Raw genomic sequence first — 144,179 nt, forward strand, 5'->3', positions numbered from 1 at the left:
ACAGAGACTTGGCCCCTCTTGATGTACTACTGAATGAAATCACAGAGGAAGGTAAATTGAAGAACATAGAGAAAATATATGACACTCTAACAGCTGATGAAAAAGAGCAAGTTGAAAATAGTGTTATATTACATATGGATATGTACAAGAAATTTTTGATGGAAGTAGTCAATGAAATTCTTGATGAATTATTCAAAAGACTTGAGGCAAGAAGACAAGCAGTGATAGAATTGGATAAAAAAATAAAAATTGAGAAGTTACTTGTTGTATATCCGGTAAACTCTCCACAAGAAATTGATGATTTAATTGCTCAAGCAAACCGGACAGTATTCTCTACTGTACATCGGCATATTTCACTAATGGCAGGAAGAGTTAATGAGGTGACAGAGAAAATAGAAGATGGATGGGATATATTCCTGGTTGAGAAGAAAAAACAAGAAGAGTACAGGAATCCCAAACCTATAAAGGTTTATCAGAAAGACAGAGACAAAGGGAAAGGAAAAGTTGGTGGACCACCAAGCATCAAAATTAAAGACAACTTACCCCCACCTCCTTTAAATACTCCACCAGTGAAAACAACAACTACTAAAGATCAACCGACATATGAGAGTATGGATGTAGAGGATAATAATCCTAATTCTAAAGTCCTATACACTATGGATGTTGACACTCAAAAGATCAACATAGTAGTAGACAAAGATACAACTGATAAGTCAGATATGGCTAATAAGCCTCTGGTAGTAGGGGAAACAGATAAACCTGTAGAAGATAAAGAGAAAAAGGCAGAGACTGAGTCACAGATTGAGGCAATACAACATATAGAGAAACAAACAGAGCTAAAGGCTCCAAAACAACACCAACCGGAATAGGTACATAAGGAACAGTGCCACCGGTAACTAGTGAAGTAGGAAAACCAGTGCTTAAAGAAATGCAGACATAAACTGACCTACCAGAGGTCAATACAAGCTTGGTTACTTCCACCGGTACTCAGATTGTTGGATCATCATCAGCATACAAATTAACAAATGTGACTGAAGTGCTACTAGATTCTATCAAGAAAATAACCGATTGCAGCTCACAAGCTTACAAAGTAATTGATGATTCCATACCAATTTTGAAGGTAATTGCTCCCAACTGTAATATAGATAACAAATATTCTTTAGGAAAATTGGATACATTGTGTAAATATATCTCAGAAAACATTGAGAAAATAAAAGAAGAGTCAGTAAAGGATAAAGTAGAAGTAGAAAAACTGAAAATCTTTGATGAGGAAATAAAGAAGTGTAATAGAGATTTTGACACACTTCTACCAGAACTATGTAATTTGTTGAAAGAATACAAAAATTTGTACAAAGATACCTGTAAAACAAATTTTTTGACTATAGATATAGACAAGAAAATGAGCAAGGTACAGGATGAGATAAATAAACTTGTAGACAGCTTTGTCAACTCACCTGATACACTATCAATTTTTAAGGAGAAGATAACAAATTTTGAGGAAGAACTACTCAAATTGGAAAAAGAGAAAGAAAGAATAATAAATAAGGCAAAATATTTGAGATCTAAACTAAGTCCAAGATTGGACTATCTAGCATCTCTACGGAAGGAAATTTCTGAGGCATTAACACAGGGAAGCAAAACACCAGCAGAGCATTTGTAGCATCTCATCGGTACAGTGAAGAGAAATGAGACAGCAATAAAGGATAGTAAGAAGTTTATGGATAGTATAAACTTGATTTTGGGAGATCTTTTTCAGATTATAACTACCCATCTACAAGGTTGAGGTTATGGATAGTTGAAACTACAAGCTCTACTGGCATCTTGAAAACCTTTGTCATTGATGCCAAAGGGGGAGTAGTGGGATGAGAAAATTCAAATCACAGGAATCATATGCTCAGGGGGAGCTCTCACATTTTTGGTAACGTTTTTGGACTACACATTTTTGGATACTTTTTTGAAATTTTTCATGAGTGTTGCCATCAATGCCAAAGGGGGAGATTGTTGGCATATGCACACTCCAATGAGACATTGTATGTGATTGAAGGTTTTGTCATTGATGTCAACCTTGCAATCCTATGGCATCGGTAAGACATTATACCAGCAAAGCATTACATTGGCAAGTTAGTGCACCGACATTAGCAAATCACACTCTACACTGGCACTCAGGACACCAGCACTGACACAGAAGAAAAGAAGTATACTGACACAGAGGCCGACAGGATTTTGTTATATTATATTTTGTTTATTATTGTAAAATTGTGTAAGCCGACTTGGCAATTTGTAAAATGACTCTTATATATAAAAGAGATCATTGTAGACATTTGATATGAGTGATGTAGAAGCATTAAGGAAAATATTAGGCAGACCTAATGTGTGAAATATAGGTAAAGGGTATATGTAAAGAACAGAGCAGGAACTGGTACTGAATCTAGCATTGAAGATGCTATTGTAAAGCAGTACAAGTTATTGGATTAGTATAATCCTTATTTGTAAGTCAATGTGACTTCCCATTGAGTAGTGAGCTCTAGGCAGTTGGCCTTCCTGCATGTGCAGGCCCCTATTGTAAGTAATATTCTCTTATTGGCCAGTGAGTGAATATTGTGGGTCACAAATCCCACCGAGGTTTTTCCCACACCGGGTTTCCTCATTAAAATCTTGTGTTATGGTGTACTTTTCATGTGGATGTTCTTGATTCTATTTATTGCATTATTTCTTGCATACCGGTACACTGTTATATTATGTTCTACATGTCTTAAGTTAAGAAATTCTAATTACCGATTAGATACTAATTCACCCCCCCTCCTCATATCTGTGGGACCCCTAACATTACTTTCATGTTGACATAACGCTGAAGAGTTCCCATTTTTCTTAAGCCTTGCTTGAACTACACCGATTGGATCATACTGCCAGAAACCCTCATCACCAATGCTAAAAACTATCAAAAAATCATGTGCCATATTGAATGATTTTCTCTCAAATGTGAACCCTCCACATGAGGAAGGCAAGGAAGGAAATATTCTCTTCTTTTGCTGACCATGGAAGTGCCTATCTATTCTCTCCAACTATCGTACATATTCCAATGCAAATACCCTCTTTGTCACATGTATTGGAAGTCTATATGGTTTTACTGTTGATCTGTAAAACCTTAACACAGTGTATTCTTCCATGAAGAACTAGTCAGCCAACTATATTTGACTTCCGAGTTGAATGCAATCTCTACAAGACACAGGCAATCTAGGCATTGGAGTGTTGGTAATTTCATTATATATTGGTGCCAAAAAGAAGTCTACAAAATGGTTGCTGTTCTTTTTTGTTATCATGCATCCTTATCTTTGGTGTCCATTCATATCTTGGACACTCTAATCTATTTTGAGTCTTCTCATTAATCTTATAGTTCACAATTTGAAGATTTTTGGTCTTGAATATTGCACGATACTTGGATAGAAGGAGATATCACAAGTAGGATGAGAATCTAAATATCTTATAGGAACCTTTTAATATCATTAGTAATTGTTTTTGCATGGATTGAACAACATGCTCAACAAAATTTTATCTTATTGGCTGAGTTACACAATGGATATTAAAAATCATTTCAAGAAGGCTAGCACCCAATTCCCTATCATTTTCCAATCCTAGGCAAAATGTCAGCAAGGAAATAGTATCCTGAACCCATGGAACAAAAATTTTAGAATCATAAGGAGGCTTATGATTCTGATCCAATAGAGTACCAGTACCATGCATTATTAGAGCTTTGATAAATGAATTTTTGCAACTTGGATCGAGACTCTCACAATTCTCTGTCAGCTTTCCTAGGTCAATGTGGACGTTTGAGTTTTGTGCTTCAAACCCTAGGTTCAACATGATGAGTAAAGATGAACAGAAGACACCCCAACTGGTACTGAGAGGGGAGGGGGGGGTGAATCAGTACAGATAAAACTTTCTTAACAACTTATCTAGTTAAAGCAATACCAACAAGTTATCACCATTACTGAACTTAACCATGACAATACCGATTAAACACAATAAAACATCAGATACCATAAATTGATAAGTCTGAACACTTCAAATACAATCAATACTTGATATCAACTTCACCCATAAACATATGCATGTGGTATACTAGTAATACCATAACCCATTAACTCTGCATGCGTAATCTTTCAACCAAATAATTCATAAACATCACATGAAAAATGCATAACACATAACACACAGATTTTTCAAGTGGAAACCCAAATGGGAAAAACCACAGTGGGGATGAATACCCACAAGCTTATTTTTGAACTCTATTGAAGCTCGCCCTATTAGGAACCTAGTTTGGTTAAAGACTTTACAATAGGTTCTGTTAGGAACCGATCCTGTTAGAGATCACTCGGTTAAGGGATGGCTATATACCCTATTAAAGGTTGAAACCTTGTTAAAGGTTACCTCGCTAGAGGATTTGAAGAACTCAATGATCTTGAGTCACCTAGTTACAGGTTTTACAATAAGCCTGTTAAAGCTTCCTGGTAAAGAGATTTTCCAATTGTTGAAATGATTAGAAGACAACAGGAAAAACTCTGATCTGATAACAGCACTACAGGCCAAGGCAAATCATTTTCATTTCCTCTACTCTGCAGTTTTCCTCTTGCTGGTCTGGCAAGTATCTCATCACTCGGATACACACACAACATTTGCCAACAAAAATTTTCAATAACAAACATCATCGACCTTATAGATAACAATTAGGTCGGTAGCATAAACCCTAAACCCTAAGAATCTTAGGTTTACAACACATGCGGTCCAACCCTAACCATCCACACACATTGCATAGAGAATTACAATTTCAAACAAATCACAAGACAATCTGCATCGTTCATTCATCACCACACATGGGAGTCAGTAACCCATCACGCTCTCTTCTCATACCATTAAGAAGAATGATCATTCCTGAGGAAGACTTCAAACACGGTCGATCTTCTCATGCAAGATCCTCAAGGAAATCCTTCACGTGCACAAAGCTAATGTGGCACCTCAATCTCATTCACATCTCTTAGCTAACTCATCATAGAGTATCATCAGTTGCATCACACAAGCTGGATCACCAAACCGATAACCCTTGAGCTGAGACTACCAATCGGTAGTCACACATAGTGAAACCCCGACACCAGTTCACTGCATCTCCTCATACCTCTTCATATTGATTCACTTGAACTTATTGACATCAATGAAAACATACATTATCATCATATCAACATGTCAGTTCATCATATGCCAATGATATCCAACAATCTCCCCCTTTGGCATTGATGGCAATACCTAGTGTAGCATTGCAATTGAAAACATCATAAACCAGTGTATCTACATCATCAGATATCTTCTCCCCATACATCAAATATCTTCTCCCCATACATCAGATATCTTCTCCCCCTTTGACAACAATGCCAAAGTGGAGGCATAAGCTTCCAAAGTCTACTATGTTGCTCCCCCTAAGGAGTAGCATCCTTCAACACATCAATCTTGAAAGAGTTGTCACTATAGTACTTGATTGATGCAGAGCACACAACTTTAGTTGACTTCATGAAGGGGAAGAAACCCTAATTCACCTCTCAAATAGGTAAATGTAGTCTTTGGTAAGGGCAAAGTGAATGTATCTGCTAGTTACTCCTTACTGGAAAATGGTTGTAGTACAACCTCCTTATTCTGAACTTTCTATCTCAAGAAGTGATATTTAAGCTCAATGTGCTTAGTTCTAGCATGCAATACCAAATTCTTGGAAATATTAAATGCACTTGTGTTATCACAAAATATATTCACCGGTTCAGATACAAGTACCTTGAAACCTTCCAATACATGCTTCATACAAATTGCTTGAGTGCAGTTCATAAATGTTGCCACATACTCTGCTTCAGCTATAGATTGGGAAATATAGATCTACTTCTTACTTGTCCATGATACTAATCTTCCATCGAGAAAGACCTCTCCACCAGTTGTGCTCTTTCGGTCGTCCACATTACCTGCCCAATCAGCATTGGTATATACCTTGAGATTATAGTCACTATTATATGGATACCACAATCCATAATCAACTATTCCTTTCAGATATCTAAGAATCCTTTTCATAGCTACCAAGTGGGATTCTCTTGGACATTTCTGAAAATGAGCTACTATGCCCACTACATGAGCAATATCTTATCTATTGTGCACCACATAATGGAGCTTACCGATCATTGACCAGTACTCCTTTTCATTCACCAGTGTTGAATCATCTTCCTTAGTCAATTTACAGCCAGTCACCATCAGTGTACCAACCGGTTTACTTTCCTCCATGCCAAAAGTCTTCAATACCTCTTTGACATACTTGGACTGGGTAATAAAGATACCCTCTTTCATTTGCTGAATCTGTAAACCAATGAAGAACTTTATCTCTCCTATTAAAGACATCTCAAACTCTATCTTCATTTCATTTGCAAATGCATGACTCATTTTATCATCTCCTCTAAAGATTATGTCATCCACAAACACTTCACAGATCAAAATCCAGTCACCTTCTGATTTCAAGTAGATGTTGCTATCTTCACTTGTTCTCTGAAATCCAACCTTCACAACATGAGAGTGTAATCTTTCATACCATGCCCTAGGTGCTTGTTTCAATCCATGCAGGGCTTTGTGTAATTTACACACCATGTCACTATCTTCTGATAAGACAAACCCTTCTGGTTGCTCTATATACACTTCCTCTTCTAGGATTCCATTCAAAAAAGCAGACTTCACATCCATCTGATAAACCTTAAATCCCTTAAATGTTGCAGATGCAAGTAGCATTCGAACACCTTCTAGTCTAGATACAGGATCAAAGGTTTCTCCATAGTCTTCTCCCTCCTCCTGAGCGTATCCCTTGCATACAAGCCTAGCCTTATTCTTGACAGTTGTACCTTCTTCATTCAACTTATTCCTGAAGACCCATTTGGTACCTATGACATTTTTATGTTCTGGTCTGGGCACCAAGGACCATGTTGCATTCCTTTCTATCTGATCTTGCTCCTCTTCCATTGCTTTAATCCAATCTTCATCTGTAAGAGCTTCTCTGGAAGTCTTGGGTTCAAATTCAGAAATCATGCAAGAGTTCTCCTTCACTTTTCTTCTTGTGAGTATCCCTGCATCTTTATCTCCTATGATTTTCTTTGGATCATGATGCAGCTTTACATATCTGGGAATGACTCTAGCCTATTTTGCTAGCTTTTCTTCTTCTTCTTCATTAACCTCTTCTTCTTCTCTTATTGTAGCTTTTACCGGTACCAGAACACTAAGATCTTTACAATTTTCTTTCTTAACCGGTTCCCAGAAGGCTATACCCGATTCATCTTCCACTTCTTCGTTGCATGTTTCCTTAGGTTCCTCAGGGGATTCATAAACCTTGACATTAATAATTTCAACAATTTTATGAGTTCTATTGTTGTAGCACTTGAGAGTTTTTCTCTTAGTGGAATATCCCAGAAATATTCCTTCATCACATTTAGCATGATCAAATTTTCTTAAATGTTCACCTCTCTTGATATAGCACTTACTACCAAACACTTTAAAGTAACTCATAGTGGGAGTTTTCCTGGTCCAATACTCATAAGGGGTTTTATCTTTGCCTTTCTTGATGAGTACCTAGTTCATAGTATAGACTGCAGTGCTCACCGCTTCTCTCCAAAAAGTGTGAGCAACCTTTCCTTGGATCAGCATTGTTCTAGCCACTTCAACTATAGTCATGTTATTTCTTTTTGCTATGTCATTCTATTGTGGTGTCCTTGGGGCAGACAACTGCCTCTTGATACCGTTATCTTCACAGTACTTATTGAATTTATCAGAAGTGAATTCTCTTCCTTGATCAGTTCTCAGGCATTTTATCTTTTTACCACTTTCTTTCTCTACTAATGCTCTGAAAGCTTTGAACTTTCCAAATGCTTCAAACTTATCTTTCAAGAATGTGACCCATGTCATTCTTGAGCAGTCATCAGTAAGAATCATAAAATACCTATCTCCCTAAATACTTCTAATTTTCATAGGACCACATAAATCAGTATGCACAAGATCAAGTAAATGTTCTACTGAGAAAGACTTAGCTTTAAAAGTTGAGGAAGACATCTTCCCAAGTTGACATTCTCTACACAAAGAATTCTCAGGTTTGTTCAGCAAAGGTAATCCTCTTACCGCCTTAATCTTACTATCTTTAACAATATTGTCAAAGTTCATATGATAGAGTCTCCTATGCCATATCCAACTGTCATCAAACTTAGACATTAGACACCGACTTATCTTGGCATTCAACTGAAATAGGTTGCCTCTCGTCTACTTACCAATGGAAATAATTTCACCACTCTTTCTAATTATACTGCAAACTCCGCCTTTGAATTTCAGAACTAGTCCTTTGTCATTCAACTAAGCAACACTCAATAGGTTATGCTTAAGACCTTCTACCTAGTAGACATCATCTGCTCTACTCTTTCCATTCAATGAGATGGATCTTTTACCTTTTACCAAGAATGGTGCATCATTTCCAAATTTGACAACACCTCCATCATATTCCTCCAGAGATAGAAACTTTCTCCGGTCGCAAGTCATGTGGTGAGAACAACCACTATCAATTATCCACTCATTAGAGTTGTCAATGCGAGAGACAACAACTTTCTTGTCATACACTTCTTCCTTTACTGCTACAAACACTATGTCTTCATTTTCTTCATCCTCTGATTCTTCATCAGTGACACCTTCATCCACAGCAACTAGACAATTTCTTTTGTTTCCTCCTTTATACTTTCTGAACCTCTCTAGTTTATCCTTATTGTCATTGTTAGGACAATTAATAGCTATATGTCCTATCTTGTTGCATGAAAAACATTTCAAAGGAAGTTTACCTCTATAGTTTCCAGTTCCCTTTAGAAGTCTTTTAGCAAAAAGAGATTTGAACTCCATCAGAATCTCTTCATCATCCATATCTCTGCATTGTCTGGATTCATAACTGGTACTAGATTCTTTTCCTTTTCTGGATGGTGTAGTAGACGCTTTAAAGGTTGACTCGGTATTCTGAACACTGCCATCATAGCTATTCAACTCATATGCAGTTAACTTTGCAATAATAGAATCTAAGGATACCTTAGTTTTATCAATAGACCTTAGTTCCTAGATAGCAACAAGTTTGATTACATAGATTTGTAACAATGATCTAAGGACTTTACTAACAATAGTGGTATCATCAATAGTTCCACCAGCGTTGTTGATATCTCCAACCACAGTTTTAATCCTAATTCCATACTGTTGAATGGTCTCACCTTCAACCATCCTCATATCCTCAAATTTACCTCTAAGACTCTCTTCCTTAGCTTGCTTTACATGCTCATCACCACCATAGATGTTTTCCTGTGCATCCCATATATCCTTAGGCATGTCCTTGTCTTGTACATCAATAAACTCAATATCTGACAGGCTGTTGATAAGGGCTTCCATGACATGCCCATTTTCCTGGATCTCTCTCTTTTGATCATCAGTCAAAGTTCCAGTGGAAGCCACATAGTCATTCTCAACATACCTCCAGTGTTGAGCACCCATACTCTTGATGTAAATTTTCATTCTATCCTTCCATATCTTAAAAGTTATCTCTATTAAACTTAGGACCTTCCCTCTTCATCATTACAGTAGGATCTTTTACCTCAAATAGTTAAGCTTATATCACCGAGGATCTAGAGGTGCTCTGATACCAATTGATGAGTAATGATGAACAACAGATACCCCAACCCGTACTGAGAGACGGGGGTGAATCAGTACAGATAAAAAATTTCTTAACAACTTATCTAGTTAAAGCAATACCAAGAGGTTATCACCATTACTGAACTTAACCACGACAATACTAGTTAAACATAGTAAAACATCAGACACCATAAATTGATAAGTTTGAACACTTCAATACGATCAATACTTGATATCAACTTCACCCATAAACATATGCATGTGGTATACTAGTAATACCATAACCCATTAACTCTGCATGCATAATCTTTCAACCAAATAATTCATAAACATCACATGAAAAATGCATAACACATAACACACAGATTTTTCACATGGAAACCCAAATGGGAAAAACCACAGTGGGGATGAATACCCACAAGCTTGTTTTTGAACTCTTTGAAGCTCACCTTGTTGAGAGCCTAGTCTGGTTAAAGACTTTACAATAGGTTCTACTAGGAACCGATCCTATTAGAGATCACCTAGTTAAGGGATGGCTATATACCCTATTAAAGGTTGAAACCTTGTTAAAGGTTACCTCGCTAGAGGATTTGAATAAATCAATGATCTTGAGTCACCTGGTTACAGGTTTTACAATAAGCCTGTTAAAGCTACCCAGTAAAGGGATTTTCCAACTATTGAAATGTTTAGAAGAAAATAGGAAAAACTCTGATCTGATAACAATACTACATGCTAAGGCAGATCCTTTTCATTTCCTCTACTCTGCAATCACACTCTGCAGTTTTCCTTTTACTGGTATGGCAAGTATCTCATCACTCGGATACACACACAACATTTGCCAACAACTTTTCAATAACAAACATCATCGATCTTATAGGTAATAGTTAGGTTGGTAGCATAAACCCTAAACCATAAGCATCTTAGGTTTACAACACAGGTGGTCCAACCTTGACCGTCCAAACACATTGCATAGAGCATTACAATTTCAAACTGATCACAAGACAATCTGCAACATTCATTCATCACCGCACATGGGAATCAGTAACCCATCACGCTCTCTTCTCATACCATAAAGAAGAATGATCATTCCCTAGGAAGACTTCAAACGCAGTCAATCTTCTCATGCAAGATCTGTTAGGTCCCAGAGACAACTGGGAGGGGGGGTTAATCAGTTGTCAAATAAATTCAAACCAAAAACAACTTAACCAACTTAATGCTTAATACCGGTAAACCAGTTAAGTATGCCAGTAGATAGTGTTAATAGTTAATTGCTATACTGGTAAAGATTAATGCATGAAACATAAACACAAAGTCATCCACAACACATAACACCAATATTTGTACATGGAAACCTTGTAAGGGGAAAAACCACGGTGGGAAACCTTACCCATAATCAAATGATACTACTGCAGATAGTAAGTGTACATAAATGGGGTCTGCACATGTAGAAAGGCCAACAACCTAGAGCTCACTGCTCAATCACAAAATGGGAGTCACACTGACTATAGTTGGATGGTTAAATCCAATAAGAATGTACTGCACAAAATAGCATCTTCATATGCTGGATTCAGTATCGGTGTAATGCTGATATGCTTTCACAAAAACCTAGCTTCACCTTCAAATGATGTCTTCATTTATAGCTCTACTTAATCTCGCATATACCTTCTCACAATTCTTTTTTGCATTCCACATTCGATCTTACAAATAAGATCTTACATTTATACCATAACCTAAGACCAATTTTAGTAGGTCGGCTCTAAAAGATATTACAATAAAAGCATTTTACAAACAATATAATATCTGACGTAATAACCGATTAAACATGTCGGCTCAAAGCATTTACAACAATAATTAATCATCTCCATAGTGTGCCATGCTAATTTGAAAAAGATAAACCTGTCGGTGTAACTCTAGGTAACCCTGGACCTATTTGTCGGTAAAAGCAAATATGCAAATATCAATAGACCAATGATTAATTCTTCAAAACAAAGTGTCCATATGATGTCTTCAACATTACCAGGTGTCTTCCATATCATTACAAGTGTCGGTGATCATTATATCCTATCGGTGAACCATATACCAGTAACTGTGCAATAGTTACTTGCTTGCCAGTGAATGTTGTTGGATCTCCAAAGTGCTAGTGTTTTAGTAGGTGCTGACATCAATGACAAAACCATACCAAAATACCAACAATCTCCCCCTTTGGCATTGATGGAAACATAAGATGGAAAAACCATCAAAGTGCTAAAACAGAAATGCCAAATACCAACAACCAACAATCTCTCCCCTTGGGAGCAACATGTGTTATCCAAAGTTTTTCAATACCAATCTCTCATTAAAAGATAATGTGTTTTTCCATAGATATCTCTCTCCCTTTGACATCAAATGCCAAATTTATAATAATAAAACCAAGTTCATATACAAAATACCAATCAATTCAATATACCAACTACTCCCCCTGAGAAGTAGTTTCCTCATCAAAGACTAGAGTAAAATATTTCTTTGTAAATTCTATCGGTTGGTGACAATCATCAACTATCTAAGTCTCTACCGATGGTGGTATGACTCCAAGCTAATCTCTGAGATATTCAAAAGTCTCCTTAGGCAAAGGTTTTGTGAAAATATTTGCAAGCTATTCTTTAGTATTCACATAAACCAGTTTTATCTCTTTTTCTTCAACTTTTTCCCTTAGAAAATTTAGTTTGATAGAAACATGTTTTGTTTTAGAATGTAATATTAGATTCTTAGATATATCAATTGCTACAGTGTTATTGTTAGGCCCAATATAGAAAGATAATGTACTAAGAGGGGAGGGGTGAATCAGTACTCCAAAATTTTTCTTTTGTAATAACCTTACTGTTATGCATAAATAGAATAGTGCAGTAACATACAATAAAACTATAATCAACAGATAACAATCATACATGATTCACTCCATAACACATATATTTTGGTCACATAGAAACTCTTGGTTAGAGAGAAAAAATGTGGTGGGGATGGCACCCACAACTTCACTACTACAATAATAAAGAATGCTTGGTTAGAGCTACATTTAGCTATTTCTGATAGCTTACCCTGTTAGGAGTATTAAGATCAATTAGATCTACCTTACTAAAGGATTTTTACAACACTATATAAGTGTAGCACTTGGTTAAAGGATTTACAATTTAAAGACTTGGTTAGAGTCTTTTACCCTGTTAAAGGTTTCTCTTACAACTTCAAAATATTACAATATAATCATTACAAATATCTACAACTTTACATCTGAAATGTTAAAGCAGATTCTATGTGCTCTGAATAAGATTACCTAGCTTGTAGCATACCTCGGTAACCCATAATGAAACTTGGTAAACCCTTTTGTTTACTCTGTTCTTTGACTGTTCACTGATAACCTTCTTGGTGACCTCTCTGTGTCTTTGTAATAGTCTTCCTTCATACATACACACTGCTATCTCACTGCATCTCTTATCACATTATATCATGTCATGTCATATCATATATCTAACCCTAGAATCATGTTGTATATATAGATCTCTTATAGCGGTGATCTGATTCATTGCTTCAATCTTACAAAAAGATTCTTCGAATGAATAACTAAACAAAATATCTCATAGGTTAGATTGGCCTTGTAATCATACATAATCTCATAATGCAATTTCCAATGCAAAAACGGTTAGATGTGCCTAGATCTTGTAACACGTTTTCATGTGCATGTCCAGGTTCAATGTATCTAGTAAAACATTTCACTCGGTGAATATCAACTCGGTGAGTTAACTTTACCACTCGGTAGACATGAACCTTTACTCAGTAAACAGCTCGATGAATACTGTGTTCTGTGACTGCTTTCTTTAGTAACCGACTAGACTGTTCATATTGACTTCTTTGTGTGTACCGACTACATGATTCGATAATACTAACTAACTAGAATATAGTATGACTTTGGATATGAAACTAATGGCAATTTGATAAGTAGTAACAATCTCCCCTTTTGACATTAGTTGAGATGTTTGACAAAAACTACTTACAAAGTCATAACTCAAAAAACTATATACTTGACAAAATGACTATACTTGACAATATGTACAATAGTCAATAGTATATGCAGATATACTCCCCTTATCATTATCATGTACATAACTCTAAATTTTGCATGTTCGGTTCAATTTTGTATTGTACTTGTGTGCTCTGAATGCTCTGTATATTCTGCTCAGTATACTCCCCTTGTATACAATACTCAAAATTGTGTTATCAAAACTGTACTATACTCCAAGTGTACAATTACTCCCCCTTTGCTGGGCTTTCCTCTATGTAGTAACATAATATTACTCCCCCTTTTTGACAAACATTAAAAACTTAATTTGCATCCAAAGGCGGTAACTAATCAAAAATAGTTTTATACTTGGTTCGGGCGTCAGTGAGGGCGACTGAGAGTGAGTCCTTGAGACTTTCCATTAATGAGTTATGTGCTTGAATATCAGATAAGAGTGATATCAAGCCATCAAGAGTGCTTCCCTCTTGGGTAGTTGATAAGCTTGTAGCTCGGTTAAGCTGCTCTTGGATTGATGAGAGATGAGGAAGGAATAATGTTTGAAGGGTCATTATATCCATCCTAATTTTATGCTCTTCATTCCTTAGTTCTAACTGTTGAGCCATGAGTTGTTGTAACTTTTTGTAAAAATTCTGAACTGAATTAGGCTTAGTGGTCAACTTGGATGAGAGATCAGTGATCTCTTTCTCAATTGCATTAGTTTTATTTTTTATGTCTTTAATAAATAAAGAAAATGTACACAATTTCTGGAATAAATAAAGAATGTGCTTGAGTTGAGGGGTCAACTTAGCAATGAATTTGACAAGTTTTACCTTGCCAACAGCAATTGATTTTTGGACTTCCTCTATCATTTTTGCTGTGAGCTCTTTATCCTTGAGCTTGCTTAGGTATTTGGATGCGTCAACTCCAGATGTTTCAATTTGATTAAGTAGTTCATCCAATTGAATATGGATGGCTGCATCGGTTGACACTGTTGTTGATGGTAGCATTTCTGTGAGCAGTGTCCTAACCTTTTGAAGTACCTTGTTCTTTTTCTGTATTGCTAGTTGTTTCTCCTGTTTGGCCTTTTCTTTGTATAGTTCACCGAATTCAGTGAGTACTTGCCCTTTTAATTTGGAGATGTTGACATTGGGCAACACGATCGGTTTAGATAAGTCAAATTTAAAACCATGCTTTCTCATCTTCTTCTCTTTTCCTTTTGTGTGGGGCACTAAAACAAGTGCTTGTGAGGCTTGTTGTCCCTCGGTAGGTTGTTTGGTAGATGCAACACTTTGCACTATTCCTATAGCAGTTGCAGTGTCTTTGGATGGCTCGGTGCTAGGGGTCTTTACTGTAATATTTGATGTGCTTGTTTGTCCCTGAGACGATTGATCTTTTGTTGTGTCTGTTGCAGCTTCAAACTTGTTACCTGTATCTTCTGTAGCTTTAGATTTTTTACCTTCGGTAACTTGTTCGGTGTCCTTGGGAGCTTCGGTTGGTACTGTTGGCTTCACCGGTGGATAAGGCTGAACTTGTTCTAAGACTGATTCACTAGACACAAGTTTTGCATAAGTGGTGCCTTCAATCATTTCTTGCTCCGATGCGGCTTCATCCATTACATCTTCATCAATTTGTATTGTGTCAACCGAGTCTGGACCTTGCTCGATGACATCTAGATCTTGCTCAGTGACATCAACAATTTCAATTTGAGATTTTTTCACGCACATCCTTTTGTTTGAAGATCTCTTGCCACTTGGCCTTAGTCTCATTCTCCACATCAATATATAGCCCATTCATCAATTTTAAGCCTCTTTGTTTCACAAGAAATTTTGAATTGTATGTGGACAAACGCTCCTTGATTTCAGCTACGGACATGTTAGGAAATAAGTGGACAAGACTTCTTTCTCTTATTTGTCTCTCTGAATCCATTGCATATTTCCATCTATTATCAATATGTGAGTAGAGTTCACTTGGAAGTGACTTTGCTAGTTCTAATGGTGCTAACCAAAACTTCAGAAGTGTACATATGATAGCTTCTTCAATCTATCATTTCTCATCATTGTTCCTAGACTCATACTTAACATATCTGAATCCTGCAAATCCACTGTATTCCTTAAGATTGGCACAAAAGTTTTCAACATTGTGAATGTTTGCCTTTTTGCTCTTCACAATCTGGAATTTGTTAGCATCATCAGACTCTGTATCACTCGACTCTTTTGCCAAAATGAGTCTTTGAGTAGATTTCTTGTAAGTCTTTGTTACCTTAGGAATGGCAACAGTCTTTTGTTTCTTGCTCAGTAATGCAGTTGATGCTTTGGTGTTGGGTATCTTTGTTGGTGGAGTCGGCAGGGCCTTTGTGATGTCTTGTTTCTTTCTTTTTAGAACTTTTCCCTTTGACAACTCTGTGCTTAATGTTATTGCAGCCTCCTATGCTTTTGATTCTTCCTCGGTAATGGCAAGATTGCCTTTGACAGGTGTAGATGAGGATTCTTCTCTGAATTTCTCAGATAAATCTTTTATCATCTTTGTAGCTTTCCTTGTAGCCTTAGGAACTACAATGCTCATTTTACTTTCTCCTTTACCTCTTCATAGGTTCCATACCTTAGTTCAGTTGCATGCTGTGGCAATGATAGGTAGGCATCAATTTGTTGCTATGTGATGTCATAATCAATTTCATAACCCATTGGTTGCAATGACTGAATCCTCGGTTCAACAACATTTACATAGCAGTAATCAGTGTCAACTTCAAAACATATATTGTCCTTGTATTTTTCAACCAGCTATGGTAAGATCCTATACCTATTGTACATTTTCTCTTGGAATTTTCTAAAGTAATCATCCATGACATCATTAAAGTTATCTCCTAACTTCTTGATGTAATCATTGATCTGATGGGTGATAGGTCGATGTAGCTCCCATACTACTTTACCGACTAAGGCAAAGAACTTTTCAAAATAGAAAAACATAGAGACAAGTAGTGAACTGAACTTGAGTGTGTTTATCGAGTTGTTCTTCTTCGGCTTCCTTATTGTGTTCAGGTTCTCAAATAAGTTCTTTAGTAGTACTTCACACAAGTCTACTTTCATTCCCTTCTTTACTATTTTGTAGGCCAGGTCCACTGCAGCACATGGTACACGGTTTTCCCTTGCAGATTGGAAGAAATAGTAACCAATGACTTTGATTGGAAATTTTATTTTAGCATTAGTGACATTATTCAATTTCAGTCCTCGATAATCAGATTCTACTCCGGTTAGACTGATTAGCTCCTTTTGTGATATCATTTTCTGTGCACGAGCATGATCTTAGATGGGATATCCAGTGATCAGGTGAATGACTTCCTTCGTGATCTTGAACGGTTGCTCTTCTAGCCACATGAAATTGTCATGTACCCTGCTCAATACAAACTTAACCCATTGGGGTTTGAACACACGAGGATAGACTAGGGCTTTAGTTAATCCCTTGATTCTGATATGTTCAAATTTACTATCTAGTTTGCCGTTAGTGCATAGTTCATCATATGTGTCACTAATCTCTACATGACCGAGTTCCTCAACACGACACTTGGTAAAGAATCTGACATCTTCTACCAATAAGACTCGATTTAGGATGAGTGAAAATGCAATTTTATCATCCGGTTCTGAGGCAACTTTAGGAGTTAGGGAATACTTCAGAGATGGCTTCTCCACATTTTGGACAACTACAGAGTCTTGGATCTTGGGCACCATGGTAGATCTCAAGTAAAAATTCAATAGGTTATCCTTAGGGTTTACAAGTGACTTACTCTTCACAATCAGTAGACACTAGCAATTTGACTAGATTAGAAACTAGCTAAACAGTGTGAATAGATTGATGTAAATACCTTGAAAATTCACTCTGAATGAAGTTTGGTCACTTTGATTTGCTCTGCTCCGCTTCTCGAAAACTTGTATGAATGAAAATGACCGCGAAAACACTTTTAAGTACTCAAAAATACCTTATCGAGCTCTATGCAAGTTAGGTCATGCTATTAAATGCACTCGGTTCACCTTTTACTAATTTACTTCATTTTCTATTTTCACTGAGTATCCAACTTTGCTTTGTTAACCAACTTGACAGGTTTCCTGTATAGTATGTAAACTAACTAATTGCATCTTAACTATGCAGATTTTGAATTATGTTCATAATAAAATAGGAACTGTTATGATTTAACTTTTAAAGAATGTAGTTCCTTCATACCTTTTCTTGATTAATTTGAAATAGGTGCACCTAACTCAGTAGGTAAGGTGCTTTCTTCATCAGACTTAATTTCTTTCTTTTTCCAAATCATCTTGAATTTTTCTTTTATCTCCTCAGTGTCTCTTCTCGGTTGATCTTTGCAATCTCCAGCTAAATGTCTAGCTTTGTGACAATGAAAACATGCCATACCAAGATTTCTCCATGATCTCCGGTTGTTCATTCCAAACCTTATAAAATAGTTGGCACTTATATGTCCATATCTTCCACAACATTCGCACCATATCCTTGTATTGTAATCCCATGGTACTGCTGCATATTGTCGGTAAGAATTTGTGTGAGTTCGGTAACCTCCAGTGTTTGCTCGGTGTGGATACTTCATGTAGTTATTTTGCTTAAACTAGCATCTCTTGGTACTATGTCCATATCTATTGCATTTTTTACAAAACCCTTTGAATTTTGCCTTCTGATGGTTGTTAACAGACTTTGTCCTACATTGATTAGGTATGTGACCATATTTTTTGCAATTATAACAATATCCATTGGACTTAGAGATATTTGGTTGCTTACCTTTTCTAATCTGGCATATGTTGGCAGTATGACCTTGATTTCCACAGTAGTAGCAAATAGGCTTCTTCCTTTTGATGTTATTTCTTTTTTCAGCTTGTTTTGATGATTCTCCTCTCTCGGTAGTATTAATTCCTTTCTCGGTAGATTCTTTTCCTTTGTAACCGAGTCCTCCATCTTTGTAGAGTCTTCTTGTATTCAATTGCTCATCCAACATCTTTGATGCTTCATATCTTTTCTCCAATAATTCTTTGGATTTCTTTTCTATTTCAAGTTCACCAGTCAACCTTGATACTTCAAGTTTCAATGATTGATTTCATCATTCTTTAGAATTGCTTCATGATGAGCATAACCTAGTTGATCTGTCATATTTTATTGAATACCAGTTATCCTTATGATTTCATCATCCTTATCAGATACTAGAGCTTCAAGTTGTTATTTCTCTCTTTGTAGATCTCTTGCTTTATCCTCAACTCTCCTTAATGCATCTAGATTTTTAGTCATTTGTGTACTGAAATGTTCATGTTCTCTTTTCATTGCTTTTAGTTGATCAGCCAATGCTTTGTTCTTTTCTTTCAACATTCCAATCATTTCTTTAGTTTCTTCAGATATATTGTTCTTAGATGATGTCTCGATTTGTTCCACTAGCTCTTGAGAATCTTGCAAGTCATCAGATAATCTTCTCCTTACTTTCAGAGATTTTTGCATTTGCCTCTGCATGTCTGCAATCACTTGATTTGCATTATCCAACTCTTCTTGAAGATGCACAATCCTCCGAGATTGTTTGTAGCCTTCCATTGCTAAGATCTTTCTCTTTAGGTGATTAAACCCTTTTCTACGATTCAATCTCTGATACCAATTTTTAGGCCCAATATAGAAAGCTAATGTACTAAGAGGGGAGGAGTGAATCAGTACTCCAAAAATTTTCTTTTGTAATAACCTTACTGTTATGCATAAACAAAATAGTGCAGTAACATACAATAAAACTATAATCAACAGATAACAATCATACATGATTCACTCCATAACACATATATTTTGGTCACGCAGAAACTCTTGGTTAGAGAGAAAAACTACGGTGGGGATGGCACCCACAACTTCACTACTACAATAATAAAGAATGCTTGGTTAGAGCTACATTTAGCTATTTCTGATAGCTTACCCTGTTAGGACTATTAAGATTAGTTAGATCTTCCTTACTAAAGGAATTTTACAACACTATATAAGTGTAGCACTTGGTTAAAGGATTTACAATTTATAGACTTGGTTAGAGTCTTTTACCTTGTTAAAGGTTTCTCTTACAACTTCAAAATATTACAATATAATCGGTACAAATATCTGCAACTTTACATCTAAAATGTTAAAGAAGATTCTATGTGCTCTAAATAAGATTACCTAGCTTGTAGCATACCTCGGTAACCCATAATGAAACTCGGTAAACCCTTCTGTTTACTCTATTCTTCGACTATTCACTAATAACCTTCTCGGTGACCTCTTTGTGCCTCTGTAATAGTCTTCCTTCATGCATATACACTACTATCTCATTGCATCTCTTATCACATCATATCATGTCATGTCATATCATATATCTAACCCTAGAATCATGTTGTATATATAGATCTCTTACAGCAGTGATCTAATTCATTGCTTCGATCTTACAAAAAGATTCTTCGAATGAATAACTAAACAAAATATCTCATAGGTTAGATTGGCCTTATAATCATACATAATCTCATAGTGCAATTTCCAATGCAAAAATGGTTAGATGTGCCTCAATCTTGTAACACGTTTTCATGTGCATGTCCAGGTTCAATGTATCTAGTAAAACATTTCACTCGGTGAATATCAACTTGGTGAGTTAACTTTACCACTCGGTAGCCATGAACCTTTACTCGGTAAACAGCTCAGTGAATACTGTGTTTTGTGACTGCTTTCTTCAGTAACCGACTAGACTGTTCATATCAACTTCTCTATGTGTACCGACTGCATGATTCGGTAATACTAACCGACTAGAATATAGTATGACTTTGGATATGAAACTAATGGCAATCTGATAAGTAGTGATAGTTATCACAATATATAGTAATAGGTTCCTTGCATTTTACCTTTATGTCTTTCAACATTGGCTTAAGCCATAGTACCTGTGTATAATTAGTTGTTGCTGCAACATATTCTGATTCAACTGTTGATAAAGATGTACAACTCTGTTTCTTGCTCAACCAAGAAACTAATCTCTTTCCAAGAAAGAATGCTCCACCGGTGGTGCTTTTTCTATCATCCACATCTCCTGCCCAATTTGCATCTGTGTATGCACATAGATCAAAATTTTCATCTCTAGGATACCATAATCCAAGATTTGCAGTGCCTTGTAAGTACCAAAAAATCTTTTTTACTGTCGATTCATGATTTTCTCTAGGATTACTTTGAAATCTAGAAACAATACATACTACATTCATAATATCAGGTCTTGTTTGTGTCAAATACAGTAAACCTCCTATCATAGATTTGTATCTAGTTGGATTAACAGGTGTAGATTTGTCCCTTTGAGATAATTTGTCATTTGTAGTCATAGGTGTGCTTACTAGTTTAGAGTTCTCCATCCCAAATTTCTTTAGTAACTCTTTCAAGTACCTGGATTGACTCAAAAATATACCTTTGTCAATCTATGAAATCTACAATTCTAAAAAGAATTTTATTTCTCCAATCATAGACATTTCAAATTCTTGTTGCATTTTAATAGAAAATTCCTTACATAATCCATCTTCTCCTCCAAACATTATATCATCAACAAATACTTCTATGATCAAGATGTCATCATTAGTTATTTTGTAATATAAATTGTTGTATGCATTTCCTTTAGTAAAACCAATCTTTAAAAGATATTTATCCAATCTTCCATACTAGGCTCTTGGGGCTTGTTTCAGTCCATACAGAGCTTTTCTTAACCTGCAAACCATATCATTGTCATTTGTCAAAGAAAATCCATCAGGTTGTTCAATGTATACTTCCTCTTCAAGATCTACATTCAAAAATGCACATTTAATATCCATTTGATAAACTTTGTAGTTCTTGTGTGCTGCAAAAGCCAAGAATAATCTGACTGCCTCAATTCTGGCTAATGGTGCAAAGGTTTCATTGTAATCAAATCCTTCTTTCTAAGAATATCCCTTACACACTAGTCTTGCTTTATTTCTGACAACCTTACCATCTTCATTAAGTTTGTTTCTAAATACCCATTTGGTTCCAATTACATTTTTATCTTTAGGCTGGGGAACTAATGTCCAAGTGTTATTTTTCTCAATTTGTTTTAATTCTTCTTCCATAGCTTTAATCCAAAATTTATCTTCACATGCCTCATTAATAGATGATGGTTCAATTTGAGAAATAAGACATACCTCTTCATTTGCCAATCTTTCTCTTGTCATAACTCCTTTAAATTTATTTCCAATTATCTGATATTCAGAATGATTCAATCTTACATACCGAGGTGTCTTAGTTTTCTATTTTTCTTCAATTACTATGGAATCCTCTGGTGGTACCGAGGTAACTGGATCTTCACTCTGTACTGGTGGATTTAGAGTAGGTTCATTTGTCACAATTTCTGTTACCGGTTTAGAGTCTATATACCTTGAAGTTCCTCTGAAATGTTCATCAATTTTTACATTTCTACTCTCAACAATTTTCTGCAATCTCTTGTTAAAACATCTATATCCCTTGATCTTAGATGAATAACCAATAAATATTCCTTCATCACTTCTAGGATCAAATTTGCCAATATACTCATCTCTTCTAATATAACATTTACTTCCAAAAATTTTGAAATACTTAAGAGTAGGAGTATTACCAAACCATAGTTCATGAGGGTTCTTACCGGTTTCACCTTTGATGTGAACTTTGTTGAATGTATAGACCACTGTGCTGACTGCTTCTCTCCAATACATGTGGTAAATTTGCTTCAGATAACATACTTCTTGCTGCATCCAAGATAGTTCTATTTTTCCTTTCAACAACTCCATTTTGTTGTGGTGTCCGAGGTGTTGATAGTTGTCTTATGATTCCATTCACTTCACATAATGTATTAAAGTCTTTAGATGTGAATTCTCCTCCTTGATCTGATCTTAAACATTTGATTTTCTTACTGGTTTCATTTTCAACCATTGCTTTGAATAGTTTGAACTTTCCAAGTGCTTCTGATTTTTCTCTGGGAAAAGTAACCCAACACATTCTAGAATAATCAACAATAATTAGCATGAAATATCTATCACCTTGTCAGCTTTTAGTTCTAGCTAGACCACATAAATTAGTGTGAATCAAATCAAGAGCATTATTGGATTTTTCTCGAATACTTTTGAAACTAGCTCTAACTTGTTTTCCAAGTTGACATTCCTTACAAATTGTATTATGAGGTTTGACAATTTTAGGTAGATCTCTAACTGCCTTAGAAGTATTGATTTTTACCATGCAATCAAAGTTTACATGACAGAGTCTTTAATGCCATAACCAACTTTCATCTATATGTGCAACCAAGCATGCCTTTTCACTGTTATTCAAATGAAAGATATTACCTCTAGTCTGATTACCGGTTGCAATTTCTAAACCAATTCTATTCATGATTTTGCATTTTCTATTCTTAAATTGTAACTAAAATCCTTTCTCAACGAATTGACCAACACTTTAAAGATTATGCTTTAATCCTTCAACTTAGTAGACATTGTCAGTGTTATGCTTACCTTCAAGAGATATTGTACCCTTACCTTTGATTGAAAGGCTTTGTCATCTCCAAATCTTACTAAACTTCCATCATATTTTTGAAAGTTCAAGAATTTACCTTTGTCTCCTGTCATATGATGTGAGCATCCTGAGTCAATGATCCATTTGTTGTTCACCAAAAGTGATAACCCAAGTATACCTGCAAATCTATCTATGAGATAGCCAATCTCAATCAATGAAACCCCTCAGGGCTTGGACAACATGACAAGGATATCAATCCCCCTACTCTTCAGGCTCTGCAAAACCTAGGCGGGTGTAGCATCGTAAATTATACGCACTTGCTAGGATGGTACAATTTCACACCTAGTTTAGCACCCGCCTTGGCGCATTTTGCATTTTGCACTGCATTTCCCCTTTAGCACTTAATTAATCAAATTAATTAGGTCTAAGGTCATATTTCATCATCTTCCACATCATAAAGTTGGCCCCTTTTCATTAAAGTGTGCCCCTTTCATTTTATTCCTCCAATACATCATTTAATCAAAAACCCCAATTAGGTCCTATTTTGAACTTGGGGGCTTGATTTCGGGGGTCAAAACATCTCGAAATCATCTGTAACTTTGGGATTCTCTCTAAAATCATCATATCCGACGGCCATGAAAATTTGGTGAAAAGTTGTCGGGACCATGGCGCCCGGAGTGCACACGGTCCCGGACATTTTTCCCAAAATTTTAGGAGCGCAATCCAATCATAAAATAAAGCTTAACCCCAATATATTGGCGGGAGATTCAATCTCTAGGTCGGCCAAAAGTTGAAATTAAGACCTAGGGTTTCATATATCAGAGCTCTCTTTCTTCATTTGAAAGGATCCAAATTTTGGCTAAAAGGACCTTCTATGCAACGAAAGAGAAGATCTTTGAAGACTTCAACAACATTCAACATTCATCCATCAAGCATTCATCAATTTCATTCATCCATTTAGGGCTTTGAAGGCATTGAAGAGAAATAAGGGATCACCAACTGAAGATTGGCTTGTACCCCTCCCTTGGGGTTGGGTATGATTTCATGTTGTTTTCAAGTCTTTGCATAAGCTTCATTACATTTTTTGTATTCATGCTTTAGATCACTTTGCATCTTGATTTGGAGCATTTACATTATCATTTACAAGCAATTAGGGTTTACTTTCTAGGTTGCTCTAGTTTGCTTACTTGCATTTTAGGATCTTGCACACACACACTACTTTTACAATACAACTTGGCTATTCATGGAGGTGGAAATCACCAAAGCGGGGGTTTGACTAAGGCAAAACCCTATATAGCCGCCCACCATACCTTTTCAGATATAAGTGCAGGTATCGAGATTCGGACGATGCCGCAAGTTGCAGATCCAACGGAAGCAAACCGAGACAGAGCTTCACACCAAATTTCAGAGAAAAAGACCAAGACAGAGGCGTGGGGCACCCTGAACCTGCTAGGATAGGGGCGCTAGGCACCCTGGTCCTTCTGCCAGACAGCAAGTTTCAGACAGCTTTTCAGGTTACCAAATAGCAGTTTCAGGTGCATTTTCAGCAGCAGAATCAGGACAGTGGTGCCCACACCCCTGTAATGAACATTTTCACTCAAATTTTAACTCTGGGTATGCATCTGCATTCTTGTCTTGTCCTTGTGTTTATAGCTTTCCATTGTTTAACTTCAATTCTGCAATTTTGTTATTAGTTCATACTTGCACTTTGAGGTTAGGAATTGAACTTGCATCATTTTATCTTTCAATCACAACAAAGGAATAGAAACCCTAATTGGTAGCCCATGGCTCTCTCTTTCACAAAAAAAGAAGTAGCTAATTGTGTGATACCTCTAGGCTCTTTTGTATTCCACAATGTGTGTCAAAAGGTAGGATTAGGACATGTTAGCCTAGTCTCACTTTTTTCCCCTACACATTTTGGTGAACCCGACATGAATCTTATTATTGCTTTCTCTTGCATTGCATTTGTTAGATCTAGATCTAGACTTAGTGTTTTTCATTTAGTTTTCATTTTCATTGAAAAAAAAAAAAGAAAAAGAAAAAGAAAAAAAGGAAAAAAAAGAGAGTGTGTTTCTTTGTTTCTTTGCATTGTGTGTTTAAGTTTTATGCAACTTTTATTTCAAAATGTCAGATTTTTATTTGCAAGATGTTCATATTTATGATGATGTATGCAATTATGTCGATTATGAGCATAGCCAAGATGAATTAGATGAAGCTTTAGATGAGTTTTTGAACCCTAAAGATACCAAACCTTCATTTTACCAAAAACTCATAAACCTTGTTACTATGCCATTTCATTGTGATGAGAAAGATAAGTCGAATGATTCCTCTCAAGGGTACATTCCTATCAACTCTTCCACTGAATCTAGTAACATGGTTGTTTTCAACAATCCCCTCTATGAAGAGATGTCTCCTTTTGAATCAAAAGGTAAACCTTTTAATAGATATGATCATGCTTTGTTGGATGATTCTCTTGATGACTTTGTGGCTTTATCGAAATCTTTAAACAAGAACAAAACTTCTAAATTAGTTAACATGATAAACCTAAAGAGCATAATAAGCCTCTCTTTGAAGTCCAAGGTGCTTATCCTTCTCCCAGCTTTCAAGTTCCTAAATCACCTCTCCTTACTGTCCAAGGAAGGTATGGTCATGATTCCTTTCTTACTCTGAATAAACCTATCATCACTGTGCAAGGAAGAAAACCTATGAGTCCTTATAGTTATGCCAAGCAATTAACTAGAGAGAGTTATCATGCGGTTGCCCATACTTATCATACTAGAAATAATAGGCAGCCTAATCCTCCTCCCGTTACTCTAGTTTCTCTTCCTAATCCTCAACCAATTTTTCCGCAAGCTCCACGTATTTCACAGGTTCTTGGTAAGGAATATGATCTCATAGAACAACTTAAGGCTACCCCTGCTAAGATATCCCTTTGGGATTTGATCCAAACTTCTTCTGCTCATCATGAAATGTTACAAGATGCCTTGAAAGATTTGAATGTTCCTCCACCTAAAGCATCTAGTAATATAGTTTCTTTGGTTAACTCTGTGATGAATCCTAAAGCTCAAATTGTGTTTACTCAAGATGAATTGCCTACTAGTGAAATTCAACATCAATATGATCCCTTGATGATTGTAGTTATCATAAATGACACTGCTATAAGACGAACACTGGTAGATAATGGCTCTGGCCTTAATGTGTGTAGCATTAATCTATTGCATAAGATGAATGTGGATACATCCCTTATTGAGCCTGACTCTCGTCCCATTCGAGGCTTCGATAATGTGGCTAAGTCTTCATTAGGTATTATCACCTTACCTCTCACAGTGGGACCTGTTACTTTGCCTACTCCTATTCATGTTATGTCGGGAAATCTAACATACAACTTGTTATTAGGGAGACCTTGGATTCACAGTATGCAAGCCATCCCCTCGACATTGCATAGACAAGTTAAATTTATTTATAACAATAAGACATATACCTTGATAGGTGATACTAATTTTCAAGCTTGTTTGCAAACATCTACTTCCAAAGGAGGTTCTTCTAATGATGACTCTTTACCTATGGACGAATCATCACCCTTTGATAATCAAAGTTCTTTGGATAAGCCTGAAGTTCCTGAAGAAGATTCTTCTAAGCTTGAATCTACACATGAAAAGGCTTTTGATCCTAAAGAAGTTCTCGCAGAAGACAATTGGGGATCTCTTGATTTTAATCCCACCTTTGTAGGTGAGTATAGGGTTCCTCCTAGAGAGCCTAAAGTTGAAAAGGAGGAAGAAGCTAAAAATCAATCAATCTTACCTGAACCTATGAGCAATAATTTTGTGGCCGCTTCTCAAAATTCTTCTCCTCACACCTCTAATTCTGAGGGATTTGATTCTTTGTCTTATGAAAAACCACCTTCTCTTTCTGAAATGGCTGATCGTTATGGTCGTGGTTTTCATATTTTAGCTAAGCATGGGTATAATGGAAATGGTTGTGGCGCTCACAAACAAGGGATAAAGGTTCCTCTAGGGAATAATCTTTATGATGAGACCTTTGGACTTGGTTATAATCCCTACAAACGCACTAAAGCTTCTAAGAGACCATGTATTAGTGTTAATGTTATTTCTGCATCTCTACCAATGAGACACCCTGAGTATATTGATGGGGATCCTTCATGTTCCTAGGCTTTGGATGTCTTTCCTACTGATGATGCTTTAGCTGAATTTTTGGGAGCATATGACACTCTTCCTCATTATCATCACAATAGGGGATTTCCTTATTATTTGAACACTGAAGCTTATTTTGGAAGAGAGATTGATAATGATGAGATTGTGGAAGAATTCCCTCAGTTAAAGGATACTCCTCAACAAAGCAATCTTCTCATAAGTGACACCATTGATGTTAAGATGGATCCTTGCAGCGAAGAAAAAGTTAATAAAATTGGAAAGTGTTTGGATGAAGAAGAACAAAAACAATATGCAGATTTATTGCATGAATTCCCTGAGATCTTTGCTTGGACATATTCTGACATGCCTGGTATAGATCCTAAGATTGTTACTCATAATATTGTCTTAGTCCCCGATGCTAAGCCTGTGAAACAAAAGATTCAAAAAATGAATCCTAAGGTAGCTTTGCTTGTTAAGGCTGAGATTGAAAAATTATTGGAGGCTGGATTTATCTGCCCTATTGATTATTTCCCGTGGATTTCAAATATTGTTGCTGTGGCTAAATCAGATAATAAAATAAGAATGTGTACCGACTTTCGAGATTTAAATAAGTCTTCTTTAAAAGATGATTTCCCTCTCCCAAACATTGACATGATAGTTGATTCTACAGCAGGACATGCTTTGTTATCCTTCATGGATGGTTTTTCAGGATACAATCAAATTTTCATTAATCCTCAAGATCAATTCAAAACTACTTTCACCACTCCTTGGGGTACGTTTTGTTGGGTGATGATGCCTTTTGGACTTAAAAATGCCGGCGCCACTTATCAACGAGCGATGACCCTTATCTTTCATGATTATATGCATAAGATTTTAGAAGATTATGTTGATGATATTTTAGCCAAATCCATTCTCCGTATAGATCATATTAAGATCCTGCATCAAATCTTTGAAAGAATTCATAAATATCACATGCGCTTGAATCCCCGAAAAATGTGTTTTTGGTGTGGATAGTGGAAAACTATTAGGATTCATAGTTTCGCATCATGGGATTGAGGTGGACACTAAGAAAATAGATGCTATTGTCAACATGCCACCTCCTAGAAATGTGTCTCAACTCAAAAGCTTAGAAGGAAAGATTCAAGCTATTCGTAGGTTCGTATCTCAACTTGCGGATCGTACTTTTCCTTTTACTCAACTTCTCAAAAAGAATATCACTTTTCAATGGAACGAAGATTGTCAGCAAGCATTTGAAGATTTAAAAGTATATTTGGCTAATCCTCCTATCCTTCAACCTGCAGAACCTTCTAAACCCTTTCTTCTTTATACAACTACTTCCTCTCATGCTCTCACAGCATTATTGGCACAACATGATAAAGATGGTAAGGAGTGTCCGGTTTATTATATAAGTCATACCTTACTCGATTATGAGACCCGATATTCTATGATAGAAAGATAATGCTTGGCCTTGGTGTTTGCGACTCAGAAATTGAGACATTATCTTCTAAATTTAGAAGTCCATGTCATGGTAAAGTTTGATCCTTTGAAGCATCTTTAGTGTCCTAAAATTGTGACACTTTCAATTTCGACCGCATTTGGGTCTTCACGATGGCAGTGCAACACTGAACCTGAATGGAGACCCCGAAACTTGTTCATGACACCAAAAACTGCATTTTTCAGCACCCTGGTCTGATCCTCCTTGCACCCTGCTGTCCCAGGAGGTGGGACCATGGCACCTAGCGCCCTGGTCCTTCAGGACTAGGGTGCCCAGTGCCCTGGTCCCCCAGGACCATGACGCCCAACGCCCTGGTCCCTGGCCCTATTTTGGGCCCGGTCTCTTTTGGGGCTTCGGGTCTTTAAGTTTGCAAATTGGAAAATAATATTTCCTGGTCGGCCTAAGGTCGGGAAAATCAGTCTTTCAACCCTAATTGACAAGTATAAAAACTGCATTTCCTCTCCCATTTTGGAAAGAAGGAAAAAGGCGGAAACGATATTCAAACATCCAAGCATTCAAGCATTCAAGCATTCAAGCATTCAAGCATTCTTTCAAGCAATTGATCATTCTAAGTCTCCATTCAAGGCTAAGTGTTGCATTCAAGACAAGGATTCAACCATTGAAGAGGAGATCACATACAATAAACAACATACTACATACATTACACCTTCGCATGTAAGAATACAAACATTCTTACAACAAGGTATCAATACTTGTTTACATTATAAACATTTACATTTTTCTCATTTCTTGGTTAATTCCAAAATCGGGGTTTGACCTAAAGGCAAACCCCTCATCCCTAACCCCCCAATCATCCTCTCTTTTCTGTGTGTAGGTTGCAGGTATGCGGCTGTAATTGGAGATCTGGAATCCTTGTGCAGAGACGAACAGATCCCCCTTCGTTTTGCGGATTTTTCAGAGGACCGTGTGCACGCCGGGCGCCATCGTCCCATCAACTTTCGCTCAAATCTGCAGAACAACACCGTCTTGACATTTTACTGCTAATTCTAGGTCCGCAGCTTCATCCCATATCCCTATCTCTGTATATAAGCGAATCTTTCCTACTTTACATGCATTCCTAGTCCAATCATTCTTTCCACATTTCTTTACAAAAGAGGGTATCCTTGATGTCTTAACCCTTGAAACTCATATAGAATCCAATCTTGCATTGCGTGGGATTGGATCTTGTGGGTTTCAACCCCTCTTTTGAATGTAAAGTCTCTCCTAAGTGAAAACCATCAACCCTAGTGACTCTCCCTTCTCTCTCCTTGGAGTTGGGGAGGGGAGAACAACTAGGGTTCGATTTTTCCGCTTTACATTTTGGTAAACCCGACATGAACATCCTCATTCTGTTTATTCATGGTTAGATCTGAAAAATTTGCTTCCTTAATTACATTTCCATGTTTGATCTTTGGCAAATTTTAGAGGTTAATTGCTTAAAAACCCTAAAATTTTCTTTTTTAAGTAATTAAACTTGTGAAATGTTTAATTGTTAATGCTTGTTTCAGATCTACCCTTCTATTGCAAATTGTCAATTCATATTTGTGCTTTAATTCTGAAAATTAAGTGGTTAAATGTCAAAACCCTAATTTTTAAGACTTTTTTGATTCAACCTTTGACTGATAATTTCACTAATCAAAACACCTCCAAATCGGCTGTAACTTTGGATTCTGTAATAAAATCACAATATCTTTCATCCCTGAAAATTTGGAAAAAAGTTGCGAGGACCGTGTGCACCCCAAGCGCCATCGTCCCCGACATTTTTTTCGAAATTTCGGGAGCTAGATCTTACTGTATTTTTCTGCTAAAATCCAGAATTTTGGCTGATTTTATCAATTTTTACACCTTCAAAATTAAAGTCAAAGTTGGTCTAGCGATTGCTTGGATTGAGGCTTCTAATCATTCAAGAATTGTCAAAATTAAAATTCATATCAAAATTGTGTTTCTTACTATCCTAAATCTGAAAAGTGTGTTGGCATTCATTCGAAATTTCAGTGTGTTATTCAAATTTTTGCAATTTGTGACTTTTGAAATTAAATGTTTAATTGCAACAACCTTGATTTCCACTTTCAAATTTGAATTTTGCATGAAATCGAGTCAACTTTTAAAATTCGAAACTTGCATTCTTTCAGCATTCCCTCTAAAATCATAAAATTCAAAATTTCAGTTTCCCTCTCTTTTTCAAAATTCAAATTTTACATTTTTCAACAATCTTGGTAGGGTTCAATTTTGAGATTGCAACTTTAATTTGGCCTATCTACAGATCGTAAAATCACTCAATTTTTTCAGATTAGCTTTAAAATCATCATAACTTTCATCCCTGAAAATTTTGAAAAAAGTTGTGAGGACCGTGTGCACTCCGTTCACCACGGTCCCGGACATTTTTTCCGAAATTTCGGGAGATTGTCCTGATTGCATTTAACAGCTTAAATCTAGGAGATTGGTTGGTTTTATTGAAATTTGCTACCTCTAAATTCAAAATCTTCCCTCTCTCTCTAGTGCATGAGTTTTACGACAATAAGTCCTACTTACACTATTCCCGTTAGACGAAGCCTTAGAATTAAATCTTTCCAAGGTGTAATTACCGAGGAGATGGAACCTAATTTGAATGGCCTTTTTAACGAGGACATGGGTAATTCCTCTAATCCTCTTAATGATGAAGAAGCTCTCCATGAGGTTTCTGAAGAACAACTTTCAAAATTGGATAACCAATTTGATGATTTTCGACAATGGATGTCTCAAGAATACCCTGATAGTGAAGCTCTCTCATTAATTGAGGGTCTAAAACGTATGGTTCAAAGTGATAAGAATGGAATTGATATTTTGCATGGTATTGCACACATTGTGGATTCGAATGTGATGCCTATGAAGAGTTGTGCTGAAACCTTAGGTTATACACAACCTCCTACTCAAGTTAATCATTCTATTCCTTTGACGACTTCTATTGCTAGTATACCTACTTTTTCAAACATAATGACTACTTCAATACAAGACGTTCCTCTTATGATCACTAGTCATGGGGGAAATCCTTCTTCTTCAATCAATCCTCTTCCTTCATTCAATCCAACTTCTTCATTCATTCCTTCAATGAGTGTTCCTATTATATCTCCACAAATAAACATGACGCAAGGGGGCAATTCATTTAACCCTTCCATTCCTCCTTGTAGTGTCCCTCCTTTCCAATCATCTCCTATGACTAACTATCATAGTGTCCCACCACCTTACTCTCTACCTTCTTTCAATAACATAACACCTCCATCACAATCTAACATGTCTAATATGAACTCTTCGACTGAAGCGACCATTAACAATCTTGCACAAACTGTCTCTTCTTTACAGCAACAAATTGCCTCTATGAATCAATCTAAGTTTAGTGTGCCCACATTTGATGTTGCGAGCCCACTTTCTCTTGACATTGTCCGAGCTATCCCCCTTAAACATGTTGAAATTCCGCATTTGGAGCTTTATAATGGTAAGGGTGATCCTCTAACACATGTTAAGACTTTTCAAACAATATGTACTGATTTTGCTTATGACCAAAGGTTGCTTGCGAAACTGTTTACTAGAACATTAAGAGATAAAGCCCTACAATGGTACTGCTCGTTGCCTTCTTATTCTATTACTTCTTTTGAACAACTTGCAAATGCTTTCATTCAACAATTTCAAAACAATATAAGTCCTAAAGTTACTTTGATTGATTTAATGCATTGTAAACAAGGTGTTAAAGAAAAAGTGACTGATTTCATTGGTAGATATAAGCATTTGTATGCTCAAATTTCTTTTCCAGTGCCTGACAATGATATTCAAAGAATCTTTATTTCTAATTTACAAAAAGATATTAGAGAAAAACTCTTGTTTTCTGAGTTTACTTCTTTCCAACAGTTGTGCGCAACTCTTCACAATTATCAACTGACTGTGAGTCAAATGGAACAAGCAAATCCTATGGCTCTGAGTGATAAGGGTGATAGTAGTCAACAACCATTTGGGAAGTTTAAACCGAACAGAGAGTCCATTAAATTCAATGAAAACATCATCAACAACAATGTGAATGCGGCATCAGGTGTGCCTCCTATTTCTAAGTTTTTCAAGAAAGAAAGAAAGTTTACTCCTTTGAATGAATCATTGCATAGTATTATGAATAAGTTATTGGAACAAAATGTGCTTACTCTTCCTCCTATAAATCAAATAGACCCTACAAATATTAATTCACCCTATTTTGATAACAAATCTTTTTGTCAATTTCATCGTCATCCTAGGCATGATACTAAAAAATGTTTTGCTTTAAAGGGTAAAATTCAAGATTTGATTGATAATAATACTATTTCTATTTCTGGAGTGAATGATAAAGGCAACACATCTGTAGCTCCTCCTAACCAAAACCTTCAAATTTTTACCAATCCATTACCTTCTCATACCTCTAATGCGATTGATACTACTGATTCCTCTGTCTCACCTGATGATCTTGTGTCCATGACTCCAAATGTGATTAACTTTGTAGAGTAGCAGAAAATCCCTAAAGAACCTTCTATCACCTTTGATTCCAGTGAAACTATCAGGGCACCTGATGGTCCTTTATATATAGTTACAAAAGTCAAGAATACACCTTGTTGTGGAGTGCTTATTGATCCTTCTTGTATGGTTAATATCATTACTGAAGAATTTCTTTTTACTTTGCAATTGAATCAAGTGATCTATGACGAAACAAATGTGGTTGTGAAATTATTTGATGCATTTTCTTCTCCTGCAATTGGTTCTATTACATTACCTATTGAGGTCCATAACAAATTCCTTGATGTGGACTTTGCTATTATTCCATCATCCAAACAATTTTGTGTGAAGCTAGGCTATCCTTGGCTATCTTCCATGAAAGCTATTGCTTCTCCTATTCACAAGTGTTTGAAATTTCCCCATAATGGTGAAGTTGTTACTGTCAATCATAGTCTCTTTAAACCAGCTGAAAGAACTTCTAGCGTTCCTATTGATTACTTTTGGCCTAAACAATTTCAATCTCTTCCTCCGCGAAGTGATCATCTTTTCAAATCTTATCAAAAGTGGAAAAAAGATATGATCCTATCTCTAAGTGAACCTAGAACACCCAAACTTGACATCCCTATCGTTCTTGAGAAGGAAGTTCTTCCTTTAGATAAAACTAATGTCTTTCCTCAAGAAGATTCCCAACCCATTCCTATGAATGTGACTATGCCTATATCTAATAAACTTCCTAAAAGTAGACCTATCCCTCCTCATCATGATGGACTTGGTCTCCTTCCTAAACCAAATATTCCTCCCTTATATGGAGCAGTTCCTCCTCCTTCCTCTTATGGAGAGAAGAGACCTTCCTCTTCTCCTATTATTCAACCTAAGAGACCACAACCTAAACACCCAAGTGAAAAGGATGAGAAAATTCCTCCTCCTCAATCTTCTCAACTTCCTACTAAGACTAGACGGAATCGTTCTGCACGTGAACGCCGACGAAAGCATCGTCTTAGAGCTCAGGCAGCTACTTCTCAAACTTTGCAATCCCCAAAAACACCTTCAACTAATATTATTCCATTTTCTCCTCAGCCGACGATTGAGCCGAAATCTCCTAAACATAAGATGCATGATGGTCTTGATCCTATGCGAGTTAAAGATCCTATTTTTATAAATCTTGATGATGATATAGATGAAAATGTTACTCTTGTTCATTCTGATAGTGAATATGAATATGTTGATGTTGATAACCATCTATCTAACGAATTTTCTAAAGCACTTATCCTAGCTCCTAGACAAGAACACCGTGGCTTGGGATATGAACATAGCCCTTGTTTGGATCTTGTGATAGCTCCATCTGCTGTGTTGGATGTTCCTCCTCTAACGTGTTTCCTACCTTCCCGAAATATTATTCAGCAAGATCGGGGGGTAGATGACGTGCTAGACTAGTTCATTAGCATAGCAGATTCTCTCCTCCTCTCTTTTGTTACTTCTTCTATGTGTTATTCTCATTCTTCTATTTGTTGTCATTAGTGTTGTCTACTTGAGGACGATGCAAAACATTGAGATCTTTTTTGGTCTCTCTCATGTTGACTCAAAAGACACATGTGTTCCCTTCTTCTAGGTGACCTTCCTTGATTGGGGAATGAAGAACAATTATGCATACATACATATGATATACATGAATTATCATACAGCATGCTGACCCCGAGGAAAGCAAAGTCACCTTGTGCTTTGTGTTTTGTGTCTATTATCCTTGGGCTTATCTCACACTTGGGGGCTAAATCCTTGTGATAACGTGCTCCTTTCTCATTTCTTATATGTATCACTACCTTAAAGCAATCACCCCCGATGAGGCATGTGCGATCGCTTTAATGTAGGGGGGCATACATCCCATTCATATCTTTTCAAGATACTTGAAAATTTCTTGACAATTTTAGCTTTGCCTTGAAAAATTTTGATATCTTTCTTACATGAATCATAGTGAGGGAACCTTACTACTGACAGTCATGGTTCTCCCTCGTGATCTTCCCTTTTACTTTGTCAATCAAAGTCGTAAGATCCTTAGTCCACTGGGGGCTTGGTGTATCTTGCCTCCTTGACGTGGTGAAAGTTTTTCAATGTTGTTTCCTTGTACTTTACCAAAAGTATGAGCGTATGCTTATACTCCCACTAAAGTGGGGGCTAAATGTAGCGTCCTAAAATTGTGACACTTGCAATTTCGACCGCATTTGGGTCTTCACGATGGCGACGCAACACTAAACCTGAATGGAGACCCCGAAACTTGTTCATGACACCAAAAACTGCATTTTTCAGCACCCTGGCCTGATCCTCCTTGCACCCTGCTATCCCAGGAGGTGGGACCATGGTGCCCAGCACCCTGGTCCTTCAGGACTAGGGTGTCCAGCGCCCTGGTCCCCCAGGACCATGGCGCCCAGTGCCCTGGTCCCTGGCCCTATTTTGGGCCCGGTCTCTTTTGGGGCTTCGGGTCTTTAAGTTTGCAAATTGGAAAATAATATTTCCTGGTCGGCCTAAGGTTAGGAAAATCAGTCTTTCAACCCTAATTGACAAGTATAAAAACTGCATTTCCTCTCCCATTTTGGAAAGAAGGAAAAAGGCGGAAACGATATTCAAACATCCAAGCATTCAAGCATTCAAGCATTCAAGCATTCTTTCAAGCAATTGATCATTCTAAGTCTCCATTCAAGGCTAAGTGTTGCATTCAAGACAAGGATTCAACCATTGAAGAGGAGATCACATACAATATACAACATACTACATACATTACACCTTCGCATGTAAGAATACAAACATTCTTACAACAAGGTATCAGTACTTGTTTACATTATAAACATTTACATTTTTCTCATTTCTTGGTTAATTCCAAAACCAGGGTTTGACCTAAAGGCAAACCCCTCATCCCTAACCCCCCAATCATCCTCTCTTTTCTATGTGTAGGTTACAGGTACGTGGCTATAATTGGAGATCTAGAATCCTTGTGTAGAGACGAACAGATCCCCCTTCGTTTCGCGGATTTTTCGGAGGACCGTGTGCACGTCGGGCGCCATCGTCCCATCAACTTTCGCTCAAATTTGCAGAACAGCACCGTCTTGACATTTTACTGCTAATTCCAGGTCCGCAACTTCATCCCATATCCCTATCTCTGTATATAAGTGAATCTTTCCTACTTTACATGCATTCCTAGTCCAATCATTCTTTCCACATTTCTTTACAAAAGAGGGTATCCTTGATGTCTTAACCCTTGAAACTCATATAGAATCCAATCTTGCATTGTGTGGGATTGGATCTTGTGGGTTTCAACCCCTCTTTTGAATGTAAAGTATCTCCTAAGTGAAAACCATCAACCCTAGTGACTCTCCCTTCTCTCTCCTTGGAGTTGGGGAGGGGAGAACAACTAGGGTTCGATTTTTCCGCTTTACAGCATCTTTTCTCTAAAACTGATTTATCAGGACGCCTAGCTAAGTGGGTTATGATGTTAATTAAATTTAACCTTAAATTTGTTTCACAAAGAGCAATTAAAGGGCAAGTGTTGACCGACCACTTAGTTGAGGCCCCTTCACCTTTCTCCTTCCCTAACCCTGAGTCTTTTCCTGATGACTTCATTCTTTGTACAGAGAAAGATGAAACTTGGGAGTTGTGCTTTGATGGCTCTAAGTGTTGTACGGGATCGGGGGCAGGTGTTGTTCTGATTTCTCCTACAAAGAAATCCATTCTCTTATCTTATCGTCTCAATTTCCTATGTACCAATAACATTGCTGAGTATGAGGCTCTTATAGCAGGAATAAAGGTAGCCTTGGCTTTGAATGTAAAGCACATACATATTTATGGAGATTCTCAATTGATTATAAGACAAGTAACAGGATTGTATCAAGAAAAACAAGACAAATTATCACAATATAAAGACCTTGCTATCTCTTTGTTACAAAAATTTGATTATTATACCATGGAACCCATTCCTCAAAAAGATAATCGACATGCAGATGCAATGGCATGTGTGGCTTCTCTTGTATCTTTAGAGGACCCTATGGTTGATCTTAAATTTGTTATTCACAACCTTATTTCTCCAGCCATTGTAGATGATTCTAGCTTGGTGACATGTTGTGACTTTATAGACTCAGATGAATGGTATTCGCATATTGTAAGATACTTGACCGATGGTACCTTTCCTGATTCCACCAATAGGAACACTAGGGATAGAATTCGCAAGCTATCCGCTAGATATATCATTCTTTCTAATGTTCTTTACCGAAGGGGTTATAACGGTCTTCTCCTTCGTTGTTTTAACAAATTGGAAATCCCTATTGCTCTTGAAGAGGGACATTCAGGTGATTGTGGGGGGCATTTTGGAGGCAAATCCTTGGTTCAAAGATTGCTTCATATGGGATACTATTGGAAAACTATGCAGAAGGATTCTTTTTCATTTGTTAAGAAATGTCATCAATGTCAACAACACAATAATCTGATTCATGCTCCTGCCCAAGAACTTCATTCTCATGTAGCTTCTTGGCCTTTCTCTGCATGGGGGTTGGATCTCATCGATAAAATCTCTCCTCCTTCATCTCAAGGACACACTTTCATTATAACCACAAAAGATTACTTTACAAAGTGGGTAGAAGTTGTTCCCCTTCGCTGTACTACTGCTGAAGTAATTTGTCAATTTCTTCTAGAAAACATTATTTCTCGATTCAGGATACCTTCCACTATAATCTCAGATAATGGGACATCATTTAAGAACAAGGACATGAAGAAATTCCTTGATAAATATCATATCAAACATCGATTTTCTACACCATACTATCCTCAATCAAATGGTCAAGCCGAATCATCCAATAAGATAATTGAATAAATTCTTCGCAAAACTGTGAATAAGCATGGTAAAGATTGGAGTACTCAGCTAATTTATGCTCTTTGGGCCTACCGAACGAGTGTACGAATTGCTACAAGAACCACCCCTTATAATCTTGTTTATGGTGCTGATACTATTATGCCTTTAGAGTTAGAGATTCCATCACTTAGAGTTTCTCTCAAAGGTATAGTAGATAATGACTCTTATAGAGAACAAAGACTTCAACAGCTTGAGATGCTTGATGAACAACGTATAAATGCTCTTGAGCATATTCAAGCGTATCACAAAACTCTACAATGAAGCTATAATGATAAGGTTATTCAACATTCTTTCTCAATAGGTGACTTAGTTCTCTATGAGAATCAGCACAATGTGAATGCCTTATCTGAAGAAAAGGGAAAATTTAGTCCTAATTGGCTTGGACCGTATATTGTTATTGAAGATTATCGATCAGGTACTTACAAAATAGCAGATGTAGACGGTATGCCTCTCAAAGAACCTATAAATGCTATGCACTTGCGTAGATACTATGCTTAATTCCTCATTCCTTATCTTTCATTTCATTTATCTTCTTTTCACTTCTTCAAAATTGGATAATATGTTAGAATATCTTTGTTAGAGCAAATAGAATTAAATGATGTTTTGTTTAATCTATATTGCTTTGTTACTGACAAGCATGTTTCTTTACTCTATGGTTTGTCTTGAATTCATCTATGTAAATTGCAAAAGATTTACATTTCCATTATGCTGGCATATTATACAATATCTTTATGTGTTAAGTAGAATTGTATCATGTTGTGTATAAGTTTAAATTAAATCACATTAGTTATATGATTCTTAGGCGTAACACATATTAATTAAGTCGCACATGTATCAATTTAATCATGGAGCATTGAAAAATCAATCACATGGAAATTAAATTCAAAACATACATGTACATCTACCAAATGTATTAACTTTAATCAAAATATACATTGTTTTAGGCATTAAAGATAACACGTTTGAGACAAAGAGAAGCATGTATATATATATATATATATATATATATATATATATATATATATATATATATATATATATATGTGGATCACGTTTTCATATACAAAAGTAGGTCACTATACATCCCAAAATGTGACCCATCCTACATCATGAGATCATCTCCTATCCCTAGGGCTAGTGGCTGGAGAGTGATGACTAGACGCTCCCTCCTGATTCGGCCGTGAAGGTGGACCCATAGGTGTATAGCATGATATAGATCGTGAATGACTCCAAGAGGAACTCCTATGATCCCTATCCATAAGGATCACATGATACGAGGCAGCCTCGACCTGAGCTGCTGCTAGGTCACGTTGTGCCCGCTGAAGCTCCTCTGATAGAACTCTCTCTCTCTCCCTCCATATTTCCACCTATATTCAAAATGGGGAAAACAAGTCATCATGCCGACCCGCATTCCCTTGAGGCCTATAAGCAACCTGTGAGGAACTAGGGATCTGTGCCATCATGGAAATATCTTTCACTACTTGCTGGATCAAGGAACGCCACTCCTGCACATTAGCTGTAGCAGTAGAACAGATTTTGTATTAGTACCATTCTATGCCATCAAAACATTAATCAATCAATATAAACCTATTATACCTGGATCTCCCTCGTGCTAGTAGGGATCATGATATGGTAGCATCTGTGACTGGGAACTACTAGGCTCCCCACACTCAAGTGATCTGTGCACGATGGGTACCGGTCTCTATATCGCCTCATGTTCCCCCTTTTGGGGAATGAGAGGGGGATCCAAGGCTATGGTATCATCTCCTGAATGGTGGGGAGCTGCATCTGACTCTTCCTCATCATCTCTATCCTCCTCCTCCTCATCATCCTTGTCGTCATCTACATCCTCGTTCTCCTCATCATCATCTCTATCTATGTCATCCTCCTCTCCTTCCTCCTCCTCCTCGGCACTAGGCTGATCTCCTATGGGTGGATCAGGATCTCCTGCCTCCTCATGACCCTCTCCCTCCTTTGGCTCCTCCGATCTGGATCCCTGATCCTCATCTCAGTCTCCATGTCTCCATGGACCTGGATGGCCTGTCGGGTAATCTGGTGGAAAGATAGGCCCTAGGTATGTCCTCACAAACCATGAGAGATACCTGCGCTGTACTCCGGGATCTGCGGCGTAATCAGTGACCACATCCTGATCAGACCCCTCTATATCTGTAATCTCAATATCATCTGTCATAGGTCTCGCTACTGCTCTGGGTCTGGGAAGGACTCGTGAGTGTCGAGTATAGATGGGTACATCGGCTGGAACACATTGCTCTAGCCCAAACTACCTCCATACTCGGTCAAAGTAGAATAGGACTATGATATGTGAGTACCGTCCTCTCAGTAGGCAGTTCCTCTGTAAGCATGCTAGCTGCCTCTCCATTCCATCCCATCTGTGCATTCGCAGATATGGTCTCCATACTATCACCTCAGCGGTCAATCTATCGAATGTCACTCTCCAATATAGTAGATCCCCAAATCTCCACTCACTGGTAAGTGGAGAGGCAAACACCCTAGGACGCTCGCTAGCCGCACTCATCGGATAGCCGACAGGCCTGGTGCATGTGAAGTGCTCAAATATCCACACCTGCAGAAGTGTGCATGTCATCAAGCTACAACCCTATCCAAAAACATACTCCTCAAGGTCGTGATAGAGATGTGCAAACATACTCTGACCCCAGGCATATACTCTCCTATGTCTCTCCATAGCCCTGATGCACCATGTGAGACCCCTATGCATGTGCGTACCTCGCCCATTAGGGCAGACAGCTAGTGCAATGATGGCAATCATAAGACGTCTCATGAGGGGCACCTCTCTTGTAGGATGTAAGAGCCAACTGACCATGATGCGACCTCTCGTCTCACTCAGCATGACTCTCCCTATGCAGTATATCTGCTCCCTCTGATGATCCTCCGCTGACCGGTCAATCGTGTATGTCACAGTAGCTCCTCTGATAGGTAGGCGAAGTATGTGGTACACATCCTCAAGGGTAACCATCATCTCTCCTACTGGGAGATGGAATGTACATGCATCAGGATCCCATCGCTCCATAAGTGCCATCAACATCATAAGATGGAATCGAATGGCCGGCATAAGGATAGTATACCACAAACCTACTATCGATAGTGATCCCTCTCTGCTTGAGTCAACCAGGGGCACCCTTAAAGGACCATGGCGCCCTTCAGGGACCATGGCGCCCTGAGAGGACCATGGCGCCCTTCAGGGACCATGGTGCCTTGGGTGGGACCCAGGGTCAGATTCTAGGGCCCGCATTCGATCACAGAAACTCAAAGTCAACAGAAATGCAGAAAGTCAAAGTTCAATCAACTCACCTCGTCTAGTGGCTCGTCGCCGATCATGGCCTGTCGCATGATCTCCATCCTTGTGGGATGCTCCGATCATCGTGAAGGCATGATGATGGCTATGTGGGCTCCGCTGCAATAAACAATACTCAGAAATCAACAAAGTGACAAATGCAATAGTCACTTTCGAGGTATATACTTTCATTCCTTTACCTTTGATTTCAAAACCCTAATTTTCCTCTATCACTCATTTCATCATAACTTGAGTTTTGGAGATGCGATTTTCGAACCGTTTGTTGTGTAGGAATCGTATTTTCATTCCCTTACTCTTTGGATGTTCCAAAATGTGCTTTGATGAGGCCTTTTCAGTGAACATCTCTCATCAATAATCTCTCACATAATTTGTCGTAAGTAAACATGCTACCCTGTTTCACCTAACTAATAAGCAAGCCAAAACAGGGAGGGGCATATAGCTACTCACAAGTTTCATCACTTTCCTTAGTAAGCATTAGGTGATTTTGTGATCTAAAGTGTGTTTTGTAGGGTGCGGTTCTTAACTGTGTACTGCAGATACCACTGGGGGCTTCGTTCGACGGACTTATGGATATATCCTTTTTCAAATAATGTTTACTTTCCTGTAATTTAGCTTACATATGGACGTAGTACTCATATGACCGCTAAAGTGGGGGCTAAATGTAGCGTCGTAAATTGTACACACTTGCTAGGATGGTACAATTTCACACCTAGTTTAGCACCCGCCTTGACGCATTTTGCATTTTGCACTGCATTTCCCCTTTAGCACTTAATTAATCAAATTAATTAGGTCTAAGGTCATATTTCATCATCTTCCACATCATAAAGTTGGGCCCTTTTCATTAAAGTGTGCCCCTTTCATTTTATTCCTCCAATACATCATTTAATCAAAAACCCTACTTAGGTCCTATTTTGAACTTGGGGGCTTGATTTCGGGGGTTAAAACATCTTGAAATCACCTGTAACTTCAAGATTCTCTCTAAAATCATCATATCCGACGGCCATGAAAATTTGGTGAAAAGTTGTCGGGACCATGGTGCTCGGAGTGCACACGGTCCCGGACATTTTTCCCAAAATTTTAGGAGCGCAATCCAATCATAAAATAAAGCTTAACCTCATATATAAGAGCTCTCTTTCTTCATTTGAAAGGATCCAGATTTTGGCTAAAAGGACCTTCTATGCAGCGAAAGAGAAGATCTTTGAAGACTTCAACAACATTCAACATTCATCCATCAAGCATTCATCAATTTCATTCATCCATTTAGGGCTTTGAAGGCATTGAAGAGCAATAAGGGATCACCAACTGAAGATTGGCTTGTACCCCTCCCTTGGGGTTGGGTATGATTTCATGTTGTTTTCAAGTCTTTGCATAAGCTTCATTACATTTTTTGTATTCATGCTTTAGATCACTTTGCATCTTGATTTGGAGCATTTACATTATCATTTACAAGCAATTAGGGTTTACTTTCTAGGTTGCTCTAGTTTGCTTACTTGCATTTTAGGATCTTGCACACACACACTACTTTTATAATACAACTTGGCTATTCATGGAGGTGGAAATCACCAAAGTGGGGGTTTGACTAAGGCAAACCCTATATAGCCGCCCACCATACCTTTTCAGATATAAGTGCAGGTTTCGGGATTCAGACAACGCCGCAAGTTGCAGATCCAACGGAAGCAGACCAAGACAGAGCTTCACACCAAATTTCAGAGAAAAAGACCAAGACAGGGGCGTGGGGCACCCTGAACCTGCTAGGACAGGGGCGCTAGGCACCCTGGTCCCTGGGATAGGGGCGCTGGGCGCCCTGGTCCTTCTGCTAGACAGCAAGTTTCAGACAGCTTTTCAGGTTACCAAACAGCAGTTTCAGGTGCATTTTCAGCAGCAGAATCAGGACAGTGGTGCCCACGCCCCCGTAAAGAACATTTTCACTCAGATTTTAACTCTGGGTACGCATCTGCATTCTTGTCTTGTCCTTGTGTTTATAGCTTTCCATTGTTTAACTTCAATTCTACAATTTTGTTATTAGTTCATACTTGCACTTTGAGGTTAGGAATTGAACTTGCATCATTTTATCTTTCAATCACAACAAAGGAATAGAAACCCTAATTGGTAGCCCGTGGCTCTCTCTTTCACAAAAAAAGAAGTAGCTAATTGTGTGATACCTCTAGGCTCTTTCGTATTCCACAATGTGTGTCAAAAGGTAGGATTAGGACATGTTAGCCTAGTCTCACTTTTTTCCCCTACATAGCGGGTATACCTTTGATGCATTTAATCAGATTTATTACACACAAGACTACATCAATCAAAAGCAAATGGATCTCAAAAGCTTCAAAAACTAAGAGACAACTGTAGATGAGCTAGATCCACACTTGCAACTCAACATTTTGAATCATGAGATGGAGGGACACTTCCGCATAACATAAAATATAAAAAGATATTCTGATTTTTAATATTAAAAGGTGTTTTGACAACCTTTCAATATTACAAGAGACCAGTGCCTTATCTAGGCCACAAAGTCATGCATAAACTGGATGAGAAATCTCAGATGCAAGTTCTTTTCAACATTAAATTTTCATGTATCAATACCTTACATTAATACAATTCTCTGCTCTGTCACAAAACCATATTTATATGTAGATATCCAATATGCATTCAAAGTCATTAATGCTGGATTTTAGGATTTAAATCCTTCCCTGAAGAATACCCAAAAGACAACATTACACTCTTAGAGGAATCTAAAAGAGACAACTCAAATTATCCTTGATAATATGCAATTATATGAATCTGAGTACACTTTGGAGACAATTTCATGGAAACTCACACATGCCTTGCATATGTGTGAACCTGCAAACTGAAACTAAACCTATAGTAAAGACAACACTAAAAACATAGACGAACACACTGTCATTTGTATTGATAAAAGGATGCCATCACTGGAACCTGAAATTTCAGATTTCTCCCTTGGAGAAAATCTCTCAAAAATTGGAACCCCTAGAACTAAGAAGAATTGGGAATAAGAAGGAGAGGGAAGAGAATCAAATCTACAACTGAAAATTGCCAAGTGTCTCCCCTCTAACTGAATTTTGTTCCCATAGATACTGCTTCCAAATTATCTCACACTTGTCAAAATTAACCTCATTATCAGATTCCTCATTTCGAGAGCTTTCCGAAAACATATAACACTTTATATTTTGGCCAAAATTTAGACCCTGGGAGAATTAATTCCCCAATGTGCTCAATCATTTAAATTTTTTGAAATTTAATATAGTTTAAACTATATCATTTATTCATTTTAATTTTAATTTTTTGCCTCCATCTGTGCTCTGACGCTTTGCCACATGGCGGCCTCCGATTAGTCGATGGGGTTGACCGGACACCACCTGGGATGACACCTCATCACTGCCACATGTTCGCTTTCTCATCCGTCACTTGGCTGCCACGTGTACACAACCTCAGCACCACGTCATCGCCACTGGACTGCCACCTGTGCACCAACTGTGTGCCATGTCACTGCCACCTTACCGGGACCCGCCTGCTGGACATATGACTGTACCCGACACCTGGCTTTCGCAACTTCGCGGGGTGTAACTCACATGCATCTACCTTTCATGAAATAGCATGAGTCGTTGATCTCTCTCAAACTTGCTCACTCGTTAACCCGGCCTTCCTCTGCAACATTTCATCTGTCTGCCTCGGGAAGCATGCCTGCGTAGGGTCCAACTGGTCGTCGCCCAGTCACCTCCTCTGTCGCCTCGGAAAGCATGCTCGCGTGTGGGCCCAGCTTGGGCGCCCATAAGCACCGTCCGTCAAAAGCCTTTAAGGCTTAGACATTATAGATGTGTGCGGTTTTTCTTATATATACCAAAAAGAACCACTTCCCAGCGAATGTGGGATAATGTGGTTTTGCCTGGAACTGCAAATTTGAAGCTTCTTTGCAACTTTAATGGCAATTTCTTTGCATTTGCTTGGAATTCGATGGCCTTTGCTTCATACCAAACACAAAGAGACTGCTACCATGGTCGAATTTGTATTTTCCATATACATTAATTTGTTTTAAACTTCTTTCCCCATCCACCACATCATGGAGAAGGCTGCCCTGTGCATTTGTTTGAAAGTTTTTCTAATTGCCTCTTCACTCACCACGTCCACCTTGGAATTCTCTTGTAGCTCCCTCTCCAATCTCCATGTGAACTGCTAGGAGGATGCTTTGGGAGGGCATGTGAGGGGAAATCTCCTGCTGAAAGCATACTTTAAAACTAAAAAAGAACTTTGGAACCCCTCAGAACATACCACATAGGGGAGGATAAATGCTGGCAAGGCTTTAAGCCTTCTGGTTTCCTTATGCGTGGAGGCTTCTGCATGCTCCCTTCTTCAAACTCCATGCCAAACACAACAGGGAGGAGATGGCTGGGCATTACGCCACCATTTGCAATTGCATTTTATAAGTTTTAAAACGCCCACGTGACCAGAGGAGAAGGTAAGGTTGCTGGGATTCAATGCCTTGTGCCATCCAATTATCACACCACATAGAACCTTGCAGAGGGAAATATTGGACTACTACTGCATTTGTTTTGTTTTTTAATAGCCTTTCAAGCACCAATCATGCCACAGACAAGGAGGAGATGCCAATGGATTTGGCTTAAGAGTTAATAAAGCTCTTTCAACATTTGTTGAACTTCAACGTTACCTTCCAGACTGCCACAGGGAGAGGATTTATTTTCTGCAAACACATTTGTTTTAAAAATTTCTAAGGCCCCATTTATGCCAATTGAATTTGGCTGAAGTTTATTTATTTGTCTCCCAAACACCACACACACAGCATAGTGTATTTGCTGGAGCATTACTTGGAAGTTTCAATTTTTTTTTATTTCACTCTCCAGCCATTACATTTCATTGTTTAATTTTAACTTTCAGCAATAAATTCTAACTCATGGCAAGGAGGAGGGAGAATTGGGCATTATGCACTTGCTGGAAGTTTCAATTTGTCTTTAAACCACACCATTCCATTTGCTATTAAGAATTTCTAAATTGCCCCTTTCTCATTTGTGGAGGGAGACTTTGGCTTCATGCCAATTGAAATTTGCTTGAGGTTTTTAAAATCTCTCAAAACCATGATTAATGCACAAGAAGATGCTGGATGGCATTTCACATGCCAATTATATTTGTTGAATGATCAATCCACTCTCCATTCCACACCATCTCCCAAATACATTTGCATTTTTTTAATCTCTTCTCTGTCCCTGAAGGAGGATTTGGCATTAAAATCGCCAATCTGAAATTGCTTGAAGTTCATAATAACATCTTGAACTCTTATGACATGCCTCATGATTATAATCCATATTTAGATATTCTAAAAATCTCTTAGTGAACAAAGTCACCAATAAACTTATACGGCACAGGCATGAGCCAGGTCGGGCCCCAAAGTGGGTCCGACTAAAATTTTTTTTGTTTTCATGCAACTGACCTCTGGAATACTTCACGGACCTCAAACATACCTCTGGAAATGATCGGCATCGCTTTCGGATCATTAATCCGCTTTTTACAACCTTCGGGCAATTACGCCACAATTTTTGCATTTAATCGCGGAGACGTAATTTTCAAACCTGTCAAAACACCTTTCTGCAACTCGCCATCTGACAGGTGTGTACTCTGATATACAAGGATGACTTCTACCAAACGGTTTCTGAAGATGAGTCCCGAGCGAAGAGATATTAATTTCCGAAAATGCCCAACTAGCTTTGTCGACACTGCAGACCTGATGAAGTCAATGTCCTGGCAACAAATAACGCCTTTCTCAAAAATATCAAACGACCTCCGTAGGTCCTCAAATTTGAAACACAGGTACCTTAAAGTAAATATTAACTCTTTGAATTCTCAGTTCGATCACCAAACTGACAAGATACAAACGGCGTGCTCACCAAAATAGCTACATTAACTGATCTAACACTAGAAGTGCGGATAACTGAAAATGATGGCAAAATGAGCTCTTTTGAAAACCAATCAAACGGATCGATAAAGGCTTGAAATTTGAAATGTAGTTCACCATTTATACCAACATTGGCCTGGAATAAGCATTTTGACATGACGCTTACCGAGGCAAATTTTACACTTATGCGAAACAGGGCTCCGACTGGCTGTCGAAATAGGGACTTGCCAAAACATACAAACTGCAAACAGATTCGACTTTGAAGACTGAGAAAATGGATTCGTCAAGGCTTGAAATTTTGTAGGGTAACTCATTTTTATGCATATAATTGAATCCATTTTGAATTTCTCCATGACGATCAACAGGGCAAAAGATGTAATCGCTCAAAGTAGGCTAATCAATAAAAACTGCATTTGTGCCTAAAATGCACGTTCAACTCACCCCTCAAACTGGGTACCTCATAAACTTCTCCAAATTGAATTCTGAAAGTTTCACATCACTGAATAGGCCAAATGAAAGGTGTGGGACATGAATCCCGAGCCTTACCCTCTTAAAATCAACTGGCTCCATTTTACCCCCTTGTTAACTAGGCCATTCAAACTGACTTATCTGGAGATGCAAAGCAAAAATTTGAAGTGGGCCTCAAAACTTTGACTCAATTTTAAATACTCCCAATAGTGGCTCTGACTGGGGATGGTTGATTGTGAGATCAACACAAGAATCCAGATATCTTTGGTTAAGCAGACCACCCAAAAATGGATCATTCTTCTCTTCTCATTTCAAAAATAGGGCTTCCTTATTCTACCCAAACAGCAGGGCACTTTATTGAAAACCACACAACTGAAAGCAAAGCAACTATACAAAATATACAACTTATAAATGGCCCCGAGCCATCAAAACTGAAATCAATTCTTACCTCTGTCAAACACTTGATTTTCATTTCCACTAACCGGAGGTAAGTTGAGATCATCATTCCAATCTGCCTGATCAAAAACACTTCCACTTCTAATTAGCTGGTCACATAGAACATAATCAATAGAATGTTCATAATCAATCAATCTTTGGAAACCAAATGAATGTTGAACATGCTGATCACCAGGTGACATAAGAGTGCCATACTCTTTACCACTCTTTTCTAGCTGAAATGAAAAGTGGCCTAACTTATTCTGAAAGTTGAAAACATCAGGCACATCTCTATTGCTAGTTTGCTCAAATGATGAACACTCTTCCACAATGATGGCTTGCAAACTAGAGAGGAAAACCTCCTCATAACATGACTGCACTTCAACTTGTTGATCACAAAAACTATCAGCATTTTGCACACATGAAAGTACATGATTTTTACTTGCCAATGGTTTATTTCCTCCTTGCAAATCTGAGAAAAACACCTCAGATCTGTCATGTCTTCTAAAAGGTAGATCCTCATAATGCATATCAAAGCTAGAATTCATATCAACATATGAACCTTCATTATCATACCTATCAACCATATATGCATTATCATTTTGTCTATCAAACATAGGAAGAGAATCAACACCATATGTATCATTTTTTATACCCTCAAAAACATCATCAGAATCAAAACATATACTGAATGGGTATGAAAGATTGGGCACATTTTTGAATCCACATCTCTGAAAATCAGCAGCTAAGAGTTCTGAAATTTTCTCACTACATAGTGAACCTCCTTCTTCATTTTCATTTTCCTTGGCTTCATCCTCTAAGTTGTAAACATTGTCCCAATCTGATAAAAGTATTGGATCTGCAGTGCTCATGTCTCTATGCACCTATCCTTGATCACACTGCTTATAATGTGTTGCTACATGTTGCAACATAGTTTCATAACTGGGGTTGCAAACATATTGTGGATTGAAATCAACAACAAGGTGATCTACATTATTAGCATTTGAAACCTCAATAGGCTCATGATTAGTTGAACAATCACTATTCTCACAAATTTTTTCTCACTCTGAATACACATCTGAACTTTCATGATGAGAATAATCACATTCAGCATCATAGGAGGCATATCCACTCACGGATTCATCTCCCTCACTGTCCTCATTCTTGTGTACATTTTCAGATTTATTTGCTTCATTCTTATCTATCCATTCTTTAATACATGCAACACTCTCTTCTCTCAAGGTAGTAGACCAATTAATTGAGTCAGGCTCATAAATCTCTAAGAATATCTCAATTAAAAAAGACTCAGGGGGTCTATTATCAGTTGAAAGTTCATTCAATGCAGCTAAAAATCTATCATAAAAGACATATGATGATTCTCCTTTACTTCTTAGCCCTACTTTCCCTTTTAACAACCAGACAAATCTCTCTTGGATCATTTGAAGATATTTTTCAATTTCTATATTGATCTCTTTCAAATTTGACAAAGGATTCATGGATCTAGGAACTACATCTAGATCCATCAGGTTTTATAACAGTCACTGAACCATTATTTTTTTACTATGCATCTTATTGTGTCATAAATTCATTCCAAAACATATGCAGTCACTAATTTTCGGAATCATACACACTTCTCACCTTATTTCTGACTAAAAACTTATTTCAATGAAGTATGTAAATTGTAAATTTCTTTTTCTTTTAACGGTGATTTTTTCACCTCATAAGGAACACATAATTTCACAAAAAACCTTGAGGAATACCTGGTAAAATCAATGCTGTTGTTGTTGCTGCTCTGATATTCGGTAAGATCTCTCTAAGATCTTCTAATATTATACATTGATCTTCGTACAGAGTCGCCACCTCCTTCATAGAGGAAAATATCTTCAATGGATTCTTTGCGATCTACAATCATAAAACCCCAAGCAGCTGCTAAATCTTTGATGCAAGTTCACTAAATATTTTAAAACTTTTACCACAATGAACACTGGTGCAGAGATTTTTTAGAGTAGAGTCGCCACTCACTGCTGTGAGAATTTATAAAATCATTACAGAACATGAACAGATCTGGGCTTACACAAAGATAAAGAGATATCAGACTTTCAACACTTGGATAGGAATTGACTCTCATGATACAGAGAAGACATTCCTGACTTCATACAACACTACCAGGCACATAACTATAGATCTGAAAAATGCTTTCAGATTTATAATACTTTTATGACTCCTTCCTCAAATGGATATGGCACAACTCTGGGATTCGATTCAACATGGGTTATTACAACACTTCCCCAGTAGAGTCGCCATTTTTGTTGTTCACCAAAAGTGATAACGCAAGTATACCTACAAATCTATCTATGAGATAGCCAATCTCAATCAATGAAACACCTCAGGGCTTGGACAACATGACAAGGATATGAATCCTCCTACTCTTTAGGCTCTGCAAAACCTAGGCAGGTATACCTTTGATGCATTTAATCATACCTATTACACACAAGACTACATCAATCAAAAGCAAATGGATCTCAAAAGGTTCAAAAACTAAGAGACAACTATAGATGGGCTAGATCCACACTTGCAACTCAACATTTTGAATCATGAGATGGAGGGACACTTCCACATAACATAAAATATAAAAAGATATTCTGATTTTTTATTTTAAAAGGTGTTCTGACAACCTTTCAATATTACAAGAGACCAGTGCCTTATCCAGGCCACATAGTCATGCATAAAACTGGATGAAAAATCTCAGATGCAAGTTCTTTTCAACATTAAATTTTCATGTATCAATACCTTACATTAATACAATTCTCTGCTCTGTCACAAAACAATACTTATATGTAGATATCCAATATGCATTCAAAGTCATTAATGCTGGATTTTAGGATTTAAATCCTTCCTTGAAGAATACCCAAAACACAACATTACACTCTTAGAGGAATCTAAAAGAGACAACTCAAATTATCCCTGATAATATGCAATTATAGGAATCTGAGTACATTTTGGAGACAATTTCATGGAAACTCACACATGCTTTGCATATGTGTGAACCTGCAAACTGAAACTAAACCTACAGTAAAGACAACACTAAAAACGTAGACGAACACACTGTCATTTGTATTGATAAAAGGATGCCATCACTGGAACCTGCAATTTCAGATTTCTCCCTTGGAGCAAATCTCTCAAAAACTGGAACCCCTACAACTGAGAAGAATTGGGAATAAGAAGGAGAGGGAAGAGAATCAAATCTACAACTAAAAATTGCCAAGTGTCTCCCCTCTAACTGAATTTTGTTCTCGTGGATACTGGTTCCAAAATATCTCACATTTGTCAAAATTAACCTCATAATTGGATTCCTCACTTCGAGAGCTTTCCGAAAACATATAACAATTTATATTTTGGCCAAAATTTAGACCCTAGGCGAATTAATTCCCCAATGTGCTCTATCATTTAAATTTCTTGAAATTTAATATAGTTTAAAATATATCATTTATTCATTTTAATTTTAATTTTTTGCCTCCATATGTGCTCTGACGCTTTGCCACGTGGTGGCCTCCGATTGGTCGATGGGGATGACCGGATACCACCTGGGATGACACCTCATCACTGCCACATGTTCACTTGCTCATCCATCACTTGGCTGCCACGTGTATACCACCTCAGTGCCACGTCATCGCCACTGGACTGCCACCTGGCTTTCGCAACTTCGCAGGGTGTAACTTGCGTGCATCTTCCTTTCGTGAAATAGCATGAGCTGTTGATCTCTCTCAAACTTGCTCACTCGTTAACCCGACCTTCCTCTGCAAAATTTTGCCTGTCTACCTCGAGAAGCATGCCTGCGTGGGGTCCACCTGGTCACCGCCCACTCACCTCCTTTGTTGTCTCGAGAAGCGTGCTCACGTGTGGGCCCACCTTGGGTGCCCATAGGCACCATCCGTCAAAAGCCTTTAAGGCTTAGACATTATAGATGTGTGCGGTTTTTCTTATATATACCAAAAAGAACCACTTCCCAGCGAATGTGGGATAATGTGGTTTTTCCTGGAACTGCAAATTAGAAGCTTCTCTGCAACTTTAATGGCAATTTCTTTGCATTTGCTTGGAATTCGATGGCCTTTGCTTCATACCAAACACAAAGAGACTGCTACCATGGTCGAATTTGTATTTTCCATATACATTAATTTGTTTTAAACTTCTTTCCCCATCCACCACGTCATGGAGAAGGTTGCCCTGTGCATTTGTTTTAAAGTTTTTCTAATTGCCTCTTCACTCACCACGTCCACCTTGGAATTATCCTATAGCTCCCTCTCCAATCTCCACGTGAACTGCTGGGAGGTTGCTTTGGGAGGGCATGTGAGGGGAAATCTCCTACTGAAAGCATACTTTAAAACAAAAAAAGAACTTTGGAACCCCTCAGAACATACCACATAGAGGAGGATAAATGTTGGCAAGGCTTTAAGCCTTCTGGTTTCCCTATGTGTGGAGGCTTCTACATGCTCCCTTCTTCAAACTCCATGCCAAACACAACAGGGAGGAGATGGCTGGGCATTACGCCACCATTTGCAATTGCATTTTATAAGTTTTAAAACCCCCACATGACCAGAGGAGAAGGTAAGGTTGTTGGGTTTCAATGCCTTGTGCCATCCAATTATCACACCACATAGAACCTGGCAGAGGGAAATAATTGACTACTGCTGCATTTGTTTTGTTTTTTAACAGCCTTTCAAACACCAATCATGCCACAGACAAGGAGGAGATGCCAATGGATTTCTCTTAAGAGTTAATAAAGCTCTTTTAGCATTTGTTGAACTTCAACGTTACCTTCTAGACTGCCACTGCCACAGGGAGAGGATTTATTTTCTGCAAACACATTTGTTTTAAAAATTTATAAGACCCCATTTATGCCAATTGAATTTGGCTGAAGTCTATTTATTTGTCTCCCAAACACCACACACATAGCATAGTGTATTTGCTGGAGCATTACTTAGAAGTTTCAATTATCTTTTTAATTTCACTCTCCAGCCATTATATTTCATTTGTTTAATTTTAACTTTCAGCAATCAATTCTAACTCATGGAAAGGAGGAGGGAGAATTGGGCATTATGCACTTGTTGGAAGTTTCAATTTGTCTTTAAACCACACCATTGCATTTGCTTTTAAGAATTTCTAAATTGCCCCTTTCTCATTTGTGCAGAGAGACTTTGGCTTCATGCCAATTGAAATTTGCTTGAGGTTTTTAAAATCTCTCAAAACCATGATTAATGCACAAGAAGATGTTGGTTGGCATTTCACATGCCAATTATATTTGTTGAATGATCAATCCACTCTCCATTCCACACCATCTCCCAAATACATTTGCATTTTTTTATCTCTTCTCTGTCACTAAAGGAGGATTTGGCATTAAAATCGCCAATCTGAAATTGCTTGAAGTTCATAATAACATCTTGAACTCTTATGACATGCCTCATGATTATAATCTATATTTAGATATTCTGAAAATCTCTTAGTGAACAAAGTCGCCAATAAACTAATATGGCACAGGCATGAGCCAAGTCGGGCCCCAAAGTGGGTCCGACTAAAAAAAATTTTGTTTTCATGCAACTGACCTCTGGAATACTTCACGGACCTCAAACATACCTCTAGAAATGATCGGAATCGCTTTTGGATCATTAATCCATTTTTTACAACCTTCGGGCAATTACGCCACAATTTTCGCATTTAATCGCGAAGACGTAATTTTCAAACTTGTCAAAACACCTTTCTGGAGCTCGCCATCTGACAAGCGTGTACTCTGATATACAAGCATGACTTCTACCAAATGGTTTCTCAAGACAAGTCCTGAGCGAAGAGATATTAATTTCTGAAAATGCCCAACTGGCTTTGTCGACACTGCAGACCTGATGAAGTCAATGTCCTGGCAACAAATAACGCCTTTCTCAAAAATATCAAATAACCTCCGTAGGTCCTCAAATTTGAAACATACGTACCTTAAAGTACATATTAAATCTTTGAATTCTCAGTTCGATCACCAGACTGACAGGATGTAAATGGCGCGCTCACCAAAATGGCTACATTAACTGATCTAACACTAGAAGTGCAGATAACTGAAAATGATGGCAAAATGAGCTCTTTTGAAAACCGATCAAATGGATTGATAAAGGCTTGAAATTTGAAACGTAGCTCACCATTTATACCAACATTATCCTGGAACAAACATTCTGACATGACGCTTACCGAGGCAACTTTTACACTTATGCAAAACAGGGCTCCGACTAGCTGTCGAAATAGGGACTTGCCAAAACATACAAACTGCAAATGGATTGGACTTTGAAGACTGAGCAAATGGATTCGTCAAGACTTGAAATTTTGCAAGGTAACTCATTTTTATGCATATAATTGAATCCATTTTGAATTTCTCCCTGACGATCAGTAGGGCAAAAGATGTAATCGCTCAAAGTAGGCTAATCAATAAAAACTGCATTTGTGCCTAAAATGCACGTTCAACTCACCCCTCAAACTGGGTACCTCATAAACTTCTCCAAATTGAATTCTGAAAGTTGCACATCACTGAATAGGCCAAATGAAAGGTGTGGGACATGAATCCCGAGCCTTACCCTCTTAAAATCAACTGGCTCCATTTTACCCCCTTGTTAACTAGGCCATTCAAACTGACTTATCTGGAGATGCAAAGCAAAAATTTGAAGTGGGCCTCAAAACTTTGACTCAATTTTAAATACTCCCAATAGTGGCTCTGACTGGGGATGGTTGATTGTGAGATCAACACAAGAATCCAGATATCTTTGGTTAAGCAGACCACCCAAAAATGGATCATTCTTCTCTTCTCATTTCAAAAATAGGGCTTCCTTATTCTACCCAAACAGCAGGGCACTTTATTGAAAACCACACAACTGAAAGCAAAGCAACTATACAAAATATACAACTTATAAATGGCCCCGAGCCATCAAAACTGAAATCAATTCTTACCTCTTTCAAACACTTGATTTTCATTTCCACTAACCGGAGGTAAGTTGAGATCATCATTCCAATCTGCCTGATCAAAAACACTTCCACTTCTAATTAGCTGGTCACATAGAACATAATCAATAGAATGTTCATAATCAATCAATCTTTGGAAACCAAATGAATGTTGAACGTGCTGATCACCAGGTGACATAAGAGTGCCATACTCTTTACCACTCTTTTCTAGCTGAAATGAAAAGTGGCCTAACTTATTCTGAAAGTTGAAAACATCAGGCACATCTCTATTGCTAGTTTTCTCAAATGATGAACACTCTTCCACAATAATGGCTTGCAAACTAGAGAGGAAAACTTCCTCACAACATGACTGCACTTCAACTTGCTGATCACAAAAACTATCAGCATTTTGCACACATGAAAGTACATGATTTTTACTTGCCAATAGTTCATTTCCTCCTTGCAAATCTGAGAAAAACACCTCAGATCTGTCATGTCTTCTAAAAGGTAGATCCTCATAATGCATATAAAAGCCAAAATTCATATCAACATATGAACCTTCATTATCATACCTATCAACCATATATGCATTATCATTTTGTCTATCAAACATAGGAAGAGAATCAACACCATATGTATCATTTTTTACACCCTCAAAAACATCATTAGAATCAAAACATATACTGAATGGGTATGAAAGATTGGGCACATTTTTGAATCCACATCTCTGAAAATCAGCAGCTAAGAGTTCTGAAATTTGCTCACTACATAGTGAACCTCCTTCTTCATTTTCATTTTCCTTGGCTTCATCCTCTAAGCTGTAAACATTGTTCCAATCTGATAAAGGTATTGGATCTGCAGTGCTCATGTCTCTATGCACATATCCTTTATCACGCTGCTCATAATGTGTTGCTACATGTTGCAACATAGTTTCATAACTGGGGTTGCAAACATATTGTGGATTGAAATCAACAACAAGGTGATCTACATCATTAGCATCTGAAACCTCAACAGGCTCATGATTAGTTGAACAATCACTATTCTCACAAATTTTTTCTCGTTCCGAATACACATCTAAACTTTCATGATGAGAATAATCACATTCAGCATCATAGGAGGCATATCCACTCACGGATTCATCTCCCTTACTGTCCTCAATCTTGTGTACATTTTAGGATTTAATTGCTTCAATCTTATCTATCCATTCTTTAATACATGCAACACTCTCTTCTCTCAAGGTAGTAGACCAATTAATTGAGTCAGGCTCATAAAGCTTTAAGAATATCTCAATTAAAATAGACTCAGGGGATCTATTATTAGTTGAAAGCTCATTCAATGTAGCTAAAAATCTTTCATAAAAGACATATGATGATTCTCCTTTACTTCTTAGCTCTACTTTCCCTTTTATCAACCAGACAAATCTCTCTTGGACCATTTGAAGACATTTTTCAATTTTTATATTGATCTCTTTCAAATTTGACAAAGGATTCACGGATCTAGGAACTACATCTAGATCCATCAGGTTTTATAACAGTCACTGAACCATTATTTTTTTACCATGCATCTTATTGTGTCATAAATTCATTCCAAAACATATGCAGTCACTAATTTTCGGAATCATACACACTTCTCACCATTTTTCTGACTAAAAACTTATTTCAATGAAGTATGTAAATTTTAAATTTCTTTTCCTTTTAACGGTGACTTTTTCACCTCATAAGGAACACATAATTTCACAAAAAACCTTGAGGAATACGAGTCCCAAATGGTTTCTCAAGACGAGTCCCGAGTGAAGAGATATTAATTTCCGAAAATGCCCAACTGGCTTTGTCGACACTGCAGACCTGATGAAGTCAATGTCCTGGCAACAAATAACGCCTTTCTCAAAAATATCAAACGACCTCCGTAGGTCCTCAAATTTGAAACATAGGTACCTTAAAGTACATATTAAATCTTTGAATTCTCAGTTCAATCACCAGACTAACAGGATGCAAATGGCACGCTCACCAAAATGGCTACATTAACTGATCTAACACTGGAAGTGCAGATAACTGAAAATGATGGCAAAATGAGCTCTTTTGAAAACCGATCAAATGGATTGATAAAGGCTTGAAATTTGAAATGTAGCTCACCATTTATACCAACATTAGCCTGGAACAAACATTCTGATATGACGCTTACCGAGGCAACTTTTACACTTATGCGAAACAGGGCTCCGACTGGCTGTCGAAACAGGGACTTGCCAAAACATACAAATTGCAAATGGATTGGACTTTGAAGACTGAGCAAATGGATTCATCAAGACTTGAAATTTTGTAGGGTAACTCATTTTTATGCATATAATTGAATCCATTTTGGATTTCTCCATGATGATCAACAGGGCAAAAGATGTAATCGCTCAATGTAGGCTAATCAATAAAAACTGCATTTGTGCATAAAATGCACTTTCAGCTCACCCCTCAAACTGGGTACCTCATAAACTTCTCCAAATTGAATTCTGAAAGTTGCACATCACTGAATAGGCCAAATGAAAGGTGTAGGACATGAATCCTGAGCCTTACCCTTTGAAAATCAACTAGCTCCATTTTACCCCCTTGTTAACTAGGCCATTCAAACTGACTTATTTGGAGATGCAAAGCAAAAATTTGAAGTGGGCCTCAAAAATTTGACTCAATTTTAAATACTCCCAACACCATTCATCCTTTACTTCAACTTTAGCTGCTAGGGCTTGTTCTACTAGTTGAATAGTGGGTGTCAGTTGATCTTCTGTTATAGCAACAAAAACCCATCCATTGTTTGCCAGATCCTCTTCAGAATCATCAGTCACACCTTCATCAGCAATGTAACAAGATTTGTCTTTGTTCTTCTTAAATATGTATCTCTGATATTCAGGATTAGGCTTGTATGTCCTTCTAGCTTCTTCTCTTTGTCTACCATGTCTATCAGGGCATCTCGAAGCCATGTGACGAATCTTATTGCAGTTAAAACATTTAAAGGGTGCTTTACCTTCATACTTACTTCCAACTAGACCTTTAGGCATTTTCCTTGCAAATAGTGCTTCAAGTTCTTCAAGTTCTTCATTCTCCTTCCTAGTTTCTTCAAGTTCTTTTGCATAAAAGGATTTCCAATCTGATTTATCAAATGATGGAGCAGATGATGTTGATGCTTTAAAGGCCAAATCTGTCTTTATAGTAGCAACAGGACCAAACTCCTCAATTTCAAAGGCTGAAAGTTTTCCAATCAATGTATCCCTAGTTACTGATGTAGTAGGCATTGTTCTCAACTCATTTATAGCAGTAACCTTCATTTTATATGTCGATGGCAATCCTCTTAAGATTTTTGAAACAATTTCATCCTCACTTAAGGTTCCTCCACAACATTTAATACCTAAAACAATTTCATTTACTCTTTCCATAAAAGCATAAATCCTTTCATCTTCTTCCATTTTCAAATGTTCATACTTGACTCGGAAGCTCTCAAGTTTTATAATTTTGACTGTGGAATCTCCTTCATTCAATGTTTCCAAATGATCCCAAATAGCTTTAGCTGTAGATCTATCTGATAATCCCATGATTTGTTGATCTGATAATGCGCTCAAAAGTGCTTCTCTTGCTTTGCAATCATTCTCCTCATCTTTAGCTAAGGTAGTTGGACTGGGTTGACCAGCTACAACAGCAGTATAACCATTCTTTGTAGCTTACCAGATGTCTTTACCAATGCAATTTAGATGTGTCTCCATCCTAATCTTCCATATCCCATAGTTGGTTCCATCAAGTTTATGACTGTCCTTCTTGAAATAATTAGTAGACATTGGATCTCCTCAAGTTGTTAAACTTCTGCAAAAAGAGGACTAAGCTCTGATACCAATTGTTAGGTCCCGAAGACAACTGAGAGGGGGGGGGGGTGAATTAGCTGTCAAATAAATTCAAACCAAAAACAACTTAACCAACTTAATGCTTAATAGTGGTAAACCAGTTAAGTATGTCCGTAGATAGTGTTAATAGTTAATTGCTATACCGGTAAAGATTAATGCATGAAATATAAACACAAAGTCATCCACAACACATAACACCAATATTTGTGCGTGGAAACCCTGTAAGGGGAAAAACTGTTAGGGTTTCAAACAGATCTGAAGCAAATATGAACTAACAATTATATGCAGATTTAAATACAAAAGATAAAGAAATTAAAACAGGACACAGATAACACAGAGATTTAACGTGGTTCACCCAGAATGGGTTACATCCACCATACATAGCCGTCCAATCTTTCTTATTATCCAGCAAAAACAGTACATCAACCTTACAATGCCTTAAGCATCCCAGCCGCTTATAACATGTGTTTTTAGGGCAACAAACAAAGTCGGCCTTTTTTAGGGTTTTATTACAATGTCGGTTTTCATCAACAAAAAATGGCAAAAAAAAATTTCTCGGGGGCTGCCGCCCCCGAACCCCTCCCCGGGGCCCAACCCGGCCCTGGACCCCAACGAAGACACGTGCTGAGTGTACAGTACTTTGCTAATCAGTCACCACATTTCAACAATCTCCCACTTGGAGACTGATACTACATGACACCATTGTACATGCAACATCCGCTAGATAAAACACTAGGACTTGACTGGTATAAATTTCACAATTATCAATCAAGAAGACCAACAGAAACTGATGAAGAAATCAACTTCTCCTATGGAACTGCCTTTGTGAACATATCAGCAAGATTCTCACTTGTGTGAATCTTCTCAAGCCGTAACTAACCCTCCTCCAAAATAGTCCGGATGAAGTGGTATCTGAATTGAATGTGCTTTGTCCTTGAATGAAAAGCAAAGTTCTTTGCAAGATGAATGGCACTCTGGGTATCAGTATACAATGGGCTATCCTCTTGTGTTTGACCCAATTCCTTTAGAAAATATTGCAACCAAATCATCTCTTTGCTGGCTTCTATAGTAGCAACATACTCAGCTTCAGTGGTTGAAAGTGCAACAACCTTTTGCAGCCTAGAAATCCAACTGACTGCAGTTCCCCCTATAGTAAAAACATACCCTATAGTACTCCTCCGTGAATCAATATCACCCGCCAGATCAGAGTCAACAAATCCACTTAGAGCAGCATTAGATCCTTTGAAACATAATGCCTTCGTAGTAGTTCCTTTCAAATACCGAAGAATCCATTTCACAGTATTCCAATGTTCCATACCCGGATTACTCATAAACCTGCTTGCAACTCCCACTGCATGTGCAATATCTGGCCTTGTGCATACCATTGCATACATTAGACTGCCAACAACTGATGAATACGGGATGTTAGACATTTTATTAACCTCTTCCTGTGCCTTTGGGCACATCTCCTTAGTCAATTTGAAATGACTAGCCAAAGGTGTACTAACTGCTTTTGCATCCTGCATGTTAAATCTTTTCAACACCTTCTTTATATACTCACTTTGGGACAAATTCAAGGTTCTATTTTTCCTGTCCCGTGTAATCCTCATACCGAGAATTTGTTTAGCTGCACCCAAATCCTTCATAGCAAATGACCTGGCTAATTTCTGTTTAAGATCATTTATATGTTGCATGTTAGACCCAGCAACAAGCATGTCATCAACATAAAGTAATACGATAATATAACTGCCATTATCAAATCTCTTAAAATATACACAATGATCAGAATGACATCTATGATAACCGTGTTCAGCCATGAAACTATCAAATTTTAAATACCATTGTCGGGGTGCTTGCTTTAGGCCATACAGACTTTTCTTCAACCTGCACACCAAGTTCTCCTTACCTTTGACCTCATATCCCTGTGGTTGCAACATGTAAATTTCCTCCTCCAAATCTCCATGGAGAAAAGCTGTTTTGACATCTAATTGTTCAAGATGTAAATCATCTACAGCCACAAGACTAAGTATAGTTCTAATTGAAGTCATTTTTACAACTGGAAAAAATATTTCATCATAATCTATACCCTTTTTCTGTGCAAAACCTTTTACCACAAGTCTGGCCTTATATCTTTTCTGACCTCCTTCCTCCTCCTTCAGCCAATAAACCCATTTGTTAGGTAAGGCTCTTTTTTCTGCAGGTAAAGGGACTAAGTCCCAAGTCTTATTTTTCATCAAGGAGTCCATCTCCTCTTTCATGCCTAGTTGCCACTGTTGTTTGGCGTCCACCTGCATTGCTTCTTCATATTCTTCTGGTTTGTGTAAGGGAAAAAGCGAGACTAGGTTAACATGCCCTAATCCTACCTTTTGACACACATTACAGAATACGAAAGAGCCTAGAGATATCGCACAATTGGCTACTTCTTTTTGTGAAAGAGAGAGCCACGGGATATCTATTAGGATTTCTATTCCTTTGTTGAAATTGGAAGATCAAATGATGCAAGTTCAATCCCTAACCTCAAAATGCAAGTAGGAACTAATGACAAGATTGCAGAATTGAACTTAAATGATGGAAAGTTGTAAACACAAGGATAAGACAAGAATGAAAATGCATACCCAGAGTTAAAATCTGACTGAAAATGTTCCGGACGGGGGCGCGAGCGCCACTGTCCTAATTTTGCCCCTGAAACTGCTCTAGAAACTGCTGTTTTTGCACTTTGGAAAAAGCTGTCAAAAATGTTGAAAATGCTGTCGGACCAGGGCGCCCAGCGCCCCTGTCCCAGGGACCAGGGTGCCCAGTAGGGACCAGGGCGCCCAGAAGGGACCAGGGCGCCCAGCACCCCTGTCCTGGTCTTTTTCTCTGAAATTTGGTGGGAAGGTCGGTCTCAGTCTGCTTCTCCCGGATCTGCAACCTGCGGCGTCGTCCGAGTCCCGAAACCTGCACTTATATCTGAAAAGGTGTTTGGGCGGCTATATAGGGTTTTGCCTTAGTCAAACCCCCACTTCGGTGATTTCCACCTCCACGAATAGCCAAGTTGTTTTGTAAAATGTATTGTGTGTGCAGACCTAGTGTGTGTGCAAGGTCCTTAAATGCAAGAAAGCAAACTAGAGCAACCTAGAAAGTAAACCCTAATTGCTTGTAAATGATAATGTAAATGCTCTAAATCAAGATGCAAAGTGATCTAAAGCATGAATAAAGGATATATTGAAGCTTATGCAAAGACATGAAAACAACATGAAATCATACCCAACCCTCAAGGGAGGAGTACAAGCCAATCTTCAGTCGGTAATTTCCTATTGTTCTTCAATGTCTTCCAAGCCCTAAGTGGATGAATGAATTTGATAAGTGCTTGATAGAGGAATGTTGAATGTTGTTGAAGTCTTCAAAGATCTGCTCTTTCGCTGCATATGAGGTCCTTGAAAGCCAAAAATCGGATCCTTTCCAATGAGGAAAGAGAGCTTTTATGTATGAAACCCTAGGTTGTAAATTCGTATTTTGGCCGACCTAGAGATTGAATGTCCCGCCAATTTCTTGGGGTTAAGCTTTATTTTATGATTGGATCGTGCTCCCAAAATTTCGGGAAAAATGTCCGGGACCATGTTGCACGGGCGCCATGGTCCCGACAACTTTTCACCAAATTTTCAGGGCCGTCAGATATGATGATTTTAGAGAGAATCCCGAAGTTACAGGTGATTTCGAGATGTTTTGACCCCCGAAATCAAGCCCCCAAGTTCAAAATAGGACCTAATTAGGGTTTTGAGTAAATGATGTATTGGAAGAATAAAATGAAAGGGGCACACTTTAATGAAAGGGCCCAACTTTATGATATGGGAGATGATAAAATAGGACCTTAGACCTAATTAATTTAATTAATTAAGTGCTAAAGGGGAAATGCAATGCAAAATACAAAATGCGCCAAGGCGGGTGCTAAACTAGGTGTGAAATTGTACCACCCTAGCAAGTGCATACAATTTACGACGCTACATTTAGCCCCCACTTTAGCGGTCATATGAACACTACGTGCATATGCAAGCTAAAGTACAGAAAAGTAAACATTATTTGAAAAAGGATATATCCATAAGTCTGTCGAACGAAGCCCCCAGCGGTATCTGCAGTACACAGTTAGGAACCACAACCTACAAAACCACATGTTAGATCACAAAATCACCTAATGCTTACTAAGGAAGGTGATGAAAATTCGAGGGTAGCTATATGCCCCCCCCTATTTCGGCTTGCTAATTTTAGTGAGTTGAAACAGGGTATCATGTTTACCACTTCGAATTGTTAAAGAATATTGATGACAAATGCTCACAAGAAGATTTGATATGAGATCAAAAACTAATGGAGAATCATTTGGTAAGAAAGAGGACTAAATCTCAATTCCAACACAACAAAGAGTGTGAGGATTTGAGAGTTCTCTAACACAAGATGAAGGATGTAAATGGAAACAAAATGCAAAGAGAAGAAAAGAAAGGAAAAAAGCATGAATACACACATTGGTGATCCATGAGAAGAATAGTGAGAGAGAAAACATGGACTTCTCGCCCCTAGATCTTGTCTAGGTGATCCATGGGAGAAAGGACACGGAAAACTAGCCCCTAGAGTCTGTCGAGGTGATCCATGTAAGGGAGGAGAGTGAGAAAGTCTAGCCTTATGCCGCTAGTTCCACTCAACCTCGTGCATGTGTGTGTAAGGGAGGTTAGAAGCACCTCATAGGAGTCTATGCCCGAGTATGCTACAACCTGTATATGTATAGTACAAAAACGTGACATCTCGCTCTAAGAGTCTGTGCTCTGGTTCCGAGAATAATCACCTTGCATAAAAGAAAAATGGAGACATCTCGCTCTATGAGTCTGTGCTCTGGTTCCAAGAATGACCCATTGCTCAAAAAGTGTAATGTTTATGTCATAAGCAAAGTAGAACAAGGATACCTACCTTCATCACAAAAGAAGATACCCCAAAATGCAACAATGTCATAGATCCAAGCAAGAGAGTTTTGCACTCTTTAAGCAAGGGTAAGATAGTTGAAAAAGGGATATCTTGCAGTATGTGTAAAGGAGATCCTTAGAGGAGAAGAGATCTTTGTACAAAAGACACCTATCCCCGAGAGGAGTTATCTTAGACAAATATAACATCTTCTAGAATAAGACAAAGAAGAGAATAAGAATGCAATACTTCCTTCTTTTGCAAGGTGAAAGTGATTCTTAATAAAGGATGACGCTCTTTTTAACCCAATTGGGAGAGTGAATTCATTATGGATGTATTTTACCAAGTGCAAAAGAGGTTGTAGTCAAGGACTTACACCTCTTGTAAGGGAGAATCCTTGAACCAACAACAACAAATGCATACAAGGAATAACATCAAGTAATAAAGTCCACACCATCCACGAAATAGGAAAAAGTGGATCCTTAGATGAAAATAAGGAAAGATCATTGCCTCAATGAGGACTTACACAATCTTCTAGGAAGAGATTTGGACATAAGAAAAAGAAGAGATGTATGAAATCACTCTTGTCCCCATAGGAATGAGAAAATTAGGCTATTATGTTGCTTCAAAAAAAAATATATGATTGCACTTGAAATTGTACCATCATGAATGACAATGAGCCCCCAGTAAATGAGCTACCAATGTCACATAATGATGAGCAACATAATAGCCATTAATGTTATTTAAAGACATGATAGATTGAATGAGGTATTTGAATATGACATGCTAAATGCTCAACTATAAGTGAGATCAAAAACATGTATAAAATGATAAAAATTGAAGAAGGACAGTTACGAGAAATCTTAGAAGAAATATGAGTGTAATTTATTAGAGCCTTATCCCTGGAGGAAAGGACTTTGTGATGAATAGGAGATAAAGATTCATAAGTGGATCTAGAAATTTGAGGGGAATCATAAAGAGATTTGTTCATCACCAAGATTTCCTTATGAGGGGAATGAGAGATGATAGAAGTAGAAGATGATTTAGTTGAAGTGAGATCATCATCACTACTAAATATAGCATTCACATTGAGAGATGGTCTTTTAGATGCTTTAGTGCGTTTGCAGGGATTATAGCCAAGTCCAAAGGCATAATTGTGAAAATTAGTCTCTAGAGGAACTTTTATCCCTTGTTCATGAGCGCCACAACCATTTCCATGATACCCATGCTTAGCAAAAATGCGAAAACCACGACCATAACAATCAGCCATTTCAGGAAGAGAAGATGGTTTTTCATAAGACAAAGAATCAAACTCTTCATAATTAGAGGTGTGAGGAGAAGAAGTTTGAGAAGCAGCCACAAAATTATTGCTCATAGATTCAGGTAAGACTGATTGATCTCTAGTTTCTTCCTTCTTTTTACCTTTAAGATCTCTAGGAGGAACCCTATATTCACCTACAAAGGTGGGATTAAAATCAAGAGATCCCCAATCGTCTTCTGTGAGAACCTTCTCAGGATCAAAAGCCTTTTCATGTGTAGACTCAAGTCCAGAAGGATCTTCTTCAGGAGCTTTAGGCTCATCCAAAGAATTTTGATTATTAGAGGGTGATGATTTATCCATAGGTATCTTGTTCAAAGAGTCATTACTAGAAGAGGAAGGCTTAGAAGAACTCCCTTTGGAAGTAGATGTTTGCAAACAAGCATGAAGTTTAGTATCACCTATCAAGGTATATGTCTTATTGTTATAAATAAATTTAACTTGTCTATGCAATGTAGAGGGGACAGCTTGCATACTGTGAATCCAGGGTCTCCCTAATAACAAGTTGTATGTTAGATTTCCAGACATAACATGGATAGGAGTAGGAAAAGTAACAGGTCCCACTGTGACGGGTAAGGTGATAATACCTAATGAAGACTTAGCCACATTATCAAAGCCTCGAATGGGATGAGAGTCAGGCTCAATAAGGGATGTATCCACATTTATCTTATGCAATAGATTAATGCTACACACATTAAGGCCAGAACCATTATCTACCAGTGTTCGTCTTATAGCCGTGTCATTTATGATAACCACAATCATCAAGGGATCATATTGTTGTTGAATTTCACTAGTAGGCAACTCATCTTGGGTAAACACAATTTGAGCTTTAGGATTCATCACAGAGTTAACCAAAGACACTATATTACTAGATGTATTAGGTGGAGGAACATTCAAATCTTTCAAGGCATCTTGTAACATTCCATGATGAACAGAAGAAGTTTGGATCAAATCCCAAAGGGATATCTTAGCAGGGGTAGCTTTAAGTTGTTCTATGAGATCATAGTCCTTACTAAGCATTTGTGCAATACGAAGCGCTTGAGGAAGAATAGGTTGGGAAGGAGGAAGTGAAGTGGGGATAACTGGAGGAGGACTAGGTTGCCTATTGTTTCTTGTGTTATAGGTATGAGCAACCGCATGATAACTCTCTCTAGTTAGTTGCTTAGCATACTCATAAGGGCTCTTAGAAGAATAACCTCCTTGCACAGTAATAATGGGTTTCTTAGGAGTGCAAAAAGAATCATTAGCATAACCACCTTGAACCACTAAGATAGGCTTATTTAAAGGTTGAGAATTTTGAGAAGGACAAGCACCTCGGACAGTGAAGAGAGGTTTGTTAGGTGTCTCATTCACATGTATCAAATTGATTGAGGATGGTTTAGAGGAATGAACAAAAGTGTTGGAAGAATTATTGATAGTCTTCTCTTGCACTAAAATCTTATCACAGATTAAATCAATTTTAGGAGAGAGACAAGGGGTAAGCATTGATGTTCTAGTAGGAAGAGGAAAGGTCATATCATCCTCTATCATCAAAGGATCTACATGGGGAATAAACTCTCTAGGAGAAGGATCAACACTACTCTCTAAAGTCTCACTTTTGAGAGGGAGATCTTTGAAAGAAATGTTAACCATCTTGCTTTGAACTAGGGTTTCCTTATGAGTAGAACCAAGTTGAGGAGAGGGAGATGCTTTATTTTTAGAGGGAGAATAATTGAGATTCAAGGAAGGGGAGAAACTATCAAGGGAGTTTCCAATCTTGATTTCATCCCCTTTTGCTAGGGGTAGAGAATAATCTATACCTTCTTCTAATGGTTCATCCCAAATAGTGAGGTTGTTGAAAGGAATGTTTAAAGTATTGTCAATTTCGGGAGAGGAGATAACATTGTTTATTAATTCTTCATCCTTAGGAGGGAAAGCATCAATAAATGTGTTAAACTCATCCTCTTTCCTCAAAATATGTTCAATATGATCTTTAGGGGAGAGAGAATTAAGGAAATTGCTTATTATTTCATCTTCTTTCTCTAAGGGATGCTTATGGGTAAGACAAAATTTAGGAGAAGGGTAAGCATTTATCATTAATTCATCATCTCTAGTGGGAATTTTGTTGGAAAAGGAAATGCCATCACTAGGGATTGTAGGGATAATGTCATCTTCTTGCACAAAAGGATCCTCATGAAGGGAGTGTTTTTTAAGAGCCACACAGTCATCAAGGTCATCATCCAACAAAGCATGATCATATCGATTAAAAGGTTTGTCTTTTGATTCAAAAGGAGACATCTCCTCATAGATGGGATTATTGAAAACAACCATGTTACTAGATTCAGGGGAAGAGTGGATAGGAATGTATCCTTGAGAGGAATCATTCGACTTATCTTTCTCATCACACCTAAATGGCATAGTAACAAGGTTTATGAGTTTTTGGTAAAATGAAGGTTTAGCATCCTTAGGGTTTAAAAACTCATCTAAAGCTTCATCTAATTCATCTTGGCTATACTCATAATAATCATCAAATGCATGAACATTTTGCAAATAAAAATCTGACATTTTGAAAAAATTGCATAAAATTTAAACACACAATGCAAAGAAACACAAGTTTTCTCTCTTTTTTTTTCTTTTTTTCTTTTAATGAAATGAAATGAAAACACACTAAATCTAGATCTAGATCTAACACATGCAATGCAAGAGGAAGCAATGATAGGTTCACGTCGGGTTCACCAAAATGTGTAAGGGAAAAAGCGAGACTAGGTTAACATGCCCTAATCCTACCTTTTGACACACATTACGGAATACGAAAGAGCCTAGAGATATCGCACAATTGGCTACTTCTTTTTGTGAAAGAGAGAGCCACGGGATATCTATTAGGATTTCTATTCCTTTGTTGAAATTGGAAGATCAAATGATGCAAGTTCAATCCCTAACCTCAAAATGCAAGTAGGAACTAATGACAAGATTGCAGAATTGAACTTAAATGATGGAAAGCTATAAACACAAGGATAAGACAAGAATGAAAATGCGTACCCGGAGTTAAAATCTGACTGAAAATGTTCGGGACAGGGGCGCGGGCGCCACTGTCCTGATTTTGCCCTTGAAACTGCTCCGGAAACTGTTGTTTTTGCACTTTGGAAAAAGCTGTCAAAAATGCTGAAAATGTTGTCGGACCAGGGCGCCCAGCGCCCCTGTCCCAGGGACCAGGGCGCCCAGTAGGGACCAGGGCACCTAGAAGGGACCAGGGCGCCCAGTAGGGACCAGGGCACCCAGAAGGGACCAGGGCGCCCAGCGCCCCTGTCCTGGTCTTTTTCTCTGAAATTTGGTGGGAAGGTCGGTCTCAGTCTGCTTCTCCCGGATCTGCAACCTGTGGCATCGTCCGAGTCCCGAAACCTGCACTTATATCTGAAAAGGTGTTTGGGCGGCTATATAGGGTTTTGCCTTAGTCAAACCCCCACTTCGGTGATTTCCACCTCCACGAATAGCCAAGTTGTTTTGTAAAATGTATTGTGTGTGCAGACCTAGTGTGTGTGCAAGGTCCTTAAATGCAAGAAAGCAAACTAGAGCAACCTAGAAAGTAAACCCTAATTGCTTGTAAATGATAATGTAAATGATCTAAATCAAGATACAAAGTGATCTAAAGCATGAATAAAGGATATATTGAAGCTTATGCAAAGACATGAAAACAACATGAAATCATACCCAACCCTCAAGGGAGGAGTACAAGCCAATCTTCAGTCGGTAATTTCCTATTGTTCTTCAATGTCTTCCAAGCCCTAAGTGGATGAATGAATTTGATAAGTGCTTGATAGAGGAATGTTGAATGTTGTTGAAGTCTTCAAAGATCTGCTCTTTCGCTGCATATGAGGTCCTTGAAAGCCAAAAATCGGATCCTTTCCAATGAGGAAAGAGAGCTTTTATGTATGAAACCCTAGGTTGTAAATTCGTATTTTGGCCGACCTAGAGATTGAATGTCCTGCCAATTTCTTGGGGTTAAGCTTTATTTTATGATTGGATCGTGCTCCCAAAATTTTGGGAAAAATGTCCGGGACCATGTTGCACGGGCGCCATGGTCCCAACAACTTTTCACCAAATTTTCAGGGCCGTCAGATATGATGATTTTAGAAAGAATCCCGAAGTTACAGGTGATTTCGAGATGTTTTGACCCCCGAAATCAAGCCCCCAAGTTCAAAATAGGACCTAATTAGGGTTTTGAGTAAATGATGTATTGGAAAAATAAAATGAAAGGGGCACACTTTAATGAAAGGGCCCAACTTTATGATATGGGAGATGATAAAATAGGACCTTAGACCTAATTAATTTAATTAATTAAGTGCTAAAGGGGAAATGCAATGCAAAATACAAAATGCGCCAAGGCGGGTGCTAAACTAGGTGTGAAATTGTACCACCCTAGCAAGTGCGTACAATTTACGACGCTACATGGTTCACCAGAATCCGTTAATAAAATAGAATACAAAGAAGGAGAAAATCTTTCAGGGGGTCTACTTGTCCTCGTAGAACTTCTAACACTTGCAGGAGTTTGTGGGACAATCTGTTGTTGCTGAGCATCAGGTACCTGTGGCATTTCATTTTCAGGAATCTCATCCAACACCACATATTCTTCTTTGTCCTGTTCATGCTTCTTTTCCTGCATCTGTTCTTTATACATAACCTTCTCATTGAATATAACATCTCTACTTCTAAGTATTTTCTTATTTTCAAAATCCCATAACCGATAGCCATATTCATCTATCCCATATCCAATGAAGGTACAGTTCTGGGATTTAGTATCAAGCTTGGTTCTGTTTTCTTTATCAACATGGACAAAAGCTTCACAACCAAAAGTTTTTAGAAAAGAATAATTTACCTTTTTACCAGTCCATGCCTCCTCTGGAATACCACCATCCAAAGGGGTTGAAGGTCCTCTATTTATCAAATAGACAGTAGTATGTACAACATCTGCCCAAAAATGTAAGGGCAATCCAGCATGCAATCTCATGCTCCTCGCACGTTCCATGATGGTCCTATTCATTCTCTCTGACACACCATTTTCCTGTGGAGTTCCTGGAACTGTCTTCTGCTTTTGAATCCCATTTAAGGAACATTAATCTTCAAATGCTTTGCTGCAATACTCACCTCCATTATCCGATCTGAGACACTTCAACTTTTTTCCTGTCTCATTCTCAACCAAAGCTTTCCATTTCTTAAAAGTTTCAAAAACATCTGATTTTTGTTTTAGGAAATATACCCACGTTTTTCTGGTTGAGTCATCAATAAAAATAACATAATAACAAGAGCCACCAAGAGATGATACCTGAGCCGGTCCCCATACATCTGAATGTACAAGCTCTAACTTCTCACTCTTCTTCTCTTTCCCAACCTTGAGAAATCTGACTCTTTTCTGTTTACCATAAACATAGTTTTCACAGAACTCTAAATCAATCTTCTTTAGCCCTGGCAATAGATTTTTGGAGTGAAGGATTTTCATCCCTTTCTCACTCATGTGCCCAAGCCTATGGTGCCACATTATTGAATCTGTTCTTGCAACATTTATTGTTGTTGTCCCTGCAGTAACTTTATCTGTAGCAGCTAAGGTAGAGTAAGTGTTACCAGTACACAGATATAATGTGCCTACCTTCGCACCTTTAGCTACTGCTAATGATCCTTTAGTGACCTTCCACATACTATCTGAGAAGGTAACTATGCAACCTTCACTACCTGGTTGCCCTGCAGAAATTAAATTTCTTCTTAAATTAGGAACATGTCTTACCTCCTGCAGAAACCAGTCATTACCATTCTGCAACTTGATCTTTATCTTTCCTTTTCCAACAATTTGACAGGGCTCATCATCACCCAAATATACTTGTCCAAAATCACCTTGAACATAGTCTAGAAAATATTTTCTATGGGGTGTAGCATGAAATGAAGCCCCAGAATCTATTACCCAGGAATCATTAACATTATCCAAGCATAAGATTAAAGCATCTTGTAAAGTATTACTTGCAATATTAGCTTTCTTACTGACATTTTCATTTTTGTCTCCTTCTTTGTTTTTCCGAGACCAACAATCTTTCTTTAGATGACCAGGCTTTCCGCAGTACCAACAATCTTTCTTTCCTCTAGATTGAGAGTGTCCTTTCTTTGACTTCCCTCGTGACTTCTCATTCCCAGGGCCTTTTCCTCTTTCCTTTGATCTTCCTCTGTTCTCCACATTCAAAACACTACCCGATGATGTTGGAGTCTCACCTGTGCTTTTCCTTCACATTTCCTCGCTTAGGATAACACCAACAATATCATCAAATACCAAAGTATTTTTACCAGAGACAGAGTTACTTACAGCCATAACCAAGCTATTCCAGCTTTATGGCAAAGAACATAAAATCAAGAGAGCCCTAACCTCTTCTGCAAAGGTAATTTTTATCAAAGACAATTGACTGGTAATTGTATTAAATTCATTTAAGTGCTCCGCTACAGATCCTCCCTCACTCATTTTCAAATTAAACAAACGCTTCATAAGAAATACCTTATTCAAAGCCGAGGGTTTCTCATACAGCTTAGCCAATGTTGTCATCAAATCTACAGTCATTTTTGCTTCTGTTATATTGAATTCTACAGACGACGCAAGGCACAATTGAATGGATCCCAGTGCCTTTCTATCTAAAATGTCCCACTCTTCATCTGATATTGTGGTTGGTTTCTTTGTCTTTCCTTCCAATGGCCGCCACAAATCCTTTTGATATAGGTAATCCTCCATCTACATTTTCCATAACTGATAATTTTGGCCGTTAAACTTTTCGACCTTGAATTTGGAATCCTCCATTGCTCCCACTCAAATCTGAGAGTCCTGCCAATTTACAGAAAACCTCGCTCTGATACCAATTGTTAGGGTTTCAAGCAAATCTGAAGCAAATATGAACTAACAATTATATGTAGATTTAAATACAAAAGATAAAGAAATTAAAACAGGACACAGATAACACAGAGATTTAACGTGGTTCACCCAGAATGGGTTACGTCCACCATACACAACCGTCCAATCTTTCTTATTATCCAGCAAAAACAGTACATCAACCTTACAATGCCTTAAGCATCCCAGCCACTTATAACATGCGTTTTTAGGGAAACAAACAAAGTTGGCCTTTTTTAGGGTTTTATTACAATGTCGGTTTTCATCAACAAAAAATGGCAAAAAAATATTTCTCGGGGGCTGCCGCCCCCGAACCCCTACCCGGGGCTCGGCCCGGCCCCGGACCCCGGCGAAGACACGTGCTGAGTGTACAGTACTTTGCTGATCAATCGCCACATTTCAACAAAAACCATGATGGGAAACCTTACCCACAATCAGATGATACTACTGCAGATAGTAAGTGTACATAAATGGGGTCTTCACATGCAGAAAGGCCAACAGCCTAGAGCTCACTGCTCAATCACAAAATGGGAGTCACACTGACTACAGTTGGATGGTTAAATCTAATAAGAATGTACTGCACAAAATAGTATCTTCATATGCTGGATTCAGTACCGGTGTAATGTTGATATGCTTTCATAAAAACCTAGCTTCACCTTCAAATGATGTCTTCGTGTATAGCTCTGTTTAATCTCGCATATACCTTCTCACAATTCTTTTTCGCATTCCACATTCAATCTTACAAATAAGATCTTACATTTATACCATAACCTAAGACCAATTTTAGTAGGTCAAGTCTACAAGATATTACAATAAAAGCATTTTACAAATAATATAATATCCAATGCAATAACCGATTAAACATGTCGGCTTAAAGCATTTACAACAATAATTAATCATCTCCATAGTGTGCCATGCTGATCTGGAAAAGATAAACCTGCTAGTGTAACCCTAAGTAACACTAGACCTATTTGTCGGTAAAAGCAAATTTGCAAATATGAATATACCAATGATTAATTCTTCAAAACAAAGTGTCAACACGATGTCTTCGACATTACCAAGTGTCTTCCATATCATTCCAAGTGCCAGTGATCATTATATCCTGCCAGTGAACCATATACCAGTAACTGTGCAATAGTTACTTGCTTGCCGGTGAATGCTGCTGGATCTCCAAAGTGCTAGTGTTTTAGTAGGTGTTGACATCAATGACAAAACCATACCAAAATACCAACAAGATCCTCAAGGAAATCCTTCACGCACACAAAGCTAACGTGGCACCTCGATCTCATTCACATCTCTTAGCTAACTCATCATAGAGTATCATTGGTTGCATCGCATAAGATGGATCACCAAACTGATAACCCTTGAGCTAAGACTACAAACTGGTAGTCACACTTAGTGAAACCCCAACACCGGTTCACTACATCTCCTCATAACTCTTCATACCAGTTCACTTGAACTTATCATGAAATCACTAGTAAACCATTTTTTTTCCATAAATAACAAAATATTCGCCAAACAAATTAAATAATTTTCAAGTGGTGGATAAAAATCGCCAATACGTTTAAATAATTTTTCCTTCAGACTAAAAATTTCTGCCCATACAATTATATATTTGTTCCTTTAAACGAAAAAAAATTTGCCTCCTACAATATATATTTTTCCCACAGAACAAGGTATTATTCGCCAGAATTTTATGGAATTTTCGTACCCTAGAAAAAAATCACCAATACAAAATAATTTTTTTTCCTATTTTGAAAAACATTTTCCCCAAAAAATAATGTCTATTTCGCTAGGATTTTACACTTTTTCCCAGGGGATGGTTTCTTAAAGTTATCCCTAGTTACACTTCTTGAAGCTGACTTGAAGGAGATTGTTTTTGTGATAAGACTGGATATATAAGAACGAATTGGTGATTGATTTTCAGTGTATTAGTGGTGTGGCGATCGGTTTTGGTGTGATTGAGCGTAGTTTCACGTGTGCATTTGATTCATAGACAATCCAGTAGCTGACTGAGATAGTAACAAAGTATTTAATAGAGCGAAGATAGTTAGAGATTCAGTGCTTAACCGAAACTCATTCTTGCATATTCAGATGGTTCTTGAGAGTTCATTTCATTGTATTCCCTCATTGTAATAAAATTGTAAGGCGGTGAGACTTCCCTGACGGTTGTAGCCTTCCAAGCAACTATATTTGAGCAGTGAGCTTTAGGCAGTGAGCCTGAATGCAAGTGCATTCCCCATCTATGTACTCATTTCCATAGTAAATGAATATTGTGGGTTCCAGCTCCACCACGATTTTTCCCTTTTTGGGTTTCCATGTAAAAATTATGGTGTTGTGGATCTGTGGTTTATTTACTGCATGTTTATGTTCTTTTTTGTTATGCATTGCTAACTGGTGGATAAAGAATAAGTTTGTGGATTTGATTTCTGGTAGTTCACTAATTCACCCCCCACTCTCAGTGATCTCTAATTCTAACACCTCCTAGTACACACCCCAAATTAAAACCCCCCCTATTTTCACCAAATATTTATTTTTCCATAGATGGAATTTAAAACCCCCCTATTTTCACTGATAGGAAATATATTGCACCCTCATTTTTGGGATATTAAACCCCCCAATATGAATGCGCTCGATACACTATTGCCTAGCCAGTGAAGCCCCCATGGTATATTGTAATCTGTTATTGATTTTTAAATAATATATTGGGTGGCTTTTGGAGTGTGGGATTTTTCTCCCAAAAGGGTTTTCCCCACGTAAATCACTATGTTGAGGTATGCATGCTATTATGTCTATTTTTGTTAAGTTTTTGTAACTATTGTAATGATTTGTAAAAGTTTATGCATTATCCTCCTCTCAAGGTTAGTGTAGGAAGTTGTTCCACTACTTAACTTCCTTACATTGAACTCATACACAACTTGTCATTTCATTTACAATTGTCATATTCTCACACTTCACGAAAACCATACATGAAACTCATAATTATAGGATTCACTATGCTATAAGAAAAGGTTCAAATTTGATTAGATACATGGACTCTAATTGGGCTGGTAATATTAATGATCACAAGTCTATATATAGATATATTTTTTACCTTGAAATTAGCCTCATTTGTTGGTAGAGAAAGAAGCTACATGATATTTCTCTCTCTTCAATAGGCATTGAGTATCAGGGAGTTTTCAATGCTACCATTGAAGCTAATTGGCTTCAAATTATGCTCACTAAACATGGTATAACTTTTTATAATCAATCAATCATCTAATATGATAATCAAAGTGTCATCCAAATCTTGAAGAAGCTAGTCTATCATCAATGGACCAAACACATCATGATCTACATGCATTTTCTTAAGGAGATGATTTAGGAGTGGGTCATTGATTTGTACTATTGTTTAATAGCTACGTTACCCCAAGTTTCCGGGACGGGGGGACGGGGGGACGGGGGGACGGGGGGATGAGTTTCTGGGACGGCAAATTTTTTTGCCAAATTTGGGGACAGGGGGGGACGGCAAAGGGGACGGCTGTATAAAATATAGGGAAAATTTAAAATATATAGGAAAATTCTAAATGGTCATATGAAAACATGGATAAAGCATGCATCTATACATTATATTCATATGAAAACATGGATATAGCATGTGTATGATACTATGAAAACATTTTGGAATGCAAACATCGAACATACAACATTATCAATAGACTCAATATTCAATATGCACTCATAATTCAGAATTTCAATTCATTCACATTGTCAATATGCATATCATAATAGATATTAAAGAAATAAAATACATAATGGAGCCTAATCAGACTCAGAGGTTAAATTTTCACTACTTCCATCAGCGCAGTTACCCCCTATATTTTTCGACGGGGGTTTGGGGGCAGCACCCCCAACTTGGGGTCAAGGGGCATCGCCCCTTGCGGGGTCAAGGGGCAGCACCCCTTGCGCGCTCATGAGATATTGGCAAAAAACCCTTCATGAGATATTTCACTCCCTCAATTACGCAAAAAATATCATTAAAAAAAATTGAAAATACGACTTTTTTTATTTTAATATTTTTCCCTAGCCCTAGATGTGGGGGACGTCTGGCCGTCCCCAGGACGGCTGGGACGTCCCCAATCCGTCCCCGGGATGTACGAACGTCCCGCACAGCTAGGGAAGCCGTCCCCTCAAAATTTTGACAATTTGGGGACGGGGGGGGGGGGGACGTCCCCTGGCCGTCCCCAAGTCCCCGAAACGTCCCCGGGACTGGGACGGGGGTTTTCAGGTAGGGGACGCGTCCCCAGGTTTCGTAGTTTAATAGTAGAGAAATTTGCAAATGTATTCAGCAAACCATTCACTAAGAGCAATCCATCTTGAAGCTCCTTGGGGGGTGCAAGATATATATTTAGGGGGGTTCACTTAGCCCTTCTAGTCTTTTCTTCTCACTTGGGAGATTTTTTCCCCTGGGTTTTCTCCTTCACTTCTCTTGTGAGGGGATTTTTGTATATGAGTACCTCATCAAACCTTATTGATGGAACTCATCCATCTTTGAGTGCTTTTCTCTTTTCTTTCCTAAGCTACACTTAAGGGATTATGTTAGTGTGAACAATTTATATTTCTTTTCTAGTTCATTTCATAGCTATTTCTCCACCTAGGTCCTTTTCACACTACGTTACATTTACTTATAAAAAAGCTATACATTATCCCACATTGGTTGTTTTTCTAGTCTCCTAGGTGAGATATCCTATATATGCTCACATTTTGTACATTTTAGTCACTAACACTAAATTGCTTTGCATTTCTTATTAACCACAATACAATTTATTCTTTCAATTTTGGCTATTTGCTTTTGATTCCCTTTAGTAATTTATAATTTGGGTGGTTTCACGACCAAATCATACACAGTGATATGGAGGAGCTATGAAAGAGCTACAATATATACTCTCAGACTTTTTGAATTTTATCATGACAAGAGTAAGGTAGATAAATGAAAAAAATAAGAGATTGTTTAAACTATGTTTTCAAATTTAAGAAGAAAAGAAAAAAGAAGAAAATCTCATAAATGAAGGAAATCACATGTACTCATTTATTTTATCTCACTTGAAATAATTAAATGAGTTATGCAAATAAATTTAAATAATAACATATATAAATAATTATACCAACACAAAATTATATTTTTTAAAAATTGAAACAAAGTAAAAAAACTTAAAAATATATACTTTTCAAGTGAACACTCACCAACCCCAATAACAACTAACCTTTCATGGAGAGAAAATAGAGTTTTTAACACCTATCTACTCATCTATATAGTTTCCATAATAATCACTTTCAAAAAACAACTTTCTTCGAGTAATATCTTTAGATATCTGACGAAACATCAATTGTCATACTATAAGCCACAAATTGACAATTCAGATCTCATCAACTCAAAGTATCCAAATATACAATAATTGATATTTCTTAAAATTACTACCTCTAAAAATATCTATTCATCTTATAATTATTATAGCACTCACTCTTAAAAAATATTTTTTTTCTTAATATAAAAAGAAATTTCCATAAATTATAAACCATAAATTGACCATTCAAATTAAATAATGTCCAAATATATAATAATTGTTATTTAAAAAAAAAAAAACCAAACTTTCTTTACAATAAATCAACTTTTTTAATTTCTTTATTAGTTATAACGTATGGAACAAAAATCAGTATAGTTTTTTTTATTGATTTTACTTCAATTCCAAGGTGTCCAATATTCCTTCCATTTAATAATTAGACATAGAGTCTAAATTCATTGAACAAAAGACAAATGACCGACCAACATAATAAATTTCTTGTTTCTTTAAGGTATATAAAAATAATTATTGTCCATTCAACGTACATAGATAGTGGAATAAAATATCGATGGGGCCATGATGGGTCTTCCATCACTAAAGCTGACAACTTTACTATATTTTAAAGAACATTTCAAGTCCAAATTCATTGCAAGGATCTGTACATATGATTTTCAATAAGTGCCTCATTCTTCACTTAGGTATGATACTATTTAAAATCATCTTTTTTTTAATGATATTTTATTAATATTATTACTAGCTTGTGCCACGTATCGTGTGGCAAAAACTTTGTGGACCTCCATCAAAAAAATATTGTTAAGTGTTTTTCCGAGTATAGATTATAATTAAAATTAAGATATATAATTACATTTTATAAATTTTTAATACTATTTTAGAATATTATATATAAATACATTATAAACAATTATAATGATTGTTTTGGATTAAAAGTAATTAAAATTATTTAAAGTGATATATAATTCAATAGAATGGGTTATATTACACAGATAGATTGGTGAGAAAAGTAATTGAACCAAGTTATAGAGTTATTTCACCTTGTGGTATACATTTTGATGTGTTATGAATTTGAAATCCTAAAAGATCCACTGATTGGATAATCTTGAACTAACGTATGTCAGCTATATCTGGAATTGCAGAACTTTATTATGGTGTTGAAAATATGATGCGTATCTTATGAATGAATGAAATTATGAGGATTATGATAATGGCTTATGTGGATAAATTGGGATATATGAGATATTGATTTGTTAATGTCAACTGTATGCAAAGTGTTTGATGTGTATTCTTATTCATGTGTTTAATATTTTATGAGGATATTTGGAAGTACTAATGTGTAATTGAGATGCGCAAGAAAATTATCCATGTGACCATGGAAATATTATGGAGAACCAAACCTAGACCTCTGTGCATTCGTAAAACCAGGGTTTGTCTATTTGGAGAGACAACACCCCGTTTGTATCGTATTTTATTCGTGAAAGTGATTGTTGCATGAATGTTAAATTGAATTTTGATTATTTGTGTAAATCCAACGAGAGACAAGATTTCATGTATAATTGTGTAAAAGTATTTTCTTTGTGTCACTTGACACATGTTTTGATTTATGTTTGAGTTTTTAAATTTGTCTCTTGGAGGGAGTTGTTTAACTATAGCTCTATCAATTAATTTAATATGATTCTACAAATGCCTTGGGTAAAGAATCTTTGGGATGGTCAACATAGGTTTGACCCGAAAATAAACTTCAGAGGGGTTAAAAAAGGGTTAAATGGACACCTAGGGATAGTTTAATAGGGTTTCCTAAAGCCCATAAGGTATACCTAAGGGTTAGGAGTAATTTTAGGCATGTACCAACTCCCATGTGACCATTTAGACACCCTAAAAAGTAGGTTTCCTAAGTTGAGCAAAAATTGGAATTAGAAGGATTATCTTTGTTAACCTTCCTCTTTGATTGTGAGATCCCTTTCCCATTTCACCCAACCTTTCCTTTTCAGTTTTAGAAACCTGTGAGAACTCCCATTAAGGCCTTCTTAAGCAAGAATGAGGAAATTAGTGGGTGATCACCCACTCTCCATTTTTGGAGACAAGAAAATTTGAAGGAAAAAGATAGATTTGGATCTAGGAATTTGGCTAAGTGTAGAGAAGCAAGGCTTGTGGATTTGGGCTACTCATCCTCGACTGATCTAGTATACCTTTGGGTAGTTTAAGGTTGGTTCTACCTTTCTTGTAATGTTTTCTTATTGCATGTTGGATTGAAAGAATTGCTTGTGTTAAAGGCTAGTTTTCCTTGCATGTATTCCTTGGAAATTTATTTGGTGTTTTGTGCTTATGCAATTTATGTGTTTTGGGAGTAATCAAGACCTCCTACTCCTGGGAGAGAGGATGTTCTTGTGGGTGGTAGAAGTGATAGCCCTTGAGTGAGAGGCTCTCATTATGAGAGTGATCACAAGGGATTTTATGTGACCCTTGTTGCATGGCTTTTTTATGCATTGGGAGTCATAAGGAGGGAAATAAGGCATGAAGCCTTGGGGGGCATAAGGAATGTGGGGTTGATACTCTTGATGTATTTGGTTTGCCATGAGGTGGCTATATGTTTTACCATACTTCCAGTCTCCTCAGGGTACCTGGTCCACTACCACCCTTGAAAAGACATCACAAATGTGTGGTGCAGTGTAGCCTGGGTTGGGGTTGTGTTTGAGTTTGTGTATTCCATTGTCTTTTATGTTTGCATGTGTATTACCTGTCTAGGGCTTGGTTCTTCGAGCTCGGGGGTGGCTACTAGTTAGCCTAGGCTGGGAGGTGAGCTCTCCATGGTCATAGCTTTTGATCTAATGCAGGTTGTTGGAAGAAAGGAATAGGACATGTGGATATGGCTGGAGTTATTTGTTGTAGAAACCTGATTTGAAATATTTTTATTATCTTGTTTTTAAAAGTCCTCATTTTTAATAATGAGAGACCTATTTGTAAAATGACGATAGTGTCTTTTAAATGTTATTTAAAGAGATGTAATTTGTTATTTGCTATAATGCAAGAAAAAAAAAAGAAATGAATAAATCTGGGTTTAGTTCCTGAAAAGTTCTTATGATTTTAATATTTGTTTAGTAAATAATATTTTTTGGAAAATCTATAAAATTTATTTTACCCCCTTTATGCATATAAAATAATTCAAGGGAATAAAGAAATGAATTAATGTTTGCATGCATGCTGTTTTGAAAAAAATAAATGTTTCAACTCATATCCTATTGCAGAGAAATGATTTAATAATTGCACGCATGTTGTTTTGAATGTAAATATTCAGTTTAATTCCTATATGCGTATCTCTAAAGATAAGTTTAATTGATTTTAGATAAATAAAGTTGCAGAAAATAAAATCACATATTTAATTGCAGAGATTTGAATATCAGAAAACTAGATGGTCTATCTAATTTAAATAATCGCACTTGTATATAATTGTTGTTAAAATTCTTAAACTCTGTTATTTACTTATTGCAGAATATAAAATCCATATTTAGTTAGCCTAATTATTTCCTTTAGCAACTAGGAAATTAGTGAAAGGAAATAAGTAGTTTCTAGAGTTACTGTTTTAAGTATATTAAATTCTGTTATTTACTTTATTTATACAGTAGATAAATATATATATATATATATATATATATATATATATATATATATTGATACATTGCTATAAATCATATTATTTTTAATTCAACTATGTAGAAGTTTCAAAATGTAAATTTTTATACCCCTATATATTTTGTACAGAAGAGATTTCTGAGTATATATATATATATATATATAAACTACTTTGTTTCAAAATAAAAAAGGGATCTTGTGTCGACAATATATATATATATATATAAACAAAAGAAAAAATTAATAAAACAATGCATAGGGTTTCAGGGGGGACGGGGGGCAAACCCCATTGTGCGCACACACATTGGTCGGTGGCTTTGGCCCCGGCCACTATGTGAGCACATAGTGGTTGGCGGCTTCAGCCCTCGCCACTGTGTGAGCACACAAGGGTGGCACCCGACCGGGAAGAAAAGTGTCGCCGTCGCCGTTCCTTGGACACCATGGCATAAACCTCGCCCCTGCACAAAAATCGAGATGCAAAGAAAAATTAAAAAAACCCTAGCCAAGTAGGGCTAGGGTAGAAGGAGAAATAATATGAGTTCAAAAAAAAAATGAAAGAAAGAGCATTTTATAATAATAAAAGTATGTTAGGGTTTTTATGCCATGAAAACATAATTAAGTTTATATATATATATATATATATATATATATATATATATATATATATATATATATATATATATATATATATATATATATATATTTATTTATTTATACATACATAGGGTTTTAAATTTTGATGGATAGATCAAAATGGAATAAGAATATTTAACCTAGGTGGTTAGAATGTTTAAATAAATTTACGAAGTTATTATTTAAATTGAATTAAATGGATTGGGAAGCTTTAAATTAAAAATTTAAATAGTAATAAATAATTTAATTAAAATGGTTGAAATGTTTTAATTTAAGAAAAATATTTTTATTTTAGGATGTATTAAATCATACGTTGGGGAATTTAAATTTTGTGGTAATATTATTTGTCTATAGGGATTAAAATTTTAGTCACCTAGACGTAGATGCATGTGATTAAATTTAATAAAAAAAAAAAAATTCATTTGCGAATATAATCGACCCTTTAGTTGATTTAGTTTAATCCACTAATTATTTATTCCTAAGTAAAATAAATACACTTATAAAACTAAGTGCTAGGACTAGTATAATTAGATCCTAAGATCAATGAATGGATATTGGAGATTAATCTTTTCTACGTAATTAATTGATTTAATTATTGATTAAGAGCGATGCGACAATAAAACTATTCAATTAGAATTTCTGCATTTAATTTTAATTATTTTTTATTACTTGAGCTAGTAGATAAATTTAACTATAAACATAGTTAAGACAAAACATGTTATAGCATTTTATATTTGTCAATTTAATGTTTAAGTTGTGATTTAAAAAAAAAAAATTATTTCGTTCTTGCCCTAAATTTTGGGCATGACATTTTGGTATCAGAGCCCTAGGTTCAAACACTGGTGAACATGGGCTACATTCATAACTTAGTTGAAAACAAATTATGGCTTGAAGTATAACACCTAGGTGGAAAACTTGCGAAAATAACAAAGTGAAACATAAGTGAAAATTCTTGTAAATCAATAGATCAACATATAACAATTCAAGGGGTTCCAAGGGTCACTAAAAGCCCTGAAATTTGAACTTATTAGTCATAAGGGTTATGGCATAATAAAAAACCCCAAGGGCTGCGAAACTTTAAATTATTACTTATATGAAGTATTTTTAGTGTTTAATAACGAAAATTAGATCTTTTGTACTTATGAGGTTACCATTCAATTGGAACTTAAACACAATAATTGCCCTAATCAAATCAAGTACGAGGAGTTAAATACTACAACAAAATACATCTGATGGTAACTAAAAGAATGTCATCCATCGAGATATGTTCATGACAATGGCAAGTCAAGCAAGATAGTTAGACCTAAGATAAAGACAGTAAACAAGATAAATAAGATCGAGATAGTTCAAGTTAAGTTTTTTTTTTAAGCTATGTGAAATTATGATGGTTTAAAAGATCAAGGCCGCCATTGGAGACATAAAGGAAGAAGAGTTAAAAGGAACTCTTGCAAATCTCAGATAGAAGCATCAACCTATCCTAATGACTAGGTACCTTAAAGAATGTGGTTATGCTAGATTTCTTATTAAGAGCATTTGTTAGACAATGTTTGTAGCAATACAGTGAAGCTAGAGTTGGATAAACCTGAAGGTAAGAACTAAACAGATGAGTGGAAATCCCCTTGGTCAGAAAACCCTAGTGATACTATAGGCGAGTAAAATATGGAGAAAGGAGGCATGAACTTCTTGGGTGAAAACACGTAATTACAATAAACCCTAAGTTCATTCGTGGTTATATAATTGGGAAAACAAGCAAGTAAAACCTCAACTAATTCCTTTATGGGAAGATAATCTTGGAGAAATTAAATAATGGAAGAGAGAGTAGAACTGATTTAGGAATTGTACCAAAATCCCCATTGAAGTGCAAGGAGTGTAAGAGAATTAGGATCTTATAATCTAGGGATGAGTAACCAATACTCGTTCAGAAAACTAAGAAGAAAAGTGCAACCCAATCATGGTTAGTCGCTAGGTACAAGACAATATGTAACACAATTTAACTACTAGGCACAATCAAAGAAGTTTTACAAATTATGGCACTCAAATGTAAAAGTATGCAAAAAACGTTAAGTATGGATGAAGCAACATGCGGATGGAAATGGCGTATGGAAATATAGTATAACAATAATATAATACGAAAGTTTTAATGAGAATTAGTTGGCAGTATAAAATATTTTATGAGAACATTGATAAGGAGCCGAATTTTGTGGTTAGCCAAGGGAGAACTTGGAAAGTTATGAGAGTCTTAAGACATTGGTAATTATTGGACCACTTTTAAGTTATACCATAATTAGGTAACAAGATATTATGATGATAAGGTGGCTTTTTGTGGATTGAAGGAAATCGAAGGTTGTGATATGCCGGAAATGGGCTGGTAAGTAAATATAAAAAAAAGTAATACAGAACGAGATAACTTCCCTTTTACTAAATTTTAATTAAAAGGATGGGTGTTGGTCACTTTTTGAGTGCACACCCCCTTGATTTCATAGTTGCATAAATGAAGTAGGAGAGAATAAGTCCACTCTCTGATTTGTTTGAAATAGGTCGTGAAATGTGTGGGTAGGAATTGTTGTCAACCGTTATCGATCTTACTTGACAATAATTCCACCCCAAATGTGTTAGTATTTTGACAACAAGCTCCTACCTAATAAAGGCAAGTGAATGTTAGAGGTGAAAATATAAGGAGCTAGCATAAGGTGCTAAGAAAATAAATGATGTCCCTAGTACAATTATATGATTACATTATACAAATCCTAAGTGGTTCTAAGTAAACAAGCGTCAATTTTGTACCGAACTATCAACCATGTGTGTAAGACATGTAAGTGTCGATACTCGAGCTACCATGTAACATTGAATCAAGGTTAAGAATATTAAGATAATTAATAAAATCCATATTAATTAAGTTAATAAGGAAGGATGTATTAACAGGATGGAGGAAACTGGATATTTATTAAATAATTGATATTGAACCAAGTAACTTTATAAATGTCTATTTGGTAGAAGATGATCTAATTAAGTACTATTAAACGCAGCTGTAATGAAAGGGAATTTTGAGTGAAAATATTATTGCCCTTATAAAATTTATCTGATCCGCTTGATAATAGGAGTTATCATAATTGTTATTTTCTTAATCCTATAGCCTAGGAGTTCTATCGAGACCTAAGGTTTCATTGGATCAGCTTGTTAAGCTTTAACCTCTAATTAAGCATAGATTGCATATAATTAAGTATTCAAAAAAAAAAATTAGTGCAAGAGGAATGGATGGAGAATGGTAGAGTTAGTGCAAGCACCTGTTAGAATATAATTAAGGATGTTAATAACCCTAAATAGATAGTGCATTATATCAGAAAGTGTTGCTTGAAATAGTAAGCACGTGAAGGTTAAAATAGAACATGATTTATAAAAAAAAAATGAATGCGATCTCTTGCATATAAGAATTTAATTCATAAATCAATAAACGATTATAAAGAATCTAAGAACCTTAAGAGTCTAACAATTACTTCTTAACACACTCAGGACATGTGATCTGGGGTGAGGTGTTGCGGTTACTCCCTAGGGTATGACCAGTATGGTCATCTTGTTTCGAGTTTTGATTCGTTAGTATTTTCAACTTTCTTTGAAAAGTATATTGTGACCTAGGGGCTAGTACTTTCTTTTATTTATATATATATATATATATATATATTTATATGAAGAGAGGACCACTAAATTTATGTTTCTTTTTATTGGAACTATGGCACTTGCCATGTTTCTAGTTTTAATATCTTTCAATTGCCGCCATTTTTCTTCTTTTGAGGGGACTTGGTAAAAGTAATTTTTTTTTTTATTTTGACCTTTTAAAGTGTCAAGTGGTCATTTTGATGGTTGATATAGCTAGCCCTAGTGATGTGATTTGTGTAATATCTATCATGTTCATTGAACCACTGATAGTGTGTCAAGGGAGGTTACGACAAGGAGTGAAATTAGGCACAAAGAATTAACAAAGGATATATTTTATCAAATCAAGATCAAGGAAGGAAGATCCTCCTAAATAAAATTAATTAAGAATAGCCTGAAAGAGGAAAATTTATAACAATAGTGTGATCTAGACCTAATGAATTGCGAAAGTAATGATTCTGGTAAATTAGCATGTGTATGGAGATGATTGCATGGATGATATCTAAAATAAGTATTAATAATATCATCACTCCCTTAGAATGGGATTGTTATGTACCTTAATGTTTGGGAATTGCGAATAATGTACCCTATGAAACTTGAACCTTGGTGCCTAGAAATATAAAAACATTTTAATCCCTAGTGGTAGAAAACTACCCTATATAGGGGTGGATTTGAAGGACCTAAATTTGATTATGCCTTGTTATCTAAAAAGAAAAGTTGGAAGAAATTATGCACCTAAGACGGGTTAGCAAATATTTTATGAACACCCTAATGAGGTGCCTTGATGTAGAATAAGTACATTCATTTGGGTTGAGTGTGATGACAATTTTCTTAAGTAACATGCTTGGATGAGAATACAGTAGGATAAACATGCTTTTAAACAAATCCTAAACAAAGTAGGATTCCTAGAAAATCAATATGTGTAACCTTGATTGTGGAAGTTGATGTGTGTTATTGATATAGTTTGGATGGTGCATTAATGTAAGTTGTTGGAAGATAGAACTTTGTAAACACCTACTTGAGATTTAAGGGAAACGGAATAAAAATACTAAGAATTTAACCTCGTGCAGATAGTAAGTTAATTACAAAAATAAGTTGATTTTGGTATTTCAACCTTCTAGTAGGCAAGATAAGATTTTGAGTAACTCTTTGAAATTGTGGGAAATGTTATGTCCCTACTTCATAATTCTACTCATGCGACTTCCAGGAGTAAGTTGAACTCTAGTGGAGGAGGATGTAAGGCCTTCCCCAAACCAAGCTTTGATTAACTTAGTTGACCATGTTTGACCCTATTAATAAATGTTATATATTTCAATAGAATGGGCTATGTTAGACAAATAGATTGGTGAGAAAAGTAATTGAACCAAGTTATAGAGTTATTTCACCTTGTAGTATACATTTTGATGTGTTATGAATTTGAAATTCTAAAAGATCCACTGATTGGATAATCTTGAACTAACGTATGTCAGCTATATCTAGAATTGCAAAACTTTATTATGGTGTTGGAAATATGATGTGTATCTTATGAATGAATGAAATTATGAGGATTATGATAATGGCTTATGTGGATAAATTGGGATATATGAGATATTGATTTGTTAATGTCAACTATATGCAGAGTGTTTGATGTGTATTCTTATTCATGTGTTTAATATTTTATGAGGATATTTGGAAGTACTAATGTGTAACTAAGATGCATAGGAAAATTATCCATGTGACCATGGAAATATTATGGAGAACCAAACCTAGACCTATGTGCCTTCGTAAAACCAGGGTTTGTCTATTTGGAGAGACAACACCCCGTTTGTATCATATTTTATTCATGGAAGTGATTGTTGCATGAATGTTAAATTGAATTTTGATTATTTGTGTAAATCCAACGAGAGACAAGATTTCATGTATAATTGTGTAAAAGTATTTTCTTTGTGTCACTTGACACATGTTTTGATTTATGTTTGAGTTTTTAAATTTGTCTTTTGGAGGGAGTTGTTTAACTATAGCTTTTTCAATTAATTTAATATGTTTCCACAAATGCCTTGGGTAAAGAATCTTTGGGATGGTCAACATAGGTTTGACCCGAAAATAAACTTCAGAGGGGTTAAAATAGGGTTAAATGGACACCTAGGGGTAGTTTAATAGGGTTTCCTAAAGCCCATAAGGTATAGCTAAGGGTTAGGAGTAATTTAAGGCATGTACCAACTCCCATGTGACCGTTTAGACACCCTAAAAAGTAGGTTTCCTGAGTTGAGCGAAAATTGGAATTAGAAGGATTATCTAAGTTGTTAACCTTCCACTTTGATTGTGAGATCCCTTTACCATTTCAGCCAACCTTTCCTTTTTAGTTTTAGAAACCTGTGAGAACTCCAATTAAGGCCTTCTTAAGCAAGAATGAGGAAATTAGTGGGTAATCACCCACTCTCCATATTTGGAGACAAAAAAATTTGAAGGAAAAAGATAGATTTGGGTCTAGGAATTTGGCTAAGTGTAGAGAAGCAAGGCTTATGGATTTGTGATGCTCATCCTCGACTGATCTAGTATACCTTTGTGTAGTTTAAGGTTGGTTCTACCTTTCTTGTAACGTTTTCTTATTGCATGTTGGATTGAAAGAATTGCTTGTGTTAAAGGCTAGTTTTCCTTGCATGTATTCCTTGGAAATTTATTTGGTGTTTTGTGCTTATGCAATTTATGTGTTTTGGGAGTAATCAAGACCTCCTACTCTTGGGAGAGAGGATGTTCTTGTGGGTGGTAGAAGTGACAACCCTCGAGTGAGAGGCTCTCATTATGAGAGTGATCACAAGGGATTTTATGTGACCCTTGCTCCATGGCTTATTTATGCATTAGGGGTCATAAGGAGGGAAATAAGGCATGAATGCCTTGGGGGGCATAAGGAATGTGGGGTTGATATTCTTGATGTATTTGGTTTGCCATGAGGTGGCTATATGTTTTACCATACTTGCAGTCTCCTTAGGGTACGTGGTCCACTACCACCCTTGAAAAGACATCACAAATGTGTGGTGCAGTGTAGCCTGGGTTGGGGTTGTATGAGTTTGTGTATTCCCTTGTCTTTTGTGTTTGCATGTGTATTACCTGTCTAGGGCTTGGTTCTTCGAGCTCGAGGGTGGCTACTGGTTAGCCTAGGCTGGGAGGTGAGCTCTCCATGGTCATAGCTTTTGATCTAATGCAGGTTGTTGGAAGAAAGGAACAGGACATGTGGATATGGCTGGAGTTATTTGTTGCAGAAACCTGATTTGAAATATTTTTATTATCTTCTTTTTAAAAGTCCTCATTTTTAATAATGAGAAACCTATTTGTAAAATGACGATAGTGTCTTTTAAATGTTATTTAAAGAGATGTAATCTATTATTTGCTATAATGCAAGAAAAAAATAAAAATGAATAAATCTGGATTTAGTTCCTTAAAAGTTTTTCTGATTTTAATATTTGTTTAGTAAATAATATTTTTTTGAAAAGCTATAAAATTTATTTTACCCCCTTTATGCATATAAAATAATTCAAGGGAATGAAGAAATGAATTAATGTTTGCATGCATGTTGTTTTGAAAAAAATAAATGTTTCAGTTCATATCCTATTGCAGAGAAATGATTTAATAATTGCACGCATGTTGTTTTGAATGTAAATATTCAATTTAATTCCTATGTGCGTATCTCTAAAGATAAGTTTAACTGATTTTAGATAAATAAAGTTGTATAAAATAAAATCGCATATTTAATTACAGAGATTTGAATATCAAAAAACTAGATGGTCTATCTAGTTTAAATAATTGCATTTGTATATAGTTGTTGTTAAAATTCTTAAACTCTGTTATTTACTTATTGCAGAATATAAAATCCATATTTAGTTAGCCTAATTATTTCCTTTAGCAACTAGGAAATTAATGAAAGGAAATAAGTAGTTTCTAGAGTTACTGTTTTAAGTATATTAAATTCTATTATTTACTTTATTTATACAGTAGGCAAATCATATATATATATATATATATATATATATATATATATATATATATATCAGATTATTTTTAATTCAACTATGTAGAAGTTTCAAAATGTAAATTTTTATACCCCTATATATTTTGTACAGAAGAGATTTCTGAGTTCATATATATATATATATATATATATATATATATATATATATATATATATATATATATATATATATATATATATATATATTCATTCTTTCAAATATATATATATATATATAATTAACACTACTTTGTTTCAAAACAAAAAAGGGATCTTGTGCTGGCAATATATATATATATATATATATATATATATATATATATATATATATATATATATATATATATATATATATATATATATATATATATATATCTATAAGAATAAAAATAAACAAATTTTTTTTTAATAAAACAATGCATAGGGTTTTGGTGGGGGGGGTGGGGGGGGGCAAACCCCACTGTGCGCACACACAATGGGCGGTGCCAACACACCACCATTGTGTGGTCACACAGTGGATGGCGGCTTTGGCCCCCGTCAATGTGTGAGCACACAGTGGACGACGGCTTCGGCCGGGAAGAAAACCGTCGTCATCACCGTTCCTTGGACACCATGGCATAAAGCTCGCCCCTGCACAAAAATCAAGATGCAAAGAAAAATTAAAAAACCCTAGTTGGGTAGGGCTAGGGTAGAGGGAGAAATAATATGAGTTCAAAAAAAAATGAAAGAAAGAGCATTTTATAATAATAAAAGAATAAAAGTATGTTAGGGTTTTTATGCTATGGAAACATAATTAAGTTTATATATATATGGTTTTAAATTTTGATGGATATATCAAAATGAAGTAAGAATATTTAACCTAGGTGGTTAAAATGTTTAAATAAATTTACGAAGTTGTTATTTAAATTGAATTAAATGGATTGAGAAGCTTTAAATTAAAAATTTATATAGTAATAAATAATTTAATTAAAATGGTTGAAATGTTTTAATTTAAGAAAAATATTTTTATTTTAGGATGTATTAAATCATACGTTGGGGAATTTAAATTTTGTGGTAATATTATTTGTCTATAGGGACTAAAATTTTAGTCACCTAGACATAGATGCATGTGATTAAATTTTATAAAAAAAAAAAATATTCATTTGCGAATATAATCGACCCTTTAGTTGATTTAGTTTAATCCACTAATTATTTATTGCTAAGTAAAATAAATACACTTATAAAACTAAGTGCTAGGACTAGTATAATTAGATCCTAAGATCAATGAATGGATATTGGAGATTAATCTTTTCTACGTAATTAATTAATTTAATTATTGATTAAGAGCGATGCGACAATAAAACTATTCAATTAGAATTTCCGCATTTAATTTTAATTATTTTTTATTACTTGAGCTAGTACATAAAGTTAACTCTAAACATAGTTAAGACAAAACACGTTATAGCATTTTATATTTGTCAATTTAATGTTTAAGTAGTGATTTTTAAAATAAAATTTATCCCGTTCTTGCCCTAATTTTTGGGCATGACAATTTGGCATAATTAATTATATTAAAATTAAAGGATTGATGAATATAAAGTTTTTTGTTTTTTTAAATTAAATGTATAATAATTTTTAGTATTAAATTAGAAAACTAAATATATGTTAAAACGATTAAAAATTATTAAATTAAATTAAATTTATACCTATTTATCTTATTAAAATTACATTTACCTTTATCTTTATCTCTCTACCTCTATAAATATCTTTGTCTCCCATTTCGTTTTATTTCTCTATTTCTTTATCTCAATTTCTCTATGTGGTTTTGTATCTATATTTATGTCTCTCATCTTTTCTCTCTTTACCTCTCTTACTATCTCTATCTCTTTCTATCTCCGTATCTCTACCTATATCTCTTTATAGCTCTTTGTCACCCTCTTTATTTCTCTTTCTATCTCTATCTTTGATTCTCTCTCTTCTCTCTTTTTGTATCTCCCTCCCCCTCTCTATATCCATCCATTTTCATATCTCTCTCTCTCTCTCTCTCTCTCTCTCTCCCCCCATATACTTTTATCTTCTTAAATATATCTTTATCTCTCTCCCTCTCTCTCTCTCTCCCCATATACTTTTATCTTCTTAAATATATCTTTATCTCTCCCTCTTTATCTCTATTTTTTTTATCTCTCTCTCCCTCTTCCCCTCTCTATAACTCTTTATATCTCTATCCCTCTATCACTATATTTTAACATCTCTTCCTCTCCCTCTTCCTCTATATCTTTGTATCTCAACCTCCCCATCTCTATCTCTCCCTATCTTTATCTCACCATCTGCCTATCTCTATCACCCTATTTCAACACACACACACACACACATATATCCCTCTCCTCTATATCTCTCTATCTCTTCCTCCCTATCTCAGCCTCCCCATCTCTATCTCTCTCTATCTTTATCTCTCCATCTACCTCTCTTTATCTCTCTATCTATTTGTCTCCCTCTTCCTTTCTTGCTTTATCTTCATCTCTACCTACATTTTCCGCTCTCCCCCTCCATTTATAGAAATTTCTCCCTCTCTATATCCATCTATCTCTCTCCTTCTCTCTCCCCCTTTCCCTCTTCCTAGATTTCCATAACTATATGTTACTATCTTTCAATCTCTCTATATCCCTATATCTTGCCCTCTCTACCTCTTTGCATATATTACTTCATATCTCTATCTTTATCTTTGTATCTATCCCTCTCTCATTCTCTCCCTCTTAGTCCCTCTATATATATTTCTCTGTCAATTCTATATTTACCTTTCTCTATTTCTCTCCATATCCATATCCATATCCATCTCCATCTCCATCTCCATCTCCATCTCCATCTTTGTCTCTATCTCCTTATCCCTCCTCCCTCCCATTCTCTCACTCTTACCTTGTCTATCTTTCCCTCTTTCTATTCCTATATCCCCCTCTCACCCTATTGCAAACATAACACTATTAAAATAGTTAGCAGAAATAAAAGCTTATTTGTGCTAATTTAACTCACAAGCTATAAGAATTATTTCCCTTTCTGATGCAGAGCATCATGGAAGACCCTTCAAGATGATGAATACTAAGAGGGGGGGGTGAATTAGTATGCCAAAAATCTTTGCACTTAAACACTTTGCAAGACAGACAGTAAACCGATAAAATAATTTAGTAGACAAACCGGTTAACAAACATGCAAACCAAATAGCTAATAATGCATTCACCCAAAGAAGCACAAACACCATAACACAAGAGATTTTGACATGGAAACCCAAGTGGGAAAAACCACAGTGAGATGGAACTCACAAGTAACTATCTGTAGAATAGGAACCAAATCGGTTAAGGTCAGACCGGTTAAGGTCTTACAATGTTCTTTACCAGAACAGCTCCTATTAGGAATATCAATCTGTTAGGAGATAAGTTCAATTAAAGACTAACTTGCTAGAGGATTTTAGATCCACATATGTGAACCACCTTGTTAGAGGATTTACAAAAGGCTTTTGGGCCTACCCGGTTAAGGGCTACAGACTTGTCAAAGATGTGAGTAATCAACAAGTGTTTGATTTAGCTAGTAGCACAAACTGCTTGGTTAGATCCCTGGTAGCTCATTCCTAATGCACTCCAGCATTACTTCAGTCTTCTACACATTCATATTCTCTCCAACTCCTCAATCACCTTAAACCCTAGCAACAACATAAACTTTCACTATATCCACATCAACAACCTAAAACCCTAGACATGATGTCCTTATAAAGGAATCTGATTTCATGTCAGTCCAATAGGATTACATAACAATTTCCTAGGTTCAATGAACATGTACATACTTGGTATCACGACACAAAAAGGCACTGTTTAGGTGTCGACACCATCAAACAATCGGTGGATGGTAACTCATCACAAAATGCCAGTTGGTAACTCATCACAGAGTATTACCGGTTCATACAAAATGCCGGTTCCCGATTTGACAAAAATGAAGACTGGTAAAAATGTGTTATGCCTCTTTAGTCCCTCGTACCGCTTGGTATCCATGAACCGCTTGGGGTCAACATGCTGCTTTAGACCGGGAAACACATTTTGCAAAACATCAATAGTCTAAAGACTATAATACAACATACCGGTTGGAACAAATACCGCTTGTGCTCAAACTCATACATATAAAGAGGATCTTAATGCAAGTGTGTGTCCATCAATGACAATCGCAACATAAACATAAAAAATGCCAACAATCTCCCCCTTTGGCATTGATGGCAACACTTAGGAAAATAAAATTTTGACATCTAAGTGTTTTACAACAAAATCATGTCATTTGCAAAATTGTTCCCCTTAAGCATATACACTATCCCTTTGAAAATACAATGTATAACAATTTTGCATATAGAGCATAAACATTGAGATATTCAAAGCATATAATCAAAATTTTGATAACGAGATACTTTTCTCAAATAGAATTCTTCTCCCCCTTTACCAACAATGACAAAGTACAGCTGAACAATCCTGTTTTCAAAATAAAAGTTTATGACAATAAGGAATAATATTTGTCAAAAACAGATTTAAAATTCTGCAAGAATTGTTTCATCAACAAAGACCAGGACTCAAGTAGGGAGGCAGCTACTTCCTTTTCTGTCTGCATCTAGGAGACCTGTTCTTCCATGGCATCAATTGTGCTCATCTCCTGTGTAACTGTTAAGACATCTAGGTTCAGATAGCACTTCTGAAGAATTTGCAATTGTGGGAGTAGAACCAGTTGTAGCTCCTGCAAATCTCTAGACTGGGTGCTGATCTCTTGCTCCATTTTTGCTGACTGGATGTGAAATCGGTGAATGGTTTGGCCATAAGTTGTAAAGGAATCATAAGGTGGCTTGAATGTGCTCATGTAGGACTACAAGTCCATTTCAAGATTTTGCTTCTGAGCTAGCACATCATCATAGAACAGATGGGGTTGGTAGATCTTGCTGAGTAGCAGATTCCCCTCATCCAGAGCATCCCTTATATCCTTTTGTTCTTCCTTTAGTTCAGATCGGAGCTCATTCAACTTCTTCACCAGAGCTATATTAAGAGCTTTTTGATGCTCCTTCTTCAACTTTGCCTCTGTTGCCTCTTCTAGGCTCTGCACCTGATCATCCACTACTGTGCATAGGAGCTTAAGTTTAGCTAGTGATGAATCGGTGTTGGGAAGATTTGTATTGGGTATCAAACCGGTAAGAGTTTCCACAGCTGCTTGAATTACATCCTGCTCCTTCTTCCTTTGAATGATATCAAGGCGCTCTTGAGCTACCTTGATTCTCTACATTAGCTTTGTTTCACTTGAAGACTGGAGATTGATAGGACTGGTGAGATCAGCTGATTTAGCTTGACTCCCGGTTGCCTTCGGAGTCTCCATCTGGGTTCTCTTCTCCGCTTCTCTTACCTTGTCCTCTTCCACTTTCTTCTTCTGCACTTCTCTCCTCTTCTCCGCTTCCTTGTCCTCCTCAGCCTTTTTCTTTTCTACTTCCTTCTTCTTCTCCTGTTCCTTATCTTCCTCTTCCTTCTTCTTCTTCTCTACTTCCTTCTTCTTCTCCTGTTCCTTATCTTCCTCTTCCTTCTTCTTCCTCTCTACTTCCTTCTTCTTCTCCTATTCCTTATCTTCCTCTTCCTTCTTCTTCTTTTCTTCTTCTTTCTTCTTTTTCTCTTCTTCATCCTTCTTCTTCTTCTCCTCTTTATCTTCCTTCTTTTTCTCTTCTTCTTCCTTTTTCCGCTTCTCTTCTTCATCCTTTTTCTTCTTCTCTTCTTCATCCTTTTTCCTCTGCTCGGCCTCTTCCTTTGCCGCTTCCTAACTGTCCTCCTCTTTCTTATCAACCTGTTTAGCCTGTTGCTCCTATTCTATTGCCTCAGATGGTGTTTCCTGAGTAACATCCTCTACGTCCAGAGTATTGACATCAATGGTGTTGATTGGTTCAACAACCAAATTTCCTTCATCATCAAATACTTCATCCGGTTTGGATATAACTAGTTCTTTTTTAGCTTGCTGGTTGGCTAGACACATTTTGTGAGACTAGATAGCGGTTCTCATATACAGATGAGTGTCTTTTTCGACATCATCAACTCTACCTTCTAACAGCCAGAGTCTTCTTCTTCTAGTGAAGAAGAGTCCTTTATTTTGATCAATAACATTAAATAATTCAAAATTTGACAGGTCAGGAAAGTACTGTGCAAAAACTTTCTCCCTAATTTCTTGTTCCTTTTCTATGGCAATGTGCCATCTATTATCTAATGACATATATAAAGAATCCAGTGTCTGAGATTTAATCTCTGAGGGTGACCAGTCATTAACACATAAGTACTGAATTATTTCTTTTTCTACCGCTTCCTTTTCATCATCATTAAATTCATCAAAACACTCAATTAAGTCATGTAGCACTTTTCTCCTAATATTCTTTATTGTTTTTTGACAATGTGTCAAAGGTCTATAGGAAGAGATATCTATATTTACCGGTGTAGATGATGCCAGTTCATTCTTTGTCTTCCTCTTTGCTTGACGTGTTTTCTTTGGCTTTTCCTCAGACATAGTTTCTTCTGAGTCTGGAGAGGTATTCCTTGTCTTCCTCTTTCTCTCGAACACTTTAGCTGGTGCTACTTCTGGTTTCTTCTTGGCTGGTGACCGCTTGGTCACTTTTGGAGTTGCAGTAGTAACCGATGTAGATGTTGCAACCACTACTTTTGACTTCTTCACTGTAGGTTCTTTTCTTTTCTTTGCAGAGGGTTCCTTGACCGGTGTAACCCTTTCTAGATAGGTTCTGGTCCTGTTTGCCTTAGGATTAAGAGGTGAGGCAATAAGGGTAGAGGCATACCCTTCCAGCATATCGTACATCACCTCATAACCCATTAGCTCCACTTCTTCCTGTCTAGGCTCAACAGCCTCCATTATGCATTAATCCACCTTGATGGTGAAACAGATATCATCCTCATATTTCTTGACGATGTCACCTGATATCCTCATTCTTTGGCTCATTTTCCTTCTGAACTCATCAAAATACTTGTTTAGAACATCAGGGTAACCGGTTCCAATTGCTTCAATGCTTTCCTTGATTTTCTTGGTCACCGGTTGGTTAGCAGACCACTAGACATCTCCTACTCCTGGAAAGTAGCCTTGGAAATAGAAGAACAACCCAATCAGTAGTTGCCCAAACTTGAACCTTAGTGCATTATCCTGTTTGATCGACTTTAGATTCAACAGGAGTTGTCTCTACATACCGGTGCACAGATCAAATGATGCATCCTCCTTTATCATCCGATAAGCAGCATTTACCACTGCAGCAAATACAGAGTTAATTCTGTTGGCTAAGAATGTCCGGTATCCAATCACCATACATGCATACTTCACTAGATCATCCTTGATTGAATTGACTGTCATGCCTCATGAGTCACTCACTAAACCGGTGAGCTTGGACATTTCAGTTTTGCTTACCGTCCTTAGGGCTGGCACTTCCCCTGTGTTGTAGAATTCGGCGACTGCATGAATTGCCTATGGCGTAATGTCATGTGTTCTCTCTAGGTACATCTTATCACCATGGACTCTGCTCAGAATGATCCTTATATGATCCTTTGTGAAATCCTCTAGGAAGTAAACAACATTGTGGAGCTTCTTCTTCTCCAAAATATTAAACTTTGATTTGATCTTCTTATCCTTGCCACAAAATAAACCTAACTAGGAGTGGATGGCTAGAGACCCTAGGTCTTCAATCTTACAATCTATGTAGTCAAAAATTCCCTCTTCTACTATCACACCAGCCAGGACTTGTGATAGGGCATTATACTTAGACTTTCATTGAATAAAACTTGTAGACTCGACAGATGCACTAGAACTAGTATGAGATGCGGAAGCCATGATAGAAATTTCAAGAACTCGAGAAATACCTTTTGAAACATGTGAATTTAGGGCTTGTCGATTCTCCTTCACTTCACACTCTGTCGGTTACTGAATCATTGCTTTGTGTTCTCCACTTGACTGTTTGCAGTTTGAATTTGAATCTCCTTCGCGGTTTCTCAATTTCTCAAAATCTCAGCTCAAATCACCTTTTCGTCACTCTGCTCTTTGAAAAACTTTTCTTCGCTCAAAAACTAATAGTGAGAAATGATTTGAAAAATCCTTTTAATCATATTTCTCACCTACAACAATTAATGCTTCTCGATTAGGGTGTAAACCCTAATTTTCCTTTTTACCATTTTTGGTCTTCTGCCAGATGATAGGTATCACATACCAATTAAGGTCTTTTACCAGTGTAAACTGGGGGTTCAAAATATTTCGCCGTTTGCTCCCCCTAAGCTTTTCTAAAGCTTAGTTTGCTGGTTCCATGATTTCCACACTAGGAGCAGAAACCAGTTCCTCTTGTAACACCACTGGTTTCTTCTTCTAGGTTTTGTTCATGTCCACTTGAATAGTGTCAACATCAATGTTTCCTTCTGGAGTGACTGGTATATCATCAGATATGTCCTTTCTTGATCTACGGAATCTGGCAATGTGACCCGGTTCGTTACAGTGATAGCAGACCAATCCAGTTGCTCTCCAAGGTCCATTGTTCATGTTTCCATTCTTCCTTCTGCATGTTGCAATAGTGTGACCATGACCATGACATACCATACCGGTTGCCGCTTGATAGCCACTGCTTCTTTGCAGATGATTGAAGGCATTAAACCAGTTGTGATTCTGGTTCACATAAGGTTCAGGACCAACTCCTTGGGTCCTCTGAGGATATCTTCTAGTGTTATTCATAACAGACTTGCATTCAGATGCTCTATGCGCATACTTGTTGCATGCATAACAGTTACCATCAAATCTATAGGATCTAGGCTTATCATTTAGGAAATAAGGAAAATTGTTGTAAGCCTTACTCCTACACACATTTGCAGTATGTCCTTCTTTAAGACAATTAAAACAAACAGGTTTAAACTTTTTCTTACCTCTATCCTTTGATGTTCCAGCATTTGTACCAGAGGTCTCACCTTCCTCATGACTAGAATAACCAAGTCCATTGGTATTCTTGACCAGTTTGGTAGATTCAAGCTTTTGCTCTAGCTTGACAATGCTCTTGTTGAACTTAGCAAGTATTTCCTTTGACTCAGAGAGTTCTTTGGAAATAGCAGCATTTGTTTCGAACAGGTTTTCATTCTCAGAGATGACAATATTTAGTTCTCCTTGCATGTCTTCCTTTTCCACTTTGCTTGCATGGAGTTGAGCAGTTATGACACTGATCTCTTGTTTCAGCTTGGAGATCTCATGATCTCTTTCTCTCACCAGATCTTCAACTTTCCTCCAGTTCTCAAGATCTTGACACATCCAGATAGTCAGTCCTTCCAATTCTTTTCTCAAGTTGGAATTTGATTCATTCAACTTGTTTACTTATGCAATTAGGGCTTCCATGTCTGCTTCATCTGAAGAACTATTTTTAGATAGATCCATCAGCTTTTCTACATGTTCTCTCCTTTTTGTTTGAGATGCCTTGTATTTGACCATAAGATCATCATAGGCTTGCTCAGACTGAGTGATCTGGTGGGTAAGTTCCCTCAAAGTGTATTCCCCCATATCTCTTTCCAAGTGGTTAAACTTATAGAAAGGTACGCTCTGATACCAATTGATGAATACTAAGAGGAGGGGGTGAATTAGTATTCCAAAAATCTTTGCACTTAAACACTTTGCAAGACAGACAGTAAACTGGTAAAACAATTTAGCAGACAGACCAGTTAACAAACATGCAAACCAAATAGCTAATAATGCATTCACCCATAGAAGCACAAACACCATAACACAAGAGATTTTGACATGGAAACCCAAATGGGAAAAACCATGGTGAGATGGAACTCACAAGTAACTATTTGTAGAATAGGAACCAAATCGGTTAAGGTCTTACAATTTTCTTTACCAGAACAGATCCTATTAGGAATCTCAATCTCTGTTAGGAGATAAGTCTGATTAAAGACTACCTTACTAGAGGATTTTAGATCCACATATGTGAACCACCTTGTTAGAGGATTTACAAAAGGCTTTTGGGCCTACCTAGTTAATGGCTACAAACTTGTCAAAGATGTGAGTAATCAACAAGTGTTTGATCTAGCTAGTAGCACAAACTGCTTGGTTAGATCCTTGGTAGCTCATTCCTAATGCATTCCAATATCACTTCAGTCTTCTACACATTCATATTCTCTCCAACTCCTCCAACTCCTCAATCACCTTAAACCTTAGCAACAACATAAACTTTCACTATATCCACATCAACAACCTAAAACCCTAGACATGATGTCCTTATAAAGGAATCATGATTTCATGTCAGTTCAATAGGATTACATAACAATTTCCTAGGTTCATTGAACCTGGACATACTTGGTACCACGACACAAAAAGGCATCGTTTAGGTGTTGGCACCATCAAAAAATTAGTGTATGGTAACTCATCACAGAGTATTAGCAGTTCATACAAAATGTTGGTTGCCAGTTTGACAAAAATGAAGACTGGTAAAAATGTGTTATGCCTCTTTAGTCCCTCGTACCGCTTGGTATCCACGAACCGCTTGGGGTCAACATGCTGCTTTAGACCGGGAAACACATTCTACAAAACATCAATAGTCTAAAGACTATAATACAACATACTGGTTGGAACAAATACTGGTTGTGCTCAAACTCATACATATAAAGAGGATCTTAATGCAAGTGTGTGCCCATCAATGACAATCATAACATAAACATCAAAAATGCCAACACAAGAACCCCAAATCAACATGGAGTTCCAATCTCAACACAACATCTTCACTTGTATTAGAGGCATAATCTAATCATAATCATCATCCTACGATCCAAAAAAATATTATTATCAAAGTATTACACATATATAGTCAGCAACTTGCTTCATAGCACTATCTCATTCTCTTGATTCAAGGTCATGTTTGTAGATCAATGTTTAATACTAGAATTGGGCCTTAAAGCCTATTGGCCTACAATAGCCATAATTCACTATTACCTTTACACACTTCAAGAGGTCACCATTTTTTACATCAACAACTCTTTCACAAACATCAAGAATCATTCAACAAACTGTCCTTCATTAAGTTTAAACAATAAAATCTGCAACTTTTGATAGTATAGAATTATGTTGCTAATTACTTTCAGACCAGACATTATATTTCCAGTCGCTGTAGTGATTTTGTATTAAAATTGATTAAAAAAAACATATATAAAACTTATAAAGATCCAACGGGGCAATTAAACGTTACACCTTTTGTACCGAGACCAATTTTGACTGTCATAAAACAATGAAAAAAAAATATGCATGCCCAGTCTGCCTAGGCATCAAAAATCTCATCAAAAACTAAACCAATTGACTTGAAACCAAAACCATTGAAAATAGTTTTGAAATATCTATTAGAGCCTAGATTTTCTCAATTTTTTGGATGGTTAAATAAGAAGATATTGACAGCTCTTTCCCCAAACCCCAAATTGTGAGGGTTTTATGACTGTATTTGGAAAATCCATTCATTCTTTCTCTATAAGTCATTGATGATACTAAAAATTTATTTCAAAAAAATTAGATTCATAAGTATACAACTTCCAATAGGTTTTAGAAGAAAATCAATTCAAATGCCAATGTAAAAATGCAATGAGACAGTGAGAAAGTGTGTTGTTATAGGAAACTGTCAAGAGTATTAAACAAAATCCACTCTTTCATGTATTGGATCTCCATCAAAAATGTATTGCAAATGGAATACATGAAATTTAATTATTTTCCATTCCACTAATATCAAGTACATGAAATATCTACAACCAAAATTGACACACAAACATCAAACTGTCAACCAACCTGCAGGAACTTTGGTGACAGTTAGAGGTTTTCAAAAACAAACCTTTACAAAATCTCCTCTAACTTGACAGACACCTTAGATTCAACCAAATGGGCATATTTATAGCCTCCTTCATCCATATGACAGTTACAACTACCCACAAGACCAAAATACATCCTTTTTGCAACATTTACAACATATTTTATTGCTTGACAATATTTGACATAATTGACAATTTTTCAAGTTGACATCCACAATGTGTTTCATGTATCAGTTTTAAGGAAGTATATCTATGATGAGTCTCATATTTTAGATTGGGATGCCTTGCAGGTGGAGTCGGATGAACGGTTAGCTTTGGATCCCATTCGCATTTTGGCATGTCGGACGCTGCGCCTTCAAGATCGAGAGCTGGACCAGGTTAGGGTCCAGTGGGATTGCTATGATGAGGTTACGATGTCATGGGAGGATGCACCACGTATGAGATCACAATACCCCCATCTTTTTGATGAACACCAGGAGGAAGTTCATGCCTAGAGGGGGAGGGTGTGAGGCCCTACCCCGACTCATCCTAGCATTTCAGTGATTTTCATGTTGTGACTATTATGGATGGTTTATTTTTATGCATTATGGATTTAGAACTTATATAATTTCATGATTTGGATAACATTGATGTATATTGATGCTTCACTTCTATGCATTATAGATATAGAACTCTATATGATTCTAGAATAGGATAAATTTGAGATGATGTATGTCATTATTATATTTGCAGTACTTTACTATGATGATAGAAATAGGATGCATGTCTTATGTATGGATCAAAATTATGAGGATTATGATAATTACTTATGTGGATTTATTTTGATATAAGATATATTGATTTTGTTTAATGTCAATTGTATGCAGAGTGTTTGATGTGTATTCTTATTCAGGTGTTTAATTTTATATGAGGTTATTTGGAATTACTAATGTGTAATTGAGTTGCACAAGAAAATTATCCACGTGACCATGGAAATACTATGGAGAACCAAACCTAGACCTATGTATGTTCGTAAAACTAGGGGTTGTCTATTTGGAGAGACAACACCCCATATGTATCGTATTTTATTTGTGAAAGTAAATGTTGCATGTGTGTTAAATTGAATTTATTAATTTGTGTAAATCCAACAAGAGACAAATTTCATGTGTAATTTTGTAATGTATTTTATTGTGTCACTTGACACATGTGCTAATTTGTGTCTTGATTTTTGACTTGTCTCTTGGAGGGAGTTGGTTCGACCATAGCCCTTTTCAAACATTTGAATGTGGTCTCCAATTTTCCTTGGGTAGAGAGTCTTTGGAGTGGTCAACTTAGGTTTGACCCGAAAGTTAACTTCAGATAGGTTTCTAAGGGGTCAAATGGACTCCTAGGGGTAGTTTAAAGGTTTTTCCTAAAGTCCATAAGGTATACCTATGGGTTAGGAGTATTTTTAGGCATGTGACTACTCCCATGTGACTGTTTAGTCACCTCAAAAAGTGGGTTTCCTAAGGTGAGCGAAAATTCAATTTAGAAGGTTCCATCTAGGTTAGATAACCTTCCTTTTTGATGTGAGATCCTTTTCCCCACTTTCTCTTACTTTTTCCTTTTTCAGTTTTAGTAACCTGTGAGAACTCTCACTGAGGCCTTTTTAGGCAAGGATTAGAGATTTTGTGGGTAATCGCCCACTCTCCATTTTTGGAGATCTTATAGTTTTGAAAAGAATAGTTTTGGGATAGAAATTTGGCTTAGTGTAGAAGAAAGGAGTGTGGAATTGGACTGCTCATCCTCAAACTAGTTCTAGCAAACCTTTGGGCAGATTGAAGGTTGGTTCATCTTCTCCCTTTCACGTTGCATGTTTATGTTGGAAAGATTGTTTATATGTAAAAGTTGTTTTCTTGTATTTTCCTTTGTGAAATTATTATGTGACCTATTTGTTATTTCTTTTATGCATTTTCTTGTGATTTGGAATAACCAAGGCCTTCTACTCTTGGGAGAGTAGGATGGTCTTGTACGTGGAAGGAGTTTGACAGCCTTCGAGTGAGAGGCTCTCATTATGAGAGTGATCTCAAGGGTTGTATGTGTGACCCTTGCTGCATAGCCTTGTGTATGCATTTGGGGGTCATAAGGAGAGGAAGTATGGCATGAATGCCTTGGGGGGCATAAGGATGTGGGGGTTAATGAACTTATGATATATCTTTGTTTGCCATGAGATGGCTTTGTGATCTACTATTCTTGCAGACTCCTCAGGGTATTTGGTCCATTTTCACCCATGTAAAAACATCAAATTTTGTGATGAAGTGTAGCCTTGGTTGGGAAAGTGTTGTTGTGTGTTTTTCCCTTGCTTGTTGTGTTTGCTTGAGTGTACCCTATCTAGCGCTTGGTTCTCCAAGCTCAGAGGTGGCTTCTAGAAAGCCTAGGCTGGGAGGTGAGCTCTCCATGGTCATAGCCTTGTGATTTATTTGCAGGTTGCTTGGAAAGAAAAGGAAAAAAGACAAATTAGAAGTTGTTGGTTTTACTTGATTTGCAGAAAAAGAATTGGGAATGGGATAGTATATTTTAGTTGCAGCAATGTAAAAGAAAAGATATATGTTGTATTTAGTTTGAAAAAAGAAATGTATTCATTTTATTTAAAGTCCTCATTTAATAGAAATGAGAGACTACTTGGGTATCTCACCCCTATGTAATGTTGACTATCTTATATACCAAGTATTCTTTAAAAGAAAAGTATTGTTTTGTTGCAAAATGAAATATTTATGTTGGGTTTAAGTTATGTATTGTTCTGGAAATAATATTGGTTGTATACAAGTTATTTTGAAAATAAAAGTTCATTTTATCTCCTTATGCATATTGAAATAATGGAAATGAGCAAAGTAGTAAGCTTGCATGTTAGTAAGAGAAAATTAAGCATTTAGTCCTAATTATCTATTCCCAAATACAAATCATGGTTTAATAGATTTAACATGTCTATCTCTAAGGTTAATTTAAATGATTCTAGACTAATGTAGTTGCTGAATAAAGTTTATTAAATTCTGTCACTTTTCCTTTTATTTATTGCAGAAAATAAATCTAAAATTAATAGTCTATCTCTAATTTTAACAAGAAGGTATTTAAAAGAAATAGAAATACATTGTTTTAAATCTGAAAATTTTAATTAATCTATTTAAAAGTTCTTATAAAAAAAAAAAAATGCCTCAAGCCTAAGAAAATGCTTTGCTTTCATAATGCTATGTATTTTATGGAAAGAAACTGGGTAGATTCAATATCCCATATTAATAACAAACAGAGATAAAATCTAATGGATGCTAGATAGATTAAGTCTAATGTTTAGCAAAGAAATGATCCTTATGAAATAATAAACTTTTTGTTCTTTTGTTTACTATCATTATTTTTTTAATATCTTGCAAGTTTGTTTCAAAAATAAATATATAATTGCATATTAAATTTAGCCCTAGATATCATATGCATATAAAATATATACATATACATATGTATATATAAATATATTTTAAATAATAATAATAATAATAAATTTAAAAAAATTATAATTTTTTTTTGATCTTGCAACCCTACCCCAAGGGGACCCGGAGCCGAGGCTCCCACGGCCCCCCCCAGGCGGCGCAGGCTCTCTGCGAGCTGCATCCCATAGAGACGTTGTAGGCGCTACTGTGGGCCACAGTCCACAGAGGCGCCGCTACGGGCCGTGACCCTCAGTGGCACTGACAGCGCCGCTGCGGCAACCATGCCCTCAAATGTTGCCCCCCCTGTGCAAAGCCTCCACCATGGCCCTCCTTCGACTTGGCATTCGGCCTCCTCCCTGCACAAAAAAAACATAAAACCCTAACCCAGTTCGGGTTAGGGTAGTTTGAAAGTAATAAAAAAATTAGAAGAAAGGGTTAAGTTTATACAAAAAAATTAGGTTATTGTTGTTATTTTATTATTTTGGGTTTTGGAATTAAAAAAAAGGGGGGTGGGGAAACCCATTCAATCTTGAATAGGGTATTCCCCATTAATTTCCTTTAGGTGTTAAATGTTAGTTTTTATTTGTAAAATCCCAACTCTTATATATATATATATATATATATATATATATATATATATATATATATATATATATATATATATATATATATATATATATATTGTAAGGCCCACCCCAACCAAGCTTTGATTAACTTAGTCGACCATGTTTGACCCTATTAATAAATGTTATATAATTCAATAGAATGGGCTATGTTAGATAGATAGATTGGTGAGAAAAGTAATTGAACCAAGTTATAGAGTTATTTCACCTTGTGGTATACATTTTGATGTGTTATGAATTTGAAATCCTAAAAGATCCACTAATTGGATAATCTTGAACTAACGTATGTCAGCTATATCTGGATTTACATAACTTTATTATGGTGTTGGAAATAGGATGCGTATCTTATGAATGAATGAAATTATGAGGATTATGATAATGGCTTATGTGGATAAATTGGGATATATGAGATATTGATTTGTTAATGTCAATTGTATGCAGAGTGTTTGATGTGTATTTTTATTCATGTGTTTAATATTTTATGAGGATATTTGGAAGTACTAATGTGTAATTGAGATGCATAGGAAAATTATCCATGTGACCATGGAAACATTATGGAGAACCAAACCTAGACCTATGTACGTTCGTAAAACCAAGATTTGTCTATTTGGAGAGACAACACCCCATTTGTATAGTATTTTATTTGTGAAAGTGGATGTTGCATGTGTATTAGATTTAATTTATGTATTTGTATAAATCCAACAAGAGACAAAAATTTCATGTATAATTTTGTAAAAGTATTTTTATTGTGTCACTTGACACATGTTGATTTATGTTTTGATTTTGAATTGTCTCTTGGAGGGAGTTGTTTAACCATAGCTTTTTCAATTAATATAAGGTGGTTCTATATTTTTCTAGGGTAGAAAGTCTTTGGGGTGGTCAACTTAGGTTTGACCCGAAAATTAAATTCAGAGGGGTGTAAAAGGGGTTAAATGGACACCTAAGGGTAGTTTAGAAGTGGTTCCTAAAGCCCATAAGGTATACCTAAGGGTTAGGAGTAATTTTAGGCATGTGACAACTCTCATGTGACCATTTAGACACCCTAAAAAGTGAGTTTTCTAAGTTGTGCGAAAATTGAATTTAGAATGCATCATCTAGGTTAGTTAACTTTCTATTTTGTTGAGAGATCCCTTTTTGATCTTTTTCTTCTTTTTCCTTTTTCAATTTTAGAAACCTGTGAGAACTCTCACTGAGGTCTTCTTAGGCAAGAATGAGAGAGTTTGCAGGTAATCACCCACTCTCCATTTTTGGAGACAAGAATTTGAAAGAAAGACAGATTTGGTTTTACAAAATTTGGCTAAGTGTAGAGAGGCAAGGGTTTGTGGAATTGGGCTGCTCATCTTCAACCAATCTAGCATACCTTTGGGTAGTAGAAGGTTGGTCATATTTTCTCCTTGTATTGTTCTATATTGCATGTTGTGTTGAAAGGATTTGCTTGTGTAAAAAGGCTAGTTTCTTGCATGTTTTCCTTGGAAAATTATTGTGTTCTATGTTTTACTTTTTGTATGCATTTTATGTGCTTTGGGAGTAATCAAGGCCTCCTACTCTTGGGAGAGAGGATGGTCTTGTGGGTGGTAGAAGTGACAGCCCTCGAGTGAGAGACTCTCGTTATGAGAGTGATCACAAGGGATTTTACGTGACCCTTGCTGCATGGCTTGTTTATGTATTTGGGGGTCATAAGGAGGGAAATAAGGCATGAATGCCTTGGGGGGCATAAGGATGTGGGGTTCTTATACTTATGATGTATTTGGTTTGCCATAAGGTGGCCATATGTTTTACCATACTTGCAGTCTCCTCAGGGTACTTGGTCCACTACCACCCTTGAAAAGACATCACAATGTGTGGTACAATGTAGCCCTGGGTTGGGAATGTGTTTGTGATTGTTTTCCCTTGGTTGTGTGTGTTTGCATGTGTGTATCCTATCTAGGGCTTGGTTCTCCAAGCTCGGGGGTGGCTACTAGTTAGCCTAGGCTGGGAGGTGAGCACTCCATGCTCATAGCCTATGTTTTATTTGTAGGTTGTTGGAAGAAAGGAAAGAGGACAAGTAGAAGTTGCTGGTTTATTTGTTATAGAAAAGATTTGGGAATGAAAAATTTATGTTTTTAAGTTGCAACAATGTAATAGGAAATTATGTCATATCTATTTTTCGAAAAGAAATGTATCAAATATTTTTAAGATCCTCATTTAATAGAAATGAGAGATCCATTTGTATTGAAGGTTATATCGTATTTTAAATGTACTTTAAAGATATGAAATGTTGTATTATGCTATACTGCAGAAAAGAAATGAATATTTCTAGATTTAGTTCCTAAAGTTTTGAAATTAATTCTTTGTTGAGTATTTAATATTTTGAAAAGCAAGAAATTTATTTTATTCTTTTATTCTTATGAAATAAAATAGGAAGATAATGAAATAGTTTAGCATGCATGTAGAAGGCTAGAAAATAAAGCAATTAGATTTGTTTATGGAAGAGCAATTTTATTTTATTTAAATATGTCATTTAATTTAATTGTAGAAAATAAAGTCTAAAGTTAATATAACCATCACTATAGTTTTATTTTAATAATTTCTAGATTTATAAAGTTGCTGTTTGATTTATTGAATTCTGTCAATTACTTAATTGCAGAAAATAAAATTCTAGAGTTGAATAGTTTATTTAATTTAAATAAAATTATATTTCTATAGTTGCTGTTAAATTTTTTGAATTCTATCAATTAATTAAATTGTAGAAAATAAACCTATGGTTATAAAGTTATCTCAGATTTCAGCAAAAAGGAATTTTAAAAAAAATACAGTGGATTAAATCTGATTATTTCAAAGCAATATGTTAAAAAGATCAAAAAAAATTAGTACTTAATGTTAGGCCCAATATGGAAAGCTAATGTACTGAGAGGGGAGGGGTGAATCAGTACTCCAAAATTTTTCTTGAATAATAACTTTACTGTTATGCATAAACAGAATAGTGCAATAACATAATATAAAGCTAAAACAAATAGATAACAATCATACATGATTCACTCCATAACACATATATTTTGGTTACGCAGAAACTCTTGGTTAGAGAGAAAAACTGCAGTGGGGATGGCACCCACAACTTCACTACTGCAATAATAAAGAGTGCTCGGTTAGAGCTACATGTTTAGATATTTTTGATAGCTTACCCTATTAGGAGTAACAAGATCTGTTAGATCTACCTTGCTAAAGGATTTTACAACACTTAATCTAAATGATGCACCTGGTTAGAGGCTTTACAATTTATAGACTTGATTAGATTCTTTTACCTTGTTAAAGGTTTCTCTTTCAACTTCAATATTACAATAAAATCATTACAAATATCTGCAACTTTACATCTGAAATGTTATAGCAGATTCTATGTGCTTAGAATAGATTACCTTGCTTATAGCATACCTCGGTAACCCATATAGTAACTCGACAAACCCTTCTGTTTACTCTATTCTTCGATTGTTCTCTGAAAACCTTCTCGGTGACCTTTGTGTCTCTATAATAGTCTTCTTTCATGCATACATACACTTAACTCATGTTGTATAAATAGATCTCTTAAAATGGTGATCCAATTCATTGCTTCGATCTTACAAACATGATTTATTGAATGAATGATCATGCAAAATATTTCATTGGTTAGATGACCTCGTAATCATACACAATCTTCTAGTGCAATTTCCAATGTGATAACGGTTAGATGTGCCTTGATCTTGTAACACATTTTCATATGCATGTCCAGGTTCAATGTATCTGGTAACACGTTTCACTCGGTGTGTCATCTTTGCTGGTCGGTAGCCATGAAAAGATACTCGGTAGACAGCTCGATGAATACTGCATTCTATGACTGCTTTCTTCTGTAACCGACTAGACTGTGCATACCGACTTCTTTGTTATACCGACTGCATGATTTAGTAGTGTTAACCAACTAGAGTATATAGTATAAATTTGACATAAAACTAATGGCAATTTGATAAGTAGTAACAATCTCCCCTTTTGACATTAGTTGAGATGTTTGACAAAAACTACTTTCAAAGTTATAACTCAAAAATCTATATACTTTGTAAAATGACTATACTGATAGTATATACAATAGTCAATGAAATAATATATTCAAATTTACTCCCCTTGTCAATATACTGTACATAACTCTGATTTTGCATGCTTGGTGATCTTTTCTAGTGCTTTGCTTACTGTTTTGTATACTGCTCAGTTCATTGCTCTTGGATACTCTGCTTACTCTATTCGGTATACTCCCCCTGTATACAATATTCTGAATATTATATCAAAACTGTATCACTCCCCAAATATATTATATCACTCCCCCTATATAGTATCATATAGTATCACTCCATCTTTTTGACAAACATCAAAAACTTAATTTCCTTCTGGGGGTGGTAACTGATCAAAAATAGATTTGTACTTGTTCCGAGCATCAGTGAGAGCGACTGAGAGTGCATCTTTTACACTTTCCATTAAAGAATTTTGTGCTTGAATATCAACCAATAGTGATATTAATCCATCAAGAGTGCTTCCCTCTTGAGTAGTAGACAAGTATGTGGCTCGGTTGATCTGTTCTTGGACTGATGAAAGATGTGGAAGGAATAATGTCTGGAGTGTCATTATATCCATCCCAATCTTGTGTTCATCATTTCTTAAGTCCAATTGTTGAGCCATGAGCTATTGTAACCTTGTATAGAAATTCTAAATTGAATTTGGCTCTGTGGTCAACTTATTTGAGAGATCGGTGATCTCTTTCTCAATTGTCTCTATTTTATTTTTAATGTCTTTAATGAATGAAGAAAATGTGCAAAGTTTTTGAAATAAATAATGAATGTGCTTGAGTTGAGGAGTCAACTCAACAATAAATTTGACAAGTTTGACTTTGCCAATAACTAAAGCTTTCTGTACCTCTTCTATCATTTTTGTAGTGAGCTCTTTGTCTTTCAGCTTGCTCAAATACTCAGATTCATCAACTCCAGATGTTTCTATTTGATTTAGGAGTTCATCCAGTTGAATGTGGATGGCTACATCGGTTGACACTATAGCTGTAGGTAACATATCTATTAGCAGTGTCTTCACCTTCTGAAGTACTTTATTCTTCTTTTGAATGGCCATCTATTTTTCTTGTTCGGCCTTTGCTTTGCACAGTTCACCAAAATCAATGAGTGCTTGCCCCTTTCATTTTGATATATCCATATTGGGCAACACTATTGGTTTAGATAAATCAACTTTGAAACTATTCTTTTTTACTTTCTTCTCTTTACCTTTGGTCGGTTGTACTAAGACAATAGCTTGTGAGGCTTGCTGACCCTCGGTAGGTTTCTTGGTAGAGGCAACACTTTGGTCAGTTCCTATAGCCACTATGGTGTCTTTTGGTGTCTCAGTTGCAACATTTTCAGTGCTCGACGGTGCTTGAGAGGTCTGTTCTTGAGTTGTACCTTCTGCTACTGTAGACTTGTGACCTTCGGTGCCTTGTGCTGTATCCTGAGGAGCTTCGGTAGAGACAGGTTTCTTGACCAGTGGATAAGGACAAACTTGTTCTAAAATGGATTCACTAGATACAAGTTTTGCATATGTAGTACCTTCAATCATTTCCTGCTCCAGTGCTTCTGTATCCATGACATCTTCATCTTTTTTAATGGTCTCCGTAGGGTCTTGTTCAGTAGCATCAGAACCTTGCTCGGTGACATCAGGATCATGCTCGATGACATCAACAATTTCAACTATAGCTTGTTCACTGACATCCTTGATTTTGAATATTTCCTGCCACTTTGCTTTTGTCTCCTTTTCTATGTCAATATATAGCCCATTCATCAGTTTTAAGGCTCTTTGTTTGACAATAAATTTTGAATTGTAGGTTGTTAAATGTTCCTTTATTTTTGCTACTAACATATCAGGAAATAGATGGACTAGACTTCTTTCTCTAATTTGTTTCTCTGAGTCCATTTCATATTTCCACCTATTATCAATATGCAAGTTAAGTTCATTTGGAAGTGACTTAACTAGTTCCAATGGAGCTAACCGGAACTTTAGAAGTGTACAGATGACAACTTCTTCAATTTGTCTCTTCTCATCAGTACTTCTAGTCTCATACTTGACATATCTAAATGAACCAAATCCTCCATATTCTTTCAAATTAGTATAGAAGTTTTCAACACTATGTATATTTACCTTCTTGCTTTTAACAATCTGGAATTTGTTGGCATCCTCTGATTCTATATCACTAGACTCTTTTGCCAAAATGAGTCTTCGAGTAGATTTCTTGTAGGTCTTGGTTACCTTGGGAACAGTAACACTCTTTTGTTTCTTACTCAGTGATGTTCTAGATGCTCTTGTGTTAGGTCTCTTTGTTGGAGGTGGAGTCGGTAGGGCCTTTGAAGTGTCCAGTTTCTTTCTCTTCAACACTTTACCCTTAGGCAGTTCGATGCTCAATGTTATTGCTGCCTCTTGAGCTTCAGATTCCTCTTCGGTGATGGCAAGAGTGCCTTTGACAGGTGTGGAGGAAGAGTCTTCTTTGAATTTCTCAGATAATGCCTTAATCATCTTTGTAGCCTTTCTTGTAGCTTTGGGTACTACAATGCTCATTTTTACCTTTTCCTTTACTTCTTCATAAGTACCATACCTCAGCTCGATAGCATGCCTTGGTAATGTAAGATATGCATCAATTTGTTGTTGTGTGATGTCATAGTCAATCTCATAACCCATTGGTGGCAAAGATTGAGTCCTTGGTTCCACAACATTCACATAACAGTAATTGGCATCTACCTCAAAGCATATATCATTCTTATATTTCTCTACTAGCTGGGGTGGAATCCGGTACCTGTTATGCATCTTCTCTTGAAATTTGTTGAAGTAGTCATCCATGATATCATTGAAATTATCTCCCAACTTCTTGATGAGGTCTTTAATCTGATGGGTGATTGGTCGATGTAGCTCCCAAACTACTTTACCGACTGATGGAAAGAATTTTTCAAAGTAGAAACACATGCATACAAGAAGTGAACCAAACTTTAGTGTATTTGTCGAGTTGTTCTTCTTCGGCTTCCTTATTGTGTTCAGATTCTCAAACAAGTTCTTCAATAACACTTCACATAAGTCAACTTTCATTCCCCTTTTCACAATTTTATAAGCTAAGTCAACTGCTGCACAGGGTACAATTTTTTCCCTTGCTGATTGGAAAAAATAGTAACCAATTACTCTAATAGCAAACTTAAGTTCTGCATCAGTGACATTGTTCAGTTTCAATCCTCTGTAATCAGATTCTACTCTAGTTAAACTGATTAATTCTTTCTGTGATATCATCTTTTGTGCTCAGGCATGATCATAGATAGGATAACTAGTGATCACGTGAATGATTTCCTTGGTGATTTTAAATGGTTTCTCTTCTAGCCACATCAAATAATCATGAACTCTGCTCAAAAAAAACTTGACCCACTAGGGTTTGAACATGCAGGGATAGGTTAGGGCTTCAGTTAATCCCTTGATTTTGATATGCTCGTACTTGCTATCCATGTTACCATCGGTACATAGCTCATCATATGTGTCTTTAATTTCAACATGACCGAGTTCTTCAACATGACATTTGGTGAAGAATCTCACATCTTCTACTAACAAGACTCGATCCGGGATGAGTGAAAAGGTGGTTTTGTCATCCGATTCAGATGCGACTTTAGGAGTCAAAGAGTATTTTAGTGAGGGCTTCTCTACATTCTTGACACCTATGGGATCTTGGATCTTAGGTGCCATTGAAGATTTGAGGTAAAAACTAGCAAACTATCCTTAGGGTTTGATGGTTTACAAATGACAGACGCTTCACACTTAGTAGATAATAGCAATTTGATAAGATTGGTAAACTAGCTTAACAGTGTGATGAGATTTGATGTAAATACCTTGGATTTGCTTTGAATGAGGTTTTGATCACCTTGATTTTCTCTGCTCTACTCTCTTGAAAATTTGGTAAGTGTAAATGACTGTGAAAATTATTTTAAGTACACAAAATACCTTATCGGGCTTCGTGCGGGTTAGGTCAAAAACATTAAATGCACTTGGTTCCTCTTTAACCGATTTACTCTTTTTTTTTTCTTTAACCGAGTAACCAAATTTCCTTCATTTACCAACTTGACAAGCTTCTTGTATTCACCGACTAGACAGGTTTCCTGTAAAGTGCTCCAAAAGACTTTGATAGAATTTCAAACTTAATAATACATCTTAACTATGCAGATTTTGAATTTAGTACATAATAGAATAGGAACTGTTATGATTTTTACCTTTAGAGAATGCAGTCCCTTCATACCTTTACTGATTAATTTGGAATAGGTGCACCTAACTCGGTAGGTAAGGTGCTTTCTTCATTTGACACAACTTCCTTCTTTATCCAAATCATCTTCAATTTTTCTTTTATTTCCTCCGTGTCTTTTCTAGGTTGATCTCTACAATCTCTAGCCAAGTGTCCAACTTTGTGACAATGAAAACATGCCATAACAGGATTTCTCCATGATCTTTGGTTGTTCATTCCAAACCTTATAAAATAGTTGGCACTTATATGTATCTTCCACAACATTCACACCATATCCTTGTATTGTAATCCCATGGTACCGCTGCATATTTTCGGTAAGGATTTGTGTGAGTTCGGTAACCTCTAGTGTTTGCTCGGTGTGCATACCACATATAGTTATTTTGCTTAATCCAACACTTCTTGGTACTATGCCCATATCTATTGCAGTTTTTACAAAACCCTTTGAATTTTGCCTTCTGATAATTGTTAACAGACTTTGTCCTACATTGATTAGACGTGTGACCATATTTATTGCAATTGTAACAATAACCATTGGACTTAGTGACATTCGGTTGCTTACCTTTTCTGATCTGACATATGTTGGTAGTGTGACCTTGATTTCCACAGTAGTTGCAAATAGGCTTCTTTCTTTTGATGTTATTCCTGTTTCTAGCTTGCTTTGATGATTCTCCTCTCTCGGTAGTATGAATTCCTTTATCGGTAGATTCTTTTCCTTTGTAACCAAGTCCTGCATCTTTGTTGGATCTTCTTGTATTCAGTTGCTCATCCAACATCTTTGATGCTTCATAACTCTTCTTCAATGTTTCTTTGGATTTCTTCTCTATTTCAAGTTCATCGGTCAACCTTGATACTTCAAGTCTCAATGCTTGATTCTCATCATTCTTAAGAATTACTTCATGATGTGCATAACCTAGTTGATCTAATAGGTTTTGTTGAATTCTAGTTAACCTTGTGATTTCATCATTCTTATCTGATACTAAAACTTCAAGTTGTTGTTTCTCTCTTTGTAGATCTCTTGCTTTATCCTCGGCTATCCAATGCATCTAGATTTTCAGTCATCTATGTGCTGAAATGTTCATGTTCTCTTTTCATTGCTTTTATTTGATCAGCTAGTGCTTTGTTCTTTTCTTTCAATACTCCAATCATTTCTTCAGTCTCTTCAGATATACTATTCTCAGATGATATCTCAATTTGTTCCACTAACTCTTGAGAATCCTGCAAATCATCAGATAATCTTCTTCTTACTTTTAGAGATTTTTGCATTTGCTTTTGCATGTTTGTAATCACTTGATTAGCATGATCCAGCTCTTCTTGCAGATACACAATCCTCTGAGATTGTTTGTAGCCTTCCATTGATAAGATCTTTCTCTTTAGGTAGTTAAACCCTTTTCCAAGATTACTGCTCTGATACCAATTGTTAGGCCCAATATGGAAAGCTAATGTACTAAGAGGGGATGGGTGAATCAATACTCCAAAACTTTTCTTGAATAATAACTTTACTATTATGCATAAACAGAATAGTGCAATAACATAATATAAAGCTAAAACAAATAGATAACAATCATACATGATTCACTCCATAACACATATATTTTGGTTACGCAGAAACTCTTAATTAGAGAGAAAAACTGCGGTGGGGATGGCACCCACAACTTCACTACTGCAATAATAAAGAGTTCTCGGTTAGACCTACATGTTAAGCTATTTCTTATAGCTTACCCTATTAGGAGTAACAAGATATGTTAGATCTACCTTGCTAAAGGATTTTATAACACTTAATCTAAATGATGCACCTAGTTAGAGGCTTTACAATTTAAAGACTTGATTAGAGTCTTTTACCCTGTTAAAGGTTTCTCTTTCAACTTCAATATTACAATAAAATCATTACAAATATCTGCAACTTTACATCTGAAATGTTATAGCAGATTTTATGTGCTCAGAATAGATTACCTTTCTTATAGCATACCTCGGTAACCCATACAGTAACTCGGTAAACCCTTCTGTTTACTCTGTTCTTCGACTATTCTTTGAAAACCTTAGCGGTGACCTCTGTGTCTCTATAACAGTCTTCTTTCATGCATACATACACTTAACTCATGCTGTATAAATAGATCTCTTAAAACGGCGATCCAATTCATTGCTTCGATCTTACAAACACGATTTATTGAATGAATAATCATGCAAAATATTTTATTGGTTAGATGACCTCGTAATCATACACAATCTTCTAGTGCAATTTCCAATGTGATAACAATTAGATGTGCCTCAATCTTGTAACACGTTTTCATATGCATGTCCAGGTTCAATGTATCTGGTAACACGTTTCACTCCGTGTGTCATCTTTGTTGCTCAGTAGCCATGAAAAGATACTCGGTAGACAGCTCAGTTGTCATGCCCAAAATTTAGGACAAAAATGGAACAATTTTTTTTTTTTAAAACATACTAAATTAATTAACAAGTTCACTCTCACGACAAGCGTTAATGAAATTTCCATTATTAAATTTGAGCTAATTCTGATACGAACTAAGCATCGATAAATTGTGTAATTTTAATTGCAGAAAACTAACCGTTTTAATTTTATCTCCAAGAGATACTCAGTCATTAAGTTTATTAAATTAATCAAGCTAAAGGAAATAGGAGAGGAAAAATTAATTAAATCTCCAATATGACTATATAGTCTAATCAACCTTTTTAAATTTCTCTTTATTATTTATTCCAAATAAAAACCAGGATTATATAAATATATATATATATATATATATATATATATATATATATATATATATATATATATATATATATATATATTTGTATATACATATATATATATATATTTAAAATTTAATTACTTACCCAAAATTCTGATCAAAATTCATATATATACATATATATATATGGATACATATATAAATATATATTTTACATAAATGACAAATATTTTAATTCTAATTCAAAAGCCATTTTAACTTCCTAAATTCTATTCTATATATTTTTTTTCAACCCTAATTAGGGTTCTATTTACTCACATATATAATATTTAATCTAATTAACTTATTATTTTTAAATCTAATCTGCCCTAGCCCCACCCCGGGCTAGGGTTTACCCCATATTTTTTAACAGTCCAAAATCTTGCTGAGCCGAAGACCCCAAAGGCAGCCATGAATTTCTTTGTTGCAGGTTACGGAGGAAGGGAGGCGGGCTTGGCCGCGCGCCACTGTGTGAGCTCACAGTGGGCGCCGCGGCACCATTGTGTGCCCACACAGTGGGCGCCGCTAGCGGCTCCCCACTGTGTGGCCACACAGTGGCGGCCGTGGCCGTCCACTGTGTGCCCACACAGTGGGAGCCGAAAGCGGCTCCACTGTGTGTGCACACAGTGGGCGCCGCGCGGCCCTCCACTGTGCGTACACACAGTGGAGTCCGCGAGGACCCAAATACATTTTTTTTAATTTTTAATTTTTTTAAATATATAATATATATATATATATATTTATATCTAAATAAATTTATATTCAAAGTTAGAAATGGTGAGAATATTTCAATATGAATTATATATATATTTTTTTAAAAGAGGTTTACATGCGAATTTTTTTTTTTAAACTATTATAATAAAGGGAAAAAGCATTAAGTTTAATCAGAAATATATATATATATATATATAAATACATCTATAAAATAGCTTTTTTTAAATCAATGCTAACTGAAATACAATTTAAAATACTTTTAAAAAAAAGATACAATATACTTTTCTAGAATAAAAGGAATTTTTTATTGATTTTTCTCCTCTAATCAAATATTTACATAAAACTACTTTTTTTTTTTTTCATTTAAAATACTTAAAATCTTTCAACATCAATAAACTTCTATTTGCCACAAGTGAAATATAGATAAAATCTAAATGAAAATAATTCTCTTTCTTTTTTTTATAATTCAAAGAAGCTTTTGCATGCAACACAAATTAACTTTTCTTTTTCTAAAAACCAGAAGTAGAAATAACAAGCTTTTTTTTTTTTTTTTTATTACATCTCTAAGATATTCTACCAAATTTTTGGGATGTTTCTCTGAATAGTCACTACAATAAAACTTCAAGTCTACTTTCACAAATTACAACTTGCTTCTCTATTCTATGAATGAGGCATATTTCTGTAACAATTTTAAACAAACATCTGCAACTGAATTTAAGAATCTTCAATAATAATCTTCAGTGTCTTTTTTCATGGTTCCTATTCTCTTTCCTCTGAATTTCCTGCATAATAGAAAACACAAATATGACCACGGAGTGCTCACCTCCTAGCCTAGGCTAACTGGTAGCCACCCCCGAGCTCGGAGAACCAATTCCTAGACGGGTAACAAACAGGCAAACACATAGAAAGCATTGCATACAGATTTCTTTCAGACACATTCCCAACTTGGCTTTCACAGCACCACACTCTGGTGATGAACATTTTCAAAGGGTGGTAGTGGACCAATACCCTGAGAAGAACTGCAAGTATGAAATAAACAAGAAGCCACCTCATGGCACAATAAAAATATCAAGAATCTCAACCCCTTATTCCTTATGCCCCCCAAAGGCATTCTAGCCTTATATCCCTCCTTATGACTCCCATTGCACAAACAGGCCATGCAACAAGGGTCACACAAAGATCCCTTGTGATCGCTCTCAAAAGAGAGTCTCTCACTCGAGGGCTGTCACTGCTACCACCCTCAAGATCCTCTTCTCTCCCAAGAGTAAGAGATCTTGAGAAAACTCCCAAAACACAACATTTTCACAAGGCAAAAATACCAAGAGATTTTCAAACATAAACTTTCAAGAACACAGATTTCTTATACAAACAACTTCCATACATAAACAAGAAGAAGACATTAAAAAGAATAACTGAAACCAACCTTAATCTGCCCAAAGGTTAATATGATATCTGATGAAGAGCTGCCCAATCCACAAATTTTTATTTTTTTTTTCCTTCTACCCTTATTCAATTTCTCTATTCCATAACATTATTTTCTTTCCAAGTTTTCTTCTGTCTCCAAAAATGGAGAGTGGGTGATTACCCTGCTATTCCCAAAAATCTTTCTTAAGAAGCTCACTCTCAGAGTTCTCACGGGATTCTAAAAAAAACCCAAAAAGAAGAAAGAAAGCAAAAATGCAAAAAGACTCTCCTTCCAAAAGGAAAAATCTTGATTTGATTTAACTTCAATTTTCAATTTTCGCTCAACTCAGAAAGCCAATTTTTAAAGCGTTAAAAAGATCATTATAAAGTAGAAACTTGCCTAAAATTACCCCTAACCCCTAGGTATACCTTATGGGCTTTAGGAAACCCTATTAAACTACCCCTAGGTGTTCATTTATCCCATTTTAAACCCCTCTGAAGTTTATTTTCGGGTCAAACATAAGTTGACCACTCCAAATATTATATTTCCAAAGTATTTATGACAACACATTAATTTATTAATAAAACTATAATTAAACACTTTCCCACCAAGAGACAAAATAAAACATTTAAATTAAATACACACGTGTCAAGTGACACAAATAAAACACTTTTACAAAAAATAAAACATGAAATTATCTCTTGAGGTTTTTACACATTAAATTTAATTAACACTTAACACTCATGCAGCATATACTGATACGAATAAAATACAACACAAACGGGGTGTTGTCTCTCCAAATAGACAAACCCTGGCTTACGAACATACATAAGTCTAGGTTTGATTCTCCGTAATTTTCCATGGTCACATGGTAAATTTCCTGCGCATCTCAATTTACACATTAGTACTTCCAAATATCCATATATAATATAATTCAATAATATAACAATACACATCATTACTTGCATACAATTTTCATCTGCACAGATTGAATACATCTTTTATCAAGCAAATTCACATAAGCAATTTCATCCCAATTCACATAAACTAAACATACATCATAGTTCTATATTCAGAGTAAAGTCCTGCAAATTCAATAACGACATCTATCATTGCAATTTCATTCTATCTAATAATCATGTAGTGTTCTATCTCATAAAGCATGTAAGTAAATCATCAAATCATAGCAATGTTATCCAAATCCTGAAATCATATAAGTTCTAAGTCTCAAAATGCATCAAAATAAAGTATCCATAATAGTCTAAAATATAAAATCCACTGAATGTCAGACTGAGTCGAGGTGAGACCTCACATCGGTGAATACTGCATTCTGTGACTGCTTTCTTCTATAACCGACTAGACTATGCATACTGACTTCTCTGTTATACTGACTACATGATTTGGTAGTGTTAACCGACTAGAGTATATAGTATAACTTTGACATAAAACTAATGGCAATCTGATAAGTAGTAACAATTAATGCATAGTTGAGATAGACCTAAAATTAATATGCATTCAAAATATAAACATGTAAATAAATTAATACATCTATATGTATATATTTATTTATATTGTTATTTGAAATATATTTATATATTTAATGTATATGTGTGTGTGTGCGTGTATATATATATATATAAATTATATTTTAAATTTAAAAAAGAAAAAAAAAAACTATGGAGAAGGGCTTGGCCCCTACGGACTTCCCCGCCGGGCAGCCCCCTCCACATAGTGGCAGCAGTTCCCCCAGCGGCGGCCGCAACCACCACTGTGGGCCGCAACCCACAGTGGGAGGCTTCGGCCTCCACTGTGGGTGGTGACCCACAGCGACGGCGTCGCCGTCCCTGTGGGGAGCCTCCCATGGCCTCCGCCCGCCCTCCATAGCGCCGCCTTCCCCAAAACACTGTCGAGTTTGCCATGGCTGCCCAAAAATATTTCGGCCCTGCACAATATCAAGTTACAAAATTAAAAATAAAACCCTAGCCCGTTAAGGCTAGGGTAATATGGACAATAAAGAATACGTGAAATAAAGAGGACTCTATTTTTATAATGTATTTTAAAATTAGGGTTTGCATGTTTGTTTTATTTAATGTGGAAACATGTTTAAGTTTATATATATATATATATATATATATATATATAAACATAAATATATAGTAAATATATATTTTTATATATAAAGTTTAAATTATGGAAGATTATGTCAAACTGTAGATTAAGTATTTTATTAAGTGGATATAAATTATATATGTTTTTAATAAACATATGGGTTATGTTTAAGTTTTAAATTGCTTTTGAAATTTAATCTTTTAAAAACTTTATATTAAATTGGGTAAGGTTATTTTGGCTATTGGGAAATATTTAACTTTATAGGAAAATATTCCTTATGAATTTAATTGACTCTTTAGTCAATTTAGTTTAAATACTTTTTAATTATTGTTAAAATAAAATATAGACATTTATAAATTAAGGAGATCAATTTTATCTTCATCAATTATTTTAGAGAGTTTTGGGTTTAATTAATCTATTGACTAAGTTTGATGAGATAATACATTAATTCATTTAGTATTCCGCATTTAATTTTAAATTATTTTCGTTTACTTAAGTTAGTGATTAGAGTTAACTCTAAACGTAGTTAAGGCAAAATATGTTAGAGCATTTCATATTTGCAAAATTTAAATGTCTTAAGTGCGAATTTAAAAAAAAAAAAATTATCTCATTCGTGCCCAAAAGTTTGGGCATGACATATATATATATATATATATATATATATAAATCTAACTTTAGTTCAATTATTTTATTTAAACATTCATATTTTATGTACGATTATATAAACATTTGAATATGAGGTTTAAATTTTAATTCTATAAAGCTTTATATTGTAGGAAATTATAATGATTCCTTTTGTAAGATATTTGGCTATAGGGGGATTATTGTAATCCACCTAGATTTAGGCTTGTCGAGATTAAACCTTATAGGGCAATTTTTATAATGGAATTATTTAGCCCTTTAGTCAAATTTTAAACATATTATAATTATTGTTAAAATAAATCACGAGATTTAAAAATCCAATTGCTAGAGTTAATTTAATTAACTCCTGCAATGATTAAAAATATTAATTGAGATTAATAATATCTCTTGTTAATTAATTTAGGGGTTTTTGCTTAAATAAATTTATTATTTATTAATTGATGAGATAATAATAAATTATTTGGAGAGTTAATTTTCCGCATGTAAGTTAGATTATTCTACTTACTTGATATAGTTGTTTAAATTAACTTTAGTTGAAGAAGAATTCAAACGTAGTTAAGACAAGACTTGATACTGCATTATTTTAGCAAACTTGGCGTTATTAGGTTATGTTTTTTTAAAAAAAAATTATTCCGTTTGTGCCCAAAAGTTTGGGCATGACAAATCCAAACTTGACAAAACATTACAAGGAAATTACACACATCTCCAAATTGACCAAATAACACATATTACATCTTATTTACCCTTCCATGAAACTTTTACACCATTTTGACCTTCTTGACCCAATTAGGACCTCAATGCACAACTTGAGCAACTTTGGACAAAATGGCTCATTTAGCCTTACATATTATGATTCAATGGACTCAAACAACCTTAATACATTATGAATGATTGAAATATAATCAAATTTCTCATATTATGACTTTTGACCTCCTAGTATGCTTGTGTGCTTAGGTGTCTCTGCACCATACTCCCCCCCTTGTAAATTTTCCAAGCCCCTTGGAAACATGGGTACAATAACCTGCAAGAAAAAATTTGAGTGAAATTTTCACCCTTGTCTTCATCTTTACCTCTTTATGTCTCTTTATGCTACTACTTCCTTCTCAAACAATCTCTTTGTGACTCCTACCAATGGAGTTTATAGTGGCTGCCATCCAAGTGCTTTTACCAACTATAAGTCCACCTCTCCATGCTGCATCACCTCACCAACAACCTTTGTGACTAACCTAGGAGCTCTCCTCTTTGCCTCTCTCCCTAGTCTCTTGGCAACCAATGGACCATCACTTTGACCCTTGACAGACCTTCCTTGTCTACCCACACACAACACCAACTTCCTCTTGTAGCTAGATGGACAATCACCTGCAACCAAAACTCATCAGTAACACAAAACACAAACATATCTCTCAGCCCAGATCTTTTGTTGGGCTTTGATACCAATTTGATGCAGAGCATCATGGAAGACCCTTCAAGAACCCCAAATCAACATGGAGTTCCAATCTCAACACAACATCTTCACTTGTATTAGAGGAATAATATGATCATAATCAACATTCTATGGTCCAAAACAATATTATTATCAAATCATTACACATATATACAATCAGCAACTTGCTTCATAGCACTATCTCATTCTCCTGATTCAAGGTCATGTTTGTAGACCAATGTTTAATACTAAAATTAGGCCTCAAAGCCTATTGGCATACAATAGCCATCATTCACCATTACCTTTACACACTTAAAGAGGTCACCATTCTATCCATCAACAACTCTTTCACAAACATCAAGAATCATTCAACAAATTGTCCTTCAATATGTTTAAACAATCAAATCTGCAACTTTTGACAGCATAGAACTCTATTGCTAATAACTTTCATACTTGATATTATATTTCCAATCGCTTTGGTGATTTTGTATTAAACTTGATTAAAAACAACATATCCAAAAATTATAAAGATCCAAGAGTGCAATTAAACATTACACCTTTTGTACCGAGACCAATTTTGACTGTCATAAAACAATGAAAAAGAAATGCATGCCCAATCCGCCTAGGCATAAAAAAACTAATCAAAAACTAAAATAATTGACTTGAAACCAAAACCATTGAAAATATATTTGAAATAACTATTAGATCCCATATTTTCTCAATTTTTTGGATGGTTAAATAAGAAGATATTGATAGTTCTTTCCCCAAACCCCAAATTGTGAGGGTTTTATGACTGTATTTAGAAATTCCATTCATTCTTTCTCTTTAAGTCATTGATGATACTAAAATTGATTCAAAATAAATTATATTTATAATTGTACAAGTTCCAATAGGTTTTAGAAGCAAATAAATTCAAATGCCAATGTAACACCGCAATGAGACAGTGAGAAAATGTGCCGCTATAGGAAACTGTCAAGAGTATTAAACAAAATCCACTCTTTCATGTATTGGATCTCCATCAAAAATGTATTGCAAATGGAATACATGAAACTTAATGCTTTTCCATTCCACTAATATCAAGTACATGAAATATCCACAACCAAAATTGTCACACAAACTTCAAACTGTTAACCAACTTGCAGGAACTTTGGTGACAATTAGAGGTTTTCAAAAACAAATATTTACAAACTCTCCTCTAACTTGATACACACCTTAGACTTGACCAAATGGGAATATTTATAGCTTCCTACATCCATATGACAGTTACAACTGCCCACAAGACCAAAATACATCCCTTTTGCAACATTTACAACATATTTTGTTGCTTGACAATATTTGACAATTTTTCAAATTGAACTCTAAACTTGACAAAACATTGCAAGGACATCACACACATCTCCAAATGGACCAAATAACACATATTACATCTTGTTTACCCTTCCATGAAACTTTTACACCATTTTGACCTTCTTGGCCCAATTAGGACCTCAATGCACAACTTGAGAAACTTTGGACAAAATGGCTCATTTAGCCTTACATATTATGATTCAATGGACTCAAATAACCTTAATACATTATGAATGAATCAAATACAATTAAATTTCTCATATTATGACTTTTGACCTCCTAGTATGCTTGTGTGCTTAGGTGCCTCTGCACCACTTTCTTTTTCTTTGGACCTGGAAAGTGATTAGCATAAAATATTTATTATATTATATGTAATTTTAAAGAACTCGGGAAAGTAACATTTTTTAAATTATCAAGAAGCTTCATTTTGTAGATCAATCTCATATAGTGGTCGCCTCATCATTTAGACTAAATTGAGCCCAAGGCAAATCTTTAATGAGATGTATTCATTTATTAATTTCATATAATAAATATATTATTATTGTAAATAATACAATTGATTACACTTATATAATAAATATATTATTATTTTAAACAATACAATTGATTACACAAATATATAATACAATCAATAAAAAGGTTTTAAAAGTGTTTAGTTTTATATACATGATTAAAAAAACATATTTGTATAACTTTTTATGCAATCTAATTTTAAATTCTATTATTTATCTTGAAATTTTGAAGCTTTGTTAGATTGAGAATCTTGCACTTTTTCCTAGTTTAGTCATATCTGTATTAATGATTGCCATACTTGCAACTTTAATTTTGCTAGATAACATTTTGAACTTGCTCCATGACCTTGAACTTTGCATCTAGGATCTTTATAATCTTGACTAGGTCTAATATCTTAGAATGATAGTTCTTAGAAGTTTCATTACAACTTTCTATACTAAGGATTGACATTCAATTAACTTCCTACTTTATGTTAATTCGTTAGATCTATTCAATGACGTTGATCAAGTTTTAACACATTCAAGTAAGAGCATCAAATTCCTATGACCATCCTTGTGATCTTGTATGTTGATGGAAGGCCCCTTACGTAATGCTTTAGTGGCAAATGTTTGAGTTGATAGAGTCAAACCAACAAATTTTTAATAATATCATACATTCAACGAAAAAATGATGTCCTATGCAATTTCCAAGTGATTTCCTCTTTTGGCACTTTCTTCTTTGCAAAACCCACCTCACCAATAAGTATAATTATGAATGACATGTCAAATATCATAGCTGCAAATATTTTATGTTTTGATCCCTTAGATATCTTCTCTCTCTTTATCTCTCTCATTCACTCCATCTCTCCTACTATATATATATATATATATAAGACAATAGCATTGATCAGTGTACTGAAGGTATGTGAAAGCTTGGTGAAGTAGGGACATGGTCTTCGAGGACTATCAAGTGTTGTCTTAGATGGATGGAAGCACTATTCAATGTTGGTCAGTCAATTGTTCAAGTGTAGCTGGCTCAGGGGAGGCAATGGTGTAGTATCGCCTATGGTGAAAAGAAGCACTTTACATTCTGCGCACTCCAAGGTGTCTAGCTTAGGTTAGGTCAGGACATGTTGGTAGCTAGGCCTGGATCCAATAAATCGGGAAAGTAAGCAACCTTTATACCAATTTTCTTAATGCTCTATTAAAAAAAGTTAAAATTAAAATTCATAAGACCGCAAGTTTCCCTAAAAAGAAAAACTCTAAGATCCCTTCCATATAACCTTACCCCAATCACCCCACATAATTTGGTTAGGATAGGACTTAAAATAGTGCCCTAATTATGTTAGGGTTTCAAGACATCTGTATAGTTACAAGCTTCATCAAGGAAGGGTAAGATACTTCTGCATATTTTTAGCCAAAAAGCTTCAACATAGCTATAACTATTGAAGGGATCTGGCTAAGGAATAGACTGACATTCTTACTGCGTCGACTTGGATTTCATCCTCAGAATGCTACCTGCAACAAGCTAGTTTTACAAAATACCAATGGAAATGCTACAGGAAATCCAAACTCAACCAATGAAACTACATGAAATATATATGAAATAAAAATACTAATATTACCTTAATGTTTTATGTCTCATTGTGTCCTAACTCCACTAATCCTAGTTGTAGATGGTGTGCTCTAAGACAAAGCACTGATAGCTTCCAAGATGGCATATGAAGAATGGACTGATAACTGATAGTTAACAAATGCTATGATATGCAATACTACATGATTATGCTAAAATGATTATGCTATTTTGCTTCAAGATTAAAACTCACGGATGCATAAGTTTTACAAATGATTTGTTTGAAAATGCACTTGAAGTCTAACTTTCTCTCAACTGAAGCTCTTGATTTTATAGACCTTCAGAGGATAAGATGATGTGTCTTAGATCAATGGTCATGATCAGATTTGTAGATTTGGATGGTTGTGAGCAAAGGTGAAGGTTGAGAGAAAGGGGGAAGGAGAAGAAAAGTGTCACTCATCTCACCTTGACTGGGTTGTTCACTGAGGGAATCTAGGGATGGTTAGAGAAGATTTAGGCATGAGAGGACAAGAGGACTCAAGTCCTTCCTAAGATGTAGGGGTGTTGGAGAGAATATAGGAGAGGGTTATGAAATATGTGTACGTACACAATATTCATTAAGTTTGGAGGTTGGAGATAAATGATGAATTAATATTTAAGAAATATTAATTTCCTTAGCCACATGTTGGATGAGTTGGCAAAGGGAAGATGAAGTGGAGATGGAGGATGAGTTGGAAAAGGGGGATTAAATAATTTAGAAATTATTTAATATTTTGAGACTATAGGATAGGAAAATAACTATTAAATATTAGATATTTAATTGATTGGAGGAGATAATTAAATATTAGATATTTAATTATTAGAGGAATAGAATAGATGAATTAAATAAATATTAATTAATAGAAAGATACAAAATGAATTAAATAAATTAATCTTTTCAAATTAACTATTTAATAGAAGAATAATCATTAAATAAATATAAAATATTTATTTAATCTCTCATAACCATTTTTATGTGTATACATTTTGCCCCTCTTTGAAATTATGTCAGGACAACATTGTTTCAAAGATTAAATCAAGTCTTGATAGTGTGCCTGATGGAGATAAAAATCCTGATTGTGTGCCCCCTTAGGAGATTGATCGTGAAATTGTTGAAAACTTTGGTTTGAATGATTGATCTCATGATAATTGATAAAAAAAGTCTCATCAATTAAATTCATTTGTAAAAAATAAATTAAATTGCCCCATTGAATAGCATTAATTACTCTTTAAATAGTAAATATAAAATTAACCAAGGTTAATTTTAATTTCATTGTTATCCTTGTCAGCTTGTGAAGAAAATTTTCTTGGTGAGGTGGTGAAATGGTGATTCTTGTGGAGAACCATTGATTTGAGCATATTCGATGATATCAGTGACCTCCTGAGTATGGGTATCCGGTATGTATCTTTTCCCAAGCTTTTTTTTCAACTTGTCGTACAACTTTTCATGTTTTTAGGCATGTTTTTGAATTTTGAATTTTTTTTTTGCAATTTTCAGTATTAGGTTAGCGCTTTTGCATTTAGATTTAGTGCATATGCCATTAGATTTAGTGCATTTACTCATGATATCATTTATGCTCATTAGGATAGTGTATGTTAAGGATGATAGCGCATATGCATAGGTTAGCGCTTATGAGTTGTTTGATAGTGCATATGCATTGCGTTGTAGCACTTCTACATGTTTCGCGGATTCGTGCGTAGGGTTAGCGCATTTGTTGAAAAAGTTAGTGCATATATTTTTTTTAGCACTTTTGCTCAATAAGATAGCGCATATGCTTTAGTTTAGCTCTTTTGCTCAATAGGATAGCGCATATGCTCAAAATTGATGTTTTTGATAAGTGCAAAAGCTAAAAATCACTCTAATGATTATATTTAACGTGTTTAATGCGCATGTATAATGAATAGGAACTTGATTGATTGATTAATTGATTGATTGATTGATTGATTGATTGATATTGGTGGAATGATCGATTTGATTTATTTTGATAGATTAGCTTGAAGAAACCGATTTAGTTTCTGATGCAAGAGCTTAGCAGAGTTTTGATTGAACTCAGTGATTGATAGAAAACCATGATTGATAGGTTTTAAAAATGATTTGATAGCTTAAGTTGCTTCAGTTTGATTTGATAGAGTAAATTGTTTCAATTTGATTTGATAGATAGATAATTGATGATTGATCTAATTCTCTTGATAAATAGGAGAAACTTGATGTTCTCTAGTGTCAAGAGAATTTACCGGTAGTACGTCATTTAGTGCCAGAGTTGACACAGGTAGAGGTTAGACATATAGATGCATCTAGTTTATGCCATCTATTTTATATGCTTGAGATTACGCATAATAGAGGATTGTTGATGGCGTTAGCCAAGAGATGGCACAGTGAGCATAACACTTTCCACTTGCCCACGGATGAGATTAGTGTGACGCTTGAGGATGTCTATAGGATTCTGCACATCCCAGTGACTGGCGAGTTAGTGCAGTATGATTTTCAGAATCGTGTTGGGATAGAGGCTTGTAGAGTCATTTTTGCTGATGATAACATCGCTAGAGGAGAGATCTAATGGGAGGATATGGTGATGTATTGCGAGACTCTCCCTGTGATTCTTGTTGGTTTGATTGGAGGATTTATTTGTCCTGATAGGTGATCACGAGGTTTTGTTGTTGGATGGGGTGAAATTCTCCTGAGTATGATGTAGCATTGTACTCGATATACTTGGGATGTTTGTATGATAGCACATTTATATCATGATCTTCATCAGGTGGTGTATGATGAGAGTGCTAGTTTGTCGACAAGATGCACTTTATTGTAGATCTGGTGCTGGGAGCACATTGCTATTACTCAGCCTATCCATCACAGAGTTTGTTGAGAGAGGCAGCCATATGTGTATTTTTATGCAGGTATCGTTACTCAGCATAAGCTGGGTAAGATGGAGTATTGGCATTGGGTGCTTGATTCATTGGATAGCATTACTTAGAGACCATATGTTGATTATGAGCCATGGATGGATGATGCATGGACATTACCATTTATCATACAGAGTAGATATCTCATTGGTCAGACTCCTTATATTATTGAGTGATACTTGATTAGTCGCATTCTTAGATAGTTTGGGATCAACCAGCCTATGCCTACTGGTGTGACAATATATGCTCGGTGGTACAGAGATAGGGGAGATTAGGGACCTTCTTTGTCATTTGAGATTGCTCACACATAGTTTCTTGCTACTTCGAGAGTGGCTTATGATATGATATTGCACATTCTTGATCCTGGGGTTACTACAGATTATGCTCAGTACATACTAGCACATCCATTTCCTTATATTACTGATCCAACAGATCCTCCTCCCAACTCAGAAGATGAGGATGATGATTCTGATGATCTAGGTGTTAGGAGATAGAGATGAGAGCTCATAGTTTCTCAAGAGGCTGGGGGAGATGGAGATGAGGGTGGGGATGGAGGTGGGGGTGGTAGGAGAATTGGACAGAGGGGAGGTCGATTGAGAGTCCATGGGGGACCTGTTGGTAGGATTGGGAGACCACGTCCTATGGGTGGGAGGGATGTTGGATGGATTGGGAGGGAGCATGGTAGGGTGGAAATCAGAGCACCGAGAGGGTTGCCATTGATAGTAGGAGGTAGGATGATTGGACTAGATGGGGGTTGTAGGAGAGGCATTGATTTTGGTTAGATTCAGCCAGACCCTAGGGTTATTGCAGCTCATGGTCGAGATGATGAGGATCCAGAGGATCACGTTTCTCTTATTAGATGATGGGTTCTGAGAGCTACTTGGACTGAGATTCCAGTAGTTGGATAGGGAGGTGGTGAGGAGGGGATTGGGGTTCATGCACCATAGCAGGATGCACGAGGGCATGATATGCTAGAGCAGGAGATCATTGATAGTCTTAGAGAACAGATTGATCAGCTTCGAGCATAGGTGCAGAATCTCATGGCTGAGAGAGATAGATATGTTAGGAGACAATGGGATACTCAGGGTCTGCTTGATCATATTCAGTAGGTTGGATCCGGTACTCTCTTGGCTAACACTATTAGATCATTATTTTGGGTCGGGACGGAGACTTCCCACTGGCGATGATGATATGAGGAGGTAGTTGTAGAGAGCCAGAGAGCATGTAATTATCATACAACTTTGTTGATGGATACTAGCAGTGGTGGGGTCATGGGACCTCCACAAAGGAGTGGTGATCATGGGAGACATGCATCTGGAGGATCTTGTCACCCACATCCATAGAGATGAACAAAGTCAGGTGGTAGTGGTATAGGACAACCGTGACTTGATTTGGAGGTGCTTGTATTGTTTATTTGATATCATTGTATACTTGGACTTTTTATTGTTTTATGATGATTTAATATGCAGACATGGACTTTATATGATGATGATCTTTATTATGCATGTTACTCTATTTGATGATGATCTATATGCATGGATTAGATGGATGATGATATTTATGCATGTTACTCTATGTGATGATGCAATGATAAATGCTTTTTTGACTAATATTTGATTTTGATGATCTTGGATGCAAATGCAATGATCTATACAGAAATGTGAATGAATGATTGATTTGTCTTTTGATTTATATGTAAAGCTTATAATGATTATGAATCTAAGTGCAAAGATGCAACTAAATGATCGTTAATAAACTTTAATGATAATGCAAATAATAATGATGATACACTACATGATGAATGAAATACACTTAATTGAAGGCAAATTAATCCAATGATTTATATACTGTTGGCATTTTCAGTAGAAGGAGATTGTTGATATTCATTAAGGATATTGAGAAGGTTGTTGAGGATTATTTGATATAACTTAAAAAGGATGATAACTATCTTTATAACATTATTTTGTTATTGATGTCAAGAAATTGATTTTCTGATTCAGTATGATGTTGCCATATCTTGAGAAGATTGATTTGAAGAGAATTAAGTGGTCGGTAAAAGACAAAGAAAGAATGTGATAAGAAAGGGGAGAAATAGGTTATTCAATGAGCAACTATTACTAAGTTAGACGATGATGAGATCATGATGTTTATATTGTTTTGATATCCTACATATGTTGTTGATTGTAAGGTTAATACTATACTATGTTACCAAGCAAAGAACCTAGTCGGTAAACCCTAAGAAACCTAGTTGATAAACCCTAAGGTTATCGATATCGGTTAATGAAGATGGAATGTCTACCGAGTAAAGTTTAGTAATTACCGAGTTGCAACCAAGTTATGACAGAGCGCATCAGATGAATACAAGCATTATTTAATGAAGGACAATGATTAGTTGGAGATGTATAAGTGATTGGTATGTCATCCATGAAGTTTGTTAAGGATCTATGGCAATGAAAGATTGGCAGAAAGATCTACAATGCAGATTGAACCACAATAACCTTGTGCAAGTTCCAAGAAAGGAATGCAAGTCCCAAGGCAAGGTAAAATGTTTTCAGATCAAAGGATACATTGAACCTAGTCAAGATTGAAGATCTGATGGCTAAGATTGATCATGGGAAATGTGATCAAGGAGATTCAACGGTTAGCAAATTGTTTATAAATAAGAAATTATTGATGAACAATGTATGTGGGCAAGTGTAAGCACAAGGATGCTACATAGTGATTACCGAGCTCAGAAGCTTGAAGACCTATTTGAATAATATAGTAAGGAGCCTAGTAGAGGGACAAGATAAGTCCTATGACAGGATTGTTTTGAGCAAATAAGAATCTGCTTTAGCATTTTAGATGTGAAGTTACAGATATATTTTTATTACTGTTATTTTGTAAGTGATAGAAAATCTCTTAACCGAGTGGACTTAACAGTCTTATTTGTAAATCATCTAGCAAGGTGACATTCTAAATGAGTGTTTTGAAATCCTTTGACAAGGTCACTTCTAACAAAGTGAAGATCCTAACAGATCTGAGTGAAATCCCTTAACCGGGTCACATCTAGCAATGTGTTTGTAATCTTTAACAAGATTTGTTTTTAACCGAGCATACTCTAGAAGAGTATATTTCTTAGTGGACTTGAAATCCCACAGTGGTTTTTCCCTATTTGGGTTTCCACGTTAAATCTGGTGTTATATGTGTTATGATGATTATGTGTTTATGAGTTTGCATGTTTATCAATTTTTGGTTATATTGCTGAAGTATTAGTTACCGAGGTTGAATCTGTTGATTTTATGGGAGATTAAGTTTGTATGATTCACCCCCCCCCTCTCATCTTGTTAGCTATTGGCATCTATACTTTACATTTAGTATTAGAACTTATAATTGGTATCAAAGCTTTGGACTCCGGAAGAAAATTTTAAAGGTACTTGAGGCAAAGATCTGAAGATGTATAAAAGGGATGCACCAAAGCTAAACAAGTCAAGTTTATCCACATGGTAGAAAAGGATGAAGCTGCATTTATCAGGAATTGGAGAATATGAAACATATTATTTGGAGAATGATTACATACCACCAAGCACCAACCCAATGACCTTGGAAGAGGTAAAGGCAAAGCAAGAACACATTAGAGCTATGATTGAAATAACATCAGCATTGACTGACTCAGAGTTTAATGACCTAGAAGGCTATAATGATGCAAAAGAAATGTGGACTAAGCTCATCTTTGTGTATGGAGGTGATGAACATGTTTAAAGAGCAAAAGTAGATAGTATAAGAGGACAACTTGAATCCATGAGAATGAATGAAGGTGAGAACATAACCCAATACAGTACAAGGTTAAAGGAGACTATCAATCAAATCAAAGAAGCATGAGGAACTATTGAAGAAAAGGATATAACAAGTAAGTTGTTGAGAACCCTTCTACCTGCTTATGCCATTCAAGTCTCTGCAATCAATGAATTGAGGTCTGTACCTAACATGCCAGTTTCTTTGGATGCTATTATTGGTAAGCTACATGCATTTGAGTTAAGTAATTTTGATAACAGTGAGTCTTCGGTAAATAAAATTGAATTTGCATTCAGTTCTTTTCATATTGGCGAATCTGATGATTACAATGATAGAATGAGCAAGTACTCTGAAGGGAATCACAATGGAGCAAGTGAAAGATTTTGCAAGAACATGGAGGAAGTGCACAAACTGTATGAGGAAATCAAGAAGCAAGAAGAGTTTGAAGAATTATTAGCCAGAAGGTTACGAAGAGGAAAAGGTAAGTATAAAGGAAAGCTACCTTTAAAATGTTTCAATTATGATAAAATAGGACATATTGCTTCTAACTGCTCTGACAAAGAATCTAGTGAAAAGAGAGAATACTGAGATAACAGGAAGAAAGACAACCAATACAGAGGACACTGAGACTTTAGAAGAAGAGACAAAAATACATGCCTAGTAGCTGATGAGGAATCCAATGATGATAAATCTAATGAAACTGATACTGAGGAAGTTGTTTATGTGGCTATTAAAGATGGATTAGATGAAGAAAGGTATGAAGAAAAAGCTCTAATATCTCACATAAATAATAATGATTCTTGGATCACAGACAGTGGATGCTCACATCACATGACAGGTGATAAACACAAGTTTGTGAAATTAGAAGACTGTGATGGAGGCTATGTAAGATTTGGTAATGATGCACCATGTCCGGTGAAAGGTAAAGGATCCATAACACTTATTGACAATGCTAAATGTGATGATGTATACTGGGTTGAAGGATTGAAATACAATTTGTTGAGTGTAGCACAACTAAACAATACAGGATACCGAATAGAATTTCAGAAAGGAATTGTCAAAGTTCATGACAAGCATGGAAAGTTAGCTGCTATCGGGACACAAACAAAAGGTAATACATTTCATCTTGACTCAACTCGGAACAAGTGTCTTTATGCAAAGATAGATGATACCTAGTTATGGTATAAAAGGTTTTGTCATGTAAATTTTGATAATCTGATCAAAATAAGTAAGAAGCACCGAGTAAGAGGTCTACCGAGTCTTGAAAAACCTGAGAAAGCTATAAGCTGAGGATGCCAGATGGGTAAGATGACAAGATCAAGCTTTACAAGTAAGTCCTACACTTCTAAAGAAATTTTAGATCTAGTACATACTGATCTTTGTGGTCCCATGAAAGTTCAAAGTTATTATGGTGATAAATATTTCATATTATTTGTGGATGATTACTCAAGGATGATGTCAGTTATGTTTTTAAAAGAAAAATCAGAAGCTTTTCAAATGTTTAAATGGTACAAGGCAAGAGTTTAAAATGAAACAGGAAGACAACTTAAATGTCTTAGATCTGATAGAGGAGGAGAGTTCACTTCTAATGAATTCAACTTATTCTGCAATGATCATGGTATAAAAAAGACAAGTATCTGCACCAAGAACACCTCAGCAAAATGGGATAGCCGAGAGAAGAAATAGATCATTTGTGGCTTGTGCCAGAACCCTGATGATAGAAAAGAGGGTACCTCAAACATTTTGGAGAGAAGCAATCAGCATTGCAGTTTACACCCTGAACCAAGTTCAACTGAAGAAAGGAACTATGAAGACACCATATGAGATCTGGTATGACAACAAACCTAATGTAAGTTATTTTAAAATCTTTGGAAGTAGATGCTATGTTCACAAAGATGACAGAAATGGAAAGTTTGATCAGAAAAGTGAAGAAGGAACATTTCTTGGTTATTCTTCTAGAAGTAAAGCATTTAAATGTCTGATCAAATCATCTAACAAAATAGTAGAAAGTGCAAATGTGAAAATTGATGAATTTGCAAAAAGAAATGATGAAGGAAATTCCAAAGAACCAGAAGATTATGAAGAATTTGTTTATGTTGAACTGAGAAGTCCTACCGAGAAAGCTGCTGAAGAAAATGAAGATAATGTCCAGTTATCGAGTGATGACGAATATCATACAGAACCTACCGAGCCTATATTAGCCAAATATGTCAGAAGACATCATGCATCAAGTCAGATTATAGGAGATAAGGATGTTCTAGTGATGACAAGGAACAAACTAAGACATAACACATGTCTGATATTTGAATTTGAACCGAGAATAGTAAAAGAAGCATTTAATAGTGAAGATTGGGTAAATGCTATGATAGAAGAGATTGATCAAATCAAGAAGAATGACACATGGACACTAATCCAAAGACCGAAGGACAAAAATGTAATCGCTACAAAGTGGATTTTCAGAAACAAGCTAAATGAAAAAGGTGAGGTCATTCGGAATAAAGCAAGACTAGTTTGCAAAGGTTATGCTCAAGAAGAAGGAATATATTATGGTGATATTTTTGCACCTGTGGCTAGACGTGAGGGAGTAATAACATTGTTGTCATATGCTACTTTCAAAAATTTCAAGGTATATCAAATGGATGTTAAATCTGCATTTTTGAATGGTATACTAGAAGAAGTTTACATTGAACAACCTAAAGGATTTGTTGAAGACAAGAGTAAAGATCAGGTATGCAAACTAAACAAAGCTTTATATGGTCTGAAACAAGCACCTAGAGCATGGTATGAGAGACTGCACTATTACTTAATCAAGATTGGTTTTATAAGGACAAGTGAAAATAACAACATGTACATGAAGAATGATGAAGACAATGGAATACTGATCTCAGCCATATTTGTTGATGATATCATTTTTTATGGTAATGACTCCTTAAGCAAGAACTTTGGAAATGAAATGAGCAAAGAATTTGAGATGTAATTAATCGGTGAGATAAAGTATTTTATAGATCTATAGATACTACAAATGAAAGATGACATTTTCATTACTCAATCCAAGTACATAAAGGAAATCTTGAAGAAATTTGGAATGGAGGATTCTAAACCAGTAAGTACTCCTATGACTACTAATTGTAAAATATCAAAGAATGATGAATCTACATCTATTTATGAGACACTTTATTGATCTATGATTGGGAAGTTGCAATATGTTGTGCATAGTAGACCAGATATATCACAAGTAGTAGGTATTGTTGCAAGATTTTTTGCAGATCCCAAGTAAACCCATATGATAGCAATCAAGATAATTTTCAGATACCTGAGAGGCACTAGAGATTATGGCTTAGTATATGAAAAGATAAATGATTTTGATTTAAAATTTTATACTGATGCTGATTGGGTAGGCAACATAGATGACAGGAAAAGCATAAGTGGTGTAGCTTTCTTTTCAGGAGAAAGATTAGTAAGTTGGCTTAGTAAGAAACAAGGATGTATCTCACAGTCAACAACAGAAGCTAAATATGTTGTTGTAGCTATGAATTGTACCAATATAGCATGGATCAAACAACTATTGGAAGGTATAAATGAGAAAGTTACCGAGATAGTAACTATATTCTGTGATAATATGAGTGCCATTAACATTTCAAAGAATCCAGTAATGCACTCTAAGACAAAGCATATATCTATAAAGTATCATTATCTCAGAGAAGAAGTTCAAGAGAAGAAAGTTGTGCTGGAATATATCAGTTCAAAGGAGCAATTAACAGACATCTTCACAAAGCCACTGCCAAGGGACACTTTTGAGTATCTCAGAAGCAAGTTAGGGGTCCTACCCCTATCTTCTACTCACTGACTGAGTTCGGTGAAAGCATCAATTTGATGAACCTATAGAATATTATGTGTGGATTGATGCTGATTTATGCACTTTAGAAGGTTTTCTAAAGGTGTGCAGAGAATAGTGAATAGAGACAAGTTGCTCTGTCCGAGACTAAGATGATACACAACAAGGCAAATCACTTTACAGAGGAAGAAATCATGATTTAGTTCTTTTACTTTTTGGCATTGTTGTCAAAGGGGGAGAAGACTAAATGGTAAAATCCTAAATGAAGAAGATAACTGAAGACTAATGACAGGGGGAGAAGAAAACAAAAGGGAGAAGACTTCAGGAGATTTTAACAGCTCAAAGATAACAGGAGAAGTCTAACAGCAATCTAAATCCAAATCAATTTGAATATCTTGTTGGTATTACCATTTAAAAGTTGGTTTTGCCATCAATGCCAAAGGGGGAGATTGCTGACATTTTTAGTAGAAGGAGATTGTTGATATTCATTAAGGATATTGAGAAGGTTGTTGAAGATTATTTGATATAACTGAAAAAGGATGATAACTATCTTTATAACATTATTTTGTCATTGATGTCAAGAAATTGATTTTCTGATTCAGTATGATGTTGCCATATCTTGAGAAGATTTATTTGAAGAGAATTAAGTGGTCGGTAAAAGACACAAAAAGAATGTGATAAGAAAGGGGAGAAATATTAATGGGCAACTATTACCAAGTTAGACAATGATGAGATCATGATGTTTAGATTGTTTTGATATCCTACATATGTTGTTGATTTTAATGTTAATACTATACTATGTTACCAAGCAAAGAACCTAGTCAGTAAACCCTAAGGAACCTAGTCGATAAACCCTAAGGTTATCGATATCAGTTAATGAAGGCAGAATGTCTACCCGGTAAAGTTTAGTAATTACCGAGTTGCAACCGCGTTATGACAGAGTGCATTGGATGAATACAAGCATTATTTAATGAAGGACAATGATTAGCTGGAGATGTATAAATGATTGGTATGTCGTGCATGAAGTTTGTTAAGGATCTATGGCAATGAAAGATCGACAGAAAGATCTACAGTGCAGATTGAACCACAATAACCTTGTGCAAGTTCCAAGAAAAGAATGCAAGTCCCAAGGAAAGGTAAAACATTTTCAGATCGAAGGATACATTGAACCTAATCAAGATTGAAGATCTGATGGCTAAGATTGATCATGGGAAATGTGATCAAGGAGATTCAACGGTTAGCAAATTGTTTATAAATAAGAAATTATTGATGAACAATGTATGCGGGCAAGTGTAAGCACAAGGATGCTACATAGTGATTACCAAGCTCAGAAGCTTGAAGACCTGTTTGAATAATAGAGTAAGGAACCCAACAGAGGGACAAGATAAGTCCTATGATAGGATTGTTTTGAGAAAATAAGAATCTGCTTTAGCATTTTAGATGTGAAGTTGCAGATATATTTTTATTACTGTGATTTTGTAAGTAATAGAAAATCTCTTAACCGAGTGGACTTAACAGTCTTATTTGTAAATCCTCTAGAAAGGTGACATTCTAAATGAGTGTTTGAAATCCTTTGACAAGGTCACTTCTAACAAAGTGAAGATCCTAACAGATCTGAGCGAAATCCCTTAACCGGGTCACATCTAGCAATGTGTTTGTAATCTTTAACAAGATTTTATTTTAACCGAGCATACTCTAGAAGAGTATATTTCTTAGTGGGTTCGAAATCCCATAGTGGTTTTTCCCTATTTGGGTTTCCACGTTAAATCCGGTGTTATATGTGTTATGATGATTATGTGTTTATGAGTTTCCATGTTTAGCAGTTTTTGGTTATATTGTTGAATTATTAGTTAGCAAGGTTGAATCTGTTGATTTTATGGGAGATTAAGTTTGTATGATTCACCCCCTCCCCTCTCATCTTGTTAGCTATTGGAATTTGTACTTTACATTTAGTATCAGAACTTACATATACAACTAAATGAAAATGGATGATGATTAAAATGATTCTAAAAATGAATGTACCTACAATGATTAAATGCAAATTGTTTTTGTTTGTCCAAGTATACTCAATCTTTATTCATGACCATTGATCTATTAATGAAATGATATGCTTATAATGCAACTGAAATTGAATGCTTATAATGCAACTGACATTGAATGCTTATAATGCAAATGAATAATGAGCTATTGAAATGATCTAACTAAAAATGATACTGCCATTATTCATATGTTATCTTGTAACAGTGCTTGATTTCATCATTGAGCTTTAAAATGTTGTAATAAAATACAAGCAACTTGACATAATGATTTAAGATGACTTGAGTATTTCTTACATGGATTTTTATATAGCAAGTTAATACAAGCAACTTGATATAATGGATCAAGTTGACCTGAGTATTTCTTGCTAAATAGACAAGGATTATCTCCTTTCATGCATGACTTGGAACATCCTCCTTGATCTTTTGCCGATCATATCCTGAGACAAGTACATATCATAGTAAGAGATAAACCACAGACATCAATCAAAGAAAATAATCATGCCCCATCATAGCTTCTCTAGTCATGGACATCCTTGAGTTGCACAGAGTACATGATTAGCAATAAAATCAAGATATAAACACCAAATCTTGTATGTCATTCACATCTTCTTATGGTAATTAACTGATATAATCATCTTGATGAATAATCTTTGATAATCCTTTATTACTTATTGGTTGATTCGTCATTGGTTTCTGAGTTTCATGATTCAGTTGTTGATGAAATGCCTTAATTTTCGTTGCTTTGTTGCTTGTTATCTTTTTCAAAACTCTAGGTGTTTTTGTTTTTTCTAAGTTTTTCGAATGTTTTGGATTTTTCAAAGATTCAAGAGATCACCCTAGCAAAAGGAATTAGGATTTTTCCCCCAGTGGAAACAAAAATTTATTATGGATGTATGAATTGATCCAAACCATGGCGGGATACAAATGCAGATTGATTGATGCTGATAAAATCTAAGATAGTGACTACGACAAGTATGTCAAAAATTTATAACTGTTAGTACATTGCATATTTTCTGCTAATGGTTTAGAACAATGGATGCGAAAGATGGAATAGATAATCTAAGATAGATGGAAGCGATAGATGTGATAGGATGGAATGAATAGGTGCGCAAAAGTGATCTTATAGATGGAGGAAACTACTTCTTAGATAGCGCCTATTTACTAGGTTTTCACCATCTAAATTCATTACATTTTTTCCATATTTTTATTTTTTAGGGATTTTTTGCTTTTTCGATGTTTACTGATTTTTTTTTTTTTTTTCAGGACTTTATATGCTTTTTTTTTGTTGATTTTTTTTTTCAGGATTTTATATCTCAAGCGTAGAATTTCTTGAGATGAATACAATTGATAGGTTCATCAAACCAATCACCTTCTTGTCTTGGTCTTGTTGATTTCTTGGATTCTCCCTTAGAACTATATCGCCAATCTGAAAAATGCACGGCTTGAGCCTGTGGTTATAACTTCTTGCCATTCTTTTTTGATATACTTTTAAATGATCTTTTGCATTTTGGTGACATTCTTGAATCAGTTCAAGTTCCTGGAGTCGAGAGATGCATTGTTCTTCTTCTGGTATAAGACCTTGCAAGGATACTCGTAGAGAAGGTATCTCTACTTCTATAGGTAGTATGGCTTCTGATCCATAGACCAAGCAATATGAAGTTGCCCCTGTTGGAGTGCAAATGCTAGTTTGGTATGCCCAAAGAGAAGGATTTAGCTAAATGTGCCAGTCTTTTCCAGTTTCATTGATTGTTTTCTTCAAGATTTTCAAGATAGTTTTGTTTGATGCCTCAGCTTGACCATTTCCCTGTGGATAATATGGAGTAGAAAACCTATGTTGGATATGAAATTGTTCACATATCTCCTTCACGTCTTGATTTTTGAATGGTCTTCCATTATCAGTAATAATGGTCATAGGAACTCTATAGCAACAAATTATATAATTCAAAATAAATGATGATATTTGTTTTCCTGTCACTGTTGTTAAAGGCACTACTTCAATCCATTTAGTAAAATATTTAGTAGCAATCATAATAAACTTATGTCCATTAGAAGATGAGGGATTTATCTTTCCTACCAAATCAAGGCCCCATTGAGAAAATGGCCATGATCCTGTCATAGGATATAACTCTTATGCTGGTGCATGAATGAGATTCCCATGTATTTGACATTGTTTGCATTTTTCTAGCATATGTGAATGAATCTCTCTCCATAGTAGGCCAATAGTAACCCATTCAAAGAAGTTTCTTAGCCAATGTTAAACCACTTGAGTGTGTGCCACAAATACTTGCATGAATGTCGTTAAGAACTTTCTCAGATTCTTCTTGTTCAAGACATCTCAACAAAGTAGCATCTAGACCATGCCTATATAGGATATCAACAATAATGGTATAGCGAGAGGACTGACGGACAAAATTCCTTCTCTGATTGTGAGATAAGTCAAGAGGAAGGATATTTTCTTTTAAATATAGATAATTTTGAATGTATGAGGATTGACTGGTTCGTGATATATAGAAAATTCAGTAGGTATGTGGGGATTGAATGGTAGGGGTTAAGATATCCTCCACAAGAAATTTGTAACATTGTTGATTCTCCTTATTTTGCAAGAGAGATGCTATTGTAGCCATTGCATTTGTTGCTTTTGTTTCATTTCTTGGAATCTGGGTAAATGATATTTCTTTAAAGTGTTCTTTAAACTCCTTCACCAGTTGTTTATATGGCATGAGCTTATCATCCTTAGTTTGATATTCATCATTTATTTAGTTGATGATAAGCTGTGAATCACCATAGACATGTAGTTCTTTGACATTCCATTCAATGGCCATTTTAAGCCCAATAGCCAATGCTTGATACTCTACAATATTATTGGTGCATGGAAACCACAGTCTATATGATTTCAGAATTATGTGTCCCTGAGGTGTGATGAAAAAGATTTCTGCACCTGATCCATATTGTGTATAAGAACCATCAAAATACAATTCCCAAAAGTTTGTACTTACTATCAAGATATCTGCATCAGGAAATTCGATGTGTAAAGGCATGCCATTTTGTAAAGGTGCATCAGCCAATTGATCAGCAATGACTTGTCCCTTGATAGATTTTTGGTCAACATACTATATATCAAATTCACTCAGTATCATAACCCATTTGGCTAGTCTCCTTGTCAAAGTTGACTTGCTCAATAAATATTTGAGGGGATATATCTTTGCTATTAGTTTTACAGAATGAATCAACATATAATGTCATAGCTTCTAAGTTGCAAATACAACTGCTAGATGTGTGTGTGAAAAAGGGTATGTAGATGCAAGCACAACACTTCAATTAAGTCATTATATGTATTGTTAGTAATCAATAATCAATAAGTAAAAAACCATAACAAAGTGACTAATTGCCTTCTAAAATATGCGAGTATAAGATTTCTCTCAAATTTTTATAAGCAATACTAGTGACTAGACTACACCAAGATGAAGGATTTAATCTATATGATATTAACTATATGGATGCAAAAATGAATGAATAATTCAAGCAATAATTAGTTCAAGCAATATGGATGCATATAATCTAAAAAAAGCACAATGATCTTCAATGACCCCAGAGCGAAATTAGCATGATAATAATCTCCAAGTGTGTTCTCAAAAATCTCTGGGGTGAATTGGAATGAGAGCTAAAGACTGAATTTATAGATAATCCTCAAGAGAGATGATGAAAAAAATCTCAATTTAGGATTAATTAAAAATAATTGAGAAATCAGGTTTAGTTAACCTTAAGATAGATTCCAATTATAGTTTAATTGAAATACATTCAAATTAGAAGTCCAAGTTGCATTGGAAATAATAATAATTTAATTCCATGCATTTTTGATAAAAATAGATAATTCCATGCATACATTTGATTTATTCAAGAAAAAGGTCTTTTCAATGCAACTGAACTTCTTCTTTTTTCTCTAAAAAGATTTGAGCTCCAATTTAAGAGAATAACTCAATAATTCAATTTAAGTGCTTTTCTGATTTCAAGTTCTAAATTTATAAAAAGAAAATATCTCAAGTTTGATTTCTCTCTCAATTCAATTCTTTTATTTATTTTCAATTCAACTCTTGCTTTGTAATTAATTCCTCTTTTGTAATAAATTAATTCCTTTGCATGATTAAATGACAATTTATTAATTAATTAAATATGTAAGGATATTTAATAAATTAAATAGGATAATTGATCAAAATTATATTCTTGGAAATGATTCAATTAATTAAATAAATATTTAATTAATATTGAGTAATTGATTTGCCATGTGATATTTGATGATTGAAGAATTAATAATGTGCTCAATATTGATTTAATTGCCTTTGGTTAGGACCATGGTGATGTTGTCGAGATTAGGGGCCCATGGTTTAGATGACCATTTTTAGGGTATTACATTTTCCCCTCTTTGAATTAATGTGCGAGCAACGTGTTGGTTTAAAGAATGGGTGATGTCTAGAAGATGCCAGTTCTGAACTTGATTGATCATGAACCAGATGAAGAGCAAGGTGTTTAGCTTGATTCAAAGTGACAAAGCTAAATGAAGTTTGATTAAAACGATAATGATCCCGAACTTGATTGAACTGAGGAACGATAGAAAACAAAGATACCAAACTTGAACTTGATTGATCAAGAAGAGGATCTTATTGATCTAGAACTTGAGTGATCTAGACATAGTGAGTGATGATAAAAAAATTGATCTTGAACTTGATTGATCAAGACATGATGAAGATAAACTATCCAGCTTGATCAAGAAATGAATATTGAATGCCTTCTTAGATTGAGTGTGATCAAAGATACTCTTTAAACTTTTGATTGAGTTTAAATTAATAATCAGCTTGATGAAAAGTGATGAAACTGATTAACGTTAAGAGATTGATTCAGATGAAAGACATATATCATCTTGATTTGAAGCGATGAAACTGATATGCCCCTAGCGATTGATTCAATTCAAACGATCGAGAGATCTCAACTTGATGTGAAGCGATGAAGCTGAGATGCCCCTTGATTGATTTTCTTTAGAATATTTTTCTTGACTTTTGATGAAGATTTGAAAAAAAAAAATTCTCAACTTGTGAGATGTGAAGTCATAAGGTCATGAGTATGCCCCCTCGGGAGCGAAATCAAAAAATAGCGAGGGTACTTGATGATAGGCAATTGTGTGGCAAAAATAAGTTATTTGAGCACAAATTGAGTCTGAGGAATATTTGAAAAATTCAATGTATATTGATGAAATTGAGCATAGAGTTGATCGTAAAGTTGATGTGTAGAGTGAAATTGAATTAAGA

Source organism: Cryptomeria japonica, chromosome 3 (genome assembly GCF_030272615.1).
Source record: "Cryptomeria japonica chromosome 3, Sugi_1.0, whole genome shotgun sequence".
NCBI classification, from domain to species: Eukaryota; Viridiplantae; Streptophyta; class Pinopsida; order Cupressales; family Cupressaceae; genus Cryptomeria; species Cryptomeria japonica.